We start from the raw sequence: 134,901 nt of genomic DNA, 5'->3' as shown, positions 1-134,901 counted from the left end.
GGACCTGGCTCTGATTGGCTCCGGGCTGCACTCCGGGGGGCCAGTCCCACTGCAACTGCCTCCCCATTGGCTCTCCTGCTTCCAGCCCCCCCTACCTCCCGGCCAGTCTCCCGCACCCAGAAATCACAGGCTGTCACTCCAGCGCTGAACAACCTCTCGTGCTCCCCATCCCTTCCTCCCGAGTTCCTCACCCCTCCCTGTAAGGCTGGACGGGTCTGGCCCCTGGAGCCTCCCTCAGCTGACTGCCACCTCTCTCTCCCTGTTTCACCCTCTGCTCCAGCCACACCGTCCTCTTTGCTCTCTGTGGACCCCAGGGCCTTTCAACGTGCTGTTCTCCCTCTCCGGAATGCCCTTCCCCTAGATTTCCACGAAGTTTCCCTTACTCCCATCATTTCTTTCAGATGTCCTCAGAGACACCTCTCCTGTCCGCCTTAGCTAAAAGATCCCTCCTGTCACCCTCTGGTCCTTACTCTGCCTTAATTTCCAACCTGTACTTACAGCAAAGTAGCATTAGGGTTCTTGTAGATTACCCACTGATTGCCCATCTCCCCCTCCGCAGGGGTAGAAATAATTCCCTGAGGGCAGGCTTTGCTGAAACGCTGAAATGCTCACCCCTCAGCACCAAGCTGCGCACAGAAATGTGGATGAGGAGTGAAGAGGGGACGAGGCTGGGGCTTCAGGAGAGGGGGACCCCCTGAAGGGAGAAGACTGAGTTGGGGTGGGAGACGAGGAGCTCGGGTGAGCGTCCAGGTGGCCGCCTGGACGGATCAGCTGCGAACGAGTCGTCAGCGTCAGCCCAATAATCGGCTCTCTGGAGAGCAAAATCCTCCCTCGTTCCTTCGGAGCCTCAGTTAGCACACCTGTGAAATGGGGCCACAGTGAGAGGAGTTAGGTACAGGGTCCAGCCTTGGGCCCTTGGGAGGTCCTGGGGTGGGGGGATGGGGGAAATGGGTGAATCCCTTTCGCTATTGTCTCAGAAGAGAAAGGATTGGATTGGAGGTGAGGTGGGAGGAGTGGAGCCTCCACAGGTCCCTCTTCATTAATCCTTAGCTGGAGGCCATCTCCATGACAACCCTGGCTCCTTTCCAGACCCTCTGTGCTCCACACCGAGCAGGTCTCCAAGTGGGCGGGTCTTGTCCCTGGGGCGGTGCCTGAATCTAAGGGGGCGGGTCTTGTTTCTCCAAGACAGATTCTCTTTTTTTTCTTTTTTCTTTTTTTTTTTTTTGCCCCAGGGGATGAGTCTGGTTCCTGGATCCCGGGTTGCCTCCTTTACATTTTTTTTTTTTTCTTGTGAGATACGAGACTCATAGACTAAAAGAGCACGATACAAATGCACAGTTAGCAAAGAATGATCAATGGATCACCAGATTAAGACATGGAATGGTAGCTCCCACCCCAGAGTCCACAGAAGATTGGGCGTGATGCATCCAACCCCACTGTTCTGAGTTTCTATGGGCAAATGTTTTCCTCGCTTTTCTAGATGGTTCACGACCCACGATACATCCTAAACAGTATTATAGTTTCGCTGGCTTTATGAATGTTATATAAATGGAATCATACTCCATGGGCTTCTTCTTGCCTTCTTGCATTGGGTTTCTTTGTAACTTTCATCCATGCAAATGTGGGTTTCTCCACCCCTTTCATTTCATTGCTGTATGGTATTCCACAGCATAATATAGCACTGTTTATTGATCTGCTATACTGTTGATAGATGTCTTATTCTGTTCTGGCTGCTGTAACAAAATACCGCAGACTGGGTGGCTTGTAAACAACAGAAATTTATTGCTCACAGTCCTGGAAGCCAGAGGTCCAAGATCAAGGCACCAGCATGCTTGCCTCCTGGGGAAGGCCCTCTTCTAGGCCCTCATGGCCACTGCCTTCTTGCTGCGTCCTCACATGGTGGAGAGGACTAGGGATCACTCTGGAGCCTTTGGAATGTGGTCACTAATCCCATGCATGAGGACTCCACCCTCGTGATTTAAGCACCTCCCAATAGCTCCATCTCCAAATACTGTCACACTGGGCCTTAGGATTTCAACATACCAATTTTGATGGGGACACAAACATTCAGACCCTCACAGTGATGTTCCAGTTGTTCAGAGTTTGAGGCTGACCATATGTGCTGCTGGGAGTGTTTTTCTATGTGTCTCCCAGTGCAGGTGAAGGGATTTCTCTGGGGCTTGTGGCTAGCAGTGGGATTGCTGCATCGCGAGATATGCACATCTTCAGCCTTATTAGAGCATGCCAATCTCCCAGGCATCTTATATTTAAGAAGCTCAAAATGGAATTCTTGATTCACCTAAACCCCTACCCAAATGTGTTCTTCCCCTTTTCTGTTCTTAATTCAAAATGCCACCACTCAACCAGACCCTCTTGATTCCTCCCTTTCAGTTACACACACACACACACACACACACACACACATTCTACTTACAGAATTCATCTCGAACCCACCCATTTCTCTCCACCACTAAGGTCTAGCCACCCCCCCCCCCATCTCTCCTGCTGGACTGCTATAGTCTTCTGCTTCCACTGTACCCCTCCAGTTCCTTCTCCACTCAGCAGCCAGAGGGAACTTTGTAAAGTGCAAGAGTGATCCCATCCCTCCACGTTAAAATCTTGCTTTCGATAACCTGGAAGGCCCACCAGCCTCCGCGTGACCTGACCCCTCGACCTCAGTTCCTCCCTCTTCTCCGTGCCCATCCAGGCATCCTCCTCGCTGGTCTCTCGCCACCCTTCAGGTTCCAGATCAAATGCCACCTCTGTAGAGAATTCCACGGGACACCCGAACTGGGATGGCAGAGTCACTTTCTTAACACCTCTCCTCATCTCCTTCACATGCTCAAAACCATCTGGAAATTACTCTCCTTTCTTTGATTACTCTTTTCTCCACCCTATCGCCCACACACTAAACATATAAACCCCATGAGGAGTTATTTTCTTTGCTGCTGGATCCCCAGAGAGGATTACAATGCCTGGCACAGAATAGGCACTCAGTATACAGGAATGTAATCTAGTGCACAGAAGACAATACGAATGGCTGACCCCTTCCCTGATGGGTGAATCCTATCCTAGGAATTGGATGTAAGCGTTCAAGGTACAAATTTGGACACCTGGAGGTGGAGTCTAAGAGATAGGGTCTCTGCTTAGGGGTAGAACTTTTCTTTAAGGAGATAGTTTGGTTTTTAGGGGGTAAGTCTTATGGGATTGATGGTTTCTAAAGGGCATGTTTAGCCCATTGGAGACGAATGTTGTATTTAAGGGACTGGGTTCCCTTTTGGTGAGACTTAAACCCTTTCTGATTTTAATGGTCGTGCACTCTCGACTCAAAATTTGTCAGGAGGGAGGGAGGAAAGATCTTTATTTAGGGGGCCTGTCCTAAACCAGGGAGGGAGAAACTCCCACCTCTCTGGAGCCAAGGATCAGAAAATGAGACATCAGTGACTGACAGGACAAGGTTTATTGGGGTCCTGGAAACATTAGGGAGTGGGATGAGGGGGCAAGGTCGAGGCTCACAGGGGGGAACCCCCTAGCCAAACCCCCTTCCCCCTTGGGGTTGAGGGGAACACAGAGACAGACAAACCAACAGAGATGGAAAGACTGACAGGTGCTACAGCAGAGTGGGGGGAAAACCCCAATGTCCACCACCTCCCATTCAGATGAGTTCACAGGATGGGGAATGACGTGGACTGGCCCACACTCGAGAGTGAGGGAGGAGTGTCTGCCGTATTCACCTAAGGAGGGGGGGGGGGGCAGGCCACAGTCTGGACCAGCCCATTCCAGTGGACAGGGGTGTGTATCTGAATCAGTTCATTCTACTGGGCAGGAGGGATTTCAAACCAGCCTATTCTAGTGGTTGGGGGTGGGGAAGATCATTAGGGTTGATCCATTCTGCAGTAGGGGAGGGAGACCTAATTGGGGAGTGGGGGCTGAGGGCAGGGGACATCTACCCTGGTCCTCTTTCAGCGTAAGGAATGAAATGGGGTGGGAGCGGGGGAAGGCAGATTCCGGCTATATCCATTTGGGGGGGGGGGGACACCAGTGACTGGTGGGTAGCATTTGGAGGGGATCTAGGGAAATTCGGGGTCATGATCTCCCCACATTCTCCAGATCAAGGTCGTTGGGAATGATGGCTCTCAGGAAGAGGGGCAGCCTTCCCTTGGGGGGGGGGGGAAGGTGCCCATCTGTCATTATTAGGGCCCTCAAGATGAGAAGTACTTGGGAGACCCATTTCTCACTGCTAGGTCCCCACAGCTTGGAGGCTGCCTATTGACTTGGGGGTGCCCAGCGTATATTCCAGGGGTCTCACACTCAGGGGTCTCTTCATGGACCCTGGACCCCGGAGCTGAGGAATCTCTCCGTTTATTTGCTGCCCTCCAGCTCAGGGCCCTGTGTGGGCGTCTGGTGGCCCTGTCTCTCCAGCCAGGGTCCCCTTGCTTCAGGGCCCGTGGATCTGGATCCAGACCGGGCCGGGCCCAAGTCCAGCCCCGCCCCGGGGAGGGGCGGTTGGGCGGAGGCGCGGCCTGGCCGTCAGTCCATGCCCCGGTGCAGCTTCAGGTGCCGAGAGAGGTTGCTGAGCGTGATGAAGCCCTTGCCGCAAATGTGGCAGGGAAAGGGCCGCTCGGTGCCGTGCAGCAGCCGGTGGCGCTTGAGGTAGCACTCGTGGCGGAAGAACTTGCCGCACTCGAGGCACGGGAACGGCTTCTCGCCCGTGTGCACCAGCACGTGCCGCTCCAGGTCACGCGGCGAGCGGAACAGCTTCTCGCACTCGGAGCAGCCGAAGATCTTCTTGCCCCGGCCCGAGCCGGACGCGGCCTCCCCGGCCGCCGGCTCCCCCTCCGGGGCCGCGGGCGTCGCCTCCGCCCCTCCACCCTCGCCGTGGCTGGCCCGCCGGTGCTCTTCTAGGGCCGCCAGGGCCGCGTACAGGGCCCCGCAGTGGCCGCAGCCGTAGGTGGCGGGCCCCGAGTGGGCCTCCAGGTGGCTGGCCAGCGCGGCAGCTGAAGCGAAGAAGGTCCCGCAGTCGCACTGGTACAGGGTGTCTTCCGGCGCCTCGGCCACGGCCGCGGGCGCTGGGGCCTCCCCGCCACCCTCGGGGAGCAGCCCCCGGAGCTCAGGCACGCCGCCCCCGGCGTGGCCCAGGAGCAGCCCGCCGTCCCAGGCCGGCTGGGCGCTGCCTGCCTCCGCAGGACCGCCGCCTCCGCCGCCGTCGGCCGCCCCCGCGGCCCAGGCCTGCGCAGGGGGCGCGCCCGGGCTCTGCAGGTCGTGCGTCAGCTTGTGCCGCTCTAGCAGCGCGGGGGCGTTGAAGTCGCGCTCGCAGCGCGGGCACTTGAAGGGCTTCACATCAGTGTGCGCCGCCCAGTGGGCCGCCAGCTCGCGGCCCTGGTCGAAGCGCCGCGCACAGGCTCCGCAGGCGAACGGGGGCAGTGAGGCGGCGGCCGCGGCTGCGGCCTCCGCCAGCCCCCAGCTGCCCGGGCCGGCGCCCGCCGCCTCTGGGCCCTCTCCGCCAGCAGCTCCCGCACCCCCGCACACGGAGCAGGGGCCCACGTTGCAGCAGACGGAGCAGGGCGCGCTCAGGGCGGGCAGGCCTGGGCCGGGCTGCAGTGGAGACGGGAGTACCCCACGGTGCTGGCGCTTGAGGTGGCGGCCCAAGCTGGAGCGTGAGGAGAAGCGCAGCTCACAGACCAGGCAGCAGTAGGGTTTCTCACCAGTGTGGACGACCTGGGAGGGAGAGAGGGAGAGCGTGGCATCAGAACAGAGGGTCCAGTCTGCAGGGCGGATTCCTGCCCTCCCGACTGGCCTTGCCTAGCTTCGACCTTCTCCTTCTTCTTCTCTGATTTGGGTCATGTTGGGATTCTTTCTGCCCCTTCCCTCGCAGGACCTTTGCACGTGCTGTTCCTTTAGGCTGGAGAACTCTTCCTCCCATTCGTCCAGACTAACTCTTACTCATTTTCACCAAGCCCACCTAGGAAACTGGGACTCCCTGGGAGAATGGCTAGGTACTAGGGCTCTGAGCACTAACAAACCTGGGTTCAAGTCCCCCCTCTGCCTTCTAGTTGCAGTGAAAACTAGACAAGTAACATCATCTCTGAGGCTCTGCTTTTCTCCTCTGTGACACGGGCACAAGATGTGCCATCTCACAGGGTCGTTGTGAGTATAGGATAAAATCATCACTAAACAGCTACTCAATTCCTAGAAATTGTAATTATTATTGATAAACGTTCCGATCTCCTATGGATGTCCTCTAAGGTGGTGGATATCGGGAAGAGGTGGAGAGGATCTTTAATAATCCCCTGGGATGGGAGGTGGTTTTTCAAGGTAAATGTCCAACCTTCTAGAGCAAGAACTGTCCAACAGAGCTTTCTGCACTGATGGAGGTGTTGTGTATCTTCACTGACCAATATGGCAGCCACCAGCGACACCTGGCTTTTGAGCACGTGAAATGTGGCCAGTGTGTTACACAAGACTGTGCCTTACTGATAGTGGCCCTTGTGGTTTATTTAAAAGTCTGGGCGTACTAGAGACAGATTTTGAGCGTCCAGTCCTTTTGATTGGTAGTGCCTGCCTGTTGAACGGTAAAGCTAAATGAGAAAGCACAGCGCTGTCTGCTGCCCAAAGTGGGGCCCTGTGGCTCCAAGGGTGTGTCCAGCCCAGGGAGGCCAGCCTGAGCCCAGCCTGCGGGACTCACCTGGTGGTGCAGCAGGCCGGTGGAGTCTCGGAACCCTTTAGGGCAGGCAGAGCAGCGGTAGGGCCGCTCGCCGGTGTGCGAACGCAGGTGGTTGGCCAGGTTGAAGCTGTGTTTGAAGCCCTTGCCACAGCGCGGACACGCGTGGGGTTTGAGTGCAGTGTGCCGGGCGAAGTGGCGCCGAAGGTCCGAGCGGTAGCGGAAGCTCTTGCCACACTCACTGCAGTGAAATGGGACCCGGGGAGCAGCAGCAGCGGGAGGTGCTGGGGCCGGGGCCGGGGCGGGGACCGGGGGCACTGGCAGCGGGGCATCATCCATGGTGGCGTGGTGGGAGGGCAGTGGCGAGTGGAGGCTCTCTCTGGAGCAAGGGGAGACACGGAGGGCAGGTGAAGCAGTCAGCTCCCCATCAGCCCTCTCCTATCAGTCTCCTTGGACTCAGGACCCGCTATCTGTCCCCTGGGAACCCTTCCCACTTCCCTCCAAGCTACACTCAACCTCCAAGCCACGACCACCCACCGTTAAGCCTCCCCTTCTCCTACAAACCCTCCTCTCACTCATCTGCCAATCTTCCTAATCAGTGCCAAGTGGCTAATACACTCCTGAGTGTTTTTAAGCCTCTTCTCTACTTGGACCCCCCCCCCCACTTCTCCCTAAGCCCCGCCCACTCTGTTAGACCCCAGCCACTCTGAATCAGGTCCCACCCACTCCTCCTCAAGTTCCCGTTGCCTCTTGAATTCTCTGACAAGTCCCTTCCTCTCTGAAAGTCCCTCCCAGTCTTCTTCGAGAGTGAAAGTCATCTTCGGGGAAAAGATTCACATTCCTAGCAAATGAGCGGGACAAAGATTTGGGGCCAAGTGCACTTGGTTCAACCTTCCAGGGCGACCAGGAATGGTCCTGGAACCTCTGAAGAAACCAACTGTCCATCTGCAGAAAGTCTGTCCATCTGCACAGTGGGAGTAACAGGGGTACCTACCTCATGCAGTGGAGGTGAGGCATAAGCAAAACTGTGGCAGTGCGTGCCGCGCCCTGACTCAGGCAGGGGCCCAGCAAAGGCTCAACAGGCAAGCTGTTCTGATTACTACTGCCCGCCAAGTTCCTCTGAGATTGCTCTCGAAATCCTACCATCTCTTCTCCGCCAAGGTGCGCCTCCAGAACGCCACACAGGTTGTCGTATCCACCTAGCCTGTAGGGGGGCCCGTCCTTTCCAAGACCCTCCACTCAGCCTTCCGGGGGGAGCCCCTTCCCAGCCCTCCAAATCATTGCACTTACGTTATGAAGACTTGTTATTTCCACTAAGACTAATTACACGCCTAAATCCCATCACCTCACTGCGCCCATTCCTGCACAAACCACTCCCCTTCTACTCTAAGCTCCGCCCACCTGTGCCCTGAGTCCCATTCCCGCTCCCCCCCACCCCCCACTCAGCCCAGGTAAGTCCCTTCCACCCTCCAACCTGGGACCCTCCTAGCACTATCTGGCCACGCCCCTTATCAAGCCCCACCCATTGCTAAGCCCCACCCATTTTCTACCCATAGTCCCGTTTCTTCCACTAAGCCCAGCCTATTTCCATTCTAAGCCACGCCCCTCTGGAAGCTCCTCCCCGCAGCTGCTCCGCCCCTGTCGCCACTAAGCCCCGCCTCCTTCCCACCCAGTCGCCTGCAGGACTGGCCCCCCCCCCCTTCCCCTGTCGGCTCTGGGACCGAGGCCCTGAGTACCGGCCTTTTGTGCCCCTCCCCCCTGTCCCTAAGAGGTGCGGCCCGGGGCGCCCGGGGTGGGAGCAGGTCAGGCGCGACCCGCAGCCGGGCGAGTCCACCTCGCTCGCACGGAGCGGGGGTTTTGGAGCCCTGGGGCGGCCCCAGGAGGCCGGGAAAGTCAGTCGGCTTTTCTCTTTAATTACTTACACCTCCCTCTGGGCGCCGACATTTTGGGCAGCGGGGGCAGCGTCACTTCCACCCGGGGGCCCCTCGACTTCCGCCTCGGCTCCCTGCTCCCCCACACTCCTTTTTCCCGCCCCCTTGGCTTCCCCCTCCCCACCGCCCGCCCTTATCCCTGTTTCCCGTCCCTTCCCCAGCACTGGAAGTTGGGGAAGCCAGGGTGGCGCCATCTTTGGTGAGGGCAGAGTGGGGCGGAGCTAAGGGGGGGGGAAACTCCCGGCGCCATACAGACTGAGGGCGACAGGCTCCCGCCGCGGCCTCCTGCCCTCGGTGTCTGTGCTGGCGGGAGTTCACGTTAATGAGGGCAGATGTGATTCCCTTTTCACAGCCTTAGACTCCTCCTGTGTAGGATGTAGCTTTGAGTCCGGAGAAAAGAAAAATCAAAGTTCGGCGACTGTGGTAGAGTTAGGAAAGAGCAGGTCCCATGTTGTTGCCAGCCCTCCAGGGGGCTTTGAAGCCTATCAGGCGCCATGTTAATTACGGGAACAAACAGCCATTTTCCCGCTCCTCATCCTTGTGGTACCTGCCTTTGATTGGGTCACCCTGCTGGGTACTTTGTGGGAGGAAAGACATTTCTATGTGGTCCAGAATGTGTTGGTGGGGTTATTTCCCGCTCGGGGCCAGCGAAAGCGACGGGCGCGCAGGCGCGTTTTGGCTGCAAGGACGTGACCGGTCCTTAGGACCCGGCGCGTCCTCTTTGTTCCCCGCGGGCGCGGGCCCGACTGAGAGGGAGTGGGGGAGGGAGAGGGCGGGGCTGTCCCCAAGCGCGCCGCCGAGGGGCAGGGCCCCCTGGCCCCCGCCCCTTCCCACGCGCCGGCCCCGTCGCCCCCGCGCGCGCACACTCGCGAGCCCAGGCGACATGCAAATGAGGTACCCGAGAGGCGGGGGTCCGGGCGGGGAGAGGGGAGCGGAGGGAGGGGAGGCCCGGGGCCGCGCGCTCCTGGAGCGCGCCCCCACACCTGCTTCTGCGCCCGCGCCTGCCGCAGCGCGCGCGCCGACCTCGCGCCCCGCGGAGTCGGCCCGGGCGCGCGCGCGCAGACCCCCTTCCTGGAGGCCCTCGCCGTCCGCGGCCCGCGAGCCGCTCATTGGCCGCCGCCCCCGCAGGGCCCGCCCCGCGCGCTCGGGCCGCCGGGCGCGTGCCTGCACGGGGGTGGCAGAGGGGCAAGGGGCGAGGCCCCTGTTCCGGAGACCCCGGTTCTAGTCCAGGCCTTCCTACCGGAGCGAACCATGTGATCGTGGAAAAGTGGTGGCCCCTCTCTGGCCTTCAATGTATGTGCCTGTTCCAGTGGCACCTGCAGCCCCAGCTGTTAACTGCACCTCTTCCTTCCTTACTCTCGGTTTAATCTCACCCTAGTCTCATGGTCCCATGCTCTGTCGATGGAGGTCATGGTGGTGATGGTAGTTTACTGAGTGCTTACTATTACCGACTGACAACTTGCTATAGCCATTTTACAGAGGTGGAAACTGGCCCAGAGAAGCAAAGTCATTTGTTAATTAATGGCAGAGCTGGATCTAACCCAGGTGTAAGGAACCCTATGGTATCCCCTTGTCTCCTTGGGTGCATTTCTTCTCACTCCCTGCGCCTTTGGGGTCCTGGAGATCTAGTTCGAGTCCTGATCCCGCTCTTGTTTGCAGAGAGGGCTTGGGCAACTGACCAGGCTTTCCTGTGCCTCTGTTTCCCCAGCTGCAAAATGGGGGTGATGTACCATTATTCAGAAAGTTGGCGTGGGGCTTAGCTGTCAGTGAGTGCCTAGCTGATATCTTCTAGGCACTTCTGTGCACTGAGCACTTTATGTGTATTATCCTCATGCCATGTCTGTGCGAGTAAGATGACCTATTCGTCCTATTTTGCAAAAGACTTAACGGAGGCTCAGAGAAATAATTGCCCCAGACCACACAGAGAGTGAGTGACAGACTCAGGAGTTGAACCCAGACCCTGTGAGTTGGGAGCCTTAACAGTTCCCATATATTTCTTCACCTACGACTTGGGGCCAAACATCACCTGGGACCACCAGTCCCTTGTCTTCTCCCAGTCCTGAACTCCCACACTCCTCCCACTTTGCCAAACAGAAGCGGGACAAAACATTCCTGGGCCTCCATGGCTCAGGTTTGATGGGCTCTTTGTTTTGAGGATCGCAATATGGCCCCATACCCTTAGTTGGACTCTATCCTATCCTCCTATGAAGATTTTCCTTTATTTTGATTCAAGATGACTCTGAACTTCTAGGAAGGGGGTGAGGGAGGCTTAGGAGACACCTGTGTGGCTAAAGGTAGTGTCTTTTTACCAAATGGTTGGAATTATCTTGCTATTTTACCCACCAGTGTAGCTATAACTGTCCAGGTGAATGTTGGCCATGCCCAGGTCGAGAGACTCAGACCAAGGGATGGGCGAGGTGTTGGGGGACAAGGGATGACTCAGACCCTCCCTGCACTGACGGCTGCCCCCTCTCTCCTCTTAGCCCGGCTCCAGTGCCCAGACCCAAGCCCCCCACTGCTCAATGGACACCCCCAGCCCAGACCCGTTGCCTTCGCCTTTGCCCGGGGAGGAAGAGAAACCTCTGGCCTTACCTCCTCCTGTTCCCCGGGGCCGCCGAGGCCGGCGCCCTGGGGGGGCCACCTCCTCGAATCGGACGCTCAAGGCCGCCCTCCCTCGCAAGCGGGGCCGCCCCCCCAAGTCAGGGCAGGAGCCCCCGCTGGCACAGGGGGTGACAGCCCCTGTGGGCAGCGGCGGTGGCAGCGACCTCCTGTTGATCGATGATCAGGGTGTGCCCTATACAGTCTCTGAGGGGTCAGCGGCTGGTTTGCCTGAGGGCTCCGGCCCCAAGAAGGCCCCGCACTTCTGCCCGGTGTGCCTGCGGGCCTTCCCCTACCTCTCCGACCTGGAACGCCACAGCATCTCGCACTCAGAGCTGAAGCCGCACGAGTGCAAGGATTGCGGCAAGACCTTCAAGCGGTCCAGCCACCTACGGCGGCACTGCAACATCCATGCCGGCCTGCGGCCCTTCCGCTGCCCACTCTGCCCTCGTCGCTTCCGCGAGGCGGGTGAGCTGGCCCACCACCACCGTGTCCACTCCGGGGAGCGCCCCTACCAGTGCCCTGTCTGCCGGCTGCGCTTCACGGAGGCCAACACGCTCCGGCGCCATGCCAAACGCAAGCACCCCGAGGCCATGGGGGCACCCCTGTGTTCCCCGGACCCAGGGCCCGAACCACCGTGGGACGACGAGGGCATTCCGGCTACGGCAGGGGCTGAAGAGGGGGTGGAGGAGCCGGAGGGCAAAGAGCTGGCTTGACCCACACCCTGGGCCACCTGTCCCCAGGCCAGGTTTAGAGCTGGGAGTTCAGCTGGTGCTGAGCCTGGGCAGGAAAGCTGGGACGCTCTCATACCTGGTGGTCTTCCCGTTGTGGGAGGGGGTTGAGGGTGAGGACCTAAACTCCTGGGTCCTGCTGCCTTCCGCCACCCTCCCCCGGACTGACAGGCCCCTGGAAGGCAGGGGCCTTGGAAATAAATATCTGCCTACTGGCTTCCTGTGTGTATTCAGTGATGGTACCAGGGCTGGCCCTCCCTTCAAATGTCCTCTGGTCGCTATGCCACCCTGATAGGAGTGCATCGAATTTGGGAGAACCCCATGTCATGTGCCTTGTTACCTTGCCACTATGGGCTGGCTTGGAGGAAGGCTTTGCCCCCTCTCCCAGCTCCAGCAGACCCCAAAGTGCTCCCTGTAAATAGCCACTCTAAGTAAAACATTGAACCTCTGTGCAAATGTGATCTAGGTCCCCATCCCCCATCCCAGCCATATTCTTGGAAATTCTGCCCCCACTACTTTGCTCCATCACTTTGTCCTGACACTAAGGAAAAACCGAGTTGAGGGTTGTGAGCAGAATTAACAACTTTGGTAAGGCTTACGTAGATAAGAGGTGTGGCCAGGAGGGGGCGGGGCTAGGGAAACAGGGGGCGGGGTTGGGGCTAAGGGGTGAGGCTGATGAGCATTGTGGGCGGGGTTTAGGGGGCAGGTGTTGAGAACAAGGGTGGGGCTTGACTTGGTTTAAGGGTTGGCAGGCAGAAGGTGGAAACGGTTTAGAGGCCATATGAATAGGGTTTATCTGAGAGGAGACGTTTCAAGGGGGAACTGCAGGAGAGCAAAGTGTTGGGACAGACGGGAGGTAACTGTGAAGAGCAGGTGCTGTGAGGGGGGCATGACTGTTATTCAGGCACAGGTGACAGAAGGGGGTACCTAAATAAGGACTAAGGAAGGGAAGTGCCTGAGACGAAGGGCGCTTAGTAGGAAGGGGCTGGGCTAACACAGGGGGCTTGGTGCAGCCTAAAAACCTCTGGGGGGCACTGCTAGAAGAGTGTTGGGCTGTGGGCGGGGCTGAGGGGAGATAGGTGGAGTTCTTGGGGACTTGGAAGTGGGTAAGAACAGGAGAAAAATCGTGGGTGCTGGGCGAGGAAGATGGATTTTAAGGCAGTGGGCGGGGCTTAAATAATTAAGTTATAAAATGGGCGTGGTTCAGAATGGGGGCGGGGCTTACACGCCAGATTTACGCGAGGGGCATGGCTTAACCGGATGTCCGGAGCGTGTGGGCTGTGCCCTAGGCGGCCGGGGCTCAGGACGCAGGCGCACGTTGCTTAGCTCGCCTACCGGAAGCGGCCTAGGCTCTCCCCGTCCGCGTCCCCGAGCCAGTGCGCAGGCGCACTTCTCTTTCCCGGTCGCCGCCACCGCCTCCTCTTTCCGCTTCTCCACGCCGGCGCCTCGGAGACGGGCGCGACTTCCGCTTCCGGGCGGGCGGGCAGGCGGGCGGCGCGGGGCTGCCGGGGAGGGGGAGGGGGCGGCACTTCCGGTCGGGCCCTCGGGTCTCCCCGGAGCGGCGGCGCCTCCTCCGCCTCCTCGGCCTCCTCCCGGCGGAGACCCCTGCGCCGGTGAGTGACGGGGCGCGTGGCCCGGGGACCCGGGGGCAACGGGGGCGGGGGGTCCCGCCCTGGCCCGCTCTGGTCCCCAGAACGTCCCCGTCAGTGCCTCTCCCGCCGGGCCCTCGCCAGGGGTCCCCCCAGTCACTGCTCCCCCATAAGACCCTTCCAGACATCTGCCCCATTAACGCCCCCATGCAGGACGGCTGCCAAAGCGTCCTTATTTGTGGCGATCCCTTAAACTGCTGCCAGGGCCCCCATGAATGCTTTCTCATAGGATCGCTTCTGCGTAACCCTTGTCATTGCTGCCTCCAGGACAGCCCCCCAAATGCCACCGGCGCTGCCTTCCTTCATGGAGGGCAGCTGCCCGTGAACCCTCCGTTAGTATTCCCTATAGGCTGCCTCCAAAGAGTGTTGCATTAGTGCTTCGCTGCAGAACTGCCCCTCTTATCTCTGTCCACACACAACAGCCCCCAATTCTCCCACATTTCCACTCCCCCCCCCCCCGCCTCCTCCCGATGTAAAAATACTTTCCATTTTGGTCTGCAGCAGAAAATACCTTTTTTTTTTTCTTCTGCCACCCCCCCCCACCCGGTACCGTAGTGGTTGAGAATACCCCTTTCAACCCTCCCCCCACCTTCCCCCCCCCCCCATAGAACAGCTAGCTCCCTCTAGAGTTCTGCTCTCACACCCACATCCTCTCCCCATTCAGGTGGAAACAGCTGCCTGTTTAGCTCCAGGCTCCAATGAAACACTTCTGCTGTACCTCCCTCCTCTCCCCAAGCCAGGTCAGCTCCTGTCCCCAGTCCTCCCACAGAGCAGTGCCCCACAGTGAGCCTCTCCCTCTCAGACCACCTCTTTCTGTGGCGTTAACCTCTCCCGCTTCGCACCCAGCTTCATTTCATCCTCCTGGACGCCCTAGAGAAGACCCCCATCTTTACTATGGCCTGACCTCTTTTTTTCCCCAGGCATGTGTTCATTCATTCATTCATTCATTCATTCATTCACTGTTCTAGGTACAGGGCATACAGTGGTGAAGGAGAGAGATACACATGGTCTTTCATTTTGTGGGTTTTACAGTCTGCTTGAGAGAGTTCAAACACAAGTGAACGAATAAGATAAATCCTGTTTTCTGGGTTCTCCCAGAGCCCGATGGTTTACCTCAGAGGTAAAAACTGGATTAGCAGAGGTGACTTAGCCATGTAGAGATCTGGGTGGACGGTTTCAGGCGGCGAGAATAGCAAGCGCAAAGGTCCTGAGGTGGCTGTGATCATGGTGAGTGGAGGAGCATCAGGGAAGCCAGTGAGGTTGGAGCAGAGGAAGAGAACAAGAGGGAGAGGGTTTGATGTCTTAGGGCATTGGGGATAAGGGCACTGTGATCAATTTTCTCGCCTTTGTCAGCTCTACCAAGCCCATACTGTTCTTCATTTGTTCATTCGTTCATTTGTTCAAGTGTTTGATGAGGACCTGTTACACATGGGGGATGCAGCAGAGAACCAAACAGACAAAAACCCTTGCCCTCATGGAGTGCATATGCTAGCTGATGGGACAATTAAAAAACAAAATGTGTGTGTGTGTGTGTGTGTGTGTGTGTGTGTGTGTGGATAAAATACAGCAGGATCAGGGTATGGTCACAGAAGAGGGTGGCAAAAAGGCCTTCTTCACAAGATTCCCATTGTCATCTTGTCGCTCCCCAAAGCCACACACACACCTCTGTAAATCCCAACCCTCCTGGACAACTGTGGCCAACCGGGGGCTGCTCTTACCAGCTGCCCCCAAGAGTGAAGTGGTTAAGAGGGTGAGTCCAGGATTCCACTGTGTTCATATCTCTGAGCAAACCACTCCCTCTTTTCCTAGCCTCATTCATTCACTTATTTCATAAATATTTTTGGAGACAGGCACTGTTCTACGTCCTGGGATAGAACAGTGAACAAAACAGGTAAAAATCGTTGCCTGTATGGAGCCCACCTTCTAGAGGGGGAGGCCAGCAACAACAAGACAAGCAGAATATGTGGTTTATCGGGTGATGCTGACAGGTAAGGACAGAAACAAAGCAGGCTGGGAAGAGCCGGAATGTTGGTGTGGATGACAGGTTACAGGGGCCATGGAGAGCCTCACTGAGGAGACAGCCTTTGGGCAGAGGTGTGAAAGAGGTGAGGGAGAGAGAGGTATAGAGATACCAATCAGAGGATTCCAGACAGAAGCAACAGCCAGTGCAAGGGCCCTGGGGTAGGAATGCTGGCATGTTGGAGGAGCAGCCAGGTGGCCATGGAGGGTATGTAGGTCATCATAGAGACTTTGACTTTAAGTGGGATGGGTGTCATTGCAGGGTTTGAACAGAGGAGGGACGTGGTTTGGCCTTAGTCCTCTCGTCTGTTAAATGAGAATAATAGTAATGCTTATCTGATGAGTGTGTTATGAAGTTGGAGACAAACCACATAAGATACGTAGTACAGTGCTTATTAGTGTTCAGAAAATCCTGGTGGCTGGTTCTGGGCTTGGGTATCAAGGAAGTGGGTGCGGCGAAGTGTATTTCTAGTATAAGGCAGAGTGGGGGACCTTCCTTTCTTTTGGAGAGAGAATGTTGAAAGACAGCATGCTGTAGTGGGTAACAGCACGCACTCTGGAGCCCTGCTGCCTGCCTCCTATTCCTGGCTCTGCCATGGCTTGTTACTGGTATGACATTAGGAGATGAATTTATGTCTCCGGCCCTCAGTCTCTTCCTCTGTGAAACAGAGTTGATAGTGGTCACCATCTTCTTGACTCAGTAGGAAGATTCGTTGAAGGATTTAGAAGAGCACTAGGCAGGTAGAAAGCACTTCACATTACGTGGTACGTGTGTCCACGTTACTGTTATTAACAGAGTACAGCTTCATCCCAAGTCGAACCTGTTGTAGCAGAATGGCCCACAGGTCCTGGTATCAAAGAGATTTGGAATCTAATACCTACTTTCCCCTTGAGTGGCTATGTGACCTTGGGGAAATGACCCCCCCTTTCTCAGTTTTCCCACTTACAAAATGGAGCTGATAACAGTACAGGACCATCATGAGGCCTCACGATGCTGCACCTCAAACTGGTTGAACAATAAACACAAACATGAGCTGTTACGATTACGAGTGCAGTTGCTGTCCCCTTGGGACATGCCCCCATCATGCTTCTCTCCATAGGATGCGTCTCCCCTTAGAAAGACACCGATTTAAGGCTGGGATCCCCTGAAAGAGGAAATGCCTCTTATTTCCCAGTGGAAATACTGGGAGCCTGATCACTTCCATCCCCCAGTGCTCCTCCCTGCTCTTCACAGCAGTAGCCCTTCACATCTTCCCACTCGCCTTTGGGTCCCTCCTTACAACATCACCACCCTTGAATTCCTTCTTCTGGGGACCTCCACCCCGTGTCAACTCCATCTCTGCTAAACGTCCCCCTCCCTCCCTCAGGGGGTTCTGGTCAGCTCAGTCTTGTTCCTTTGCTCATTTAACAAACACTTATCAGTATAGGCTATCAGTTTACCTCTGAGCCCTACTTTGGCTGCATCTTCTCTAAGTTTTGGTACATTGTGTTTTCATATTTATTCATCCGGGGTTCCTTGTTTCTTGTGGTTTCTTGGTGGGTCTGCTGGTGATTTAGGAGGGTGCTGTTTAAGTCCCATATATCAGCAAATAACTTATCAAACAACCACACCATACTGGGTGCTGTGCTCGGTGCTGGGGGCACAGCAGCAAACAAGACGGACCAAATCCTTATTCTGTTAGGTGGGGATGCCAGACAGTAAACACACAGTCAAAGAAATACACACAGCAAGTGGTGGCAGTGACAGTGATGAGAAAATGCAGCAAGATGAGGGGTTAGGGAGGATTGGGTAGGATGGAGAGGACATCTGAACAGGGACCTGAAGCAGGCACAGGACTTAACCTTGAGATCTGAGGAATAGACTCACCACATCACTGCTCCATCCGTTCAAGACAGACACCCCCTTCCCCTCCCACCCAGCCCCCTACATAAACTCCCATCACCTAGGTAACACCCCCCAGTAAGGCTCCAGGCCCCACAGTCCACCCCACCTTTGTCCACCTTAGGAAACAAACAACCTGGTGGGGGAAGTGGGGAGGCTGAGCCGCAGACTTGCTCTGTGACCTTGGGCAATTTACTTGACTTCTCTGTGCTTCTGTTTTGTCAAATGGGGATAATAGTCCCTATGTCATAGTCTCATAGATTTTGGGGAGATTGAGTTAATATATATAATGTGCTGGGAGCACACTGGGCTTGTAGGAAATGCCCAGTCAACATTAGCTGTTATTAATATGTACCCTGGTGGAGGCAAGCCAGGGCGGTGGTTTCTTCCCTAAGACACCTCCTTCCCCTGCCCCTTGCACTCCTCTACCATGTGCTTTCTGCCCACCCAGCCCACTCTCCCGGTCTCCTGGGTTTAGGTTTCCCCCACAGGCTCCCACCACCACTGCAGCCATGCCTTTGTTCCTTCTGGAGAGCAAATTAACCAGAGGGGGTGTGAAGGGCATGGGATGTTGAGTCTCGTCCAAGGACACCCAGAGCTAGAGGCTAAAAATACCGACCTCTTGGCGGAGGAGTGGAGGAGACACTCACCTTTCACCTGTGGAGGGGAGAGAGCCAGCTGGCTGGCTGGGGGCAGATGGGCCCTGGCCTTGGTAGGCATCGCTGACCCCTGTTGTGGGCACAGAGCCAGGCCCCCATGGGCCAGGGATTATGGACAAGAAGCATGCTACACCTTGAGGGCTCTTCTCCCACTGACTGTCCGCGGACTTGGTGGAGGTGTTTCCCCGGCCCCCTGGGTGGCTCAGGTTCAAAAGTCCATTGTAGGAGCTGAGGTTCTGGTGGGGGCCGGGGCGCAGACATGGACACCTGCCTTCTGGGATGACAAATACTGTAAAGGAGGTGCCCAGAGACTGACTGCCATTGCACAGGAGGCAGGGAAATCCCCACCTGGGGCGAGGACGGAGACCTGCACCCCCTGGGCATCTGCTGTCGGGGTCCCCCAGGTGTGTGATGTCACCAAAGTACACATAATGTTTCCTTCCGTGCAGAGTGAGCTCCCTAAATTCCCCCTGCAGCCTAGGGGTTACCGCCTCCTCGTAGAAATGGAGAAAGCGAGGTTCGGGAAGGAGAGGGAATGTGAACCCAGGTCTGCCCAGGTGCAGTGCCCACCTGTTTCCTGCTGCGTCAGGCTGCCTTCTCAGTGCCAGGCCTCCCGGTGTAACTTGCTTCTTCCAGGCAAACGCCTTGTAGTAAAAGAACGCGGCCCTCCCCAACACTGATTTCATTCCAGTTCTCTTGGTCTGTCTTGACTTTATCTACTACCAGTGCTGAGAGGGTATCGATATAATACCACTTACCGCATGCTTGCAAAGTGCCAGGAAGCCTCCACCCGAAGGCCTGCTATTTGCTTGCTGGAGCCTCACATCGACCCTGAGCAGGAGGGGTGTGCTTTGTCACGTCTGTTTGTAGATGTGGAAATCCGGGCACAGAGAGGTTCAGGAACTTGTCTGTGGTCACACAGCTGGAATGTGGTGGGGCTCAGATTCCTATCTGGCACTCGAGCTCTAGAGTCCACCCTCTTATCGTTTTAGAGGCAAAACCTGAGGGGATTGAGAACGGGGCTCGTGTGTGTGTGTGTGTGTGTGTGTGTGTGTGTGTGTGTTTTGGAGAGGGGGGTAGGACACGGTGCTGATACCCAAGAGTTTGTAAGGGGACTGCCACCAGAGGCAAGGGGTGCTGGGAGAATTAGATTGGGGGTGTGGAGCTGAGGGCCTGGGGGATGGGGAGAAAGGATGTGGGAAGACCCCAGAAACAATGGGAACGTGGAAGGGATGAGAGGGCAGGAGCAAAGGGGCCCCAGCAAGGAGGTGGACGGCTGAGCAGGCGTCTGTGGTGCGCTAGAGCCAGGAGGGGGGCTGCCCTGTGCGCTGGAGGGGCGGGGGACCGAGAGGAGCAAGGCTGGGAGGCAGACTGTGGCTCCGCAGATGGCCATGACTTCCGGCGCCCGGTCCCCTTTCCTCAGCCCTCTCCTCTTCTCCACAGGGTCTGCCGTCGCCCACCCCGCCCGAGATGGAGGCAAACGCAGCGGGCGGTGCCGCCGGGGGCGGTGGGGGCAGCGGCATAGGGGGCGAGGACGGGGTTCACTTCCAGAGCTACCCCTTCGACTTTCTGGAGTTCCTCAACCACCAGCGCTTCGAGCCCATGGAACTGTACGGGGAGCACGCCAAGGCGGTGGCCGCCCTGCCCTGCGCCCCTGGGCCACCGCCCCAGCCCCCGCCCCAGCCCCCTCCGCCCCAGTACGACTACCCGCCCCAGGCGACCTTCAAACCCAAGGCGGAGGCGCCGTCCTCGTCCTCGTCCTCCTCGTCGTCGTCCTCGTCGTCGTCCTCGTCGTCGTCGTCCTCCTCGCAGGCCAAGAAGCCCGACCCGCCCCTGCCGCCCGCCTTCGGGCCCCCTCCGCCCCCCCTATTTGATGCTGCCTTCCCCGCCCCGCAGTGGGGCATCGTCGACCTGTCTGGACACCAGCACCTTTTTGGGAACCTGAAACGCGGAGGGCCCGCGGCCGGGCCGGGGGTGACCCCGGGGCTGGCCTCTCCCACCGGGACCCCGGGGCCGCTTCCCGCCCCCTCACAGACCCCTCCGGGGCCCGCCGCAGGGGCGGCGGCCTGCGACCCGGCCAAGGACGACAAGGGCTACTTCCGGAGGCTCAAGTACCTGATGGAGCGGCGCTTCCCCTGCGGCGTGTGCCAGAAGTCCTTCAAGCAGTCCTCGCACCTGGTGCAGCACATGCTGGTGCACTCAGGCGAGCGGCCCTACGAGTGCGGCGTCTGCGGCCGCACCTACAACCACGTGTCCAGCCTCATCCGCCACCGCCGTTGCCACAAGGACGTGCCGCCCGCTCCGGGGGGCCCGCCGCAGCCCGGGGCGCCCCTCCCGCCGCTGGGCCTGCCGGCGCCCGCGGCCGGCGCACCCCCCGCCGCCCCCACCCCCGTGCCCTCCGGCCCTCCCGCCCCGGCCCCAGCTGCCGCCGCCGCCGCCGCCGGAGCCGGAGCCGCCGTGGCCTCCAGCGTGGCGGAGGCGGCCGGAGCCCCCGCTGGGGTGGGCGTGCCCCCTCCCGCGGCGGGGGGCGGCGAGGGCCCGTTTGCCTGCCCGCTGTGCTGGAAGGTCTTCAAGAAGCCCAGCCACCTCCACCAGCACCAGATTATCCACACCGGCGAGAAGCCCTTCTCCTGCTCCGTGTGCAGCAAGAGCTTCAACCGCAGGGAGAGCCTCAAGCGGCACGTGAAGACGCACTCTGCCGACCTCTTGCGCCTGCCGTGCGGCGTCTGCGGGAAGGCCTTCCGCGACGCCGCCTACCTGCTTAAGCACCAGGCGGCCCACGCGGGCGCGGGCGCGGCGGGACCCCGGCCCGTGTACCCCTGTGACCTGTGTGGCAAGTCGTACTCGGCGCCCCAGAGCCTGCTCCGCCACAAGGCGGCGCACGCCCCGCCCGCCACCGCCCCGGACGCGCCCAAGGACGCGGCGGCCGCGGTCGCGCAGCCCCCGCCAGCTTTCCCTGCAGGCCCCTACCTCCTGCCCCCGGACCCTCCGGCCACGGACAGCGAGAAGGCCGCGGCCGCCGCGGCGGCCGTGGTGTACGGCGCCGTGCCCGTCCCACTCTTGGGGGCGCACCCGCTGCTGCTCGGCGGGGCTGGCACCAGCGCGGCGGGCGGCGCGGGCGCCAGCGTCCCCGGAAAGACTTTCTGCTGCGGCATCTGCGGGCGGGGCTTTGGGCGACGCGAGACTCTGAAGCGCCACGAGCGCATCCACACCGGCGAGAAGCCCCACCAGTGTCCCGTGTGCGGGAAGCGCTTCCGGGAGTCCTTCCACCTGAGCAAGCACCACGTGGTGCACACCCGCGAGCGGCCCTACAAGTGCGAGCTGTGCGGCAAGGTCTTCGGCTACCCGCAGAGCCTCACCCGCCACCGCCAGGTGCACCGCCTCCAACTGCCCTGCGCCCTGGCTGGGGCTGCGGGCCTCCCGGCCACGCAGGGTGCGCCCGGGGCCTGTGGGCCGGGCGCCTCGGCCGCCTCGGCCGGGGCCGCCGATGCCCTGAGCTATGCCTGCTCGGACTGCGGCGAACATTTCCCGGATCTCTTCCACGTGATGAGCCACAAGGAGGCCCACATGGCGGAGAAGCCGTACGGCTGCGATGCCTGCGGCAAGACCTTCGGCTTCATCGAGAATCTCATGTGGCACAAGCTGGTCCACCAGGCTGCCCCCGAGCGCCTGCTCCCGCCCACACCCGGGGGTCCCCAACCCCCGGATGGCTCCAGCAGCGCCGACGCGGCCAGCGTGCTGGACAACGGGCTGGCGGGAGAGGTGGGGGCGGCCGTGGCTGCCCTGGCGGGGGTGTCCGGGGGTGACGACGCCAGCGGGACGGCGGTGGCGGGGGGCGGCGGGGGTGCCAGCTCGGGCCCTGAGCGCTTCAGCTGCGCCACGTGTGGCCAGAGCTTCAAACACTTCCTGGGCCTGGTGACTCACAAGTACGTGCACCTGGTGCGGCGGACCCTAGGCTGTGGCCTCTGCGGCCAGAGCTTCGCCGGTGCCTACGACCTGCTCCTGCACCGCCGCAGCCACCGGCAGAAGCGGGGCTTCCGCTGCCCGGTGTGCGGCAAGCGCTTCTGGGAGGCGGCCCTGCTGATGCGCCACCAGCGCTGCCACACGGAGCAGCGGCCCTACCGGTGCGGCGTGTGTGGCCGAGGCTTCCTGCGCTCCTGGTACCTGCGGCAGCACCGCGTGGTGCACACCGGCGAGCGCGCCTTCAAGTGCGGCGTGTGCGCCAAGCGCTTCGCGCAGTCGTCCAGCCTGGCGGAGCACCGGCGGCTGCACGCCGTGGCCCGGCCCCAGCGCTGTGGCGCCTGCGGCAAGACCTTCCGCTACCGCTCCAACCTGCTGGAGCACCAGCGGCTGCACCTGGGGGAGCGCGCCTACCGTTGCGAGCACTGCGGGAAGGGCTTCTTCTACCTGAGCTCGGTGCTGCGCCATCAGCGCGCCCACGAGCCGCCGCGGCCCGAGCTCCGCTGCCCTGCCTGCCTCAAGGCCTTCAAGGACCCCGGCTACTTCCGTAAGCACCTGGCGGCGCACCAGGGCGGACGGCCCTTCCGCTGCTCCTCCTGTGGGGAGGGCTTCGCCAACACCTATGGCCTCAAGAAACACCGCCTGGCGCACAAAGCCGAGGGCCTCGGCGGACCTGGGGCAGGGGCGGGCGCCTTGGCCGGAAAGGATGCCTGACCAGGAGGGGGTTCCCATCCGCCACTCCAATCAGATGTCCCCTCTCAACCCCTCTCCTCCTTCTCTCTAGTTGCTGATCAGACTCTTAACCCCTCCTCGCTGTTGCCCAGCCATCCTTCAGAACTTCGGACAGACTAGCCTCCTTGCTGGCTCATGCCGCACAGACTCCGGTCCCGGACGTCTCTGGCCCTCCCCTCAGCCCATCAGACACTGAACTTGACCCTCCGTCCAACTCCGTTTTGTAACCTTCATCAGCGCCCCCTCCCCCAGCAGCATTCTGTCGCCCGATAAGCTTTGGTGGAGGATGTGGGTCTGAACTGCCCTTCCCCATTCCTTTGGGATCTGGCTGGAACCGAGTATGCGTGGAGTTGGGAGGGCACAAGGGGGACTGGGTGCTCTTTTGGATTGTGGGGGTGGGGGCGGGGTGGTAGACGCGGCTTGTACAGAGCGGAGAATAATAAATCGTATCAACAGGGGCACCGGAGTCCTTTCTTGTATCCCAGGGAGAGGGGATTAAGCGCTGACAAAGTTGAGAACTTTTGTTTCCCAGGGATTTCGATTCCCCGACACCCTCTGCCTCACCCTCAGGCTTTCTGCTTTGCCTCATCCAAATGATAATCACTGAGGATTTACCGTATCCAAGCTTCAGTCTGCACGTTGGGCAAAGGGAGATGAACAAGACAGGTAAGTTTCTGTTCTCAGAAACTCACAGTGTGCCTGGACTCCTTCCCCCTTTGAGATGTTTTTGGCGTTTGTTCACCTGGCCCACATTTCCAGAAGCCCTCCCCCACCCCCCACCGTCTGCTGGGTCCTTCACTGGACACCGGGGAAACATGAATTGGACACGCTCCTTTGCCCTCAATGGAGGAGAACCCCTGTGTTCCCACGTCGCACAGACTCCTCGTCCATCGCACCCATCTGTCCAGGATAATTGGGAGGGGCTTCAAAAGCCCTTCCACGGCGCTCACTTCCGTTGGTGGAACAGTGAGCCAGCTCTGTGCTCTCTGTGTTGTTATCCCATCTGTCAGAAGAGGAGGCGGAGGTCCTGGAGAAGAAAGAGGCTCCAGGGACTCCCAGCAAATCCACAGAATGGGGACTGCAGGCCCAGGGTGCTCAGTGCTGGGACTGGAAGACAAAGCTGGTTCAGGGGGCATGGCCCGGGCAGGTTCGGCTTGACCCACTCCGGGGCAGCAACCTAGTGTGGCCAACCTATGGCAATGCTGAAGACCTGGACTGAGAGAGTCCTTGTGCCAGGGCCCCAGGGTTCAAAAGTCCCACGGACCCAGAGCCACACCACACAACGTCCACAGAATTATCCCTGAGGGCAGAGAGCATGGAGGAGTCGCTTTGTGAGACTAGGGGGTAGCCAAGCTCCCTGGAGGAGAAAGTAATGCCTGAACAATAACAAGCCACAGAAGCTTGCCAGGTAAAGTGGGCACAGAATTCTGGGTGGAGGGTTGAGTGTGTTTAACTGAACCCAGCTGTTAAAGAGAATTTCAGTGAGGAGTATGGCTGGGAGGTTGGGGGGTGGGGGGTGGGTGTGGGAGGCTGGATCCTGAAGGGCTTTGAATTCCAAACAGTAGAGCTTGGATGATCTTGTAGGCCAGAGGCCGGAAGCTGGCAGCTGTTGGACGCAAGCCACTGACATGCTTTGTTTAGCCCATGCATTAAAAAATTAATAATAGGGGCGCCTGGGTGGCGCAGTCGGTTAAGCGTCCGACTTCAGCCAGGTCACGATCTCGCGGTCCGGGAGTTCGAGCCCCGCGTCGGGCTCTGGGCTGATGGCTCGGAGCCTGGAGCCTGTTTCCGATGCTGTGTCTCCCTCTCTCTCTGCCCCTCCCCCGTTCATGCTCTGTCTCTCTCTGTCCCAAAAATAAATAAAAACGTTGAAAAAAAATTAAAAAAAAATTAATAATAAAGTTTGACTTAGTTGCCGACATTTGAAAATCAAAGGATTTTGCATAATATGAACTAATGCAACTTCTGAAAAATTGGGGAGATCTAGCAACCCGGTCTGCACTCTCCCAGAGCTGAGTAACCATTGCCCTCTCTCTAATCTGCCACCAAATTCTGCCATGTCCCCCTCCCTGGTGCTGGCACTTTCCCCTCTCACCCAGCCACCTCCCTCATACATTTACATTGCCACCCAGTGCCTACAGGCATTCAGGCTTGCGATCCCATCTTGAAGCTACAAGGAGTAGTGGATTGGTAACAAGGTGGGGATCTGTGTTTTTGGAGGAGCCCGTGCTGCCGCGTGGCTCTTCAAATGTGGGATCATTGTTGGCTTGGCCCACAAGAGTAGTGACAATGAAAGTGTTTAGATTCCAAAGATACTTAACCAGCTCAACAGCGGGGGAAAGGATGAAGGCAGGGATTAGATAAGTGGATGAGGGATCAAGACGACTTAAAGAGTCTGCCCAGGTCTCTAGCTTGGGTGGTGAGGCCAGTGACAGGAAACACAGGTGTTTCTTTGGAGAAAACAGAATGAGTTCTGTTGGTGCTCTGACCTCTCGAAGGGCTATCTTGGGGGAGATGCTGGGCAAAGAGGAAGGTGAGCAAATCCGGGGCTCTCCCTCGTTGATAAATATACTGATCACTGGAGTCCCTTCATTTTTTTAAACTTCCCCTGATACCCATTCCCACAGGTGAAGCACACAACATCTCTGAAGAGCCAGACACTGTCCACCCCCATTGTAAAGATGAGGAAACAGAGATTTGGAGAGAGATCTGCAATTCACTGCTCCTGGCAAGACCACAGTGTGGACCCTCTACTCCCACCCCGAAACACAAGACTGACAGAGACCCTTCAGAAAGTCCTTTAATAGGAGAACTGGAGGCTCCCCACCTCCAGCTCCCAGGTCCTCCTTTTGCCCCCGCCACGGTGACTCAGTTCATTCCACACCTGCCGTACACAGGCCAGCCCACCATGCTGCCTTCCCCAACACTTCCGTGGGATAGCATTGGGTCAGGCAGTAAGCTGTTTGCTTCAAACAGGGAGTGGAGGAGATCAGAGGAAACTGAGGCTACTCTGTAGCCCTGGGGGCCATGGGCTCTGAACCTAAAGGCCTATGATGGGGGTATTAGGTGGCTGTTTGCTGTCTGTTGTAATGTTGTTGCCTCAGAGTCAGTGGGTTAAGGAGGGCCCACCATGGGAGCAGGGAGCAACTCTTAGAGTCAAGATCCTTAGGGTCATGCTTACATCCTTGAGGCTCAAGTGCTCTCAGCTAGGACTTGGGGACCCTCTGGCTTCGAGGTGATGGGATCCCAGAGTCTCTTCATGGAGGACCTGGTGGGTGTCTTCTGCCTGAGGGTGGGTAGGCATCCCAGGTTCAGTGCAATCCAGTGAGGTAGGCAAAAGATTCCATCCTGGTCCACCCTAGGCCCCCAAGATAGTCCAGGGTTCTGTAGATGAAGGACTGACCCCAGTTCTGCCCCTTCCATTCCACCCTGGCTCACCCTCTATGGTGCCCAGGCTCTGTGGGGACAAACTGTGTCTTGCATGAGGACAACCGAATGAGCAGGCAGCCTGGGCAGTGAAAACCAGCCTGTGTTCCTTACACATACCTGGGCATCCACAAGTCTGTGTCTGTGCCTTTCTGAGTCTCATGGAGGTGCTGTATAGGTTTGTGGGTGTCCCGAAACCTGTTCTCCTGTACTAGCTGCTCATGGCCGTCACTGTTAGCTCTTTTCACCTCTACCCCCATCTCCTCTCTCCTGCCTCCTTTTCCCACCCACCCCCTCCCTTGCAATGTGCCTCCTACTTCCCACGTTGATGCCCCCATGTCCCTGCTCTCCCAGCCTACTGGGCGACCTCCACCTTCACCTTTGCCGTCTCCCCTTGGCCTTCTTCCAGACTGTCTCCTGCCCCACAGCCACTCCCTGGCTCCTCGGCCCCGGAGGCCAGCTGGCCGCCAGAGTCCCCCACCCCTGGCCCTGGCCCGTGGAAGTGGGTGCGCTGGTGTTTGCGGAAGTTAGAGGAGTTGTTGAAAGTGCGATCGCACAGGGCGCAGCGGAAGGGGCGCTCCCCGGTGTGGATGCGCGCGTGGCCGCTGAGCACCGAGGACTGGGTGAAGCCCTTGCCGCAGATGCCGCAGTGGTAGGGCCGCTCGCCCGTGTGCACCCGCTCGTGGTCGCGCATGTCTGACGAGCGGCGGAACGGCTTGGCGCAGAACCTGCAGGCGAAAGGCTTCCCCACCGCCGCGCCCGCTGCCGCCGCCGCCATCACCACCTCCGACCTCTCCTGGGGCACCCCGGGCCTCTGTTCCCGAGCCGCCGCCGCCTCCGGGGGCCTCTGAGAGGTCCCCGGCTCCACCCCGTGTCGGTGCTGGTGCCGCAGCAGAGGCGCCAGGGCCTTGAAGGCCCGGGGGCAGAGGGCGCAGCGGTAGGGCCGCTCCCCCGTGTGCAGGCTGTAGTGCGCGCGGAGGCTGGCGGGGCCCGGACAGCTGTGGCCACACACATGACACCGGCTGGGGTCCCCACCCTGCCCGCCGCCCTCAGCCCCCGCCAGGTGGCCATGTTCGTGGAACAGCAGCTCAGACACCAGCCGGAAGGCAGCTGGGCACAAGGCACAGTGGAGGGAACCTGGCTCCGGGGGCTCAGGTACCAGCGTGGTGTCCGTCACCTTCACCACCTGGATCTCGATGAGGTCACTCGGGGGTGTGGCGGGCCGGCCATCATCTGGCACCAGGACCTGGGGTGAGGGGGAGAAAAAACCAGGAGCCTGTGGACCCTGCCTCAGGGCCTCACCCACAAGCCCCCCACTTATTAAAACATCCATCTCGTATGTAGCGTGCTGGGCCCCTCAGTTTCCAGATCCTGCTCTCCATCTTCTAGGATTCTGCAGTATCCCTATCAAGACTTCCCCTCCGGTCCCCAAAACATCACGGATCCAGCCATTTCTCTCCCCTACCCCAGTTAAAAGCTAATTATTTCTTGGCTTGACAACGAAAAAGCCTCCTGAAGAGAACCTCTGTTCTTATGTCTGCTGACTCCCCAAAGCAGCCTGAATGACCTTTTGAAAATGGAAATCAGGTCGTCATTTTCCCACTCAAAACCCTTCCATGGCTTCAACTGCACGTAACATCCCAAACCGCCATCATAATACCCGTCGTGATCCGGCTCCTGCTTGTCTCTGACCCCAGTGTAAATATAAGCCGGCACGCAGCTGACTTCTCTCATTTACATGTAGCTCCCCTTACCCCCCACTCTAACAGCTCACTCTGTATTTCCTTCATAGCGTGTATCACAATAAATGTCCTCTGTTGTCTCTCTCCCCGCTGGGCTGGGAGCTCCAAGGGAATACAGTCCTTATCTGTCTTGTTCACCTCTCTACCCACTGAGCCCCAGGAAGAGCTCAGTAAATGTTTGTTGAATGAATGAGTGTCTGTTACTCTCCAGCCCCTAGTGGGGAACGTTCCAAAGTCACCTGGAGCAGTCATTTCTACCCCTGTCCCCCAAATCCCCCCTTAGGCATTGGAGACACATCGCTCGGACCCTTGCAGAATCATTACTCCACCCCAGCGCGGGTGCCCCGACCATAACCACCCACCCTTGTCTTTCAGGGTCACCTTCCCAATCATCCATCAAGTTCTCTAGCCCCAGAATATATGTGAGGCCTCGCCCCCTTAACAACACAAAGTCAATCTCTGAGATTTCTCTCCCCTTACCTATCTCCTGCCCAGATGTTCCACCCAACCCCCTCCGTAGGCCACACCCACACAGGCCACGCCCCGCATCCTCATAGGCTCCGCATTCGGTCACGCCCCTCGCCCACCCCGAGAGGCCCCACCCCCCAGACCCGGAGCCCTAAATACGTCCCCCGCCCAGCCCTCATAGGCCCCGCCCCGGCCCCGCCCCCTGCCCTGAGCCCTCTTCCCTCCTCGAGTCCCCCGCCGAGGCCCCTTCCCCGCCCGCACCAGGTCCGGCGTCTCCGGGGATCGCGGCTCCGGGGCCGCTGAGCTCGGACTCGGGGGCTCCGGGCGCGCGGCAGCCATCTTGTGCCCAGGCCCCGCCCCCAAGCCCGTGGTCGCGGCGGGAGGGGGCGGGGCTCGGGCCGGCGTCAGAGCTGCTGCGCAGGCGCACTAGCGGGCGGGGGGGGGCGGAGCTCTACGGAGGCCGAGCCCCGCCCACCCGGAGGGAGCGCTGGGTCCCTTCTAATCACCTGTCAGCCGGGGAGGACCGCGCGGGTGGGGCTCTGGGTGGCGACCGGCCCAGCGGAATTTCTCCTTCTAACCAGCATTGCCAGGCTCTGGCAGTCAGCCGACTCTGGCCTGAACGTCACCTTTGTTGTTTTCTATTGTTTTCCTACAGCATGTTTTTGTCGCCACCTCCGCGTGGCTCCTCGTCACAGAGCATGGCAACGTTTACGAATCTCAGGGTTTTTCCAAGTCGGTTTACAGAGGGTGTTCGGCAAACAGCGACACCGGTGGAGACGCCTGGGAAAGGCATATCAGGAGGAAAGGGCCCACCGACGGTGGGTTTGGGCAGCACCGAGGACAGGACTGGGGTCTTGATTCCTTCCCTGGCCTGGCTGTGTGACCGCGGAGAAGTCACTGCACTTCTCTGGGCCATGTGCACATTTTGTCATGTATAAAACTGTGCAGGTGTTGTGGAAAAGAGGAAAAGAGATGAGGAAAAAGGAAAAGAGAAAAAGAGATATGGAACAGCTTTGAACACCCCTCAGGCAGTTTCCTTGGGAGGGCAGGGTAGGTGATGCTTAAACATCATATTAATTCCTGGATTTGCTGTTTTTCCTCCTTCTGGGTACATGATAAGATTGCACTTTCCTTTGAAGGTAGACGTAGCCCTATGGTTCTCTTTGGCCAATGGCCTGTCCGGGACAGCGATGTGCTTCAACCTCAGTTGGTCGGGAGAGCCATCGAGCCCTTGGCCAATTAACATCCTGCCGTTTCAGGCGAGGGTTCGGCTGGTTGAAATGGTTTCCATTAGCCCGAGTTCCAGAGTGTCGACAATGAGCAGAACCTGGCGCTGAGCTTCCTTGGGGATGTAGCAGTTATTTTTATTTTTTTTTAATGTTTAATGTTTTATTTATTTTTGAGAGAGAGACGGAGCATGCGCGAGGGAGGGGCAGAGAGAGGGAGACACAGAATCCGAAGCAGGCTCCACGTTCCCAGCTGTCAGCTCAGAGCCCCACACGGGGCTCGAACTCATGAACTAGGAGATCATGACCTGAGCCAAAGTCGGACGCTTAACCGACTAAGCCACTCAGGCGCCCCTAGTTTATTTTTTTAAGCTTATTTTTATTTATTTTGAGAGAGAGAGATGGAGAACAAGCAGGGCAGGGACAGAGAGAGAGGGGGGCAGAGAAAGAGAACCCCATGCAGGCTCCACACTGTCAGGAAAGAGCCCAACGTAGGGCTCGAACCCACCAAACGTTAGCAGACCTGAGCATGACCTGAGCAGAAGAGCCACTTAATTGACTGAGCCACCCAGGCGCCCAGGAGATGTAGCATTTAAAATAAACGTTTTATTTTGTGAGGCCCCTGGGCCATTGCCCTTGTTGCTACAGCATAACCTAGTCTCCCTACACAGAGGGGGTCTTTTCTTTACATTTATTTTATTATAAACTATTTCTATATAAAAGGTGTTCAGAACAAGGGGTACCTGGGTGGCTCAGTTGGGTACGCATCTGACTCTTGATTTTGGCTCAGGTCATGACATTCGTGGGATTGAGCTCCGCCCAGGCTCTGTGCTGGCAGAGCAGAGACTGCTAAGGATTCTCTCTCTCCCCCCACCGCTGTCCCTCCCCCTGCTCCATTTCTCTGTCTCTCAAAATAAATAAACCTCAAAAAAAATTTTTTTAAGTAAAAAAATAAAAATAAAAATTTTCTAATTGATTCTGTAATTTCAGTCTAACCTCTTTTTTTCCTTCTCCCCTTTTTATATTTGTATACATTGATACATGCAGTCTAGTTATTGCTGGTATCAGTGCTGGTATGATATCCCACTGAGGACAATGTCATGTTACATTTATTCGTTCTCCTATTGGTGGACATTGGGCTGGTTCCAAATTTTTATTATTATAAACAGTACTGCCTTGTGCATTCTTGCTTACATGTCCTTGACCCCCAAAAGAGAGCTTTCTCTATATTATGCAACTGGGAGTTGAATTTCTGGATCAAAAACTGTTACCACGTTCGGCCACTCTCCTCACTTTGGTTGCTATCAATCACTTGCTTTTTTTTTTTTTTTAATTTTTTTTCAACGTTTATTTATTTTTGGGACAGAGAGAGACAGAGCATGAATGGGCAAGGGGCAGAGAGACAGGGAGACACAGAATCGGAAACAAGCTCCAGGCTCTGAGCCATCAGCCCAGAGCCCGACGCGGGGCTCGAACTCACGGACCGCGAGATCGTGACCTGGCTGAAGTCAGACGCTTAACTGACTGCGCCATCCAGGCGCCCCTCAATCACTTGCTTTTGTAACACCCCACCACTAACTACCTGGGAGCTCTTCAGATCATTTAACCAGTGCTTTCTCCAGTGTGGTTTCACGAACCCTGGCATTTCTGCCTCCGTGGGCCCCTTCATTTCAAAAACTATATTTAAAATGATATTTTGTGACTGGGTTGGTGTAAAGATGAACATAAGCCAGGCTGGATTACATTTCTGATTTCAAATTAACATGTTTTTCATGGGCAGCCAAAAGTGTCATGGGCCCTAGGCACTGTGTGTACCTGCTGTGTCTAATGAGAAAGGCAGTCCATTCTGTTTTCTCGCTTGTAAAGCAAACATAACATAGTAGTACTTATTTAACAGCTAAGTGCTGGGTGCTCTGCTGATCAAATGAGTCATTATATGTAAAGTGTCTTGCAACACAAAGTAGACACTATGTATTATCTATAATTACTACTGACCTCCACTTCCACCAGCTATGAATGGGAGCTCATGTTGCTTGAAATCTTTGCTACTGTTTGATAGTCAAACTTAAATTTTTGCCAATCTGATGGGTGTAACATGGTTTCTCATTGAAATTCCTTTTATTAAATGAGATAATTCATGATACAGCGTGTAGCACAGAGCTCATCCCTGTTGTCCTTTCTCATGGGTGGGGTCCATTTCATCTCTGCACCCTCAGAGAGAAGACATATACGTGCCTCAGTGAATGGTGAATGAATGAACACATGGATGAATGAATGAGTAGCTAAATTAATGGAGATAGAAGAATTTATGTATCAGAGCTTGAGAGAATTAAATGTTTGGAGAGGAGACAATAGTTCAGTGAGATGAACATAAACTTTCAAGTTGGACAAACCTGGGTTCATATCCATGCATCCATTTGCCATGCAACTTTGGGCAAATGATGTCCCTTCTCAGGGTCCAGTTGTCATCTACAAAGTGGGCAGCATATTGCTACTTGGCAGGACTGTATTGAGAACACCATAGGTGGAGAATACTATGGGTCTAGCGTAATTCCTGGAATGAACTGGTGCTCAATACACGTGGGTTCCTTGCCTTTTCCCCTATGTGCCTCTGAATCCATCAGAGCCTGGAACTACATCAACAGTCTATTGCATGGTCTGATGCTAGAAGGCTATAAAATGGAAGAAAGAGTCCTAAACTTGGAAATAGAAGATGTGGGGTCTAGCCTCGCTTCTTCCTATCCCTACTGTGAGCACATCACTTCTCCTTGCTTCTTATTAAAAATTAAAAATTTTTAGGGGCGCCTGGGTGGCGCAGTCGGTTAAGCGTCCGACTTCAGCCAGGTCACGATCTCGAGGTCCGGGAGTTCGAGCCCCGCGTAGGGCTCTGGGCTGATGGCTCAGAGCCTGGAGCCTGGTTCCGATTCTGTGTCTCCCTCTCTCTCTGCCCCTCCCCCGTTCATGCTCTGTCTCTCTCTGTCCCAAAAATAAATAAATGTTGAAAAAAATTTTTTTTTAAATTTAAAATTTTTAAACAATTTATTTATCTTTGAGAGAGACAGAGACAGAGTCTGAGCTGGGGAGGGGCAGAGAGAGAGACACACACAGAATCTGAAGCAGGCTCCAGGCTCTGAGCTGTCAGCACAGAGTTCAACATGGGGCTCGAACCCATGAACTGTGAGATCATGACTCGAGCCAAAGTCAGATGCTTAACCGACTGAGCCACTCATCCCTCCCCCCCCACTTTTTTTTTTAATTTTTAAGAAATCTCCTTGCTTTTTAAGTGAATTGGCTGTTAGGGTTACCCTATGACCCAGCAATTCCACTCCTAAGGATGTACCCAAGAGAAATGAAAATATTTGCCTACATAAAAACTTGTAAGTACATGCTTTACAGAACCATATTTCATAATAGCCAAAAGTGGAAACAACTCAAATGTCTATCAATTCATGAATGGATGGAGATATATATAGATATATATATCTATATATATCTACACATATATATATAACACAATAGAATATTAGTTTTTATCCCATAAAAAGGAATGAAGTACTGATACATGCTACAACATTAATGAATCTTGAAAAAATTATGCTTAGTGAGAGAAACCAGACACAAAACCCCGCATATTCTATTGTTCCATTCATACAAACTATCCGGAACAGGAAAATTTACAGAGACAGAAACTAGATGTGTGGTTCCTTAGGGCCAGGGGATTGCTGGAGTAGAGTTGAGGGAATATAAGATCAATAGCTAGGGGGCACAGAGTTTATTCTGAGGTGATGAAAATGCTCTAAAATTGTGCTGATGGCTGCACTTATCTGTAAATATACCCCAAACCATCGAATCATCAATTAAATGGGTAAATTGTATGGTATGTGAGTTATGGCCCAATGGAGCTGTTAAAAAAAAGAATTAGCTGACCATGATATTTTAGGATCAAACTGTAGATGATATTTAAAACTTATAAGCCTGTATGGTAGGTATATGGATGTGCAATTCTTCCAACTTTTCTCTATGGTTGTAAATTTCCACAAGAAAATGTGTGGTTGGGGGAACCTGTAGATGATTTTTATTTATTTGTTAATTAATCGCTACATCCAATGTGGGGCTTGAACTCATGACCCCGAGATCAAGAGTTGCATGCCTGGGGCACCTGGGTGGCTCAGTCAGTTAAGCGTCTGAATTTAGCGGAGGTCATGAGGTTCACAAATTCAAGCCCCACACCGGGCTCACTGTTGTCAGCACAGAGCCCGCTTGGAATCCTCTGTTCCCTTCTCTCTCTGCTCCTCTCCCCCTTTCTTTCTCTCTCTCTCTAAAATAAGTAAACATAAAAAAAGAAAACATTAAATAAAGAGTTGCATGATTTTCCCAGTGAGCCAGCAATGCACCCTGTAGATGATTTGTAAATTCTGACTTTTGAAAACTTCACATCAATGTATCAGACTGTAAGCTTTCTGAAGGTAGAGACCATGGCTGTATCATTTCCCACTGCATCTCCAGCACTCACACTAGTGTCTGGGATGTTACAGGTATTCAAAAAACATTTATTAATGAGTCATTACATAAGTATGTGAATGAATAAGTCGCTGGTGATTCTGGCTATATGAAGTCTAAATCTAATTGTAATCACCCAAGAATAGATCATCCTTGCACCTTCCTATTGGGTCTCCAGATTAAAATAATAATGACAATAATAACTAGTATTTATTGAGAGCTCACCGAGTGTGAGAGCAGGGGCAGATCCAGGTTTTGTGGGGTGTGAGACTTACAAACTGAGGATACAAAAATTTAAATATGAAATAAGGTATGCATGTGGATATTTCTTTAGCATCAGAAAATAAGTTCCAACCAATTACAAACTTAAAAGGTGACAATGACCACAGACAACCCCCCAATTTAAAAGTGGGTATGGGGCGCTTGTCTCTTCTGTCTCTTCTCTCTGCCCCTCACCTGCTTGTGATCTCTCTAAATAAATAAATAAGCAACAACAAAAAAGGAGAGATCGGATTATCTTTCTGTTCTGTTGATAGAAAATATTACAAAACTGTTGTTGTCATATAAAGAGCCAGTCAAAGAATATAGGGGGAAAGGATTATAGAGCTGAGTCAGACAGTAAATTCATAAAAATATTGTATCCATTTTTTAAAATGTTTATTTATGTTGAGAGGGGGGAGAGGCAGAGAGAAAGGGAGAGAGAATCCCAAGCAGGCTCCGTGTTGTCAGCACAGAGCCCAAGGTGGGGCTCGATCCCACCAATCAGGAGATCATGACCTGAGCCCAAGTCAAGAGTCAGGAGCTTAACTGACTGAGCCACCCAGGCACCCCTCTGATCTCTCCTTTGATGTGGTTGATCAAAATTTTATTATTGGTAACTTAAGAAACCTTCATTGCAGACTCATCACTATTTTAGCTGTGTTGACAAATGTGGGAAAATCATAAGCAAGTTTCTTTCAAGTCTCAGCTTCATTAGCTTTGCGGTAAATCCACTTGGCGGATTTTTACCCACTTTTAAAGGAAAGAGAAAAAGAAATCAGCTCTGCCATGTGTGAAGGAGAATCCTGGTAGATGAGGCTGGGAACCCGACAGGACCCTGACCGTGAGGGCCCTGCACTGCCTCTTTTAGGAGCCCTCCTGTCACTTTCTACCTCAGTTATTTCAAGGGAGAAAACCCACAGAGATTCCGGAAACTCAGGGGCAAGGGCTTGAGATCCACTTGAGTCCTGGCTGACCACGTCTGAGCGACTTCCTTCCCCATTCTTGACCGCATTTTCCCTGGTCTGTGTCACGAGGTGGGCATTTTCCCGATTTCCCTGCGTGTCTCCAGCGCCGTCAGAACAAAAATGAAACAAGAGGCGGGAAGCTCATCTGGAGACAGGGATCTTTCTTGGGATACCCAGTTCCTCAGGGCTGGGCAAGCGGAAAGCGGATCCTTCCTCTGTGCTTCGTGTTTCCAGCCGGAGCATTTTCGCAAAGGGCCTGAACGGCGCGCAGGCTTCCCAGGTTCTCTCCCTGGAAGTCACGGTCCCTCCTTCCCCGGGCCCTTCTTGCAGGCGCTCTCCCAGTGGCCGCCGCTTCCCGCCGGCCGGACCAGAGAGGCTGCCCCAGCTCGTCTTCAACGGGCGCTAGAAGCCGACGGCCGGGATTGAGTTATTTAGAGAAAGTGGGTACGGGGAGCGTTGCGGGGAGGGCGAACCATAGAGAGAGTGGCGACGGGTAGAGAGCAGCCAGGGTGGGAGGGAAACGTGTGTGCAGAAGGGCTGGAGGAACACCATAGAGAGGCGGGCGGAGGCTGGAAGGGCCACGGTGGTGGAGGGAAGGCGATCGGCCTCCGAAGGCCGGAACCAAAGCTATAACCACGGACACCCTTGGCTTAAGGGATTGGGGCGGGGGGGGGGGGGGGGAAGAGGAGGGGGGAAGGTCACTACCAGTGTGCGCTTGAGCAGTGAACTCCCTCTCTCAGCCTCAGTTTCCTGTCCTGTAAAGCGGGAATGGCAATGCGTTACCTCGCAGGGTAATCAAGTAGAACCAGGTATGAAAGCGCCAAGTAATGCCTTTGCACGGACATGGTGGGACACGCAGGGGCTAATGCCGTTATTGTTCTCGCGTGACAAGTTCCTCTCTGCAGCTCTGAAGTTCTTGAGGACATTGACATCAGCCTGGGTGGCTCAGTCTGACTCTTGGTTTTGGGTCAGGTCATGACCTCCTGGTTCATGAGATTGGCTCTGCCCTGACAGGCGGAGCCTGCCTGGGATTCATCCGTATTCTCTCTCTCAATTAATAAGTGAACTTAAGAAAAGAGTCTCTAAAATCAGCCAATGGAATCGGAAAAATGAGAATTTAGGGCTCCTCGTGTAATCGCTCTTGAAATCTCTCTATGTCCACCACCCCTTTCTCTAGCTCGGACCTCATGCTTTCTCATGTTTGGATTTCAGCATCGGCCCCTCTCTGGCCTCTCAGTTTCCACTAGCCCACCAACACAGTCTGGCAGAGCTTTCTGAAACTCAGATCTGATCTCATTCAGCTCAAGCCCCTTGCATGGCTCTCTTGAGTCAAGACAAAAATCCCAGCTCCTTGGCTTGACATTTAAAGCCCTTCTATGAAGTGTAGTGCCCACCAAGCCTTCTAGCCCCACCTGTTACTATTTTGTGCCCTGGTCAAACACAGCATTTCATACCCCCCCCCCCCCCCCCATTGAAATCTCACACTTTCATTCCTCAAGGTGTTAGGTCTCCATCTGTGACTGCCACTCGGGGTAACCCTTCTGGTGGAGCCTGGTGGGTTTTTTTCCCTCACAACTTACTTCCTCCGGAAAGCATCCTCTGACTCCTGCCTACCTCCGGCTCCCAGGCCAAGTGATAGCACCACCTTCATCCCAGCTTCTTTCTTGCTGACCTCAGGACACTAGTTTCAGAGAAATCCTAAAGCCCTCACAATGCTAGTGCCTCGCTCAAAACCCTCCTGTGATGGTTGCAGCACATCGTCTAAGTTCCTCAAGCTAGTAACTGTTCATGTCTCCAGCCAGCATTGTACCTGGCTTACTACATTATGCTTAGTCACTCTGGAAGATGGGTAGTTCTCTAGGCTTATTCAGCCCTGGCTGAATAATAAATATCCCTTGGAAAGGATATACTTACATAGGATTGAACTACTTCTCAGATGTTGATGGACATTTGTTTATATTGCCCACATTTTGGCTATTATGAAGAATGTTGCTCTGAACATTTATGCCTAAGTTTTTGTGTGAACGTGTTTTCAGGTTTTTTTGTTTGTTTTTAAGGATTTTTTTATACTCTCCCTCAAAATCAATAAATATTTAAAAAAAGATTTCATTTTTAAGTAATCTCTCCACACTCAGAGTCGGGCTCGAACGCAACAACCCCGAGATCAAGGGTTGTATGCTCTACCGACACAGCCAGCCAGGTGCCCCCCTGTGTTTTCAGTTTTGTTGAGGATTTATCTGCAAATGGAATTGCTGGGTCATATGGTAACTTTCATCTTTAACTTTTGGAGGAAACACACCACTTCTTATTCCCACGAGCAGCGTTTGAGGGTTCCAGTTTCCCTACATCCTCATCAAGCTCTAGTGTCTTTGTGTTTACCAAACACTTTTCCTTCAAGTCCTGCAGCACCTCCCACTTGGACTTGAACTACGCAAGTCCAAGTGCTCTGGAAGCACCCACTGTCATCTGTCCTGCTTCTTTTTCATTCTTGCCCTTTGGAGCACATCTGCTTCCCAGATTCTTGGTAAGTGCATTCAGTTGGGGAACACTTAGATGGGGCAGTATCTGGCCATATTCAGAGACCATCAGAGACTCAGGACCTAGCGTGTAAGTGCCTGCTTTACTGTTTCCATAGACTGAATGTTTGTGTCTCCCTGTCCGCATTTAACATATTGAAACCTAATCCCCAATGCGATGGTGTTAGGAGAGGGGGCCTTTGGAAATTGACTGGGTCATGAGGGTGGAGGCTTCATGAATGGGTTTAGTGATCTTATAAAAGAGACTCCAGAGAGCTTTCCCACCCCTTCCATGTGTGAAGGTGCTGTCTGTGAATCTGGAGGGAGCCCCTCCGCGGACACTGAATCTGGTGGCATCTTGGTCACAGTTCTTGACCTCCAGGACTGTGAGTACATTTCTCCCACCAGGTATCTGTGATGGCAGCCTGATGGACTAGGAATGTTGTGTCACACGAACAAATTGTTCAGCTTTTCCAGACCTTGGTTTCTTCAACCCTCTGGGCCTCCTTCCTGGCCATCGAGAGAGATCCCTCAACTTAAAATGGGCCAAATATTTCAAAAGACATTTCAGAGAAGAAGCTATGAAAGTGACCAGTAAACACAGGCAGAAGAAGTGCTCAGCATCATTTGGCATCAGGAAAGTATGAAATGTGACACTCTTCCCACCCCTTAGGCTGAGGTTAAAAGGACTTTTGGTATCAAGTGTTGGGGAGGGTGTGAGGCAGCTGGAACCCACGTACGCTGCTGACAGGAATGTAAGTTGCTGCAGCCACTTAGAAGACTATTAATACCTACTGATGCTAAGCGTACGTTTACTCCAGGTCCCAACACTTCTGGTCCCAGATACACACCAGAAGAAACAAGTCCTTATATCCACCAAACGACATGTACAGGAGTGGGTGTATTCTTAGGAGCTTTATTCATGATAGGCCAAAACAAATGTCCATTGACAGTTAAAGAGAAAAAAGAAGAGGGTCACCTGGGTGGCTCAGTCGGTTGGGCATCCTTCCGACTTCAGCTCAGATCATAATCTCATGGTTTGTGAGTTCGAGCCCCGCATCGGGCTCCATGCTGACAGCTCAGAGCCCGGAGCCTGCTTTGGATTCTGTGTCTCCCTGTCTCTCTGCCCCTCCCCCATTCACACTCTGTCTCCTCTCAAAAAAAAAAAAAAAAAATATATATATATATATATATATATATATTAAAAAAGAAAAAAAAAAAAGGAAATTGTGGGATAGCCATATAGCAGAACTTACACAACATTGGTGGTGGTGGTGGGGGGGACTATTGAAAACAACAACAGTGTGGCCGAGATATTGATGAGTGAAAGAATCAGTCACAAAAAGGTACAATACAATTATATTTATGTGAGGTTTAAATTCTAGAGAGAGGGGCACCTGGGTGGCTCAGTTGGTTAAGCAGCTGACTTCAGCTCAGGTCATGATCTCGCGGTCTGTGAGTTTGAGCCCTGCGTAGGGCTCTGTGCTGACGGCCTGGAGCCTGCTTTGGATTCTGTGTCTCCCTCTGTCTCTACTCCTCCCCTGCTTGTGCTCTATCTCTCTCTGTCTCTCAAAAATAAATAAGTGTTAAAAAAAATTAAGTTATAGAGAAAACATGTGCAAGCAGGGGAGAAGCAGGAGAGGGAGAGAGAATCTTAAGCAGGTCCCACGATCATTATGGAGCCTGACTCAGGGCTTGATCTCACGACCCTGGGATCATGACCTGAGCCAAAATGAAGAGTCAGATGCTCAACCAACCAAACTACCCACATACCCCTGTTTATATGAGGTTTAAAAACAGGCCAACGCAGTCTTTGGGAATTGAAATCAGAAAAAGTGGAGGCGTCTGGGTGGCTCATTTGGTTGGGTGACCAACTTTGACTCAGGTCATGACCTCATGGCTTGTGATTTTGAGCCTTGCATTGGGCTCTGTGGGGACAGCTCAGAGACAGAGTCTGCTTTGGATTCTGTGTGTCCCTGTCTTTCTGCCCTCCCCTTCTCTCTCTCTCTCAAAAATACACATTTACAAAAGAAAAGAAACAAAAAGTGGTTACCCTCCCTGGGGATTAACGGCTGATAGGAAGCATTTTGGGGAGCTCTCTCTGGGTTGCTGGTTATACTGCTACGAATACATGTAAAAATCCACTGATCTGTAACCTTAAGGCTTGTGTACTTTGTGTAATTTATGTCTTATATGTATTAAAACAACAACAACAAAGAATGGTGGCTTCTACATGACAAAGGGGGAAACGGAGTCACCATATGGCCAATGCTGTCACACAATGCTTCTCAGATTCACTCGGAGAGACTTGGAGTCTGATTGTTTGGAGACTCAATTGGGATCCTATCATTGCTAAACTGCTTGATTAAAATCTGAAGTTTGCCACAAAATCGTGATGGAATGCTTAATCCTTCAAAACACTTAGCATTGAGTCTAGGTCCCGCCTTCTGGTTTTTCCTTGCCAACACCCACAGCTGGCATGTATTTGGCCAGGATCCACCTCTCTGCGTCACACTCAGGGAACTCTTTCCCGGAGGAAGCTCCCATTTACAATCCGAACTTAGAGTTTCACCCCTTGTACCTCTCAGGGGCCATAAAACAATTTCCCTATAATGAACATAATGGGATGAGAAATTGTATGGACTCCCAACTTTGAGTTGCCATCCCAGCTCTGGCGTCCACTTGCTGTGTGACCAACATTTCACTTAGCCTCTCTGGGCTTCAGTATTCTCTGCAAAACGGTAGGGCTGAGTTTGAGACACTAAAGGACCTTTGAAATTCCAGTCTCCCCTACATAAGATCCATTAGTGATGCTTTCAGTGTCCTGATTGTCATCCGTAACTGCTTCCACGTGCTTAGGTCGCTTGGCGGGGGGGGGGGGGGGGCGGTGACAGTTTCAATGTTTTGGTCTTTGTCGCCCCCACGAAGCCCACGAGAGCGCCTTGCTGCAGCAGGTGCCCGATAAAAATAAGATTTGTCGCCTCTAAAGGGAACGAAGGGACGGGCTACTTCGATCTGGTTTTCTCACTTTTATCCCCAGAAGCTGGCATGAAAGAGACACTTGACAAGTATTTGGTGAGCGATTGATCGAACAAAAGGCGTTTGGAACCCTTCCTTGGAGGGCGTGTGTTTCCGCCCGGACGGTTTTCATGTGAACACCGCTCCCCTCCTTTCCGGTCTGAGTCGATGGCTCCTTGCTCCTGAAAGACTCAGTTGGGCCGCCTCCCGAGAACCTGGGAGCACCCCTCTCCCTTCCCCGGAGCAGGGGCCCCGAAGCATAAGGACACCGGTAGGAATCGGTTGATAGATGCAGGAGGCCCGTGTGAGTCCTGGCAGCGCGGAGAAGTGGTACAGTTAGCCTAGCGTTTGGCGCACAGAGGGCCACGGAAAACCCCCCAGCCCCTTGTCAAGATGGGGGGTTTAAGGACTAGAGGATGGAGGAAGACATGGGTAAGCCAAGATTGGGGGGCTGCAGAGAAGGTCTTTGGTCACCACAACCCTTAGCTTAATTCTCCGTGCCTTCACTTAATGCAGTTTTTCCTCCTTTAGCTTCTCTGGATTCAGTGATGCCCATGGCTTTGTTTTCATCGCAGAGGCTTATGTCCTCAACCAGTACCCGTCCCCTGAATTTGCCCCTCCTCCTCCTCCTCCTCCTCCTCCTCCTCCTCCTCCTCCTCCTCCTCCACACCCTTCTCCCCTCTCTCTAGGCTTTCAGGCTCGTTTCCTGCTCTGAGTCAAGGCCAGTACCTGTTCAGTGACCAGAAGGACATACCATACACCTACATATACACAGTGGGAGTGGAGAAGCCTGATGACAGCCTGGAAGTAAGGGAGCTGAATCCCACCTGGTTTTCAGCTATCCTAAGTGCCTGCAGGTTTTCAAGAATGCTCTCTGTCTCTAGGCTCATGGCCTCTCCCTCTTGGGTGTCTGGAACTTCATCTGTGAGGCTCGTGGTAAGGCCTTCAAGTAATCAGGCTTCCTATAAGTGTTCCTTCTGCCGCTGGTGGTTCAGGATTACTAGGGAGCAGGCTCAGCACATCCTGGTGCATTAGGGGAAGCTGAGTCTCTATTATCGACAGGGATAGAGAACTGATGCCTTTATCTTCAAATTTTTAATTAAATCCTAGTCAGTGAACATACAGTGCAATCTTGGTTTCAGGAGTAGAATTTAGTGATTCATCACTTACATACAACACCCAGTGCTCATCCCAACAAGTGCCCTCCTTAATGCCCATCACCCATCTAACCCATTCCCCGCCCCCCCATCAACCCTCAGTTTGTTCCCTATTGTTAAGAGTCTCTTGTGGTTTGTTTCCGTTTCTCTTCTCCCCACCCCTCTCATATGCTTATCTGTATTGTTTCTTAAATTTGTCTTTCTCTGAGTTATTTCACTTGGCATAATACACTCTAGCTCCAGTCATGTCATTGCAAATGGCAAGATTTCAATCTTTTTTTTTTTTTTTTTATGTTTATTTATTTTGAGAGAGAGAAAGAGAGAGCACGAGCCGGAAAGGGACAGAGAGAGGGAGAGAGAATCCCAAGCGAGCTCTGGGCTGATAGTACAGAGCCCAAGTGGGGCTTGATCTCATGAACCATGAGATCATGACTTGAGCTGAAATCAAGAGCTGGATGCTTAGCCAGTTGAGCCATCGAGGTGCCCCTCACTTTTTTTTTTTGATGGCTGAGTAATATTCTGTTGTGTGTATATATGTATGTATGTATATATATACATATATATACATATATACACATACATATATACACACCAAATTTTTTCTCGTCCTCCATCAGTGGGTGTACGGACTCTCCCCATAGCTTGGGTATTGTTGATAATGCTGCTATAAATATTGGGGTGCATGTGCCCCTTCACATCTGTATTTTTGTGTTCTTTGGGTAAATACCTAGTAGTGCAGTTGCCAGGTCATAGGGTAGCTCTATTTTTAATTTTTTGAGGGACATCCATACTGTTTTCCAGAGTAGCTGCACCGATTTGCATTCCCACCAATAGTGTTAGAGGGTTCCCTCTCTCCGCATCCTTGCCAACACCGGTTGTTTCCTGAGTTGTTAATTTTAGTCATTCTGACAGGTGTGAGGTGGTATCTCAGTGTGGTTTTGATTTGTATTTCCTTGATGATGCGTGATGTTGAGCATCTTTCATGTGTCTGTTAGCCATCTGGATGTCTTCTTTGGAAAAGTGCCTATTCATGTCTTCTGCCCATTTCTTCACTGGATTATCTGTTTTTGGGGTGTTGAGTTTGATACATTCTTTATAGATTTTGGATACTAACCTTTTACCAAATATGTCATTTGCAAATATCTTTCTCCCATTCCATAGGCTGCCTTTTAGTTTTGATGATTGTTTCTTAAAACTGATGTCTTCAGTGAGCAGTGTGCCGGGAATCTTTCCCCAGCTCTTCCACATCCAGCTTGAGAGATGTCAGTTGCAGAGCTTGGCTCTGGCATCTCTAATAGAAAAGGCAGCATCCTTTTCTGGGTTATTCTATCCCAAACTGAATGATCTCCAACCTTGAGGTGTGCTGGCCGTCTATAGGTAGTGAAAGTAGGAGAAATAATGAAAAAGATGCTTTCACCTCGTAAGGTGATGAATGATCTTCTTTTCCCCATAGGCCTCACCCAAGAGGGAGGGACCCTGGGTTTTCACTCTGTACCGGGTGCGATTTGTGACAGGGGAGTTCACTCTCTGGCTTCAATAATCCCTCTGTAAATCACCAATGAATTCTCTACTCCCTGTCCCCAACCAGATGGTAATGTTTTGCCAAGTCTGTTAGGACATCTATTTTATTGTCTTGGTCTTTGTTTCTTCCTCTCAGTTTTGAAACTGGGAAAGTCCTGGGACCCATCCCAAACCAGAGCAAGTGGGTCACCTATTCTGTCCTCACTTGTGCCCCCACACGCAAGGAGTCCTTTACTTATTGACTTCCATGAGGTACTCCCCACGTCTTGTGGCTGTAGGAAGCAGCTCAGGATGCAAAGGGAGATGGGCCAAGTCCCCCCAGGGTTCTGGTGTGCTTGCAAACCTGTAAGAACGCACTCCACGCCACCAGCACATGCCTCACACTCGGAATTCTGGCCCTAAGTGTGTGGCCCCTGTGTAAAGACCTTCAAGCGCTCCAGCAACCCCTGCCAGCACTGACTCACCCAGCTGGGGTGGGACTGCAGGCCCCCTCTGCCCACCCCGACCTTCCCAGGAGGTGGCCCAGCAGATCCGGGAGTATTCCTTAGGGAAGGGCTTCCCTGCTGGCTGTGCGGGTGGAGGCCCAGAGTTCAGGTGTGCTCTAGATCTGGGGGTCGTTTGCCTCCAGCGCTCCAGACCTATGGAGGAGCTGGCATTACCCTAACTGGCCCTGAGTAGCGTGTGACCCAGGGCCAGTGACGACCTCTCTCCGGCCTTGGTTTTACCAGCTGCACAGGGGGAATACTATTTTCTTGCCGTGTGAGGTGTTAAGTGTCAAGGCCTGGGTTTCCTCAGCCGCCGCGGGGCATGAATAATTCCGGCCCTCGGTCTTCGCTGTGCGGCAACAGAGACACTAACACCCCTTTTCTCAGGCCGTTTCCCACTGCGCCGTCGGAACCGTTGTTTGGGGAGATCATTTCCGGTCGGGGCGGATTTCCGGGGCGCCATCCGGCCACATGGCGGCGGGAGCGGGCCCGGCGCTGCCGGCGCGTCTGCCCCCCGCGCGGCGGGCAGTTTTGGGGCGGCCCCCGGAGCTCGTCCCGCCGTGCGGGGCGCCGGGCGGTGCCGAGGAACCTGTGGGGCACCGGGTGGCGCGCGGCCGGGCTCGGGGCGCCGGGCCCGGGGCCGCGGGCCGCACAGGCTCAGAGGCGGTGAGTTGCGAAGGGAGAACTCTCCGAACTCCGTCCGTCCTGCCCCAGGTTCGGCGCCCGGAGGTCGGCCTGCCCCGGCTCTCCTCGGGGTGGCCCCCGCCGCTCAGCGGGTTCTCTCCCTGCGCCCCCGGCGGCCTCGGACCCTCTCGGACCGCCGGGGTGCGCCCTACGCGAGCGCAGGGAGGAGCCCCCCAAGCCACAGCCGAGGCCCCGCCAGCGTGATTCGGCTCTTCCAGAGCTGCGCGCACCCGAGGAGCCACGGCGCGTCAAAGCCTTCGTCGCGCACCCCCTCGGGCGGCGTCGCGCTCGCTCGCCCGGCTCTGCCGGCTCTGTCCGCGAGTGTGAAGGATGCCCGGCAGCCGGCCCCGTACGTCCGGGACGACTAGGCCGGGAGGAACTTCCGGGACGGTGGAGAGGCCACGGAGGCTCCATAGCACCTCTTGTTTTTGGTACAGATGGTAGAGGCTTGCTGTGTGACCTGACCCTCAGTTTCCAAATTCCTGAAATACGGAATGGCTTGTGGCCCCCAGCCAGCTCTGGTCAGGGGTGACAGGCGGGAGCCTCTTGTTGGATCCCGGACTCCGCCACAACCCCCCTTTGTCGCCTGGGATCGGTCACTGTCCCCCTCAGGAACTCAGTTTCCCAATCTGTAAATGGGATGGAAGTCTCATAGGCGAGCTACAAGTGTGAGGTGCCGTTCAAAGGCAGCACGTACTGCTCCATTACTTATTTGTGGCAACTCATGGGGCCTGCTGAGACAGACTCAAATCGGTGTGAATTTTGAGTCTTCTTAAGTTGCTGGGGTCGGGCTGGAACCCAAATGGTGTAGGAACATTTCCTTTGTGGGCGTGAGTTCTTGGCCAGAGAGCTTTCTTACGCACACCTCCCTCTGCTTGGGAGGTTGGAAGCATCCTGGAACTCATCGTTGCAGCCCACACTGTTGACTACACCAGGGTAGGATGGCTGGGCCAAGGCTCGGAGCAGTGGGTCGGTGCAGGAGATGTGGCATTGTTAGGATCCTGCCCAATGGAGCGGTGAGGGTTTGGGCGACATAACGGTCTTGGGGCGTGGGACAGAGTGGCCCCAAGGGCAGTGGGCCTTGGAAATTGAGAAGCCTTGTGAGGGAGGGTGTGGGGACCTGGGATGGGGTGCAGAGAGGAGGGCAGGAAGCCTGGTGAGTGAATTGCTAAGACCCAAATTGGCCCAGAGGCACAGGCTCGGCAGTCACTTTATTCCTAAAGGGGAGAAGGGCTTGTCACGAGGGAATGCAAGATAATGTGGAATGGATGGTAGACGTTGAGAAGAGATTGGTCCAGGAACAGTTCCTGCAGGAGGCAGGGCTCAGACTGCAGGCTGGGGAGGGAAGTGGGGATACTGGACACCGGGTGTGAGTGCCGGCTCTGTCACTTGGGCTGGAGACCTGATGCAAGCCTCTTGCCCTTCCTGAGGCTCAGTGGAGGGCCTGCCTGACCAGATTACTAAGAGGATTTAGCAAGGCCCCATATGTGCTGTGTGAATGGAAGTTTGGGGACGCGAGGAATCGGTTGCAGATGAAGTGGGAGAGATTGCTGAGTGCCAGGGATTTACTTGCTAACAGAAGGGGGGTGAAAATGCCAGACAGTCAGCACGAGCAGAGACACAACGTTCCAAAATGTGAAGCGTGGACCAAGAATGGTTCGGTGCAGCCGACTGGACAGGGTGGCTGGGGCACATGGGGAGAGGCCTGGAATGCTGGGTGGAGCCAGGGAAGGTCCTGAGCAGACGAGGTATAAGAAGTCTCCTGGAGCTGACAAGCAGGGCGTATAGGAGGTCAGGACACACAGGATTCTGGAAGATGGAGGAGGAGGCTGCCAGCAGAGGGAAGGGGAAGAGTTCTAGGTCAAGAAAACACATGAGCCTTTGCACCTGGAGCCACAAAAGTTCGGGGTCTGGTCAGAGGGCTGCGAGGTGCTGTGTGCGGTTGGAGCTCTGGAGGGTGAGGTGAGGTGGCTGGGCCACTTCATGAAGGGCCTCAAATGCCAGCGTGAGGATGTGGTCACACAAGTTTGACCTCAAACACAGCAAAGCTTCCATGAAGAAATATCTGAGCAGAGACCAGAAAGGGTCCATCCTCGTGAGGGGCTAAAAATAACACTCCAGAGAGAAAGAACAGCAAACAAAGGTCCTGGACATGGGAGAGGCTGGGGGCTGCACTGTGCTTGATGGGTTTCTGGGTTTTCTGAGTGCAGTGAGGGGGGCTTTAAGTCAGGGAATGACATTCTGTAGGTTTAAAGAATATATATTGTTGCACTATTGCCATAAAAAGAGGGTGTGGAGGAGGCAGAGGGTGGGTGGGGGGCTTTCACTGTAAGCAGGGGGCAAACTGGTTTGCAGTGCTGTAGTAGTGGTGGTGGTGGGGAGGTGTGAACTCCTTGCAGACAATGGTCATGAGCTCTTGACTGGTGGAGTCAGGCAGAAGCAGGAACTGTCCTGAGGACAGTATGAACCCAGGCCAATCACATGATCTTGCCCAGCTTCAGTTACCCCATCTATGAAAGGCATCTTCACAACCCCTATCTCGTAGGTCTGCTCCGAGGATGCAGTACACTTAGCAAAGGCCAGCGCCGCAGTCCTGGCTCAGTAAATGTTGGTCATTGTCATTTCCAGGGATGGGCGTGGGGTGGGGTGGTGCAGTTCTCATGGACGCAGGTACTATATGGGTCTAAAACTCAGAAAGGCGATCTGGGCAGGAGACTCATTGGGTGGTTGTCTGTGTAGACCAGAATCAGTGTTGCCCTGGGGGACATTTGGCATGTCTGTCCTCACAAGAGGGGGGGTGGGAATGAGGGAGGGGGCCACTGGCTTCTGGAGGGCAGAGGCCAGGCATGTTGGCCTGCAATGCAGAAGACAGCCCCTGACACCAAAGGATGATCCAGCCCCAAATATCAGTAGTGTTGAGAAACCCTGGTGTAGATAGACAGTGTCGTTGCCCTTTGAACCAGGCATGCCCTCAGTTCAGGGTCTCCACTGTCCCTACTGCCTGGCTCCTTGTGAAATCACAAGGGGAAGAATCTCCAGGACAGCGCTGTCCCGTAGAAACAGAATGTGAGCCACGTTAAAAATCGTGAAAAGAAACAGGTGAGATCAATTTTAATAACACACCTTACTTAAACCAGTATGTCCAAAGTATTCTCATGTCCAAATGTAATCAATATAAAAGTCATTTGTGCAAGAGTTGATAATCTTTTCTTTTGGAACTAGGTCTTCAGAATTTGTTGGGTGCCTTGCATTTATTTACAGCACACCTCAATTCAGCCCGGACACTTGTCAAGCCTCCAAAAGCTATGTGTCTCAGGTGGCTGCTGTTTTGGACAGCACAGTTCTAGAGGGTCTTTAATTTTAGCCTAATATCACAAATGTTGGGGGCATTTGGGGGTTTCTGGAAGGTTTTCTGAAGAATACTTTCTCAGTTCCAGCTTATTGCCACACCTAGACATTTTTTTTTTTTTCCAAGTGTGCCTGGAATTATGAACTTGTGTGTACATTTTCTGGTTTCTTAAATGTTGCCCCCAGTAAAACACTGAAAAGTAGCATGTGGTCCAAACCGAATACTACTGTGAGTCCTTTCTGGCCCTCTGGTCTCCAGTTTCCAACTGGTTGAGGGTGGCTCAGGGGCTGCCCCATACTAGGCAGCCACTAGCCACGTGTGGTTATTTAGATTTAAATTGAGAGAAATACCATTTAAAATTCAGGTCTTCAGCCACAATGGCCACACCAAGGGCACAGTAGCTCCACTCGGCTAGTGTCTGTCCCATTGGGCAGCGCGAAGGTCAGGAATTTCTTTTTTGATAGCTCTGCCCGCTTCCCACCTCCCTCAGGTCCTGGGGCTGGGCACAGCAATAACACCCCTTTCTCCACTGTGCCCTACCCCACCCTGCTGCTGCTGTCCCATCTCCCGCACCGCTTCCCTGCTCTTTGACAATTCCCTGCATAACTGTAGGAGGAGCTGTGGGTGCCCCACACGCGGCTATCGTGCCACCACATGAAGCTCCAGATGCGGCCTGTGCTGCCCGGCCCCTCTCCGTGGCGACGCGCACATGCACCGGGGCCCTGCCGCCCGGCCTCGGTTTCCCCCTTGGCACCACGCTTTGTTCAGGCGCCATCAATCCTCAACTTCCCTTCAACTTGACGCGAAGAGCCACCTTTCTCCAACTCCACATTCAGCAACTTCTGGCCTTCTGGCTCTCGGTCTCCCCATCTGCCCAGTGGGGAATGCCCCAGCTCCTCATCTCTGTCACTGGTGACATCTGGTCTTCTGTGGGCCTCGGTTTCCCCCATTTGCTGGGTGGGAGAGTAGTGGCTTGTGGCACATTCTGATGGCTGGCCTCTGGACCTCGGTCTCCCTGTTTACCCGATGGACAGAAACCCCCTCCTTCCACTCCCTGCATTACCGGGCCGGAGGCGCAGGCGGGACGGCCCAGTGGCAACAGGACAGACCTGGGCGCGCCCCTTCCTTCAGGGACATCGGGCAAAGACAGACCGTCTAGACAGTTTATGAGTTGATCTCTGTCGCAGCAGCCGGACGGTTCCTGTCGGGTGCGGAGGGGAGCCAGGGCAGGGGCGGGGCTGTCTCCGTGGAGCCCGCGCCCTCCGCCCGCAGCCGCGAGGCTCACGGCAAGCGGGCCGTGGGAGCCGCCGGCTCACGGCCAGCGGAACCTTCGTTGCGGTGTGCGCGTTTCCGGAGGGTGCCCTTTTCCAGCGACGCCGCCGCCCCTCGCGCCCCCGCGCCCGCGCCCCCCGCGCCCGCGTCCCCGGCGCCGCCGGCCCGGAGCTCCCGGAAGTCTCGGTCCCGCCGCCGCCGGCACTCGCGAGGGGAAGCCCGGGCCGCCCGGGACCTCGGCCCGCTCCTCCGGTCCCGAGAGGCCGCCGCATCGGGTACGGGGGCCGGGACGGAGGGAGGAGCCTGGCTCCGGGACGGCGCGAGGCTGGGGGAGGGGCAGGCGCGCCGGGGGTGGGGTGGAGTGGGGGTGGGGCGCGGCCGGGAAGGAGCCCGGGGCGGGGGGACCGGAGGGAGAGAGGGGCCCCGAGGGTGCGGCGACGAGGGGGACGGAGGACCTGGGCGCTGGGGCTGCAGAGGAGCGGGCTGCAGGGATGGAGTAACAGAGGTGCCAGATGCTCACGGAGAGGAGGGGGAAGGGGGCTCGGGGGCCCAGGTCAGAGCAGCGGGGAGTAGGAGGAGGCCCTGAAGGGTAAAGACAGAACAAACAAGGATGGGGCGTGGGGGTGGGGGGTTAGATGGTAGCAGGGTTCAGGGTGTGGGGCGCACAGGAGGCAGGCGGTCGAGGCGTCCTAGGGATGTGTACACGAACTGCAGACAATGGGTTAGGCAGGGGTGAGGGCTTTGAGACTTGGGGGTGGAGGGGATTACGTGCAGGGTTAAGTGCAGGACCGTAGAGAAGCCCAGAGTGGAAAGCGGGGAACTGTGTTAGTGGCGTTCTGGACCCGCACCAAGAAAGGGAGGGAAGCGAGGCCACGGGCGTGTCCAGAGGTGGGCAGGCCTTCCAGGGACCCTGGTGCCCCCACCTGGGCCTGGGAAGAGGAGGGAGGACCCGTTAGAAATAAAAGAGGCCACGGAGGTGTGAAGACAGGAGGCCGACTTGGAGACCTGCAGGCTGTGGGGGAGTTGCGGGGAAGGCAAGGGGCGGGATGGAGGCCTCTGGTGCGGCTCGGGGGCTGAGAGGAAGCAGCAGGAGGAGAGAGGCAGGGATGTGCCCGGCCCAGTTGGAGGTGTCCTGGAAGCGGCTTGATGGAACACGCGGTCTGGCCTAGAGTCGGTTTCTGTTTTGCAGGAGAGGTAGGTCAGTGGTGCAGAGGGCATGACAAGCAGTAATAATGGGGACACTTCCTCCAGGAAGCGGCGATTTTAATTTCTCTCCCCTCCACTGCTCCCAGCTGACACCCCAGATGCTGCTGCTGCCGCCTCGGCCGCCCCACCCTCGGTCCTCCTCCCCAGAGGCCATGGACCCACCGCCCCCCAAGGCTCCCCCTTTCCCCAAGACGGAAGGCCCTTCCTCCACTCCATCCTCGGCGGCAGGGCCCCGACCCCCGCGGCTCGGCCGCCACCTGCTCATCGACGCCAACGGGGTCCCCTACACTTACACGGTGCAGCTGGAGGAGGAGCCCCGGGGCCCGCCCCAGCGCGAGGCGGCGCCGGGAGAACCCGGCCCGCGCAAGGGCTACAGCTGCCCGGAGTGCGCTCGTGTCTTTGCCAGCCCTCTGCGGCTGCAGAGCCACCGCGTGTCGCACTCGGACCTCAAGCCCTTCACGTGTGGCGCCTGCGGCAAGGCCTTCAAGCGCTCCAGCCACCTGTCGCGGCACCGCGCCACGCACCGCGCGCGCGCAGGCCCGCCGCACACCTGCCCGCTGTGCCCGCGCCGCTTCCAGGACGCCGCGGAGCTGGCGCAGCACGTGCGCCTGCACTGAGGCCCCGACCCGGGCCCCCGGGCCTCGCGAGCCACACAGCGTCGCTCCCACACACGCTCCCTGCCTCTCTGAGGTTACTGCCTTACCCTGGGCCTCAGTTTCTCCATCTGTCCAAGGGGAGAAACACCGTTCCTTCCTTACCTTCCTGTCTAGCTGTGTGATGTAGACCAAGTCGTTGCCCCTCCCTGGGCCTGGGAGCCAGCCTCTGAGCTGGGTTCCGGCCCAGCTGTGCTGTGTGAGCCTCTGCAAGTGACGCGACCTCTCTGAGGCTTGGGCTTCCGCTCCTCCGAGGCGGTGAACGGTTGTCTGCGCGGAAGATTTGACAAAAGAGCACGGCGCGGTCTGGCTCGTTTCTGTATATCCCCCTTCCCACCCACAACCCTCACCCCTTACTCAATAAACATTCCACACTCCACTTTAGGGCTTTTATTTGCGTGTGTGTGTGGAGGGGCGGCGGGTGGGCGGCAGGGTGGGAGGGGGCGGCCCGGACCGTTAGCACCCGGGAACCTTCCTCTCGGCGTGTGTTTCTGGCCGGATCCGTTTCCCGAAGGCCCAGGCGCCCCGCCCCCACCTTCCTCCCCTGGACCCTCTTCTCTGGGCCCCGGTCCTCTCTCCTGTTACCGGTGCTACCAGCTCCCGGGGGACACCCAGAGGCGCCCGCCCCGCCATCACTTGCGACCACCGGGATAGCCCGGGGCCGTTCCGGAGTCGCCCGGACCCGAGAGGCTGCTGCACCGGGTACGGGGGCCGGGAGGCGGGAGGGAGCAGGGAGCGGGCCGCGGAGAGGGGCGGGGCCAGGAGCGGGGACCTGTGCGCCGAACGGGGCGGGGCCGCCGCGGGGGCTCGGGAGGGCATGGCCGCGAGCTCGCCGAGAAAGGCTCGGAGGCCGGGCCGCGGGTCGGGGGTGGAGCCCTAGAGAGCGCTGGGATCTAGAGAGAACGGGGGGGGGGGGGGGGGGGGGAGGCAGTGGATGGGCGTGGACTGGAGAGAATCTGCCGGTAGCCGAGCTAGGAAGGGGGGCTCAGGGGTGTCCAGGGAGGTTGTTGGACGGTGGGTCAGGACCTGGGGGCCTTAGAGCTTAGGCGAATACAGAATGGGTAGAAAACACTCCTGGGCGGAGTGATAGGATGGGCTAACACCCAGACCTGGGTGAGGAGCGTAGAGAAGGAGAGACCTGCAGGTCTACGGGGTGGGGGGCGGGGGGGGGGGTAGTAGAGAAGCCCTGCTGGTGGCCAGAGTAGAGGGGCACCTAGTGACCGGAGGAGGGTACGACTAGTTAGAGCGAGGACCTGCTTGTGCCTGTGTTTACAGTGGGTGATGGAACAGGACAGAAGAGGCTTTCCTACGACGGAGACGGTAGAAGGTTCACAGAAGGTCGTAGAGTCCAGGGCAGAAGGACTGGAGAAGTGACGGAGGTTGGGGGGTGCAGAAGTTCTGGGCAGGGCACACAGAAGGTGAAGGAACGGAGCTGGTGCCCCTGAGCTTCCCTCGTCTGTGTTATCTCATCCTCTCTCCCGTCCCCCAGGCCTCAGCCACCCCTCCGGATGCTGGTGTTGCCGTCGCCCCCCTGCCCGCAGCCCCTGGCGCTTCCCTCCGCAGAGGCCATGGAGGCCCCTCCTTCTCGGACAGGCAGGTCCCCAGAGCCCGGACCTTCCTCCTCCACAGGACCTCCCCAGCCTTCCTCCCCTCCGAGGCCCAACCACTACCTGCTTATTGACACCCAGGGCATCCCGTACACCGTGCTGGTGGACCAGGAGTCTGAGAGAGAGCCCGGGGCAGATGGGGCTTCAGCTCAGAAAAAGTGCTACAGCTGCCCTGTGTGCTCCCGGGTCTTCGAGTACATGTCATACCTGCAGCGACACAGCATCACCCACTCGGAGGTGAAGCCCTTCGAGTGTGACACCTGTGGGAAGGCATTCAAGCGGGCCAGCCACCTGGCTCGGCACCACTCCATTCACCGGGCTGGTGGCGGGCGACCCCATGGCTGCCCGCTCTGCCCTCGACGCTTCCGTGAGGCCGGTGAGCTGGCCCAGCACAGCCGGGTCCACTCGGGGGAGCGCCCGTTTCAGTGCCCACACTGCCCGCGCCGATTTATGGAGCAGAACACCCTGCAGAAGCACACTCGGTGGAAGCATCCATGAGCTGGGCTGCCGGGTTCCCCAGGTGCCATGGGGTTCTGGGGGGAGCCCGGACTCTTGTGGCCCTCAGACACGTGGCCAGTGCAGAAGGCTGGGTTGCAGCCCTGGACACAGACACAGACACACTTCCTGCAAAGGCCAAGCCCTGCCTGAAGGAGGAGCCCCTGAGTAGCCTTTGGATACTTTGGAGATAAAGGTGGAAAGGAGACCTTACCTTCCTAGGGTGGAGCCTCAGGCTGAGCCTGACCAGGTGCCCAGGAGACAGTGCTATGTGTGAAAATCCTCCAGCCTGAAAATCGTGGTTGGGAGCCATCAAGCATCTGCACCAGCTTCCTGACGCCCCCTTGTTGATGCTGGGGGAAGGGGCCCCAGACCTGCCTTGCACCCCCCAGCCAGGACTTGAGACTGGACACCCAATAAACACCTTTCCCATTTTGAGCACTTGAGATTTGTTTTTGGGCACAGCGGTTTGGCCTGCCTGCTGCCCAGCAGGGAGACTCAGCAAGTGCCTGGCCCACCTCTTCTTGGGCAGAAGAACAAATCGGCCATGTCTACTCTCCGGAGAGGGAAAGAGCTTCCCACTGACCTCAAATAACACTAACAGTGCCCTGGATCTTGAGCGTCGCCTGTGGCCAGGTGCTGGGCTGAGCATTTCACCTGGGTCATCCCGAGTGCATCCGCACAGTGCTTGGCTTGGCTGGCTGGGGATGGGAAGGTTGGCCTTCTGCACTGGGATCAGTCCTAGCTTGACCCCTCACAAAGGGTGTCATCTAGGTAGAGTGTTGTTAAACCTTTTTTTCCTTAAAGCTAGGATCTCCTGTAAGAAACACATTTTATATGGCAACCCAGTAAACATACACAAAATATATGTTCAACAAAAGTTCAGCAGTACTTAAATTTCTGCCACATGCAATTAACTTTTTTCCTTTTTGCTAATTCCATTCTACTATATTGAATTCCCTGCCCATGAACCTGTAGTTTGCAAAATACCTATCTAGGGCAGGTAACTCCCCCTGGACGTTTTGACCCAGGCTACAGTTTATCTATGATGTGAAGCAGGTAGGAGAGGAGTGTGGCCACAGCTTTCTAAATGGTGCAGACCTTTAAATTCTCCTTCTGCAAGGTTACAGCCCTGCTCTCATAGAGCTGGCCAAAATTCCAGTAGCAAAAAAAAAAAAAAAAAAAAAAAAAAAAAAAAAAAGAGAGAAAAAGGAAATGAAAAGCCCAGTAGCAACTGGTGACTGGGAGGAGAGGCTGGGAGCCGAATAAACATCTGCCTTCTTAATGAATTTTCTTTGCGCGTCTGTTTTGTGCCAGGCACTGTGCTGGGCCTCATTTCTTCTTCCGACCTCTTTTTGGGTGGAAGAACAAATTAGCCATCTCCACTCCCCAGAGAGGGAAAGAGCCTCCCACTGTCTGACCTCAAATAACACTAACAGCGCCCCGCTGTTGGGCCTAGACTATGGCCAGGCGCTGGGCTGAGCGTTTTGCCAGCACCGTATCAGTACATCCTCACAACGAACCTAAAAGGGATCATAATCTCCCCACTTTGCAGGTGAGTAAACTGAGTGGGGCTTGGGGGAGGAGCGGCCAAGATTGGGTGGGAATGTTCCAAAACCAGCTCGTAATCACTACCACAGGGCTGGTGGTGGTGGTGTTCCAGATCCCCGCCCCCCTCCTCCCGGCCTGGGAACCGTGTGGTCGGGGTGTAATGGTGGTGCACACACGGTGGGTGAAGTGGCGGGTTGCGGGGATCCATATGGCCAGTTCCCAGGGTTTCCTTTAAAAGGATTCTCCCGGCAATTCAACTTTCCTGGTTGTCTCCTTCCCTTTCCCGGGCCCCACTCTGTGCGTCGCCATCCACTCCGGGGACCCCCGGAGCCTGCTGCTCTCCAGGAATTGGGAGTTTCTTGACGTTCCCTGCCTAGGCTTCGCGGAGGGCGGGGTAGCGCGACAAGGGGCCGTCGCGCAAGTGCAGCCCGGGCCTTTGCCGCAAACGGCGGGCCTCACCTGGGGCCGGAGACTCCCGCAGAAGCGCAACGACCCGCGGACCGAGCGAGCGCCGGCGTCCCTGCCCGCCCCTCCGACTCGCCACCCCGCCCCTACACTCGGGGCCTCTGCCGCCCCGCCCGCGGCGGGTGGGCGCTTCCCTCCACTCCCCGCGACACTTTGCAGACGCTCCCCGGCGCCGGGCATGGGCGCCGCCGCCGTCGGTCCCCTGGCCGGATTCCGCGCGCGGGTGGGTGAGCGCGGGGCCTGGCCCCTCCGACCCCGGGCACCTGCGGGCGGGGGGATGGTGGCCACATCAGCACCCGCGGCCTAGCGCATCTCCCGCTGGGACCCCCTGGCAACATCGCTCCCCCTCCCACCCGGGGGACAAAGGGCGGGGGCGGGGGCGCATCCCCACGCGTGACCTTCCCCCGCACTGCGCACGCGCCCCGCCCCCTCCACCACGGGGGAGGGGCCCTGTTCGCCCACACGAGTGCGGGGGAGGGGCGTGGGAAGGCGCTCGCGTGGGCCAGACCCCCACCCTATGCCTGGAAGTTGGGGCACGGTCTCCTCCCCCCCGCACCTCTCGCCTCTTTTGGTCCCGAGGTGACCCGTGATGAGGGTCCGACCCATTCGGGCCAGGATGTGTCCGCTCTGTCGACCCCGCGGGGAACCCACTCCTCCTTCCCTCAGTAGCCCGGGGTCTGGGTCCCCAGCCCCCTCATTCCCTGGGAGCCCTGGAGTTTGAAATCCCGGGTGTCCCCGCTCGGTCCTGAGGGTATGGGTCCCCTCCTCCCTCAGACCCAGGAGTCCCAGCCTTCAGCACCCCCATTTCCCCAGCCCTAAGGAGTTGGGCCCCACCTCCCGCGGGATGTCCCTCCATCTGTGGCTGCCGTTTCTGTCCAGTGCCCCTGAGGCGCTTAGCTGCCCGGGTCCGCCGGAGGTCGCGCCATGAATGACCGAAACAGCCGGAGGAGGACACGTGAGGAAGCTGGGACCCTGCCCCGACCCTGGTCCCACTGCTGCCCTACCCATCCCTGCCCTTTCCTCCCCAGGGCTGCTGTGGTTGGGGGCTGGTCCGAGGCGCCTGGGGCCTTCCCTGGGGTGACCCCTGGCCTCTCCCCTCCAGTGAAGAAAGACGATGAGGCCTTCGAGATCTCCATCCCCTTCGATGAGACGCCCCACCTAGACCCACAGATCTTTTACAGTCTGAGCCCCTCTCGGGGAAACTTCGAGGGTGAGCTGGGGGGCAGGCTCGGAGGGACCCCAGGCAGCTGGGGTGCAGGGCCCTTGAGGCCTGGGGTGTGACCAAGCCTCCCCGCTGTCCCTAGAGCCTCCGGAAGCCGCGTCCCCGACTGTGGCCCTGATGAATGGGGTCAGGGCCCAGCTGCATATGGCCCTGGAAAGGAACTCCTGGCTACAGAAACGCATCGAGGACCTGGAGGAAGAGAGGGATTTCTTGCGTTGTCAGCTGGACAAGTTTATCTCATCTGCCCGCATGGATGCAGGTGAGGCGCCTGATGATCTAGTCCCTTGGCCCATACCCAGGCCCTGACACCCAGCTCCGGCCCTTCCTGGGGATATGGGACCCTCCTCACCTACACCCTTCCTTTTGGTGGCCCAGTGGGGACCTGGCATCGTTATCTCCTTCTTACTTCATGGTGGTCTCCAGGACCCCAAGCCCAGCTTCCTTCATGCTTGATTCCTGCTTCTGCTGATGGGCAAGACCCTGTGGCCATCCCTTGCCCCAGATAGTCAGGGCTTTCCTTTCCCAAAATTTAGCTCCTCTTCTTGGAGAGTACAACTTCTGTTCTTTTCCTCATGATGTTCAGCTCCTGACTGGCTTCCTCGCAGGACCCCGTATTCCCCTGTGATTCACACCTGACACTTTGGGCAAGGGGTCTGGTCCCCCCCCCCCCCCCCCAACACCTGTGTTATTGAGGATCTCTCTGGTTTGGAACTCCCTGTGGCCTGGGTTGCTGATGGGAACCTATCCAGGATGTTTGGCCCAAGGGCCTCTGAATTTTCTTGGTGAGAGCCCCAATACCGGATGTCCCCCCAGCCCACCTTGTGGTGGTGGCCCCTGCATCAGAGCCTCAGATGCTCACACTGTCCAGGTGAAGGTGGGTGCCTGACTTTCCCAGCGCACTAGACCCAGAGCCTGGGATTTCTCTCAGGGTCTGAAACCTCTTCCCCAACCAGGGTCTTGCTTCTTGGATTTCTAGTCTACTCTTCTGGAGGTCCCACAGAGACTCTCCTGAGGTCCTGTCTTGGTCCTCTCAGCTCCTCCTCCAGACTTCTTGCTGTCAAGTTGGAGTCAGAGGAGCATGAACCCATGCCCCACTCAAGATCTCTGCCCCCAAATCCAACCGCCTGCATTGTACTCAGCCATCTTGGTGGAGACTGCAACATCTATATGCACTGTCTCTTTGGGGATTCCAGCCCTGGTTGAGGTCCCCCCTCTCCTGTGGACCTGTGTGTGGTGTGACATCTGTCTCCACCTTGCAGATGGACTTCCTGCCTCCTCTCCCCTGTTCTGGAAGTTCATGTGTATGTGTCCCTCTCTCTCTACCTCTCTCCAGAGGACCACTGCCGGGTGAAGCCTGGGCCCAGGCGGGCTGAAGGGGATGGCCGGGGTGGGGCTGGGGGTGAGGCCTCAGACCCTGAGTCTGCGGCCTCCTCGCTCAGCGGAGCATCTGAAGAAGGCAGTGCCGTGGAGAGGAAGAGGCAGAAGCAGAAGGGAAGTGCTGGCCGGAGGCGCTTCGGGAAGCCCAAGGCCCGGGAGAGGCAGCGGGGTGAGCAAGGAGCAGGGATGGGGGGAGGGGCCTGCTGTGATGCCCCAGGAGGCCCTCCCTTCTCCCCTAGCCTGGTTGTCCCAGCCTGCCCGTGGGGTCCTGCTCTGCGGTCCCTCCTCACCGGCTTTGCCTCCTGGGGTCACCCTGCCCTGAGCCTCAGGCTCCTCATCAGTAACATGGGGAGGGGAGAAGGCTCCTCCTTTTCCCTGGTGCCACTGTCTCACCATGGCTCCCAGCTGCTCCTTGTCCTGATTCCCATTTTGTTCTGCAGTTCTTCCTGTATTGGGCTCCCCATCTGCCCTTGCCCCATCTGCCTCCTGTGTCCGCCTCTGTCCCTCTCATGTCTGTCTCTGTGCCCCGGCCCGGCCCTGCAGTAAAGGATGCAGACGGTGTCCTTTGCCGATACAAGAAGATCCTGGGCACCTTCCAGAAGCTGAAGAGCATGTCTCGGGCCTTCGAGCACCACCGAGTAGATCGCAACACGGTGGCGCTGACCACACCCATCGCAGAGCTTCTCATCGTAGCGCCGGAGAAGCTGGCTGAGGTGGGCGAGTTCGACCCCTCCAAGGAGCGCCTGCTCGAGTACTCGCGCCGCTGCTTCCTGGCCCTGGACGACGAAACCCTTAAGAAGGTGCAGGCCCTCAAGAAGAGCAAGCTGCTGCTTCCCATCACCTACCGCTTCAAGCGGTGATTCTGCCCCACCTGGCCCGGGACACGCCCTTCGGCCCCCACGTCCCTCCCTCCTCTGCCCCTCCTGGCAGTGGCAAGCGTGTGCATGAGTGGTGTGCTCCTCCAGAGGGCCTGGGGGGTGGGCGGCGTGTTTCTGCGTTCGCCTCCCCTCGTCCTGCAGATCCCCACTCCTGCCCCGGGTCCCTTGTATATAGATCTGACTCCCTCCTTGCCTCTCACGTTCCTAGCATCCTCCCCTTCCTCTGCATCCCCTGGGGAGGAGTTCCAGTTAGCCAGTCTCCCAAGAGCTACTGTCCAGGGGGTCGGTGTCTGCGCTTTCCTGAACGTGGGCACTCCTCCCCCGTGAGCTGCACCGTCCTGCCCTCACCGGGCCCTTCCTCGTGGAGGAGGGGGTGGGAGGACTGCGAGACTCTCTGCGGGGCCGGGCCCTGTACATACCCCGTGTCAACCCTCAGCCCCGAGGAGAGGCTGGCCCACTCTGCCAGGAGCTCCCCATCCACATCCCGGACTGCCCCGAGTCTACGTGAGAAAGAATTATTCAGAGAATTTAAATTAAAGAGAGAAGATAAAATTTGGAATAAAGGAGGCCCGGTCTCTTCTTGGAGGGGGTGGCCGTTGCCTCGGAGACCGTGACGGGGGCTCCGGGGAGCTCAGAGGAGCGGGCGGTCAGGCAGGAACCCGGAGGTTGGGGAGACAGGGTGTAATTAGCACCCCCGGAGGGAGGGCCGGGAGGAGCAAAAGCAGCTGTGCCCCAGGGAACTTGGAGGGGCAGAGCTCGGGAAGGGAGGCGTCAACACCACCCGCGGGCCTATCTCGACTAGAGGCGCTGGGGCAGGAGACGTGGACTCAATGACCGCTGGCAGGAGCGACCGCAGAAGGGGGAAACTGCACATCCGGGCGGAGGCTCCTGCGTCCGCCCGCCAGGAGGCGGTGGTGCTAGATTACTGCTTTCCGGAAGTGCCCCCTACGTTGCCTGCTGCGCCTGCGCTGCGGGAGGGGGCAAGTGCGCTGACGCGGTTGCCACAGCAACCAGGAGCGAGCGGCTTTGCTTAACGGTCTGGAGTTCGGTACCCTTCTCGGAGGAAGGGAAAGCCTCGCGCACGCGTGCTAGGGGCTCTGGAACCCACTTGCCTCCCGGAACAGTGAGAAACCTCGCCTCAGACTGATGTCTACGCAGGCGCAGAAGGCCATCTCGCTCCCCTCCTCTTCCACCTGCGCAGGCGCACAAAGCCGCGCTGGCAACCTCCGCAGCGGCCGCGCGCACCCTTCACCTCGCTGGCAGCTTTTGTCTCGCGCAACCTTCTGAGGCCCTCCGCGAGATCGGTCCTTCTTTTCCTCCACTCTCCCCACCCGGAGAGCCAGGTGCAGAGAGCCGGGACTCCGCCCTTTTTCTGTATCCCTTCTCCTGACCAACCTCGCTTCTGTCCTCCCTCCCTTTTCTCTTCCCGAAGCCGGAAGGAGCCGAAGCGCCGCCGGAAAAAACCGAGGCTGTCTCCCGGGAGTGAGGCCTTCCCGAAGTGGTGGCGGAAGGAGCCGAAGTTCTCCGGCCGGGGAGGAGCGAGTGAGTGCAGTGTCCGGAAAGAGCCGAACCTTGGCATCGGATTTAATCCTCTGGCTGGGTCCGAGAGCGAGTGCTGGAAATCTACAGAGAGTGCAGAAGTTCCGCACGGTTAGGATTGATTGTTGGAAGTAGCTCGATAGGGTCAGCGGAGAAGAGCGGGGGAAATCTGCTGGAGCAGCCAAAGACTGGGACGGTTTGAATTGTCGGAAGAAGCCGAACCCTTGGGGTGGGGGGGCTGGGCGCAGAGGAACGCGCGGACCTACGGAAACACCCGAACGTTGAGGAGCTAGTTTCCGAAAAGTTACGATAGCCTGGGAAGCCGGTGAAATCCTCGCTTCGGGTGTTTCCGGAATCAGCCGAAGCAGCCGCTCCCGATTTCTTCTACGGTCCGGAAATAGCCGACGCTATTTGGAGCCAGGCTCGGGCAGGGGGGAGGGACACCTCGTGGGCGGGCGGGCGGGCGGGGTGAGGGGCGGAGCCGGGGCGGGGCGGGGCGGGCGGCCCGGGCTTGATTAGGTAGGAGGCGGCGGAGCGCCGGCGGCGGCCGGAAGTAGCCGAAGCGAGCGGCGGAAGTAGCCGAAGCGGCCAGAGCGGGCGGGCGGCAAGGCGAGGCCAGAGCTGCACAGGGCCCTTACGCGGCCGCCTCAGCATGTCGGACTTCGACGAGTTCGAGCGGCAGCTCAACGAAAATAAGCAAGGTGAGGGCGCTGGGGGCACGGGGCGGCGGGCGGGGCGGCTCCGGGCCTCTCTCCGTGTCCCCCGCCATTTTCCCCCCCTCTCTTCCCCCTCCTTTCAGGGCCGCGCTGCGCACCCCCCACCGCTCCGTGGCGCGCGCCTGGTTCACGTGACCACCCGGCGTGCCGCCGCGCGCGGGAGGGGAGGGGAGGAGAGAGGAGGGGGCGGCGGGCGCGGGTCCTGGACGCATGCGCGGCGCGCGCCGTTCTACACCCCACGTGGTCCGCGGCGGAGGCGGCGCGGACCCGCCGGGTGTTCCCTCGCGGACTCCCCATTCTCTTTTCTTTTCCGTTCCTTTTTTTTTTTTTTTTAAACTGAAAGATTACAGGTATCAGATCCCGCAAAGCCTCCTTTCTTTCCCGCTGCCCCGGCACTTCCGCTTCCGGTCGGGCCAGCGGCCCGGGTCTCCACGCCCCCTTTGTTCCAAAATGGCGGTTGCTAACCCCCTTCACGTGGGCCCCGGCTGGGTCCCCGCCTGGGTATCGGCAAGCGTGACGCGGTGTGGCTCGTGAGAGAGGACACGCGTGTGTCCTTCCGACATGGGACTTCTGGGAGTCCCGATGGTCGCGGGGTGCTTGCGTCTTGTTCCCTCCCAGCTAGAGAGCGGCCCCCGTGTCCGGTCCAGTCTCAGGGCACAGATTAAGCCTCCTAAATCTGGTCGCCGTGGAGATGAGGACGGGGGACGTTACCCCGGGTGGTACCGAGTTAGCAAGGCGTGGGGTCGTGCTGGTGCGAAGCAGCACAGGGGCTGCAAGAACGTCTGGACGACGACAGTCGTTAGGCGCTGCAAAAATTCGTCCTGTCTTTAGGTCGTTTTGAGAGCGAAGGTGGGGGGCTTGAGGCAGAAGCTGCCCGCGTTGGGAGGCCTGAACGGGGGGCGCAGCGAACCCTGTCCAGAAGTCGGTCGGGGGTGGCTGGCCTAGGAGACAGCGTCTGGGGAGAGCGCACATGGGGTGTCTGTTTCTACGTGATGTGGGCTTTGGAGTTGGGCGTTCCTGGGTTCGGACACCTCCTTTGTTGCCCAGCAGCTGTGCTGCCTCCGTATTTCTGTGTTAGTCTCGTCGGGGTTTGTACGTTGACTCTTTGTTTTGTCACTGCGATTTTGGAATTAACGAGGATGGTAGTAACAATCCTTGATAGTTAAACTCTGGGTGCTTGTCAAGTGCCAGGCACTTTGTTAAGCCCTTTGTAGTTTTTCTAAGTGGATCCTTGTAATCGCCATGTGATGCTGATGATTCCCTTCCTTTTGCAGACGAGAAAAGTGGCTCAAAGAGTTTAAACACTTCTCCCAGGTTTCAGCTGGTGAGAGGCAGAGCTGAGGTTAAATGGGGGTAACGTGTACGAACGTGTGGCGTGTGGCTTGGCACGCGTGAAGTGCCTAGTAAGTGACGCCTCTTCTATTGTGAAAACGTCTTTAGTGTAATACTGAGGACAGAGGCGTGTCTTCACTCTCCTAACTGGCACCGTCAGAGAAAGGTGTTTTTCAGATGTTTTCTTCCAGGTGCTCACTTGGGGTAGGTACAACCTTTGTCTAAGGAAAGGTTGGGTTGTTTTTCCGGGGTTTTATACACGTTGGTAAGGCAAAAAGCTGAAACCCTCCTGAGTCTGACTGACTGCGAGGCCAAGTTGCAGTAGGCCGGGCTGCCAGGTGGAGCTGATTGAGTTCTTCCACGAGGTGCTGGCGCGTGTGCTGCCTGGGTTCTCCCTGGGTGTCCCCACTGGCACTGGGAGGCCACGCTCGCAGCCCTGGCGTGTCCCCTGGGTTAGTGGAGCTGTTCCCACAATGTGCCCACAGCATTTTGAGCGGCGAAGCTCCTTTTCTCGTGTTGGAGGCAGGAAACTGTCCACGTGTTGCCTTGCCTGTGGATCTTTGTCTTTGTGGGCCGGCCTCTGAGCTTCAGCCCCTGCCTATGTGTGCCGCACCTGTGTCTCCAGGGCATTAAGTTCCTTGTCTGATCTCAGCCGCCACCCCTGCAGGCATCACCATTTCCTGTTGGTCCCTCTGCCTGCTTGTCTGCTTCAGAGCCTCAGCCGCAGGAAAAGTGCTTGGGGCTCACACCCTGCTCCTCTTACAAGCGTGAAGCCAGCGGTCCAAGGCCACAGCTCCTCCCTGTGCCCAGTGCCAGGCCTCCGTGTTTGTCTTCTACTTCGTGTTGCTTCCAGTCTTTTTTTTTTTTTTACTTCTTTAGTTTTCAAGGAGATAATGATGTTGTCGTTAGTGGTTCTAGGCAGACCCTAGTGAGTTCTGCCTGCTTTGTGTTAAGATGTGTGCCCAGGTGTTGATAACTGTACTTGCTGATGTTACGTTGTTCACATTCAGGCTTCACTCTTCTGTTGCTTTTTGGCCACAGGCAAGTTACACGAGCTCCTTGTGCCTCATTTTTCCTATTGAGCGGCCACAGTGTTTTCTCAAAGCAGTGGTGAGGATCGAGAGCAAGTGGGACTAAGTACGGAGCCTGCTCTCAGGAGCATTCTGGTGTTTGCTGCTGTGTTTTCTTCTGAGGTGCTTGGAAGGAGCACCTTTCCTGAGTGGTTCAGGAATTGAGACTCAATCTACAGGAAGTTCACATTTAATTGTCTGAAGAAGCGTATAGTATAAAGTAGTACGGGTGAGGCCAAAGTCCACTTTAACGCCCTGTCCTTATTGCCTCTTCCTTTTTCTGTCCCTGGACATGGGTAGTTGGGGAGTCCGGGGTGTCTTTGAACTAAGGGTGAGGAAATACACTGTGACAGGGCCTGCACCTCCTTCCCAGGTGAGAGGTCTGTTGAGCAGAGGTGTCTGGTTTTACAGGCAAGGCTGTGCTCTGTTCTAGGCGCCACCCGAAAAGTATGAGCCAACTGGGGGCTGGACCCTGGTTTCTCTTGTACTGGCTTTGAGGGACGATGGGCAGGTAGGGGTGGTTTGGGATGCCAGCCTGCGAGGGGCAGTGGGCCGGAGTGGGCTGGGCACACTCCTCCTGGCACCTCCTCTTTAGCCCAAATTCAGGAAGGGGCACCTCCCTAGAAGAGGGACTCTTGTATTCTTCACCTGGTTGGGAAGGGACTGTTGGGTGTCTTGGCTTTCTGGGGCTATCAGATCTCTGTCTGGTGCCTGGGGCCTGATGGTGGGGCTGTGGGTGCCAGCTGGTTGAGGAGGTCTTTCCTGAGGGGTCGCCAGTTTCCTTCATTCAGGAAAACATCATTGGGTCTCTTGATTCCCCAGCCTCTAGCCCTGCCCCTCTCAGGGACGACCCTGGGGTCAGGCCCCTCAGCCCTCGAGGGGGACCAGGAGCCAGCCTCCTCTGTCTTCTCTGGCTCCCCAGCTCCTCCTGAGCGTCCTCAGGTATCTTACACCCCGGGGGCATTTCCAGGCCCTCTCCCCTCAGGTAACCAGCTCCCGTCCCCTTGGTCCCCTAAGGTCCCTGGATTCGCTTGTGGACCCAGGAAGCCTGCTATCTCCCCTCCTCCATCGAATCCCTTCCCCTTGGGGGTGGCCTCCCTGGGGCTTGGGGCATAGCCACCAGTGAGCGGGTGGGCTGGGCCGTGTCCTCCCTCAGCTCAGTCTCCTCCCCCTCCCCCTGGCCCAGAGAGAGACAAGGAGAACCGACACCGGAAGCGTAGTCACAGCCGCTCTCGAAGCCGGGACCGCAAGCGCCGGAGCCGGAGCCGCGACCGGCGCAACCGGGACCAGCGCAGCGCCTCCCGGGACAGGCGGCGGCGAAGGTACCAGGGCTGGGGGACCCCTGGCTGGGCACAGGCGGGGGTGAGCCAGCGTGGGTGTAGGGTGTCCCTGCACGTGGACCTGGTGTGCCTGGGCCTCTGTGGCTCTTCTCTGTGTCTGGGGGAGGGCTCTGGGGCTTGTCTGTCTTGAGTTCAGTTGTTTCTAGAGTTTAGTTTCTGATGGGTCGGTGGGGGCAGTAGGTTCTTGGAGGTGAGTCTAGCGTCAGGGCATCGACTATTTCCTTCTTCGTGAGGGCTGCCCCAGCCCGTCTCCTAGGGTTCCTTCCTTTTTTGCCCTCTGCTGTCTTTCTGTGGTTCTCTCGGGATGGTCTTCTGAGGCCTGTGCTCTGCCTTCTGAGAACAGGGAGTTCTTGGGGGGGGGGGGGCAGCGTCTCCCCCCCGCCCCCCACCTTTAGCTGCCTTCTGCTCTTCTAATGCCTTTTCCCTTCCCAGGGTCCCCTGTTTGTTCTCTGTCCCCTTAGGTGAGGAAGGGTGGGCAGGTGAAGTTGTGCTTCGTTCCATCTCAGTTTCTCCAAGTAGAAAGTGGTCTGTGTGGCCCTTCTCGCATAGTTCCTCTTTCCTGGGATGGGGGGGTTGGGGGGAATGGTAGGGCCGAGGGGGCCTGCTTGTTGCTTGTTCACCTCGGCCCTGCCCCCAGCCCTGGGGCTCGGAGCCCTTGGGGAGGTGTGGCGTGTGGGGAAGACAAGGGTCCCCAGTCACCCCTCCCCATACCTTTCCCTCCCACCCCCCAGCAAACCTTTGACCAGAGGCGCTAAAGAGGAGCACGGTGGATTGATGTGAGCTTCTCTTCCTGCCCCTTCCACTCTGACGTCCCCTCCCTTTGCCCTCTCCCCCCTGCACCCTGCCCTGTCCTTGTCCAGCCCTGGCCCAAGCACTGCCTTGAGACCGGCACCTCCCCCAGGCCTGGGCGTGGCCCTGACCCAGATCCTCTCCCTTCTGGAGAGTGCTGCACTGCTGGTGGGGGGCTGGGGGGCCTGGGGGGGCTCACAGGCCCACCTTTGGTCAGACTGAGGTTGTCCTGCCCCACTCTCCCCTCCCGCCCTCCCAGTCGCTCCCCCCGCCACGAAAAGAAGAAGAAGGTCCGTAAATACTGGGATGTACCGCCACCTGGCTTTGAGCACATCACCCCCATGCAGTACAAGGCCATGCAAGGTGGGCTGGGGCCGCCGCCTCCTTACTTTAACTTGCTGGGTGGTTGAGGGAACAGACCCTGTTCTTGGTGGGTGGGGTGGTGAGGGACGATGAGGTTCGTGCCCTGGGCTCTCTGGCTTCTGCCTTTCTGAAGCCTCCCGTGGAGTAGGTGCTGGGGGCCTGGATGAGGCCTCGGTGGGACTGGTCCATGTGGAGCCGCCCTCCCAGGTGTGCGGTGGTCCCTGAACGGGGTGGGGGATGTAGGGGATTGCCCTGTTGCCATCTAATCCTGTTGTTCTCCTCTTGAAGCCGCGGGTCAGATTCCAGCCACCGCCCTTCTTCCCACCATGACCCCTGACGGCCTGGCTGTGACCCCGACGCCGGTGCCCGTGGTCGGGAGCCAGATGACCAGACAGGCCCGGCGTCTCTACGTGGGCAACATCCCCTTTGGCATCACTGAGGTACTGCCCGCCCCCTGCCTTTTCCCTGCCCCTACCCTCTCCCCGATTCCCCTACCCATTCCTCCCCTCCCCCCCTTCCCTCCCCCTACCTGCACGGGTCAGATTCTGCTCCTGCAAGGCCCCCCGGCCCCCTCCCAGATGGACCGATGGAGTTGAGCCAGCCAGGGGCCGGGCTGGGGGTGGCCCTCTCCCTCCCTCCTCTTCCCCTCTCCCGTCTCCCCTCTCCCAACCTCCTCCAGCAACCCAGGGATCAAGCACACACATAACGAACCTACGAAAATCCACGAGTCCGTTTCGAGAGAGACAGAGAGGGAGACTCGCACGCGCGCATACACACACACACACACACACACACACACACACACAGACGCACGTTCCCCTCGGTTTTCTCTGACACGTCTCTGGTTCTCTGCCGCCTGTTCCCATCCTCTCCCCACGTCCCTCCCATGGTCGCTGCTCTTTTGTTTTTGATGGCCCTGACCTCCCCTACCTTCCCCACCGCTCCTCTCCCCTCCCCCTCTCCCCAACCCCTTCCCATGGCACCCCGAGAATCCCGAGATCAAAGAGTTGTTTCCATTTCTCTTTAAAGTGAAATATTGTGGGGCTGAGATCCCTCGTAGCAACAAAAAGTTTGCTACCGTCGTCGAAGGCAAGTAAGGTCCATTCTGACTTTCTCAACCTGCACTTTGCTACGTTTGATAAAGCAGCCCCCGGACTCCAGGGCCAGATCCCGCCACATCACTCTTTTCTCCTCCCCTCCCGCCCGCCCTCCCACCCTTGCCCTCCTCTCCTCCACCTTCCCTGTCCCTTCACTCCTCTTTTTCTCTGACTTGGTGCTCTGTGTCCCTGCTGGGTTTTTCTTTCTTGCTTTCCTACTGCTTTCTTCTTGTCGCTATTGGACGGTTTTTTTTTGTTTGTTTTTTTTTTTACGTTTCGTTTTCTGTTCTATCTCGTGCTTTTTACTCTCTTTTTGTTGTCATTGTCTCCCTGCACTTTTCTTGAATGACGTCTCTTCTCTGGTTGGGGCCCCTGTGGCCTGCCCCACGCTCCTGGCCTCTGGCTGTCTCTTGCTTCTGCCTCCTTCCTCCCTGTTCTCCCATTTTTCTACTGCTTCTGTTCCTACTATTGGTCTCTCTGCCCCCATCTCTATTTCACTGTTCCCTCCCTTCTTCCACCCTTCCCCACCCCCTCCCTTCCCCTCACCCCCAAACCCGTCTGTGTCTCCCTCTCTCACCCTCCCCTCCTCTCTCCACCTCCCTTCCCCCGCCCCCCCCTGTCTCCTATTCCCTCTGCAGGAGGCCATGATGGATTTCTTCAACGCCCAGATGCGCCTTGGGGGGCTGACCCAGGCCCCTGGCAACCCCGTCTTGGCTGTGCAGATTAACCAGGACAAGAACTTTGCTTTCTTGGAGGTGAGCTGGGTGCACGGTGGGCTCAGGGAAGTGTGTGTTCCTCCTGGTCCCTGTGGCTCTGTAGCAGCTCTTGTTTGCCCTAGGCCCTTTTGCAGGCTGTTGTCTGCTGGGTTCCCTGACCCTCACCACCCGCTTCTCTTGCAGTTTCGTTCCGTGGATGAGACCACCCAGGCCATGGCTTTTGATGGCATCATCTTCCAAGGCCAGTCGCTGAAGATCCGCAGGCCTCACGACTACCAGCCCCTGCCTGGCATGTCGGAGAACCCCTCTGTCTACGTGCCTGGTGAGTGGGGGACTCGTCCGCCCTTCTCTCCCCAACCCAGCCAGAGCTGCTTGGGAAGTGGTGTGAGTGCTTCTCATCCATTTCCCCAAACCTTTAGAGCTTGGTGTCCTCCCTGCTTGAGGATGCACAGCTCATAAGTGGCAGAGCCAGGGTCGTGGGAGGTGTCGAGGGAGGTGAGGGGCTTGCAGCCTGCCTGTCATTCCTTTTCTGGGACCTGGGAAGTCAGTGTGAGCACAAGCAGGTCAGCGGTTTGCAATTGAGTTCCCAGTGTGAGGTCGGCATCTGGGTGTTCCCTCCTATTTTGGTCCTAGTTTCTCTTCAGTCTCGTGCTCCGGGCCGTGCCCCATAGCTGTGTCCGGTCCTGGTCAGTAGAGAGCACGACAGACCTGGGGCCAGCAAGCTTATTCTGCAGAGGGTCGGAGAGTGGATGTTTTTGGTTTCGTGAGCCGTACGTTTTGGTCACGACTGTTCTGTGGCGATGGTGTAGTCTGCACGCAGCCTCCTGTGATACCTAATCGAACGGGCCTGGCTGTGCGCCACATCCTTTATCAGTTACGCTCGGCAACCTTTTGGTTTCATAAAATACCCACGGGTCCTGCAGTAGCGGGAAGTACAGAAACAGACAGCAGGCCTGACTCGACCTCCAGGCTGTTTGCGGGCCCCTGTGGGCAGATGGGTGTAAGAGAGGGTTGGGGCCTCTGTGGGAGTGTTGTGGGCTTGGGGGAGCCAGTTCTGTCGTCTCAGGCCCTGGAGTTCTCCCAGGAAAGGTGGGTGAGCACTGGTGCTCTGGGTGGGGAGCAAGTAAGCAGCTGGCCGAGGCTTTGCACCGAAGGACACCTTTTAGAAATTGAGTCCACCCTTGGCAGAGTCAGGGACGTGGAGTCCCAGGGAGGCTGGCAGGCGCCTCAGGACTGGAGGCTGGTTCCCCAGCTTGTCTCCAGTGTCTTCCGCTGTAATAATTTGGTAAATTCAGTGGATTTCTTTAATTCTTTCAAGAAACGACACGTGACACATGCTGACACACTCTAAATGCACAGCCTGATGACCTTCTTTTTGTGCACGCATCTGTGGGACCGTTTCCCAGGTGGAGCTATGGAATATTGTTTTTTGTTAAGTAGATTCAGGATGTTATATTTTTCTAACCGGTTGCTGCTGCCTGCTGCGTCAGGCTCTGCCCCAAGTGGGCTGTGGATCATGTTAATATTTGTGACAGCCCTATAGTAAGTACATGGTCAGCAGGTGACAGGTAGGAGGCCACACGTAGCTTTGTTTGTTTCTTTAAAGTGGGCTCCTGGGGCACCTGGGTGGCTCAGTCGGTTGAGCATCTAACTTTGGCTCAGGTCATGATCTCACGGTCCGTGAGTTCGAGCCCCACGTTGGGCTCTGTGCAGAGCCTGGAGCCTGCTTTGGATTCTGTGTCTCTTTCTCTGCCCCTCCCCAACTCACGCTCTGTCTTTATCAAAAAAAATGAATAAATACTAACAAGGAAAAAAAAAATTTTTAAGTGGGCTTCAAACCCAACGTGGAGCACAAACTCATGCACCTGAAATCAAGAGGCACATGCTCTACCAACTGAGCTAGCCAGGTGCCCCCTGCCTGTTTTTTGACGATTTATTGGCACATAGCCCAGCCCACTCATTGCTTATTATCTGTGTTTTTGTGTTGGAGTGGCCAAGTTGGGTGACAGAAATCCTGTGTCAGGACTGTGTGACAGACTGAAAATATTTGCCGCCTGGTTTTTCATTGAAAGGTTTGCCTGCTGCCATTGTGGAGACTGTGAGCCCGTCTCAGAAGGCCAGCAAGGCAAGGGCATGATTAGTGGTCTCCCAGGGGACCTGGCTTGTGTCCAGAGTCGTCACTCTGCCATCTTCTTGTGCTGCCTTCTGCACGTGTCCTTCACCCTGTGGGAGTGGACATCTCCCATATAGGGACAGCGGCTCGGGGTGGTCTTCCCCTTGATGGAGGGGCTGTTGCTGTGATTAAACAGCTGAAGGGTCACTCGTGGATCTTCTCACATGAGGTTTGCCTGTCCAGAGGGGCCTGGGCGGGTAGTGGGATGTCGCAGGAAGTGTGAATCTGTCTTCAGGTTAAGCATCCTCCGCTCGGGCTTTTTCCATGGTGAAGTTCACGTTTTGATCTTTGCTTTTCAGAAAAAGTAAGTCAATCTTAGTATAAAGAGGCTAAAGGGGAAAGTGTTTGATAAAGTTCAGGTGTTTGTGGTTGGAAGAGAAACAATTCAGGAACCTGGAAAGTGACTTCCTTGTCTTGATGGAATTGTGTTGACTTGAAAGTAAATATGCATCACCTGGAGTCATGAAACCTTAAATTCGTTCCCACCAAAGTCAGGCCCAGCTGTTCAGTGCTGATGTGGGGGTCCTGACTGTCCTTTAAGATAAGGGGGGAGGCAGGGAGAGCCAGAGCTGTCTTTGGAGGCAGGAAAGCACAGAACCCTTTGAGTTTGTGAATTTAGTTTGGCCCTCCACACCTTCCCGCTGCCAGGCTTTGTGCTTGGTGCTCTCCCCCACTGGACTCCTGCCAGTGGGGCTTCACCTCTGCGCCTGCTCCCTCAGCAGGGCCCTGCTCTGCCAGGCTCTGTGGTTAGCACATGTAGCAGGGTCCCTCTGCTGAGGAGGAAGTGCACGAGAAAGGATTGCTTGGTCGTTGGGGGTACAGCATGGCCTTTGGGAGGAGGTGAGGCTTCAAGATTGAGGATGAGAGGGGAGTGCCCCGTGGCCCCTCTGAGGGAAGAGGTTGTGTGATCAGGGAGGAGCCTGCCCATTGTGTTGGGAGGGGATTTTGCCGAGGGCTTGATTTTGGGCACCAGGACTGGCCTGGGCTCCCAGTTTGCATCACCCTCGCGTGAGTCCTTTTGCCCAGCTTCAGAACTATTGTCCACACGGGGTCTGCAGCCACTGGGGCCTTGGCATCTCGCTGGTCCTGGCCAGCCTTGCCTCAGGCCCCGTTTTAGGTGTGGGCCTTGTGAGTCATTCTCTGTTGTAGGTGTGAGGTTTCTCCCTGGTTCACAGATGAGAACACTGAGGCTCAGGGAGGCTCACTTGGGGCTGCATCCTGGGTTTGAGCCTCCGTCCCTGATGCCCTCGGCACTGTGTGCTTCCCCGGGGTGCCTGGCACAGCCTGGGCCTGATGGCTGAGGCGCCCCTGGCTCTGGCACTGCCCTGTTGGGGTGATGAGACTCCTTCCCGTGTGCTTGTCTGCCGTCGGTCAGAGCGGTGGTGCCTGTGTAGGCAAAGCCCGTAGCTTGCTGAGAGCTACCTGTGGGGTCGTGATTGATGGGGGCGGGGGGCGGGTGCTTGGAGGCCCCTCTTTCTGTCTGGGCGACTGCAGGGGACTAATTCCTTCCTGTGCCTTAGTCTGTTGCGTCTTGCTGCGATACGGCTTTGGAGAGCATCAAGGCATCGGGTTTCACGAGTTTGATGTGCAGGGCCTGGCCTGTGGCCTCTGCTTATCCTTCGGACACCCTGGTGGTGCTCGGCTGTGGTGGTCAGAGTGGCTGGGGTGGTGGGAGAGGGCACACCCTGCTTTGGGTCTGAGGCCCCCCTGTCCCTCCCCAGGTCAGGAGGAAGTGGGGCGCAGCCACTTGGTGCGGACTGCAGAGGAGGGCCAGGTCATGCAGCCATTGAGGGAGGGTCTGGACTTGGAAAGTCAGGAACCGGTCAGGCTGGGTGGGTGGTGTTTCCCTTCCTTCGAGCCCTGGGTAGCTCACACCTGATGGGAGCCTCTGGGAGGTGTTAGGACCCTGGGCTGAGCCACCTGGCAGGCCCCTGAATCCAAAGACGAGTGGAGACGGTAGGGTTGGGGTAGACGCAGAGTGGTCGTTAAAGGCACTCTGCTGGTGTGACTGCACTGTGACAGCCCTCCTGGGCTCCAGGGTCTGGGTACTGAGTGAACTGGGCACGTCCCTGCCCTCGTGGACCCTGGACCCTGAGCAGCAGGCCTCTCCGAGGCACTCCCTGGTCTGCTGTGTGTGACAGTGCCGGGCTGTTGTAGTCGTGAAATGTGCAGGACCACAGAGGAAGGGACCGAGGGTCAGCCCGAGACCTGAGCTAGACATCGGGTGGTAGGGAAGGGGGTGGAGCTGTGGCCTGAGAGATGTGGAAGGGGGGTGGGTGTGCCCGTGGGATGAGCGCAGACATGACCTGCCGTGGTTGGCGGGTTTGGGACATGAGCTTGCGTCTTTGGGGCTCCCACCGGGGCTGTCTGCCGTCGTGCCGCCATGCGCCCCAAGGAGAGCTGCTGTTGGGGCGCTCGGAGGCTGGGCAGGTTTGGGAGACCCGTTTCTGTCAGCTGTGGCTGGGCTGCTATGCCTGGGGTAAGCTTGTGGATGGCGGGATGTGGGCCTGTTGTCACCACAGCAGGCGTAATGGGCCTGTCCCTGTGTGCTGGGTAAAGCTCCTGCCTTGGGGACCAAAGCCTACTTACTCCCGTTTTCCCCCAGGAGTTGTGTCCACCGTGGTCCCGGACTCTGCCCACAAGCTGTTCATCGGGGGCTTACCCAATTACCTGAATGATGACCAGGTAGACCCCTCGCCTCCTCCTGACTGCTCCCCTCCCAGCCTTTACCCAAACCAGCCCTGACAGAGTTGCGGCCCTGTCTCAGGTAAAAGAGCTGCTGACATCGTTCGGGCCTCTCAAGGCCTTCAACCTGGTCAAGGACAGTGCCACGGGGCTCTCCAAGGGCTATGCCTTCTGTGAGTACGTGGACATCAACGTTACAGATCAGGTGAGCCCCGGGCCCCTGGTGCTGCTGCGTCCGTCCTTGCCCTGCACCTTGCTCTGTGTCCACACTGGTCTCCCCTCCTCTGGATGGGCGGGAGGAGGCCGGCCTGCAGTGGGGCCCTGCGTGGGGGACTTGAGCCCTTTCCCTCGGTTCTGGCTCTTTCCAAGCTCTGACCCCTTTGCCTTCCCCTCTCCCCCACCAATGCCCGGCTCTGGGGTATTGGGGCTTGTGGGGAGGTGTCAAGCTCCTGGCCCCTAACCCGCACCTCTTCGCCGCACCCCCCCCCCCCCCCACCCCTCGCCCTTCAAACACAGGCCATCGCAGGGCTGAACGGGATGCAGCTGGGGGATAAGAAACTGCTCGTGCAGAGGGCAAGTGTGGGAGCCAAGAATGCCACGCTGGTGAGCCCCCCGGCACGTCATTTTCCATTGGCTAGAGGGACACCTGGGGGTGGGGTGGGGTGGGGTGGGTGGGGCTGGGAGGAGGTCCTTCTAAGTCTTTGGCTCTGGCTTTTTGGTGGTGCTGAGTGGGCACCTGAGCCTTACAGGGGCAGGGCCTGGTTTTCCCTGGGTAGGCCTCTGGGCAGCTGGTGTGGCCTTGGCTGTGACTGCTCTGCCCTTTGCCCCACAGAGCACCATCAACCAGACCCCCGTGACCCTGCAAGTGCCAGGCCTGATGAGCTCCCAGGTGCAGATGGGCGGCCACCCGACTGAGGTCCTGTGCCTCATGAACATGGTGCTGCCTGAGGAGCTGCTGGACGACGAGGAGTACGAGGAGATTGTGGAGGACGTGCGGGATGAGTGCAGCAAGTATGGGCTCGTCAAGTCCATTGAGATCCCCCGGCCTGTGGATGGCGTCGAGGTGCCCGGCTGTGGAAAGGTGCGTGCGTGTGTGTGCGTGTGCATGCGTGCGTGCGTGCCCACCCTTCCCCTCACCTTTCCCCGCATGGTGTGGTGTCCCCAGGGAGTGTGGCCCCGCAACTGTCATAGCTTCGGTCTGTCTCATGACCTCTCGCAAGTGGTTTGGTCTTGTCTGTGCAGTGGGGAGAAAAGTGCTGACCATTGGTCTCAATGGCAGCAAGCACGCTTGTGTCTCCTGGGTGCCAGGTACTCACTAAGCTTCCCTGTGCGACTCTGGACTCCCACAGCAGCCTTCTGGGCCCTACCTCAGAGGACACAGGCCATACAGTCACATTTCCCAGCCCACTGAGGCATGTCACTTCTGGCCCCCTGCCAGGAGTCTGCACCTTCCGCTCTCCTTGGGAGGCATGAAAGGGGGGGTGACTTAGGTTCATCCAGCCACTCACCTAGTGATTCAGGCTTTAGCTGGCCAAGTCCTGGGGCCAGCCTTGTCAGACAACATATCTGCCACCTTAGGTGGTACCTGGGAAGGGAGGAGGAGTGCTCTGGATGCAGTGTTGAGATTGGAGGCCAAGAGGCAGTATTAAGCAGGTCCAAGTGACACCAGGTTATCCCGGCAGGCAGGTAGGGTCCTGGCCAGGGAGCCCAGTGAGCATAGATCTCCTGGTATCTTTGGGGACAGTGACCAGGCAGCCTGAGCAGAATAAAGCAGATGGGATTGGGGGCTGAGACCCAGGGTGGCAAATCAGCCCCAGAGGAATGTTGGGTGTTTTCTGCAGTGAGCAGGAAGCCTTTGAAAGGTCCCAACTGTGGTCTGTGGCCTGGCACATGGAGACGGTTCGTTAGAATAAGGTAGGGGTGGCCAGGGATTACAGAGCCGGTACCTCCTCTACCCTGCAGGGCTGGACTCCGCAGCCTGGGAATTTGGAGGGGGCAGAGGGGATAGTGGTAAGATCTCTGGAGCTTTGGCAACTAACAGCTTGTGATCAGCTTGGTGAAAGATGGTGATCAGGCGGACGGAGAGAAATAAGTTCATGGATTTGAGAAACACATTACCTGTAAATGCCCACTGATTTGAGTTATGCTGCAGGGGGAAGAGGAGTCCAGTAAAATGCTCAGACTTGTGGCTTTGGTGATTGGGTGGAACTGGCAGGTGAGAAGGAAGCGAGAGAGTTGAGCAGGTTTGTGGGGGAGGGGGTCAGTGTCGATGGGCAGGTTGACACCTCAGCAGAGATGTGTAGGAAGCCGTGAGCAGGACAGAGCTGCGTCCCAGGCATGAGGTCTGATAGAAGTGTAGGTGTCGTCAACATACTGACCCCTGTTTTGGTGTCAGCTGGATGAACTTGCCAGGAAGCAGTGGAAAGAGCATCGGGGGCCAAGGGACGACAGGGCTTGGGTGAGGGGAGGGGGCGGATGGGCATTATGTCCTCTCCCGTTTTCCTGCCCAGTCCTCACTGTGTGGCAGAAACACCCACTCCCCGCATGTCCTTTGCAGTCAGTGCTATGACAGATGCTGGAATGGAGGCTGGCTCTTGAGGGGCGGAGTAAATACTTGTGGGAAGGATGAATGGGAAGACCTGGCTGGTCTCTGGGATCATCCTGCCTCTTTTGTTTTGAAACTTTTCATTCTTTTCAAACATTTATAAGAGTAGAGTCATCGTAGTGGTGTATTACAGTACATCATTTAAGTTGTATTGAGCATACATAGCAGCGTTGTGATGCCCCATCACCCAGCTTCAGGTTATCCATATCTAGTCATTCTTAGTTTCTATATTTAGCTTCCCAGTTTCCCTTTTTTTTCCTAAAATAATTTAAAGCAGATTTCCAAATTTTACCTGTAACAAACAAGGGCGTTTCTGTAATATCTGAACTTATTAATATTTGGGGCCTGGTAAAACTTGCTTTGGCTTTTGTGCTGTGTGTGTGCTTTTTGGATGTTAAGCTCCATTCCCAGCCTCCACCCAGTAAATGGAAGCACCTCCTAGATGGTAGCATCGGATCCCCCTTTGTGACCACCAAAAACGTCTCCAGACATTGCAGAATGTCGCCTGGGGACACACAAGCTGGTTTTGAGAAGTGCTGCTCTAAACGTTTTAACAGATCATTTCTAAAAAAAAAATCTTAATGAAGCTACAATACTGTTATTACAGTAACAAAATTATCCTGAGGATGTATTTAAGTTTGTGTTCAGATTTCCTTTATGTTTCAAAAGACTTTTTATATTGTTTAAGGATCCAAACAAGGATTCATGCCATTTTGTTTAATAAAACTTTATCGAAATTTATCAGTTCTACATAATTGTCTCTGCCCCCCCTCCCCCAGCCATTTTGTTGAAGCAGTAGGTCAGATTTGTATTAACAGAATCCCGTATTGAGCATTAGGCTGGTATTATCCTCTCCCTCCCTCCACTTCCTGTAAACTGGTGGTTTAAACAAGATGACAAACTTCATTGGGTCAAATATCTGGGATTTTTTTTTTTTTTTTTAATCACCTTGGGTTTGAATCTTAATTTCTGAGCTTCCCTTCATCTGTCCTCTGGGGAGAACATGGCCCTTGGGGGGAGCTTGGGGAGCACCCGGCACAATGCCCGGTACAGGGAAGACATTCCACACAAGTGACCTCTTTCCTTGCTGAGCGTGCAGGTGTCCCATGTGACTCTTGACTCTAGCTCCCCTCTGTTCTTCCTCACTCTGCATGCCTCTTTGATCCTGGGGTTCTGCAGGACGTTGGCCAAATGCTCCCAAACCTGTAGCGAGGCCCTCTCCCTCTTGTGGAGTTCTGGGTTTTGGGTAGATGCTGGCTGGTTGCTCTGACTGAGCCAGTTTGTCCTTGGAGGCTGAAAGGCCACCTTGCCTTCACAACCCGTCTCTTATCCCCGCAGATCTTCGTGGAGTTCACCTCTGTGTTTGACTGCCAGAAAGCCATGCAGGGCCTGACGGGTCGCAAGTTCGCCAACAGAGTGGTTGTCACAAAATACTGTGACCCCGACTCTTACCACCGCCGGGACTTCTGGTAGAGGTGGAGGGGGAGGGTGGGGGAAGGGCTGGCTGGGGGCTGCTCCCCCTCCCACCCCCCCTCTTTTCTCCCTCTGAAGAAGATGGGCAGAGGAGTGACAGCCGAATGACAGCCGGCAGCAACTGGAATGGCAGCAATTAGGGTGGGGTGGGGGTTGGGGTGGGGAGGGGAATTGGGGAAGTGCGCGCACAGGCCCACACAGACACATGCACCCAGACACAGAGGGAAGGGGTCGGGATGGGGAGGGGGTGCACAGCAGGGCGGGGTAGGACCCCCAGAGCCCCTCCCCAAAACAGCCTCTCCTCCCTTTTACCCTCTTTCTCCCCTTCCCCACCGTAGAAACATAGTGTGTTTATATTTTATGGCCAAACTATTTTGAATTTTGTTGTCCGACCCCCAGAGCCCCGCCTTCTCCCTTTCCAGGACCACAGCTCCCGTCCTCTTGGCCTCTGGTCCTCTCCCTGGTGCCCGCCCTCCCCGGTTTCTTACGTAGTTGATTCTCTTCTCCTTAGTCTTCCCCGACCTGTGCCCCAGCCCCGTGGCCCCGTCCCTCTCCTCTCTGTGGCAGTTTCATATTTGCTAAGACGAATTTGCTCATTAAACATTTTGTTGTATTTTACTTTACGGAGCTGCTCTGTGTCCGGTGTGTGTACCCCGTGCCCCCACCCCGGTCATTGGCCCTAGGCTGCGGGCGCCTGGCTGTCCCTGCCCTCCGGCCGCGGCGCCCTTGGCGCGCCCTGCCGGGCACACCCCCGCCTGCGTGGCCGGTTGCCCGGGGCAGGCGCTTGGGGGCGGGGCTCCGCGTGTGCGCCCCTTGGGCAAGGAGAGGGGGTGCCTAGAGCACCACCGCGGGGTGCCGGGGGTGTGGCCTCGCGAGCCCGGCACGGCGCGGCCCCTTCCTCGCCTCCCCGACCTCCCTCGGCCGAGTTTGCCGGCCGGGCCTCTCTGAGGCCTCCACTCTTTCAAGGGCGTCCCCAAGGCCTCGCAGCCGCGTCTGGCCACGGCGCTCGCGCGCCGGAAGTGACGTAGAAGGGCGGGCGGGGCCGCGGAAGCGGCGACTGCGCAGGCTCCCTGCGGGCCGAGTCGCCGGGGCCAAATGCGGCGCGGAGGGCGGGGCGCGCCGCCACTTCCGCTTCCGGTCCGTCGCCTCCTTCGGTTGCTTCCCGTCCGCTCGGCGGCTCCCCTCCCCCGCCCGGCTCTCTGCGCCCCTCCCGGGCGCCGGGGCGGCGGGGCCGTCGGCGTGCGGCCCTCCGTGCGTTCGCGCGTGCGCCCGAGTGCGCCTCCGTGTCCGCCGCCTGCGGCCAGGCGCGCGCCCCGCGACACCGAGGCCAAGCGGGGCAGGGGGCTGCCCGCCATGACCCCCCGGAGCCCGGCGTGAGAGGCCGAGGTGAGCGCGGGCCGGGGTACGGCGGTACGGGGGCGCTCGGGCGTCCGTCGCGTGCGGCCCCTGGCTCATCACCGCGGCCTTTGTGTGTCGGCGCCCGCGCCTTTCCACCCCGCGGTGTCTGTGTTGGTCCGTATCCCGCCGGCCTCCGCCCGGGCCTCGGCGCTGCCCGCGTCCGCTGTGGCGCTTCCACTGGGCGCCGGTCCCCGTGTGTCGACCCCTGTCAGTGTCGGTGTGTGGTGTTCAGGATTGGTGGTCGTGCCGCTGTCTCTTTCTCTCTCTCCCTCTCTCTCTCTCCCTCTCCCTTCTGCCTCCTCTCTTCCTCCGGGCCTCCGTGTCTGCAGTTCCCGGTGACCCTAGTCCCCGTCTCTGTGCATCTTCCTCCCCTCCGTTTTCCCATTCATCGTCCTCGCGCACATCCCCAATCCCGAGGTCCCTCTGCACGTCTGCTGCTTGGTCTGGAATCTGCCCCCTCCCCCAGGTCCTGGAGTCTCCAGAGGGGTGGGAGGTCGAGAGCCGGGCTGTAGAATCGAGGCCCACTCCTTGGCCAGCCTGTACTGGTTATCAGGTGACTTCTTTCATTTCCAAACCTTCGCTTCCTAGTGTTTAAAGTTAGGGTCGTTCACAGTTCCTGCATCCTGGCGTCGCTGTGCGTGTTCCTGGAGGCGGTAGCGGTGAAGCAGCTCGCCCCGCAGTTAACTGCTGGGACCCCTGCATTCCGCTCTTACAGGTTTTCAGCTCCGCGCAGCACATGTTTGACATTAGTCATTTGAGTACCCCTTGAGGGTTTTGCCATATCGTTCGTTCTCTACTCGATCTAATACTTCTCTTTGTGAGTCCGTTTGTGTTGAAAAACTTGCTCTCATTCTGAGCAGCATGCGTGCACTTTCGTGGACTGTTTTTCTAACACAGCTTAGTGTAATTACCCGGCGTTAAAGTAGTGCGTTTTCCTTTACCGGCCCTTTGGAAATGTTCTTTTTCTCTGATAACAGCAGGCAGCGTTACTGAGCCCCTACTATCTGTGGGCAGGGCGCCAAGCACTTTATGTACCCATCTTATTTAATCAGCAAGCCTGCCGGGTAAGAATTCTTTCCTTCTTTTCATAGTTGAGCAAACTGAGTCTCAAGGAGGTTGTTCTGCTGGTAGCTCATGGCCAGGATTTGGGCCCAAGTTACTTGTTCTTTGTTTCACACGTTGGTTTTTCTTTCTCTGATGAGTTTGTAGTGCTGGGTCGCTGTCTCTTTCTTTTCCTTCTAGGGCCTTGATCCTTTCTCTTCGTTGTCATTCGGTCTCTGAGTACTGTCTCTGCCTGGGTTTCTCTGTGCCTCTTTCTCTTCTTGTTGGTCTTGTTCCCTTCCCTCTGTCTCTTCTGTGCTGGTCACATCAGCTCTTTGTCCTGGTGCATCCAGCTGGCCTGCTGGGCCCCCTGACCGCCTCACATCTGCCTCCCTGTGCCTGGGCTCTCCAGCTGGAATTCAAAGCTGGGGCCAGCCGGCCGTCCCAGGACGTAGGTAGGTTGTGGGAGGGCTTATTGGAGTGGATGTGGACCGAGGTGCTCAGTCTGCTCTGCAGCCAGGGTGAGGCCTGTGTCCCAGGGCAAGGGAGTCTCTCTTCCTGTGCCTCAGTTTCCTCCCCCCGTGAGGTGCTGTGAATCACGGAGTTGGGAGGATTAATTGAGTCATTGTGTGTAAAGCATGGAGAAGAATGCCTAGCACGGGGTAAGGCTCGTGCCACCGCTTGCTGTGATAGTCACCTTCCACCTGGTTCCCGCCCTTCTGTTCCTTCCCGTCATCTTGCTCTCAACACGGGTTAGTTTAAAAGTGTAGGTTTTGGTGTCCAAGCAGCCAGAGGTTGAGTCTGTGCTGCTGCGCTTAGTGTGTGACCTGGGCTGAATTGTTTGGCCTCCGAAAGCCCCGCTGGTGGTGTTGAGATAATGGGCATCTCTTGGTCAGCGAGCCCCTGGCATGCGGCTCAGACCCAGTGGGCAGCCGGGCTCATCCTTATCTCTCCTCCCCGAGCCTCCCGCCCCCCCCCCCCCCCCCCCCCCTTGGTACGCCTGTCTCCCTGGCGTTCCCTGCCTCTTGCTCCATTCCCTTTAGTGGTCTCCCTGTGTGTCCTTGTTTCTTCCACAGATTCTGCCCCTTCCACTCCAGCCCTCCCTCCTTCCCTTCTTCCTAGCTGTTTATTGAATGGCTCTTCCGGGACGGCTGTCCCCAGAGACGTGGTCTCTGTCCCCATGGGGCTATTGGGTTGGCCTCAGCCACAGAATCAGACCCACGGGTATAAAATACTGATGGGGCCCCTAGGGAACCATGACTGTGGCATTTGGGTGTGTAACATCTGGGAAGCTTAAGCAGAGCCCTGGGGGTGACGAGGAGTGACCTGGGTGCTGAGGAAGAGCAGGATGACCATCTCGTGACACCACCCACGTTTATAGTGCACTGCCTACGTGCCGGGTTCTTAGCCCCCTGGGTTGTGGAACAAAACCCCACTCTACAGGGGAGAAAACAGGTGTGGAAGTTCCTGGCCCACCCAGGGCAGCGGGCTCGGAAGGACCGAGCTGCGGTGTCCCGTCTGTGATCTATCACTGCACACCCTGCCTCACTGAGCAGGGCCCCCAAGCAGGAAGGAGCTGGGCATGTTTGAGGAACTGAAAGACGGACCGGGTGACTAAGATGGGGGTTAACGAGGGCCAGAGCCTTCTAGGCTATGCTTAGGACCTCATCCTTGACTCCGGGGTGGGGGTGGGGGGCCACGAGGGCAGAGCTGCAGGCTGGACAGCCCCAGGTCCCAATTGTGTTTCTAAAGGTCCTTTCTTCCTCAGATGCGGTGACCCCCAGCCCCTGCTGCTGTCTTTTCCTCCAGTCGCCCCTGTCTCGCCACATCCCGGGGGGCCCACCACCCTCACCATCACCCGCCGCCATGTCGACCTCGTCGCTGCGGCGCCAGATGAAGAACATAGTCCACAACTACTCGGAGGCCGAGATCAAGGTCCGAGAAGCCACGAGCAACGACCCCTGGGGCCCATCCAGCTCCCTCATGTCTGAGATCGCTGACCTCACCTACAACGTTGTCGCCTTCTCCGAGATCATGAGCATGATCTGGAAGCGGCTCAATGACCATGGCAAGAACTGGCGGCATGTCTACAAGGTCAGTGCCCGGGGCCTGCAGCCCAGCTCTCACATGCATGCGTGCTCGAGGGCGGGCGGGGGTGCGCGCAGGGCTCCGGTGGTGGTGTGCCCGAGGACTTGGAGTTCTGGGTGTTTATGTGAACCTCTCTCCCTCCCGCCCTCCTTTTCACCTAACGAAGGCAGCAAACGGGTAAGGGTCTTAGGAGTTTTGAGTCATAGGGTTTAAACTTCTTGAAAACGTGGCACAGTTGCAAGATTCGTCCGCACAGAAGGCCTAAGCAGGTGCACGGCACGCGTCCCTCTGTGTGCCCAGAGCCCAGGTCCCTCTCAGAGGCAGCTGGTGTCCCCCGCTTCTGTTTTTTCCTCCGGAACAATCTGTGTGCACATGTCCCCTGGCACCAGGGAGTTTGGGGGGCCGTGGAGCCGCAGTACCACTGCAGCGCTGGATACGTGGCCGTGTGCAATTATCAGGGCTCAGGACTGCAGTGGAGGACGGTGGGCTGTAGCAAGTGTAAATCGTACCCCAGTTTTAAGAAGGAAGGTGAAGTCACATCTCAGAGGTCATTCCTCTTTAGGATATAAAAGATTCGTACTTTATTTTCTTCCTTTTTTTACTTTTTCAACACGTGCTACCTGGGGACGGACGGATCGTTAAGTGATCTGTGACGTTTTGCTTTTGTGAACAAGACTGCCGCGAATCCCCTTGTATGTTCACCATTTTCTAGAACTGGAACTTTTGGGCGGAAGGACACTCGCAAGTGTCACGTTGAGAAACGTGGACACAGTGCCCACCACAGAAGTGGTCTGTTGACTGGTTCCTGGTGGCGGATGTGTGCGTCCTCACCCAGCAAACAGACAGATTGGAGGCTTTGGTCAAAGGGAACGTGTCTTTGGGGAGTGCCCGTGAGCGGTTTTTTCAGCTTACTGGTCTGGGGCCTGGCATCTTCCCCTTGGACCAAGAAGCGGCGGTGGGCACAGGCTGGCGCGGGTGGCCGGCCCCCACTCCCAGCAGTGGGGCTCGGGGCGGCCTGTGGACGTTCTTGCGTGTGAGGGTCCGGCTGCTGGGGTGGGAGCCGGAGAGCGAGGTTCAGGCAAGTCCTCTTGTCGACGTTTGTTTGGGGACCGTTGGCCAAGGGCCTGTTTGTGTCTGGTGGTGGATGAGGCGGCCGAGGTCCCCGGTCTCATGGACTCCGGCTGGGACCTGCGCTGTGCCCCAGGGCACGGTGCTCCCTCGTTTCTCAGACCTGGAAATGCTGTGTTCTTTCTCACACCCACCCTGACAAACCCGGACTGGGGCCTCAATCCCCCGGACCCGATGTTGGGTCCGATATTTGGTGGTTTGTTGTGAAGGACTGGGTGGCATTTGTCTAGCTGAGAATCGGGGAAGGGGTGGGGGGTCTGGGTAAGCCCTTGTGTGGAGGTGAAGGGAGGGGATGGGATTTGGAGGGCCTCTTGAAACTGCAAGGGAAGCTCACTGGGGCTCATGGACCAAGTGCAGCCGGAGAAACACTGCTGTAGGCAGAGAACCACGAAGTACTTTTCCTGTCCCCACTTTTTAGGTGAGGAAACTGAGGCACAAAGAGGCTCGGGGCCACCCGGGGGCAAGGGGTGGGAGGGGAGCCTTGGAACCCGTTCTCTTGACTGGGTTGTGTCACCTCCCTGCTCCGAGGAATGCAGGGTCTCCATTTTTATCTTTTAAATGTTTACTTATCTTTTAACGTTTATGAGAGAGAGCGCGAGCACGGGAGGGGCAGAGAGAGAGGGAGACACAGAATCTGAAGCAGGCTTCAGGCTCTGAGCTGTCAGCACAGAGCCCAACATGGGGCTCGAACCCACAAACTGCAAGATTGTGACCTAAGCTGAAGTTGGACGTTTAACCGACTGAGCTACCCAGGTGCCTCTCAGTTTTTATCTTTTAAAACAAGAGGTCAACAAACTATGGGCCAGAGGTTGAATCTGGGCAGCCACCTGTGTTGGTGGGTGAAGCTCTATCCGTCATGGCCAGGCCCGCTCATCTGCGGCTGCTTCCCCTATAGCATGGGGGCCATGTGGCCTGAAAAGCTGGGTTACCTAGCACCTGGCCCTTTGAGAAGTTGTTTGTGGATTCCTGTTTTTTTGTTTTTTTACTTTTGTAAACATTGATTTTTTATTTAAGTTTATTTATTTTGAGAGAGAGCGAGAGAGAGAGAGGGGGAGAGAGAGAGAGAGAGCCCAAGAATGCATGCACATGTGGACAGGCAGGGGAGGAGGAGGAGCAGGGAAAGGGGGGGAAAGAGAATCCTAAGCAGGCTCCATGCTGTCAGTGCAGAGCCCGACACGGGGCTCGAACCCACAAACCGCGAGGTGATGATCTGAGGCGAAGCCAAGAGTCAGACGCTCAACCAACTGAGTGCCCAGGTGCCCCGTGTGGCTCCTTGATGCGTGTTCTGGTGTCCTGGGGGATCCAGGAGCAAGCTGTTTCAAAAATTAGCAGGGACTATTGGGCTGTCCAGTTGCTTACTTTTAAGAATAGGTTCACGTTTTCTGTTGTGACACGTGTCACGAGCGTACAGCCTGGTTAGTGCTCACGTGTACGCTCACCTGTGTAGCCACCATCCCGATGGAGAGAGAGAGAGGATGTCCCCGCCTCCCCCAGCAGCATCCTGTCCTGCCTTCTGTCTGCCACGTTTGTTCTAGAACTTTCCACGGACCCATGCTCCTGGTTCTTTGCACCTGCGTATGTTGCTCACGGCCGCATCTGGGAGGTTGGCGTGTGCGGCATCCGCTTGCGTGTTTACGTTACGTTGCTGTGCGTGTGCTGCTCCCGCACCACGGGCCCGCTGTGCTTCACACGTATGCGTGTTACCCGTGGGGTGTTTGGATTCTTTCTGGGTTCACAGGCCATTCAACTGCAGCTCCAGAGCTTTGAAAACGAGTTTTTGTGAGTTGTTGGGTGCAAGTCCCATCCCAGGCTGAGGGGAGGTGGTCTGTCTGCCATCTGTGGGTCTCGGGTAGCTTGACTGTTGGTGGGACCTTCTGCTGGGAGATCCTGTTTTATGTGTCGTGTGGCCTTTCTGGTCTGAACCCGGGAAAGCTGAATTCCAGAGCACGGCTGGCCCAGGACCTTGGGAGCCTGCTTTCCACCCTGTCCCTCCTACCGTGATGCGTAAACACCTCGAGGGCTGGTTAAAGACTAACCTCTGATTACTGGCGTAAATACCGTTCACACACCTTCAGGAAGCCTGTGAGATTCAGGTTTGGCTCCCCAGGAAGGTTGGGGAGACGTCAAGCCCCCACAGCGGGGGTTCCCCGGCAAATCGCGTAGCTCTTCAGACAGCTCAGCCGAAGCAGAAGGTCCTCTCTCTGTTGCTTTGCAGTGGTCTGGGTGACCTTCAGGGGCTCCGGGAAGCTCCCGGAGTCCCCTGCAAACCATAAGGTGCCCTGTCGTCCGACGACCGGAGTCTCTTTCCCCGTTTTTGTTTTAACTTGTTGGAAAGAGAATTTGTTCTTACCTCTTAAATGCAGGAGCTGTCACGGTGTTTCCTCCTCCCTGTCCCTTTGTTCCTGCTGTCCCAGTGCACGAGTGCCCTGCAGAGAGCCCTGCCTCAACAGGCCCCGAGGGCCCGGTGCCTCCCTCCCTCCCTCCCACCTCGAGGAGCAAGTCGCTTCCTTGTCTGCAGAGGCACAAAGCTCTACACGGGCGGTAATGACACACGTTCCAGATGGACAGGACGGGAGAGAAACCAGTCTGGCCGTCCGAGCACTGGGTGCTGTCGAACGTGACTTAACAGGCATATTTTTGTGGTTTCAGAGAAATAGAGTGGGGTCTGCTCGGCTCGGGGAAGCCTGGGAGGGGCTGCAGCGACCATACCTGCCTTTTCCCCGTTTCTGGATTTTTACTGACCTGCACACAGATCCTGTGCCGTATGGTTCACCCTTGTAAAGTGTGCGGTTCAGTGGCACAGAGCACCGGCCCGGGGTTAGGCGACCACCACCACTGCCTGGGTGCAGAGTATCTTCGTCACCTGCACACAGATCCCGTGTCCACCGAGAGTCTCCCAGCCCTGGCAGCCCCGAATCTCCTGTGAACCACATCCTCTGTGGATGTGCCTGTCGGGGACGCCCGCCTCGCATGCTCTTTGGTGTCTGTGGGGTCCCTCCAAGTGGCTGCACGTGGCCGCGCTGCGTCCTCTCTCGCGGCCACGTAGTCACCTGCTGGGCTGCGCGTGTCTGTCCGTGTGCGGCTGACGTGAGGGTTGGCGCCGGGACTGGGATCCTGGCCGCCGTGTGCGTGACCGGTGTGCCCCCCGCCCTGAAGGCCATGACGCTGATGGAGTACCTCATCAAGACCGGCTCGGAGCGCGTGTCCCAGCAGTGCAAGGAGAACATGTACGCGGTGCAGACGCTCAAGGACTTCCAGTACGTGGACCGTGATGGCAAGGACCAGGGCGTGAACGTGCGTGAGAAGGCCAAGCAGCTGGTGGCCCTGCTCCGTGACGAGGACCGGCTGCGGGAGGAGCGTGCCCACGCGCTCAAGACCAAGGAGAAGCTGGCGCAGACCGCCACGGGTGAGGCCTGCCTCGGGAGCCCCCCGCGCCTCTGCGCCCTCACTGCTCCCTCCAGGCCCACCCTCCTCCGTCTTGAAGCTTCCTGTCGTTGCCAGGCACCCCTTGCCCAGCCGCTGGGCTCTCCCCGCCCTGTGCCATCCTTTCTGTGTCCTCATCTGAGGGGTGACGAGCCGTGAGCCTCCTCTGCACTCCTGTGTCCCTTCCCTCTCGCTGTGGGACCCTAGAGCTGAGAGGTACCCTGTTCACCTGCAAATACTAACCGAGGGCCGCCTGAGGGCCCAGGTGTGCCCCTTCCTGAGAGCGGGCAGTGCCGAAGACGGAGAGGAGTGACCTGGAGGGGGTTGCCGGAGGTCTGAGGTCAGGGACGGCAGGCACTCTGGGGGGCCTGCCGACAGTGAGGGGCCAGCTGCGAGCAGCAGGCAGGTGGGCGCTTCCCCTGGCTCAGCATTAGGCCCTGCACCCTGTCCGTGCCTCCTTCCGGGTAGTCACCCCCTTCCGGGTCAGGTCTTGTCTCCGCCACACCCACGGTGGGGGTGGGGGCTGAGGGTGCAGGTTCTCTTCTTCCCCCGACACCCAGCTGGTCCCAGCCACGCAGCCCTGGACCCGTGGGAGCGTGTGGGCCTGGAGACCGGTGTGCCCTGGGGCTCTGAGCAGACCCCGGGCATGCAGCTCGGGAACCAAGGTCGTGGGCTTTGAGGCTCCTGCACATCCTCCCTTTGCTGCTGGCTTTTGTTCTTGGGCCCACAGGGCTGTCCTTCCTTGACACCCCCCCCCCCCCCGCTCCTTATTCCATGTTCTCCCCGGGGCGGGGGGAGGGGAGGCTGGACAAACCCGACTCACAGTCTGCCCCCCCCGAAAGGAAGCCGTCCCCCCCCCTCTCCCCCCCCCGCCCCGCCTGGGCTGTGTGGTCCCTTCTCTTTGTCCAGCCGGGTCTCACTGCCCCTCCCCACCGCAGCGTCCTCAGCAGCCGTGGGCTCGGGGCCCCCACCTGAGGCAGAGCAGGCGTGGCCACAGAGCAGCGGGGAGGAGGAGCTCCAGCTCCAGCTGGCCTTGGCCATGAGCAAGGAGGAGGCCGACCAGGTACTGGGCCCGGCCGGGCGCACCAGTTTGACTCTGGGGGTTTGACTTCCGTTCTCATCCCATCTCATGCCTCAGCCCCCGCCCCTCCACCTCCTGAGGGCCTGTGCCCTCTCTCTCCCACCCCCAGCCCTCTCTCTGCTGGCCCTCCCACCTGGTCTTCCTGTGTCCTCGTCCTGACCGCTTTCGTCCCCTTTACTCGGGTGTTTGTCCTGAGTGGCTCCTTCCCTGCTAGTCTCTCTGCTCTGTCTCTGCCCGTCCCTCGCCGGTTTGGGTGACCGTGTCTGTGCCTTTGGTTCTGTCCGTCCTGGCTCTGTTTCTGTTTCCTTTCCTTTTCTCCTTCTCTCTCTCTCCCCTTCCCTCCTCCTCTCTCTCCTTCCCTCCTTCTTTCTCCCGCCCCCCACCTCGTGTCCTGCCCTGGACCCCTCACACTCTTTCCGTACCTTTCTTCCTCTCTCTCTCTCTCTCCGCCCCCCCCCCCCCGCCTCCTTTTCTCTCTTCTTCCCTCCTTCTTTATCTTTCCCACCCCCACCTTGTGTCCTGTCGTGGACCCCTCACACTCCCCGTCTCTCTCCTCCTCTCTCTCTCTCTCTCTCTCTTCTCTACTTTTCTCTCTCCTTCTCTCCCTCCCTCCCTCCCTCCCTCCCACCCCCCACCTCATGTCCTGCCCTGGACCCCTCACACTGTCTCTGTCTCTCTCTTCCTCTCTCTCTCTCTCTCTCTCTCTCTCTCTCTTCTCTCTCTTCTCTCTCTCTTTTCCTCCTTTTCTCTCTCCTTCCCTGCTTCTCTCTCTCTCCTTCCCTCGTTCTCTCTCCCCCCCCCCCCCCCATGTCCTGCCCTGGAACCCTCACACTCTCTCCGTCTCTCTCCTTCTCTCTCTCTCTCTCTCCTTCCCTCCTCCTCTCTCTCCTTCCCTCCTTCTTTATCTCGCCCGCCCCCAACCTTGTGTCCTGCCCTGGACCCCTCACACTCCCCGTCTCTCTCTTCCTCTCTCTCCTTCCCTCCTTCTCTTTCTCTCCCGCCCCCCACCTCGTGTCCTGCCCTGGACCCCTCATGCTCTCTCTCCCCCAGCCCCCATCCTGCGGCCCTGAGGACGACGTCCAGCTCCAGCTGGCCCTTAGTTTGAGCCGTGAGGAACACGACAAGGTCAGAAGAGCCCCCTCCCCTCCCTAGGGCTCCCCTCAGACCCTCCTCAGGTCCCCGGCTCCTTGCACCCCCTTGCCCGCCCCACAGCAGCCCTGCCCCTGCCGTACACACGTGTCACGTGGGTCCTCCAACGGTGCAGTCACAGCATGGGAAGCAGATGCCTCGTGGCCACTCCGTCCCCTCTGCCACAGCCCAGGCCTTGGTCACCTCCACCCAGCGCAGCAGACACTGCAGAGTCAGACGCCTGGCCCCCGCTTCCCGAGCCTGTCAGAGCAGTGCCTGGCCAGGCCCGTGTCCCCAGCCCAGACCGCACGTGCCTCCCCATCCTCCCCTCCCACATCGTCCACATCCCATTTTAATTTTCAGTCACCTTTGTCGGGTCGGGGGTGGGGGGCAGCCGTGCTGCTCGTATTCTGACCCTCCCTTGTCGCCTGCCTCCATGACCCAAACAGGAAGAGCGGATCCGCCGTGGGGACGACCTGAGGCTTCAGATGGCCATAGAGGAGAGCAGGAGGGAGACTGGTGGCCAGGAGGAGGTGAGCATGGGAGGCCGTCCTGCCCTCAGGCGCCCGGGGCCTTGGGCGGGGCCCTAGGCGGCTGTGGCTGTGGCTGCAGGGAACCGTTTTCTCGTGGAGACGTGTGGGGGCTGGAGGGCGCTCGAATGTGACCCCGCCACGGAGATGTTTCGAGTGGCGGTCGGTGCCTGTAGCTGAGCGAGACCAGAGCGAGATACAGTGAGAGCACCGGTCTGATCGGGCAGGAAGGGGGTGGCTCACGTGTGCCCAGGCACCTCCTGAGCATCCGCCTTCGCCCGGGACACCGAGGGTCAGCGGGCGAGCGACACAGGGCTGGTCCCTGGCCTCCGGGGGCCGCAGTCCCCCAGTGCAGACGTGATGTTTGCTGGCAGTTCAGCTTGTGCTTTTCATCCCGCCTCTCTTGGCCTCACGGGTGAATGAGGCAAGGCCGTGCACATTGAGGCCAGGGTCCCTCGCGTGGCCGGGCATCCAAGCTGGCCTCGTTCCGTGGCCTCACTCGGGTTGCTGTCTCGAGCATCTTCACTGTGGGACCGGCCTCAAGGATGCTGGCCTGGGAGGGTAGCCGCCTTCCTGATGGGCAGGCGGAGGGCGGGTAGCCGGGTGGCCAGGGCTGGCCCCGCAGCCACAACAGGGCACTGGATAGAGGAGCCTACTTGGGCTAGCCTCAGCCGGAGGGTCTCCCTGATGCCCCACCTCTCGAGAGCCTGGAGGAAGGGGGTGCCAGGCCTGCGCCCGCTGTCCTGTGGGAGGTGGGGCACCTCCTTGTCCAGAGAGGCGTGTGCTCTTGGGACACAGGGTCATTGTGTGAGAGTGAGTGCGCGCGCGCGCATGCGTGTGTGTGTGTGTGTGTGTGTGTGCGCACATGTGCATGCTCACAGGTGCTCCAGGCTTCCAGGGCTATGGGTGAGCGCCTGTGAGCGCGTGCGCACACTCACACACACACACACACAGCCCTGGAAGCCTGGAGCATGCTCCAGGTGACGTGGGACATGTACTGGGCTTGAGGCCAGGACTGTTCAGGGTGACCCATAATCACCTGACACTCAGTGGGCGACCCCAGTGGGCCTCCCATGGGCAGGGCTGGGGTGGGCTCCTCTGGGCTCTGGTCGCTTTCCTTGTTCTGGTGGGAACTGGGGAGGGCTGAGTGGTGGGGGGTGGCGGACAGCAGGGGTGTAGTGGGTGGGAGATGGGGAGACTGCCTTCTTCGGTCTCATGACCACAGCACCTGGCTCTTGCTTCTCTCTTGCTCCGCAGCCGTTCCCCCCCCTCCCCCCCGCCCCAGGGCCCTCCTCCCAGACCCCTGGGGTCCCCTGGCCCAGCCTGCTCGGGCCTCATGTACCTTCTTTCCTCTGTACCCTGCAGTCCTCCCTCATGGATCTTGCTGACGTCTTCACGGCCCCGGCTCCACCACCAGCCACGGACCCCTGGGGAGGCCCCCAGGCGGCACCCATGACTGCCCCCACCTCGGACCCTTGGGGAGGGGCCCCTGTCCCTCCAGCTGCTGATCCCTGGGGTGGTCCGGCCCCTACACCAGCCTCCGGGGACCCTTGGAGGCCTGCTGCCCCTGCAGGGCCCCCGGTTGACCCTTGGGGTGGGACCCAGGCCCCTGCAGCTGGAGAGGGGCCCACGCCTGACCCGTGGGGGAGCTCTGATGGTGAGTGCTGGCTGCCTGCCTGCTCTGGCCCCACATCCAGTGTGTGATCCCGGGCATGCCTTAGGGATTGGGACAGATGCAGTACAGTGGGTGGCTGTGGGGGTCAGATAGAACAGCCCAGAGGAGCGGGCATGAGGGAGCCTGTAGGACCATGGCGGGGTGCCAAGGGGCGCGGGGTAGAGAGGTTGCTGCAGTGGAACCAGGGCGGGTGGCTGGTGAGGCTGGGTGCAGGAGGGCTGGGACGGGGCTGGATGCCCTGGGGGGTCTCAAGGGAGCCATGGGGTTTGGGCAGGTCTGGGTGAGCCATACCGCCTTACCCAGCTGGGGAGGTCTTTGGGGGCTTCCCAGAGGCCTCACGGCCGAGGAGGGACGTGTGGGCAGAGGCCCCGCAGTGTGTGTAGCCATGGCTCATTCGTGGGGACGAGGCGGGAAAGGCTGCGGGTGGGCCCACGCTGGGGTGCCCAGCTGCGTCCCAGGACACGGCAGGGCAGGGCGAGGCTTTGGGGAGGTACGGGCCTAGGAGTGAGGCTGGAGGGAGTGGGCAGAGGTTTCTCAGAGGTAAACCCTCCACCCAGCAGCCGCGTACATGCCTCCTTCCTCACTCAGGTGGGGCTCCGGTAGGTGGACCCCCAGCCTCTGATCCCTGGGCTCCAGCCCCGGCCTTCTCGGACCCCTGGGGAGGGTCACCTGCCAAGCCCAGCACCAATGGCACCACAGGTACTGGGTGGGTGCTGGGGTCAGGCTGATGGGGCCCAAGGGTGTGGCGGGTGTGTGTGGGAGCTTGGGGGTGTCTGGTCTCTGGAGTGCCGGGGGCTGGGGAGTGGGAGGTGGGTCCCCATGGGGAGCTGAGTGGGCATCCTGGACCCCCACAGCCGTCGGGTTTGACGCGGAGCCAGATGAGTTCTCGGACTTCGACCGCCTGCGTTCGGCCCTGCCGACCTCCGGGAGCAGCACGGGTGAGCCACCCTCTGGGCTGTGTGGGCCGGCACCCAGACCCTCTCATTGCAGTTATAACTGATCCTGAACATCTTCAAAAGAAAGTTTGATCTTGGTTTTGAATAATTTCATACTCAGAAGAGCTGCAGAAGTAGCATAAGGAACTGTGTTTTTGCAGCTTCCCTAGATTCCGAACTCTGACTTCTGTGTCCCTGGAATGTTCCTCTGGTGTTTCTGGGGGCCCGGCCGGCTGTGTCCTGCATTACCAGCAGTGTGGTGACTGCGGGGGCCCGCCCCCCTGGCCTGCCCGCTGGTGCCTCAGCGCCCAGTGCCTTCCCCACCTGGCATCCCGTCTTCGGGGCACCTTGCGTTTGGGCGTCCTGGCTCTTGTGTCCCTCCCTTCCCGGCACGGACTGGACTGGCTTGTGTCTGGAGAACATGCCGTCTGTGCGAGGTGTTGGGAGGGCACTGAGCCTGTCCCCAGGAGGCGCCGATGTGTCTCCCTGCGCCAGTGGCCTGAAGCGGACCCGGGAAGCAGAAGCAGGAATTCTTGGGACTGACTGGGCAGGCCGGGCGCCAGGGATCCCTCCCTTCCCTTGCGCCCCCTGAGGTTATTGTCCAGTCCCCCGTCCGTCCGTGGTTTGCTACCTTCCCGGGTCTGTTTTCCTCTCTCCCTGCCGATTTCGTGCATTTCCCAGCAGCAGGGGGGATTCTCAGATCTCAGAAACAAGCAGACAGTCTCACAGATGCTCTCCTGTCTGCGGGGCCATTGTGATTCTCCACCGTGATGTTTCTGTTGGGGACGGACGCTGGAGCCAGTGGGGTTTTGTGGGATTGCGTGAACGTCCCTTGGTAGTTTTCTGCCCTGGAGACTATCTGCTGGAGTTCCCTGAGTGGGTCCCCCTGGCTTGGCGCTAGGCTGGGCCTCCCAGTTTGAGGCCCCTGCTGCCCGCCCTCCCCTGACCCCTCTCTGGCTCCTTGTAGGGGAGCTGGAGCTGCTCGCTGGAGAGGTACCCGCACGCAGTCCCGGGGCGTTCGACATGAGTGGGGTCGGAGGCTCTCTGGCCGAGGCTGTGGGGAGCCCCCCGCCGGCGGTTGCCCCCACCCCGCCGCCGCCCACACGGAAGACGCCAGAGTCATTCCTGGGGCCTAATGCAGCCCTCGTGGACCTCGACTCACTGGTGAGCCGGCCGGGCCCCACGCCGCCAGGAGCCAAGGCCTCCAACCCCTTCCTGCCAAGCGGTGAGTGCCAGCCTCCCGGACGGATCCCACCTGTTGACCTCCTACCCGGGCAGGCCCCTGACTCTGCTCTGCTGTCTCCTCTTCTCTTCTCTCCCTGTAGGAGCCCCGACCACCGGCCCCTCCATCACCAACCCCTTCCAGCCCGCGCCCCCTGCGACGCTCACCCTGAACCAGCTCCGGCTCAGCCCTGTGCCCCCGGTCCCCGGAGCACCACCGACATACATCTCTCCCCTTGGTGGGGGCCCTGGCCTGCCCCCCATGATGCCCCCAGGCCCCCCAGCCCCCAACACTAACCCCTTCCTCCTATAATCCAGGAGGGAGGGGGATTTGGCCTGGCCGGGCTCCCCCCATTTCTGCTCCCTGGGAGACCAGTGTTGTGAGTGCATGTGAAGCGGGGGACCCCTGCCCCCACCCCAGCACCCTCCCCTCCTGGGGCCCACTCACACTACACCCTCTTCCATGTCCCCCACCCCACCTCCCCGGAGAGAAACTGGACGTGACATGGGGGATGGGGAGGGGTGCTGGCCGGAGGAGGACCCCTTTCCTGTGGCATTAGAAAGGGGAGGGACAGCTGGGGGTCCCCCACCCATTCCTCTCCCTCCCAACTCCTGACTGGCCCCTCAATCAGTGTTTGAGCCTCCTCGTCCCTATGCGCACCCCTTGGTGAATCCTTGGTGATAATTTTGGCAACTTCGGGAATAAATGGCAATTCTCATGGGTATCACTCCCCCAAGTTCCCATCCGTGGTTCACACAACCTCCTCCCCCGAGGGACCCAGGGCTTTGGGCCTCTTTGTTGCCCCTTGGGGCAGCTGAGAGCCCGTGCGTCTCAGAAGTGTCGGTTCCGGAGGCTTCAGTTCCGGTGGGCAGCCGTGTTGGGGCGTGGGGGGTGCCTGGGTCCCCGTGGGCGGCAGCCCACTCGGGGCTGGAGAGCTTAATGAGGTTCTTGGGTGTGGGTGCTTCACACATGCTTGTGGCCAGTGGACCCCACGTGGGGGTCGGGGGTCGTGCAGGGCTGGGTGAGCTGTGGATGAGCAGGTGAGGGTTCCTGAGACGATGGCGGGGTGCACTTGACACGCGGCGGTGCTGCCGTGCTGTGAACCAGTGCGCATGCCCATCCGGGTACAGCCGGCAGTGGTCTATGCTGCTACCGGAGCAGAGGGACACCGGGTCTGAGCTCTTGCTCTTCCGCCCCCCCCCCCCCCCCCGCCCTGCCGTGGGTCCCTCTCCCATGGTGGTGAGGGCTGTGTCTCACACTCCAAGGAGGCGGCCGACATGAGGGGATGGCATGTGAGCCCCAGGGACAGCCACGGGGACGGCAGGTCAGAGACAGATGGCGGAGTGGGAGTGAGCTTGCCGGCAGGGCGGCTGGACTTCTGTCCTTGCTGTCGAGGGGCGCGGTGGCTGAATGCATGGGACAGCGGCAGCTTCCGCACCCAGAGAAGGGAGGGCCTGGGGTGCTGGGAGCACGGGGGCAGGTGGGCGAGCCCCGGTCTTGGTCTTCCCGGGGCTCCAGGGACCCAGCGGGCTGGACCTTCCTTCCATGGGGCGGGGAGGGGCGGGGGGAGACAGAAACACGACCTGGGTTTGTTGTCCAGAAGCCCTGAGGGTCTGTCCCCAGACGGCGGCCGCAGCACTTAGCGCGTCCCCTCTCGTTCCCTCGGTATGAACGCACGTCAGCTCCAAAGCCCCGGTGCCCCCGCCTCGTCCCTCTAAGAGCCCCGACCCCTGATTAGGCCTGCGCGCCGGGTTTGTAGTGACCGGCCCCCACCTGAGCGCTGAGGAGCCCAGCCGGCCGTTCCTGCCTCACTGGCTCGCTCCTCCTCCTCCTCCTCCTCCTGTGAGTCGCTTGGACTCCGTCCCCAATGTTGTGGGGGCTGGTGGGGGTCCCGGTGGGTGTGTCTGCAGGGGCTTTGGGCCACCTGTGCCAGGGCCGGAGGGGACAGGCCGGCCGGGGCTTGTCTGGGGGTGAGTGTGTGGGTCTGTGACCCACCCGGGCACCGGAGGCCAAGATGGAGGCAGAGGCCCCGCCCACTCGCAGGCCTGCCCCCGCGTTTCAGGACGTGTGCTCGCACGGCCCACTGCGCTAGCTGCTAGCGCTCAGGCTCCCTTGCGTTCGGTGTCCCCGCCTCTCACCTGTGTCCTAGAAGCACGACACAGAGCCTGCCTCGGCCAGCCTCTGCCTCTGCCTCACCTTCCCTTCAGAACTCGTCTGCCCTCGATGCAGAATCCTGACCTACTTGGCCCCCCTGCCGCCCGGCCCGGCACACGGGACCCCACACCCCTTCCACGCTCTCAGTGTGCACACGCCCTGCTCTGTGCTGCACGGGACCCATGTGCAGTCAGCGCATGACGCCCCAACTCAGGTGGGCAAACTACGGCCCCGGCCGCTGCTTATTTTTGTAAATAAAGTTTTATTGGAACACAGCCGCTGTTGTTTTCCTATTGTCTGTGGCAGCTGCCACTTACACAGGCAGCCTTCCGTACGTGTGGGCGACCCCACGTGGCCTGAGAGCCTAGTGTACTTACTGCCGACTGAGGAAAGTTAGCTCCCTGCACGGCCTTGTGCTTTGAGTGACTTCCAGCCCTGCAGGCCTGTCGGGCCCCAGCCCCTGGGACAAGGACACGCCTGCCGTGGGCCCGGTCTCTGCCCTCTGTTGCTTCCTACTGAGTATTTCTGTCTTTTCATTCTGTGTGTAAGGCTAATTCTTTTTCATCACTCATGTATTTTAGTTTGCACATTTGTAATTTCAGAGTTCTATTTAATGATTCCTTCTTAAACGCGTCTCCTGGACACTTTCGAGCAAACACGACTCTAGACAACGGTGCTCTAACCTGCTTGCCAACCCCTTGATGCCCGCCTGGCTGTACCATCCGTGCTGAGGGCCGGCCCCCCTCATCCTCGGCACCCTGGAGGCCCCTCCTGAGAACTGCACACGGGTGGCCCCCTCTACTGCCGGGGGATGTGCTAGCCTGCGTTGATGTGGGGCCCTGTAACAGTTAACCCCAGTCCCCTGCTCTCCAAGGGGAGTGGACTGCAGGGGGAGAGGCCCTGGGTGGGGTGTTCTCACCGGTTCACTTACCGTCACTCCAAGCTTAGCCCTAACTAGGCAGCGATAACTGAACATTAGAAAATCAAGTGGGATGACTTCGGCACACAAAAAGGAAATGTTAAAAATGGCGCTGTATTGGAAAGGGGTGGATCCTGCCGGGGTGACACAGCCCCGCCCCCTGCCCGCAAAGAACCTCCCTGGGCTGACAGTGGTATGTGTGTGGAAATCCGGGGGGGGATGTGCAGCCCAATGCAGAGTGACCAGGGGCGAACCTCTTGCTTTAAGCTGGCACTCCGGTGGTACCAAGTGCATCCGAGCCCCCGTGATGCCAGGCTGCCACCTCCTGGACGGCCCTATCTGCCTCCTTCCCGCGTTCCCGGACTGGTGTGCACTTGAAAGGAATGTGTGCCTTTCAGCGGTTGAGTAAAACCGAAAATACACACACACACACACACACACACACACACACATTTTTACTGTTTACATAGGTCTTGGCCCACATATCACCTAGAAAGTCAATTAACCCGTTGGGTCACATCCAAGTTTTTACTTCGTTTATAACCTCCATTACACACTAAGTTAATACTGCAGAAAATAAAAAACACTCAGAAACTGATGTGAAAACCCAGAACCCAGTCATCGGAACAGAAATAGGAACAAGTCCCCAGAGAAACAACTGTGCTGACGCTTAAATGCTTTCATGTAATTAGCGTTCGCGATCCACCAGCCGTTGCGTGTTTTCCTGCCACGTCTGCACCACGCACCTAACCGGCAGGAGAGTTCCCGGCTCTGGCTGTGAGCACACGGGAATTCTCTACAAATGTTCTGTATCGGAGGTTCGTTTGCCCTGCCCAGAACCCGCGGGGTGGCTGGCAACGCCTGGGCTCCTCACAGGGCAGATTCTCAGGACTTCTTGCCCGTCCGTGGTCGGATTCCCAGGAGCAAAAAACGGACGCAGCGTCTCCGCGGCAGGAATTTCAGCGAACGTGAAAATGTGGGATCCGTCGCTAACGTGGTAAAAGGAAACGGTGCCAAAATTCCTATCCAGGAAGACCCCTACGCGGTGTAACCGGGGGCTCACCGAGAGAACAGTCACAGGCATGGTGCCGGCTTGGAAGAGATCTGTCCTCAGACCCACCGTCCAGAAGCCAAACTCTGAGGACAGCAGAACCGGCCCTTGCCGACGAGCAGAGTCTCTGCAAACACCCACGTCCCATTCCTTGCTGGTCCCCACGTCCACCTCCCAGTAGTGGCGGCCAGAGGAGAACCCAGGGGAGCCCAGCACACAGAGGGCGTAGTCGAATCTCTCGGCCCGGGGCGTCCGGTTCTGTCTGGAATACCCGCAGTGGACACTCTTCAGGTCCTCAGAAATGACGAGGTAGCCGTTGGCCGTGTCAACGTCCAAGGTCACGTCCACTGTGGGAGAGAGAGAAGCCAGTCAGCAAGCACACGCGCCCGGCAGCCCTCTGCACGTCTGCTGCAAAGGCCCAGACGTCTCGGCCGCGGTCACCCCTTCACCCTCCGCTCCGTGCTGCTCGGAATTTCCCTGGGGAAACTTCCCTGGTCCCTGAGGAGGTCGAGTTTATAGACCGAGTGGGTGACGGTGCTCAGAACCAGTCCCTCTGACTCCTAGCGTGTGTTCTCTTCACACCAAGTGATCTGACCGAAGACGCCGGGCGGCATGGTCTCAAATTATCATGCAAAGTAGTGCGGGCCCTGCTGACCTGCAGGCATCAGGTGAATGTGTGAAGGACGGAAACTAGTGCACTTAGTGCAGAATAACAGTAAATATGCAAGTTTTTCACGTATTGCGTTGTCTTGGCCAGTACCTTCCTCGTCTACCGATGTTGAGCAGACAAGTGCATCCCGGGCCCTTGCTCCCTGGAGTTGTAATCACACAGAGGAGTAAGGCTGGGGGTCCCGAAGGAGACGGGTGAACTCTGGACAGTCCAGGCAGAGGAAGGGACCCCTGTGGACACCAGTGGGGACGTGCTGGGCTCTGGCAGTGACATAGACACAGGGCAGTGCCGGAGGGGCAGGGGGTGGAAGGAAAAGGACTGTGGGTGCTGCCCACGTCTCTGGCTTGCCCTGTAGGGAGGCCAGGTGACCGCATGGGTGGAGCCAGTAGCCTTGGAAATAAACCCTCTGGACCCAACACCAACGGCTGCACTTGGCGTCCCAGCACACAGGTGTTTGGAAGATGCCCAGACCCTCCGACCGTCACAGGGGACATGTCGAGACCGGTCACGTTTCTGGGACACGGCTCACCATCTCAGATTCAGGTTGCAAGGAGCTGGAAGTCAACTCCGGGAACACAGAGACCCGTGTCCTTGGCACGACACTGTGGGCTGGCGTGCCCACCCCAGCACCCTCCTCACAGCCCATTCACACCCACGGGACCCGCCACCCCTCAGGACCCAGCACAGGGGAGTTGGGACAGAGTCGGGACAGAGCCAGGAGGAGCAAGGGCTCTGCGAGCTCCAAGGAGCCTGGGAGGTCCCTCCTGGCATCCTTGAGCACGTTAGACGCGCAGCTGAGCCGTGAGAATCCACGGTAACCCTGACTTGGGAGAGAGTCAGGCGTGACTCCTCTCGGGTGCAGGCCACGGCCGGAAGCTGAAATTGTTTTCTCATAGGTGGCGCTAATCTGTACTTCCAGGAAAGCATGACTGGGCCTTGGAAAGCTATGTTTCAGCTCATCCCCTTAAGAAATGGGTAGGCAGGGGGCGCCTGGGTGGCTCAGTCGGGTTAAACGTCCGACTTCGGCTCGGGTCATGATCTCACGGTTTGTGAGTTCGAGCCCTCCATCAGGCTCTGTGCTGGCAGCTCAGAGCCTGGAACCTTCGTTTCAGATTCTGTGTCTCCCTCTTTCTCTGCCCCTCCCCCATTCGTGCTCTCTCTCCCTCTGTCTCAAAAATAAATAAACCTTAAAAAAAAAAAAGAAACATTAGAAGAAACGGGTAGGCAGGCTGCGTCTTCCAGAGCATTTACATGTGGGGACAGGCTGTACCTTGGAACTTGCGTATCTTTGGGTTCATCCGTAGAACAGCTCGCAGCTGGGGCTCTAACTCCTTGATCTTTGCAACCAGCCTCCCAAGCTGGCTTCCGGGCCTGAGGTCCTCCTTCTGAGAGACCACGGAGCAGGAGGGGCACAGTAGGCCCGCCCCGTCGGGCTCCCTCTGCAGCGAATCCAGGCACTGCAGGCAGCAGACGTAGCCACATTTCAGGTACATGGGCGTTTCGAGGTAGGCCAGGCACACGAGACACCTGCTTACTTCTTTAAAGTGTTCGGCCATGGCCCCTGTCTGGGGAGAGACATGCACGTTGGAATTTTCCATGAGGCCTTGGGCCACTCTCCCCTTTACACCCGCGGTGATTTGCAGTCACTACTAACCGGCAGCAAAGGTCCCGCACACGTACAAACATACGGGACTCGCGGCCCTTGGGTTCTGAGGTTTAAGATGCTAGACGGGATGAAGGACACGATTCGCCCTCAGGCCCTAAGTGGGTGGTGAGAGGGGCCCTACCGCACCCGAGCCGTCCCAGCTGGTGGCCGGCCAGCCAGCCCTGGCTAGGAGCACCCGGGGTGGGGCTTGTCCACACAGAACAGTGCCGCGAGCGAGAGACACGCACGCGTGTAGCGGGGAGGACCCGACGAGACACACAGAGCGAGTATACCATCTCATGCAGAACTTCCAGAAACCAGTTCATGCTGGGAGGCTTGCATCTTGCTGAGGTCGATTAGATTTGCCTCATTGTCTGTCTGTGAGGCTGCCAGAGAAGGAGCTTGCCGTTCCACAAGTGGGTCAGCTCCTGGGCAGCCAGGACCGCACCCCCCGCTCCCCCCCACTCCCACCCCCCCTCAACCCCCCCCTCCAACCCCCCATTAACCCCCCCACTGCCACCCCCACCCCGCTCACTCCCCCAGTCCCATCCCCACCCCTCCCCACCCCCCTCAACCCCCCCCATTCCCACCCCCTTCAACCCCCCCACTGCCACCCCCACCCCGCTCACCCCCCCAGTCCCATCCCCACCCCCTCCCCACCCCCCTCAACCCCCCATCCCCCACCCCCCACACCCCTCAACCCCCTCCACTCCCACCCCTCTCTACCCTCCCCACCCCCCACCCCCACCCCCCTCAACCCCCCCCGCTCCCACCCCCCTCAACCCCCCCACTGCCACCCCCACCCCCCTCAACCCCCCAGTCCCATCCCCACCCCCCTCCCCACCCCCCTCAACCCCCCCACCCCCCTCAACCCCCCTCCCCCCACCCCCAACCGCTCAACCCCCCTCCCCCCCACCCCACCGCCTCAACCCCCCCACTCCCACCCGCACCCCGTCAACCCCCCCCACTCCCACCCCCCTCTACCCTCCCCACCCCCCACCCCCACCCCCTCAACCCCCCCACCCCACCCCCACCCCAACCCCATCAACCCCCCCCACTCCCACCCCCACCCCCACCCCCCTCTACCCTCCCCACCCCCCCCAACCCCCCACCCCCCCCAGCAGCTACCCCACCTGCACAGGACAGAAGCCGCAGCCCAGCGTGAGAGGCAGGATGGCGGTGGCTGGGGCTTTGCTCACCACGTCTGCGTTGGCCAAGCTCTGTTCTGGCCCAGCACGGGGCGACCGTCCCGAATCTGCAAGCCGGTGTGGGGAACCTACGCCGCTCCCTTCAGAGGGGCCCAGGACCCCAGGAGCACACGCTGTGCCTGCCCTGAGTTGGCATCAGATGGCACTGGCTGCATTTATCGATCGCTCCCTTCTGAGACTTTGCTTTCTCCTATGAGCTCTTGTAGATATTTAACATTTTTCAAGTTTTTTTTTTTTTTTAATTTATTTTGAGACAGCGTGAGCAGGGGAGGGGCAGAGACAGAGGCAGAGAGAGAAGCCCCAGCGGGCTCCGCACTGTCAGCACAGAGCCCGATGCGGGGCTCGAACACCCAGACCGTGAGGTCGTGACCTGAGCTGAAACCCGGGTGCCCCCAAAGTTTGAAAAAATTAAAAAATTTGGCTACAGTTGGCACTCAAAGTTATGTTAGTTTCAGGCGTACAACATAGTGATTGGACGGGTCTGTAGTTACGCTGGGCTCAGCACCAGGGTCCCCCGACCACACTGTCAGAAGCTCACTGACCATGTTCCCTGCACCTGCCTTTCCTCCCCGTGACTCACTCCCTAACTGGAAGCCGGGACCCCTCTCTGCCCTTCACCCGTGCCTCCCACCTCCACCCCAACCCCCCTGGCAACCGCCCGTTTGTCCTCCGTAGTTATAGGTCTGTGTAGACACTTGGGAAATAAGAAGCTTGTACGCACCTCTTCTGCTCTGGCCCCAGGTCTTGTCCCAGCAGCAGTTCTGAAGTGAGATCTCCCAGGAGGGGCTTTTATTAGCACTGCTCCCCGCCCATCCCACCCATTTCCTCCCCTCTAATCCAGTCAGAATTGGATGAGTTCTAGCATCCCTGGGACTTTTCTCTGTTAGAGAGGCCACCGAAAACAAAGGAGGTTAACTTCAAAGTGTTACTTTTAATGTGATAAGACCACAAGGTTGCCTCAGGATCATTCTAGACAAATGTTGCATCTGTGGGTGATAAGAATTGGGGTTACGGTTAACATTTTTTAAAGATACATCGTCCTTATTGATCCCTATACATGAATGAGGCTAGCTTCAAATAGGTTTTTTTTTTAAACATTTTCTTTTTTTTTTGTAATGTTTATTTATTTTTGAGAGAGAGAGACAGAGCTGGAGTGGGGGAGGGGCAGAGAGAGAGGGAGACAGAACAGAATGGAAGCAGGCTCCAGGCTCTGAGCTGTCAGCACAGAGCCTGACGTGCGGATCAAACTCACAAACTGTGAGACCATGACCTGAGCCAAAGTCGGATGCTCAACCGACTGAGTCACCCGGGCACCCCATCAAATAGTTTTGGTCATGAAGGTGAATTCCCCCATTTTGGTCCACACAAATGGTTAAGCCCAATCAGAAGTCTCTCCCCAAATCACACGGACTAGGTCACGGCCACTTCTCCACAAGTGTTTTCTCCACAAACGTGAGGACCCTTGCTTAGAAGTTCGGTAAACATGGGGCGCCTGGGTGGCTCAGTCGGTTGAGCGTCCGACTTCGACTCAGGTCATGATTTCATGGTTCGTGGGTTCAAGCCCCTTGGGCTCTGTGCTGACAGCTCAGAACCTGGAGCCTGCTTCTGATTCTGTGTCTCCCTCTCTCTGACCCTCCCCTGTTCATGCTCTGTCTCTCTCTGTCCCAAAAATAAATAAACGTTGAAAAAAAAATTAAAAAAAAAAAAAAAAGAAATAAATAAATGTTAAAAAAATTAAAAAAAAAAAGTTCGGTAAACAGGGGCACCTGAGTGGCTCAGTCGGTTGAGCATCCGACTTGGGCTCAGGTCATGATCTCACTGTTCGTGGGTTCAAGCCCCTCGTCGGGCTCTGTGCTGACAGCTCAGAACCTGGAGCCTGCTTTGGATTCTGTGTCTCCCTCTCTCTCTGACCCTCCCCTGTTCATGCTCTGTCTCTCTCTGTCTCAAAAATAAATAAACATTAAAAAAAAAAAGTTCTGTAAACAAACCCCAAAGCTCATCCCTGACGACAAGTGAGCCCGAGAAGGTCTGGCTTCACGTTCTTTACAGAATCAAAGACTGAAGATGTTTTACAATATTACCATGGGATATGCTCCATCACAACAGAGATGAGATACATAGGAGGCATTTCTTTTCAATCACGTGCAAAAGCTGTCCCTTGCAGTTTAGAGGACTCCGTGTTGATCACAGATTAAGGGGCAGGATGAGAAAGTGGGAGACAGCGGGGGTGAGAGGGGGTTAGACTGTGTCTATGTGGTTACGTTAAGTATCATTCAGTTGCTCACTTCCACAGAATCCCTTGCTGGCACCTACTGGGCGTCCGTATCGCTTCTCATGGGAACTGAGGCACGTCCCCCAGCCACGTTTGCCATCCCTGCTCTCCCGCCTCCCGGGTTCTTAACCACACCTCCTCCTCAGGGTCCCTCCCGGGACCCAGCCTGAAGGGAGACCCGTGCAGATGACGGGGGGGGGGGGGGGGGGCAGCAAGGCCCCCATGTCTGCTCTTTGTTTCCTCACAAGATACTTGACGTCATTAACATTATCTTGTCTCTTTTTCTTAGACTCGCGGGGAAAAGAAATCTCTGTAATTCTAACTTGTGGTTAAGCGGCTGATTTGGGAAACAATTCAGTCCAGTTAATACGAGCCGTTAACTCAGTCCTGGCTCCGGAGCCAGGAAAGATTGCTGCGGCAAAGCTTTGGCAACCAGAGCCAGACAGACGGTAGACCGGATGAAGTGCATCGGGGGCATTTGGCCCATGGGGTCTGCCCACTCGTGGAAGTGCTTCCTTCTGTCCACAGTGGATACGACCCTGCCTGGGGCACAGAAACCCCCACCCGGTCATCTCTGATGGCCCAGGAGTGTGCCACGCGGGCATCTCCTCCTGATTCCAATAAAGCACGCAAGACTTCAGTATTGTACTCTGTGCCCTGGACTTTGCTGGGTTCATCTCAGACACCACCGGGGAGGTGGGGACCAGCCATGAGTGGGATCGTGGCCTTTGCAAATAACATGTTTCCCCATGTGTGAAAGTCAATGGGTCTTTGGGAGTTGGGACTCTGGGCGGTGACGGGGACTGTCCTGGATGGGGACCCCAACCTGCGCCTGGTGAGGCTTCTCCTTTGGAAATCATTATTTTATTTCAACATTTGCAATGGATCTCATACCTTCACCTTGACCACACTTTCTGCTCCTGAGGAGATATAGGTCCAAGATGACAGAGGAACAACATAGTCGCTAAGTAGTCACGTTGTACTGTGGTCCAGAGCAAGGTGAAATGGAATTTCGCTGCACATTATCCCCTCGTAGGAGATCCCCTCCTCCCCCCCGACCCCCCGTATTACAGCCAATCACTGACTAGAGAAAAGAAATCCCTTCTTGTCATCTGTCTTTAATGCACATTAAAAACATTTTTTAAATGTTTATTTAGTTTTGAGAGAGAGAGAGAAAGAGAGAGACAGAGAGAGAGAGACAGAGCATGAACAGGGGAGGGGCAGACACAGAGGGAGACAAAATCTGGACAAAACAGGCTCAGAGCAGTCAGCACAGAGCCCAAAGCTGGGCTCCAACCCACGAGCAGTGAGATCATGACCTGAGCTGAAGTCGGACGCTTCACTGACTGAGCCACCCAGGCTCCCAACTGCACATTTAAAGTAAAAAAAAAAAAAAAAAGTAAATTGTGTGAAAAATCATTTAAAATATTTTTGAAATTAAAGATGAGTCATGGGGCACCTGGGTGGCTCGGTCGGTTAAGCGACCGACTTCGGCTCAGGTCGGGATCTTGCCGTCTGTCAGTTCGAGCCCCATGTCAGGCTCTGTGCTGACAGCTCAGAGCCTGGAGCCTGCTTCGGATTCTGTGTCTCCCTCTCTCTCTGCCCCTCCCCTAGTCACGCTCTGTTGCTCTGTCTCTCTCTCAAAGATGAATAAACAAGGGCGCCTGGGTGGCGCAGTCGGTTAAGTCGTGACTTCAGCCAGGTCACGATCTCGTGCTCCGTGAGTTCGAGCCCCGCATCAGGCTCTGGGCTGATGGCTCAGAGCCTGGAGCCTGTTTCCGATTCTGTGTCTCCCTCTCTCTCTGCCCCTCCCCCGTTCATGCTCTGTCTCTCTCTGTCCCAAAAAATAAATAAACGTTGAAAAAAAAATTTAAAAAAGATGAATAAACATTAAAAAAAATAAAAAAAAAGATGAGTCATAAATAGCTCATAAATATAAACATAAATATAAAACACATATATTTTCGCAATGAAATTTGGGGTTTGGTTTTTGTTAAATATTCTCCTACTTATTTCGTCCTTGATTCTCCATATATAAAAAACCTGGGCAAGATTTGCTTTGTGAGTGTCTTAGGCTTCTAACAACCTCTGATAAATGAAGTAATTCTAAAATCTGACTCGGGTCAGCTCGCCGCCACTCTCCAGGAGGCCCCCTTGTGCCTCTCGGTTCTGGTGCAGGCTTCCTGCCTCCACCCTACTTTCCCAGACAACCTGGAGAGGCCCGGGACTCCCCTGCTGCCAGGCGGCTCCGTTTAGCAAACGTCTATTGCCTCCTGATGCCTTGGGACACCTTGACTACCTGCTCTTCACAAGACTATTTAAAATCACCGCAGTGTAAACTCACAGGTACATGATGTCCCATCCTTCCTTCAGCGTGGAAATACTTCAGCATGTTTGATCTGGCAAAACTCCAAGAAAGTCACAGCCCCTTGGTTGTTCCTTCCTATCGGGACCTTTCCTCTGGTCCCAAGACAAATCTTTCCTCTACCTTGTGTTCCCAGGACAGTTTGTAAACCCTTCTCCTGTAAGGGTTAAATTGTAGTGTAGGGCTAACGCTTAGCTTGAAAAATAACAGCTTTGTTCTGACACTGAAGGTTAAAAGATAACAGCCTTGTTTTTACTCTGGTAAATCCCACTTCATACTCTTGTAAATCAGGCTTCACCAAGGAAGGAAACAAAAGCTCAAAGAAAAGAGCATCAGAGGCAAGGTCAAGGAGATCCACAGGTTGCAACTTAGAGGCAGAAAGTCTAAAATAAACACCTCACTCGGCAACTGTTTCTAACACATCTGGCAACTGTTTCTAACTCATCTGGGAACTGTTTCTCTGTTCTGTTCCCAGGTAATGATAAAATGATGTGATTGGCTTTAAAAACTCTGTACCCCAGCTGTTCCGGGCCACACTCTTATCAAGAGTGTTGGTCCCGATCGGTCGGCCTTGCCTCTCATTGTAATAAACTTTGTTGTGACTGTCGCTGGTGCCTGTAGCAGTCTGTTTCAGGAGTCGTGTGGATGCAACACTCCTAGAATCGTTCTCCGCAGACTTGTGTGTTGATCTTCAGGTTTCCTTGTTGAGACAGCCGCTCGTGAAAGCTGGTACCGTGGCCTTGATCTTTGACATTAAATAGCAGAGTATTGGTACATCATTGCATAGGAATGACGCACAATGTCATTTAATGCTTGAACTGTGATCATTTACACTTGATTTAGTCACTTAAACTTTAAATGATTAAGTCTAAATTTTAAAGTCAATCTTGTCTTTTTCATTTTTTTTCCCCTGGATTAAAAAAAATTTTTTTTTAATGTTTATTTCTGACAGAGACAAAGAGTGAGTGGGGGAGGGGCAGAGAGAGAGGGAGACATAGAATCTGAAGCAGGCTCTAGGCTCTGAGCCGTCAGCCCAGAGCCCAACGTGGGGCTCGAACCCACGAACCACAAGATCATGACCTGAGCTGAAGACAGATGGACACTCAACTGACTGAGCCACCCAGGTGCCCCGAAAAATGGCTTTTTAATCACATGTAAAAGCATGGGAAATTCCTCTGAGTTTTGGTAAGGCATGGTAAAAAGGAAGCATTAAGAGTACATGCAAGGTATTTGTGATACATGTCTCGGGTGTAAAGATTACATTTCACATGAGGAAAAGGAAGGAGAGCTTTGAAAAACAGATTTGGGGATGTCACAAACTGCACATAGTACAATGTCATTGAAGGATACTTACCAGACTTCTGACAGCCTGAAGCCCAGGAGAATCAAGGTCTTACTTTATCCTGTGTTGAATCTCACTGTTCTGTAAGGTGCTTACTGCCACTGAGCTTTGTTCTTTATTTTAATGCCTCCGTTTTCCTCCTTATATAAATAATAATTGTTCATTTGTGAAAGTTTCCAAACCCAAGATAAGCAAATAGAAAATGCGAAACAGACAAATAAAATATCAAACAGGAAAAAAAAATGGTCACAGTGGAATATCATTTCATTCTATTATAGATACATGAGTTTTAGAATTTTGTAAAGTTAAGGGGTGCCTGGGTGGTTCCGTTGGTTGAGCGTCCGACTTCGGCTCAGGTCATGATCTCACGGTTTGTAGGTTTGAACTCCAAATTAGGCTCTGTGCTGACAGCTCGGATTCTGTGTCTCCCTCTCTGCCCCTCCCCTGCTCACACTCTGTCTCTCTCTCTCTCTGTCTCTCAAAAATAAATGTTAAAAAAATTTAAATATCTTTTGGGGTGCCTGGTGGCTCAGTTGGCTAAGCATCTGACTCTTGATTTCCACTCAGGTCATGATCTCACGGTTCATGAGATCGAGCCCCGCCTCGGGGCTCAGTGTGAGCCTTCTTGGGATTCTCTCTCTTTGTCTCTCTCTACCCCTCCTCCCCTCAAAATAAGTAAGAACAAAAAACTTTAAATATCTTTTATTTGGAGCAATATTTATGGCAAAAAAGAATCAAAGGAATGTTCTCATTGACCTAACAAGGCATCCCAGATAGTTTCTAGTTTGTTTAATGAACCTCTAAAAATAAATTTCTGCAAACATAGAGAAAAACATGTCTGAGGAAATGATTCTGTTCACTGACGAGGCTTTACAGAATGTTCTGAGTAGGCTTTATTCATTTTATTTATCTGAATATAAGACATTTTATCACTTTAGGTATCAAAAGGGCTTACAACTAAATAAGTTTGTTACATGGGGGGGTAGGACATAGTTTCTCAGTTCTCACCCACACCCTTAATAGGTGAGGTCTGAGTAATATAACCTCTGCCTCGGTGGGAAATTCCAACTTCTGCTCGGATGAAATAAAAATAAACCAGATCAGAGAGGCATGGTGGGTGTGCCCAAGGGGTGAGGGTAGGAGAGAGTGTCCAGTGGAGGGCCAGGGGTTTGTGCATTTTCCACCAGAAGGGGGCGTCCTTTGTAACCTTTGGAGGCCCAAAGAAGCAGCCAACAGGAGAGGTGAATCTGGAACCCAACAATGGCTTTGCCTTCGAACTTCTGCAGAGTTCTAGAAAGGATGGCTTGAGGTAGCTAGAGGGAGAGACTTTACTCACTCATTGAGCTGTTATTGGCAGAGCTTTGACTATCTGTTTTGACTATCTACACACTTTTTTAAAAATGCTTTTTTTTTTGAGAGACACTGCAAATGGGGGAGGGGCAGAGAGAGAGGGAGACACAGAATCCGAAGCAGGCTCCAGGCTCTGGGCTGTCAGCACAGAGCCCAAGGCGGGGCTTGAACTCACAGACTGTGAGATCATGACCTGAGCCAAAGTTGGACACTTAACCTACTGAGCCACCCAGGCGCCCCGTGACACTTTTGTTACAAGTCAACTCTCCCCTGTAGGAAGGCTGGTAGACTTGATTTTCAGTACCCAGACTGGAGTCATGTGTTTATGTAAAATAAAGCATAGTCTGATACTCCAAGCATGGTTGGCCAACACCCTCTATGAAAGTCCAGATAGAAGATGTCTTTGGGGGCGCCTGGGTGGCTCAGTCGGTTGACCGACTGAGGACAAACACTGCATGATTCCACTTGAATGGGGTATCTAAAAGAGACCCAAGGAAGCAGAGTAGATTGGTGGTTTCTGCGGGTTGGGGGAAGGGCAAGGATGGCGTTACTGTTCCGGGGATATAAACTTCTGGTTATGCAGGATGAGTGAGTTCTAGGGCTGTGCTGTGCAACGTTGTGTCTACAGTTAACAACACTGTATTGTGCACTGAAGACTTTGTTAAGGGTACAGGTGTCATCTTAAGTGTTCTTATCACAGTAATAAAAAGAAAGACATTCCTAAGATCTAACTTCTGCCTTTTCCATCCCTGGCGAGTTATTCGAGAATACTCATCGGTTTCCTCATCTATAGATGCTCCCCATTGTAGGTGCTGTTGTGGAAGTTTAAGAAATTGCACAAGATGATGGGACAGCAGAAGTCAGATATTCAGATCAGGAGAGAGTGGCTCCTGTGGGAGAAGATTGCCCACAAAAGCCCGGTGGTTATATCACACAGGGGGATGTAATTAGTAGTGTCATCAGAAAATCCATCAGTCAGCAGCCGTCAGCAATGCCTGAAGGAAGATTGCTCACACCTGAGGTGGAGAGAACACGCCTCAATGGTTTCCCATCACCTCCAGAGTGTAGGCGATCAAGAGTCATGCCAGCCAATGGGGAAGGAGAGATTTTATGGCCAATCAAAGTTCAGGCACAGACTTTTAGTGTGGCTGCCACAGCTGTTCTTTGATGGAGACCAGCCAGGAGGACCGGGGGCCGGATTGGGTGAGGACGTCTTCTCCTTGATCTTTCTTTTTTCCTTCGTTTCTCCCTTTCAGCACTTAGTGCAGATCTGGCGTGCATAAAGAGCCAGGTAGAGGGGTACCAGAAATGCTCAAGCCCTGCCCCCTAGTTTTGGCAAGGATGTACCAATGTGACAAGCATTTTAGGTCACAGAGAAGTTGTCTATCCCCCCCCCCCAACTCTAGGTGACAGGACGGGACTCTTCAGGCTGACCCGGGGCCCCCTGTATTTCTAAAATGTAACCGGGGACATGGAGAATTGGAGGACCTCACGTATCAGATAACTAAGGAGAGAGGGTGAAAACACCAGAGAGCTATTTCTCAGACTCGGTTGGTCTGTCAGTTCTGACTTGTGAGATGCACATGACCTGGGGAGAGATATGAAAAACAGAATTTTAGCAAGGGGGATTTATGAAAGAGGGAGGAAACTCTGAGTGCCCCAGAGTTTATTCTATTTTATGTTTTTAATTTATTTTGAGAAAGAGAAAGCGAGCAGGGGTGGGGCAGAGAGCGGGAGAGAGAATCCCAAGCAGACTCTTGGGAGTCAGTGCAGAGCCTGACTCATCGCTTGATCTCAGGAACTGTGAGATCATGACCTGAGCCGAAATCAAGAGTCTGACATAGTCGTATGCTTAACCCACTGAGCCACCCAGGTGCCCCAGCAGGATTAGCAATAATTTTAAGCCACTCTCAACTGCAGATTTATCTCTGTAATCACATCATTCTCCCTCAGGTACTACTTAATCCTTGTTTTTGAGGAATTTTTTTCTCTCTGGAGATTTCCAAGTTCACAACCCCAGGGCAAGATGGCTGAATCCTTTTTTTTCGGACTTTGGCTTATTGTGGTACCTGGAGGAGCTCAGAAAGGAAGAGTTCTGGAAATTTAAGGAACTCCTCAAGCAAGAACCTCTGCAACTTGAGCTCAAGCCAATCCCGTGGACCGAGTTAAAGAAGGCTTCAAGAGAAGATGTAGCAAAGCTGTTGGGCAAACACTACCCAGGAAAGCAGGCATGGGAGCTGACACTGAACCTGTTTCTACAGATTGAGCGGCGTGACCTCTGGACAAAGGCTCAGGAAGAGATCAGAAGTAAGTGTAAGAGGATGAAGGGGGCAGGGACCCGTGGAAGAAGCTTGGTTCACTGGAACCTTGTGAGAATGAAGGGGATAGTATTAAATTAGTGGCTACTCTCCATCAGTTGAGAATGCATTGTGGATCAAGGGAGCCTTGGAGGTCATGGAATTGTAAGGCAACTCTGGCCATGCATGGGCCAGTGATGGCCTGTGGGCGGGTAGTGTCCTGTTCATCTAAGGGGCGTCTCCCCATTTTCCTGTCAGGAGCTGAGCCCCGTGCTCTTACGAGGGATGCTCCGGGTGTTCATCACCAGGTGTGCTGAGATAGAGTTGCATTATGGTAGTTGACTGTCCTTTTGAGTAGACCTGCTCCAGGGATGAGGCAGAATCCTAACATTAGGAAATAATCAGAGACAGCTTATGTCCCCGGCACTACTGTAAGTGCTACTGATGCCTAATATCTTTTTATTCCCACCACTACCCTGAGGTTTACAAATGGAAAAACCATGGTCCCAACAGCATTTCCTCATGTTAGATGACTTTTTCAGCAGGGACAGATCTGACTTGACATTAGTTATTTTTTTAAATTCTTTTTTATTTTTATTTGTTAACATTTTTGAGAGACAGGGAGAGACTTGAGAGACAGGGCGTGCGCAGGGGAGGAGCAGACAGAGAGGGAGACACAGAATCCGAAGCAGGCTCCAGGCTCCGAGCTGTCAGCACAGAGCCCAACGTGGGGCTTGAACTCATGAGCCTCGAGATCATGACCTGAGCCAAAGTTGAACACTTAGCCAACTGAGCCACCCATGTGCCCCCAAATCAGTTATTTTTTAAAAAAATATAATTTGTCAAATTGGTTTCCATACAACACTCAGTGCTCATCCCAACAGGTGCCCTCCTCAATGCCCTTCACCCACTTTCCCTCTTCCCCACCAGCTCCCCCCATCCACTCTCAGTTTGTTCTCTGTCTTTAAGAGTCTCTTATGGTTTGTCTCCCTCCCTCTCTGTAACTTTTTTCCCCCTTTTCCTCCCCCATGGTCTTCTGTTAAGTTTCTCAAGATCCACATATGAATGAAAACATGTGATATCTGTCTTTCTCTGACTTATTTCACTTAGCATAATACCCTTCAGTTCCATCCATGTTGCTGCAAATGGCCATATTTCATTCTTCTCAATGCCAAGTAGTATTCCATTGTATATATAAATCACATCTTTATCCATTCATCAGTTGATGGACATTTAGGCTCTTTACATAATTTATCTATAAAGAACTCACCAAACTCCACGCCTGAAAAGCAAATAATCCAGTGAAGAAATGGGCAGAAGACATGAACAGACACTTTTCCAAATCCGTTATTTTTTGACTCATTGATGGCTCATTTACACCCTCTGCTGGAAGGATACTCTTTAAAAAAAAAGAGAGAGAGACAAAATGTCAGACATTTTTTAAAAAAAGTATTTCTTTTAAAAAAAAATTTTTTTTTCAACGTTTATTTATTTTTTGGGACAGAGAGAGACAGAGCATGAACGGGGGAGGGGCAGAGAGAGAGGGAGACACAGAATCGGAAGCAGGCTCCAGGCTCTGAGCCATCAGCCCAGAGCCTGACGCGGGGCTCGAACTCACGGACCACGAGATCATGACCTGGCTGAAGTCGGACGCTTAACCGACTGCGCCACCCAAGCGCCCCAGTATTTCTTTTTTTAAAAAAGTTTATTTATTTATTTTGAGAGACTGAGACAGCACGTGCGAAGAAGGGGCAGAGGGAGAGAGAGAATCCCAAGCAGGTTTCGCACCATCAGTGCAGGGCCCCTCGTGGGACTTGAACTCACAAACCATGAAATCATGACCTGAACCAAAACCAAGAATCAGTCGCTTAACTGAGCCACCCAGGTGCCTCCAGACAAGTAATTTTTTTTTCATTTTTAAAAAATTTATTTTTTAAAAATTTACATCCAAGTTAGTTAATATATAGTGCAATAATGACTTCAGGAGTAGAATCCATTGATTCGCTACCTACATATAATACCCAGTGCTCATCACATCAAGTGCCCTCGTTTTTTTTATTTTTAAATTTTTAAAAAATGTTTTTATTTGTTTTTTGAAGGAGAGAGACAGAGCATGAGTGGGGGAGGAGCAGAGAGAGAGGGAGACACAGAATTCGAAGCAGGCTCCAGGCTCTGAGCCGTCAGCACAGAGCCCGATGCAGGGCTCGAACCCACAAACTGTGAGATCATGACCTGAGCTGAAGCCAGATGCTCATCCGACTGAGCCACCCAGGCGCCCCTCAAGTGCTCTCCTTAATGCCCATCACTCAATTAGCCCATCTCCCCACTCACCCCTCCTCCAGCAACCCTCAGTTTGTTTTCTGTATTTAAGAGTCTCTTATGGTTTGTCCTCCTCCCTGTTTTTATATTATTTTTTCTTCCCTTCCCTTATGTTCATCTGTTGTATTTCTTTTAAAAAAAAATTTTTTTTAACGTTTATTTATTTTTGAGACAGAGAGAGACAGAGCATGAATGGGGGAGGGTCACAGAGAGAGGGAGACACAGAATCTGAAACAGGCTCCAGGCTCTGAGTGGTCAGCACAGAGCCCGACGCAGGGCTCGAACCCACGGACCGTGAGATCATGACCTGAGCTGAAGTCAGACGCTTAACCGACCGAGCCACCCAGGCGCCCCATCTGTTGTATTTCTTAAATCCCACATATGAGTGAAATCATATGATATGTATCTTTCTCTGAGTGACTAATTTTGCTTAGCATAATCCACTTTACTTCCATCCATGTTTTTGCAAATGGCAAGATTTCATTCTTTTTGATTGCTGAATAATACTCCATATACACCACATTTTCTTTATCCATTCATCCATTGATGGACATTTGGGCTCTTTCCATACTTTGGCTATTGCCGGAAAAGTCATTGTTTTAAAATTTACCTTTGATACAGTAACTCAAAGTTGCAGGATGCTTTGCCCAATTTTACATGTTATTCTCTCATTGATTTTTATCTACTTGTGGGAGTAGACTTCCTATTCTGGTAAGTAAGACAAGATTCAGATGGATTATAATAGTCCTAAAGTCTCACGATGCAAAGTAGTTGAACCAAGGCATGTCTGCTGGGCTGCGGACCCATCACGCAGTGGCTGGACTGTCAATTGCCACGGCTATTCCTAGGCAGCAAGCTGCTGTTGGACCAGCGTGCCACATGTCCATAAATGTGGTCCGTGAGGACAGAATGAGCCAGATGGATTTAGAAGATTCATTGCTCCCTGAATAACAGGAAATGAGATTTATGTTCACATTAGTTCTTCTTGTCCTTTGAGTCTCCCTGGGGCTGCAGAGGGAGGGTTTGGAGGTGGGCTCAGATAGATCTGAGACATAGTTGAGGAGCCTGGAGAGTCAGACATCCCGACCTTACCTAACACCCGTTGACAGCCCTGCCCTCTGCCCTCCAGGGACTGACACTAGCTTTATTACCCTGGCAAGTCTCCAGGGAGCGAGAGACATGTCTAAATTTCTCCAGAGGGGAAAGAAACATCCGTTTTTATTGTGAAAACGTTTTTAATTATTACTTTTTAAAGTTTGTTTATTTTGACAGAGAGAGAGAGAGAGCACGCAAGCAGAGGGGGAGCAGAGAGGGGAGTGGGTGGAGAGAGAGAATCCCAAGCAGATTCCTCAATGTCAGTGCAGAGCCTGATATGGGGCTTGAACTCACTAACTGTGAGATCATGACCTGAGCTGAAATCAAGAGTCAGATCCCTTCTTTTTTCTTTTCGTGCAAAAAGGTGATTTTATTAAAGCACGGGGACAGGACCCACGGGCAGGAAGAGATGCACTATAAGTGTGTGTGTGTGGGGGGCACTATTGATGGAGTCCAGGGAGATAAATTCTAGGGGGAATTTCCAAAGAGACTTTCACATGCTACAGACTTACTGGAGGCCTAGCTGTTGTCAAGCTAAGGTTGTTTTTCTCTCTAGCAAGGCATTAACATTGACACAGTAGGGAGTTCCTGGACTTTAGGCTATGATGGGATTGCCTTTTTCTGGTAAACTGGTGGAGACTGTTATCAGTTTCACCATTTGTTTTTTGTCCTTTCTCGTTTTTGGGTAGCTGGGAGTGTCCAAGGAATATCACATATGTCCCACCTGGGGGAGGGCAGTGCTATCTTGTGTTTTTCCTCAGCCTGCTTTACACTCTCTTGACCTTTAAATCTTTAAGGTTGTTGAAGGTAGAAGCTCTCATCTTTCATAGCTTCTTCCTGCTGAGTAGGGGCATAGAAAGAGTCAGATCCTTAACCGACTGAGCTACCCACATGCCCTGAAACACCTGATTTTAGAAACAAATCTTCCTTTGTCCCAGAGAGAGGAAGGGCCGTCGCTACATTCCAAGAATGTTATCTAGTCCTACATCCTTGGACAAAACCATCAGTGCCCTTTGCTTGGAAAACATGCAGAAGAACCTCCCCTACTGTGGTGTAGATTTCTCTGATGCAGGCTATGGTCCTTGACCACATTTGTCATTTTATTTAACCTCCTGTAATGTGTTGCCTTGAACATGGAAGGAACATCGTAAGGGTGGGTTGGAAGAATGATGATTCAGGGGTGCGTTTCTGAAATTAACCTGCAGTCAGCATGGCAGAACAGAAATAGCTTAGACCTTATGGTTTCAAATCAGACAGATGTGCAACAGGCACCTGACCCTAATAGTTATTCACTAGCGCAAATTAATCAAGAGACAACATTCTCCCTCTCTGATTTTTTTTGGGTAAAGTGGGTGTAGAACAAATCTCGATGGGTTGTTGACATGAAAGACATAGTAACCATAGTAACATTCTCAGCCCTGGTTCCTGGCAGACACTCAGTAAACGATAGTGGTTATGGGATTCTTCACTGGGGAGATTTTGAATGTGACTCTGAAGCATTCACACAATATATTGCCTTGTAGCTCTGAGATAGACTTCTGGTTTGGGCTAGGTGCTTACATGGACGTGATTTGAGATGGCTTATGGTCCTAATAAAAACTAAGTTAATTAGCCTGGCCATCCATGGACAGACCGTAGTCTTCATACAGGTGGTCAAGTAAATCTCTAGGGATCATTCTGGGTGTCAAAGAATGAGTGACCCTTTTAAAAAAAATTTTTAACTATCTGGTATTCTACCCCTGTCTACTCAGATAAACCAAACCCATACAGAAACCACATGAGAGAAAAATTCCGTCTCATATGGGAGAAAGAAACCTGCCTTCCAGTTCCCAGTGATTTCTATAAAGAAACCACAAAGAATGAGTATGAAACCCTGAAGGCTGCATATCCTGCCAGCCAGGCTGGAGAGCCCACACCCACGGTGGTCTTGCAAGGTCCAGAAGGGATTGGCAAAACCACCCTTTTGAGGAAAGCCGTACTGGAATGGGCAGAGGGCAACCTTTGGAAGGACAGATTCGCATTTATCTTCTTCCTCAATGGCTGTGAAATGAACGCCATTGCAGAGACCAGCTTAGTGGAGCTCATCTCCAGGGACTGGCCTCAGTCTTCAGAGCCGGTCGAGGACATTTTTTCCCAGCCAGAGAGGATCCTGTTCATCATGGACGGCTTTGAGGAACTCAAGTTTGATTTGGAGATTACGACTCAGCTGTGCGATGACCAGAAGCAGCGGAAGCCAATGCAGATTATCGTGAGGAGTTTGCTGCAGAGAAAAATGCTTCCAAAGTCTTCTCTGCTTGTCGCATTGGGAACAGTGGGCATGAGAAGATATTATTTCCTGTTGCAGCATCCAAAATACATAGTCCTCCCAGGATTCTCTCATCATGAAAGGAAGCTGTATTTCTACCATTTCTTCCGCGAGAGGAGCAAAGCCATGAAAGCCTTCAGTTTTGTGAGGGACAACGTCCCGCTCTGTATGTTCTGCCATAATCCTCTTGTATGCTGGCTGGTCTGTACTTGTATGAAATGGCAGCTGGAGAAAGGAAAAGACATTGAGGTTGCGTCCGAAAGCACCACTTCTTTGTATGCATCCTTTTTAATTAACGTATTCAAGTCAAGAAATGAAAACTGTCCCCCCAAGCAGAGCAGAGCCCGACTGAAAGGCCTGTGTACCTTGGCTGCAGAGGGAATATGGACGCGCACATTTGTGTTTCGCCATGGGGACCTCAGGAGGAGTGGGGTATCTGAGTCCGATACCTTGATGTGGGTGGGCATGAGACTCCTTCTCAGGAACGGCCACTGTTTTACCTTCAAGCATTTGTGCATCCAAGAGTTTTGTGCCGCCATGTTCTATCTGCTCAGACAACCCGAGGACAATCCTGACCCGGCCATTGGAAGTGTGACCCAGCTTGTAACAGCAGGTGTGAGTCGGGTCCAGAGCCACTTGTCCCAGATGATAACATTCTTGTTTGGAGTTTCAACTGGAAAAATAACCAACATGCTGGAGACGTCCTTTGGTTTTCTCCTGTCCAAAGAGATAAGGCAGGAAATAACCCAGTGCCTTAAAAGTTTAAGTCAATGTGACACCAATCAGGTTGTGGTGAATTTCCAGGAATTGTTCAGTGGTTTGTTTGAGACCCATGAGAAAGAGTTTGTAAGACAAGTGATGGATTTCTTCGAGGAAGTTGATATTTACATTGGTAACATTGAAGAATTGGTAATATCAGCATTCTGTATGAAACATTGCCAAAATTTGCAGAAACTTCACCTGTCTATAGAAAATGTCTTTTCAGATGACTCTGGATCTATCACAAAGTGAGTCCTTCTATTAATCACCCCTGTCCCCACCCTACACACACCATACTTGTATCTTGTTTTAGTTCCCAATGGGTCCTCCATGGATGTTTACACTGAAAAAACATGGCTTTTGCAATCAGAGATTTTTCACGGTCCCAGTTTTGGTTTTTAGTTTTTAAATTGAGGTATAATTGACATATAACATTATGTTAGTGTCAAGTGAACAACTTCATGATTCAGTATTTTTTTATTTTTTTTAAGTTTATTTATTTACTGAGAGAGAGAGAGAGAGAGAGAGAGAGAGAGAGAGAGTTGGGGGCGGGAGGGCAGAGAGAGAGAGAGAGGGGGAGAGAGAATCCCAAGCAGGCTCGCACTGTCAGCACAGAGACAAACACGGGGCTCAGACGCATGAACTGCAACATCATGACCAGAGCCTGAATCAAGAGTCAGATACTTAACCAACTGAGCCACCCAGGCACCCCATAATTCAGTATTTTTTTAAAAAAAATTTAAATGTTTATTTATTTTTGAGAGACAGAGAGCACAAGCAGGGGAGGGGCAGAGAAAGAGGGTGACAGATATCCAAAACAGGCTCTGCACTGACAGCAGATAGTCTGACACAGGGCTCGAACTACAAACCACAAGATCATGACCTGAGCTGAAGTCAGACGCTTAACCCACTGAGCCATCAGGCGCCCCTCAGTAATTTTTCATGTTGCAAAATGATCACCTCAATATGTCTAGTTAACAGCTGTCACCACACATAGTTACAAAAATTTCTCTTGTGATGAGAACTTTTTAATTTTTAAATTTCTTATTTTTTAAACAATAAATAAAAAAAATATTTATCTATTTTTGAGAGAGAGAGAGCAAGAGTGAGAGCAGGGGAGGGACAGAGAGAGAGGGAGACACAGAATCTGAAGAAGGCTCCAGGCTCCAAGCTGTCAGCACAGAGCCTGATGTGGGGCTTGAACCTGTGAACTCTGAGATCATAACCTGAGCTGAAGTTGGATGCTTAACTGACTGAGCCACCTAGGCACAACTTATTCTTATTTTTATTTTTTAAAGTTTATTTATTTTTGAGAGAGAGAGAGAGGAGAGAGAGAGAATCGCAAGCAGGTTCTGCACTGTCAGCACAAAGCCTGATGTGGGGCTTGGACTCCCCAACCTCAAGATCATGATCTGAGCTGAAACTAAGAGACGCTTAACCTACTGTGCCACCCAGGTGCCCTGAGAACTACTTTTAAAAAGTGAACTCTACACCTCACATGGGGCTCAAACTCAGTCCCAAGGTCAAGAGTTGCATGCTCTATGGAATGAGCCAGCCAGGCACCCCATGATGAGAACTTTTAAGATCTGCTGTCAGCAACTTCCAAAAATGTAATACAGTATTATTAGGTGTAGTCACACCCATGCTGTACATTACATCTCCATGACTTTATTTTGTACCTATATGTTCATATTTTTGGACGTAGTTTCCTGTTTTACTGATGGATCACCAAATCTCAACCTTCATTCATACAACAGTCAGGTATTGTTGCCTAAAACTGGAAGAAAAGGAGGCTGAATAAGACTGAATAGCTTGTCTAGGGTCACTTAGCTAAGTGGTTCAACTGGGGTTTGATTCCCATTGCTCTGGCCTCAGGGTCCTTTCCTTAGCCACTTGACCTGTTAGCTCAGCCAACCTGGCCTTCCCTCTCCTTGTTCAGGCCCAGGTGTCTTTTGGGGAGCTTTGGAGGCTCTGGGGATGGTGTTCTGCCTGTTTTGAGAATGTGTTGAGTTGCACTGAGCCACTGGAGAGTCATGGTCTTTGTTCTCCCACAGTGACGAGGAGAAGCTCTCCTTCTGGAAGGACCTTTGTTCTGTGTTCACGGCCAACAAGAACTTTCAGATGTTAGATCTGGACAATTGTATGTTTGACGAGCCCTCCCTGGAAATTCTCTGGAAAGCCCTGGCTCATCCTGTTTGTAAACTCCAAAAGTTCGGGTAGGTTGGATGTTGACCTGTAAACAACTGAGTTTCGTCCTTTCTACTCTGGATTTTGTGGGAAATACCAATGCACAGAGCTGCAATCCAATGGCTCAAGAAAAATTTGGGGAGCGCTTTCTTTGATACCAATATTTTATTGACAAGAAGCAACTGTGAGCAAACTGGGGGACTTTAGGATTGAACATGGTCAACAGGCTAGGTCCCCAGCCACTATAGGTCAGTTTCCAAGCACAAATGGGGAAGTGCTTTGTTTTCTGGGATGGGTGGCCACCATTGGTCCCCTCTTCTTTTTTTAATGTTTATTTACTTGAGAGAGAGAGAGAGAGAGAGAGAGAGAGAGAGAGAGAGAGAGAGAGACACACCATGAGTGGAGGGCACAGAGAGAGAGAGGGAGACACAGAATTAATTACAAGCAGGCTCCAGGCTCTGAGCTGTCAGCACAGAGCCCGATCCGATGTGGGGCTTGAACTCATGGACAGCGAGATCATGACCTGAGCTGAAGTCAGACACTTAACCGACTGAGCCACCCAGGCGCCCCAAAACCTTAGTTTTTAAACAAATGGATCCTTTCCTTGGGAAACATGGTTCTTCTTGGAGAGTTAACTCAAATACGTGCATCCCTGTTGTATGTCAAGCTCCGGCCTGGACCTGTGGGTGCAAAGATGCACAAGCATCATGTCCCCATCCTGACGGTGCTTAGAATTTAATATGGGATGAGTTTGGTTCACTTCCTTCCAGTATGGACGGTGGTGTGTGGGCATGCAGGGACTAGCAAGAAAGGAGAGAACCGAGCAGCTGAGCCTCTGTGTTTGTCTGCTGTCTGAAAACCCCAGGTAGAGAGAATTTACAGGTGGCAGTAACGGGATATCTACAAACAGTGTTGTGAGCCTAAGCATGGTAGACAGGTGGGAGGAATTGTGTAAGACGTATCTTCCTTTGTGCTTGGACTCTGCTGCATGAGTTTCCACATTTTTTCTAGGTATAATTTTGCATCTTATGTTGGAAATGGCCCAGATTTCTTTGAGGCCGTTCTTCACAACGCTTATCTGAAATGCCTGAACCTGCACGGCACTAGACTTTCCCTTGTGAACGTCAGGCAGCTGTGTGAGACGCTGAAGCACCCCGTGTGCATCGTGGAACAGCTGATGTGAGTCTTGGCTTGTCCGCACTCAGTGATGTTTCTTGTCCAGCATGGAATTTTCCGTGGAATGTGCCCATTTCTTTCCTGCATCAGTCTTTTGTCTCTTACATGGTAAATTTTCCATCTCAGCCTCTCCAGACCTCAGAAGAGCGATCTTCAGACCTCTCAGAAGGCTTGTTACAGCTTTCCCTCCTTTGGTAGTCACTTGGATTACTTCTCGTGGACACCTTACCTTCCTCTTCTTGGTTCTGTCCTCAACCACCTGTGCCAAAACCAAAACTCCATTTTTTCCCCCTGAAGATATTCATAGACACTTAAAATGAGAAATCATATCAATGACCACAAGCGTACTTATGTGAATCTGGTAGGTGACAACATGGAAGCCAGAGGGAAAGCGATTTGCCTCATATCATTTCTTCCTCTTGAAAATTATCTGGGATGCCCCTACCTACCATAGTTGGGTGGTTTCTAGACAGGATCTATCCATTTTTTTAGCAGAAAGAAAAAGGGGGGTGTAATTGAGAACCAACTCATTAAACCCACCTGGAGAATATGCTCTTCTCTCCCCTGCTTCAGAGTCTCTTCTTTGCTGGAAAAGTTGCAAATGTAATTGACAGATTCACATACACTTGGTTAACTGTAACTTGGTTGAGATCCATCAGGAGAGAGAGGTGCATTCTGTGCATGAGTTGTTTGAACACACAGGCTTTCTGTAGATCCTTTTCCTCATTTGAACTCTTTCCATATCATGACTTTTTTTTTTTTTTTCTACTCTAGCTCTCTCTAGTGATGGAGAACTTAGAAAATTCCTGAGTATTTTGCTCCATTTCATGTTAGGCCATTTGCACAGGGTTTTAATATTCCACATTAGCATAAGAATTGGGGAACAGATCTAGGAAACCAGGGGTCATTTGTAGACATTTACTGAGGGAAACTTTGCCTCTTTGGGGCAGACCAATTGTAATCTTGACTTCAGTTTGGTATTAGGGGTGGGAGGTCCCCCAAATCAGGTTCCCCCCAGACCATTAGTTCTCAACAGAGGGCAGTTTTTTCTCTTAGGAAATGTCAGCATCTGGACATTTTTAATGGTCATCATTGCCTTGGAAGGATGCTATAGGCATGTAGTGGGTGGAGGTCGGGGTGCTACTCTTAACATCCAATAACATCCAGGACAGGTCCCACAACAAAGAATTTTCCAGTTCAAAATGTCAATAGTGCTGAGATTGAGAAAGCTGCTCTAGCCTATGATATGTCCTATTTTTTAAAAAATATTTTTTATTTTTAAGTCATCTCTACACCCACCAGGGGGCTTGAATTCACAACCTGAGATCAACAATTGCATTCTCCACCAATTGAGCCAACCATGTGCCCCCACAAGATGCTCTTTTCAGCTGCATTAAGGCGCAGACCAGGGCTTCTCAACCTTAGAACTATTGACGGATAATCAGATTTATTGAGCTCCAGATCATTCTTTGCTGTGGGGGGAGGGGCTGTCCACAACAATGTAGGATGTTGAACAGCATCCCTGGCCTCCATCTACTAGATGCTAGTAGCACCCCTCTCCCTAGTTGTGACAACCAACAATTTCTCCAGACACTGACAAATGTCCCCCTGGGGTAAAAAATCATGCCCCTGTTGAGAACCACTGGCTCTGATTTTTTTTTTTTTAATTTACATCCAAATTAGTTAGCATATAGTACAACAACGATTTCAGGAGTAGATTCCTTAATGCCCCTTATCCATTTAGCCCATCCTCCCTCCCACAACCCCTCAGTAACCCTCTGTTTGTTCTCCATATTTGAGAGTCTCTTCTGTTTTGTCCCCCTCCCTCTTTCAGTATTATTTTTGCTTCCCTTCCCTTATGTTCATCTGTTCTGTGTCTTAAAGTCCTCATATGAGTGAATTCATATGATGTTTGTCTTTCTCTGACTAATTTCGCTTAGCATAATACCCTCCAGTTCTGTCCATGTAGTTGCAAATGGCAAGATTTCACTCTTATTGATTGCTGAGTAATACTCCATTGTATATATATACCACATCTTCTTTATCCATTCATCCATTGATGGACATTTGGACTCTTTCCATACTTTGGCTATTGTTGATGGTGTTGATAAAAACATTGGGGTGCATGTGTCCCTCTGAAACAACATTTCTGTATCCCTTGGGTAAATACCTAGTAGTGCAATTGTTGGGCCATAGGGTAGTTCTATTTTTAATTTTTTTTAAAAAAAAATTTTTTTTTTTTTAACGTTTATTTATTTTAGGGACAGAGAGAGACAGAGCATGAACGGGGGAGGGGCAGAGAGAGAGGGAGACAGAGAATTGGAAACAGCCTCCAGGCTCCGAGCCATCAGCCCAGAGCCCGACGCGGGGCTCGAACTCACGGACCGCAAGATCGTGACCTGGCTGAAGCCGGACGCTTAACCGACTGCGCCACCCAGGCGCCCCAGTTTTTTGAGGAACCTCCATTCTGTTTTTCAGAGTGGCTGCACCAGTTTGCATTCCCTTGCATTCGCTTGGAAAAGAGATCCTCTTTCTCTGCATCCTCACCAACATCTGTTGTTGTCTGAGTTGTTAATGTTAGGCATTCTGACAGGTGTGAGGTGGTATCTCAATGCGATTTTGATTTGTATTTCCCTGATGATGAGTGATGTTGAGCAGTTTTTCATGTGTCGGTTGCCCATCTGGATGTCTTCTTTGGAGAAGTGTCTGTTCATGTCTTTTGTCCATTTCTTCACTGGATTATTTGTTTTTTGGGTGTTGAGTTTGATAAGTTCTTTTTAGATTTTGGATGCTAACCTTTTATCTGATCTGTCATTTGCAAATATCTTCTCCCATTTCATTGGTTGCCTTTTAGTTTTGCTGATTGTTTCCAGATTTTTTCCTAACTTCAGTGGAAAGCAATAGGGATAAATAAATAGAGTCATGTAATTACATTACGTGCTTTTATTTTTATTTTATTAAAAAAAATCTTTAAATACTTCTTTATTTTTGAGAGAGAGACACACAGAATTTGATTGGGGAGGGGAAGAGAGAGAGGGAGAGACAGAATCTGAAGCAGGCTGCAGACTCTGAGCTGTCAGCTCAGGGCCCCATGTGGGGCTCAAACTCATGAACAGTGAGATCATGACCTGAGTCAAAGTCGGATCCTTAACCGACTGAGCCAAGCAGGGGTCCTGCCACATTTGTACTTTTCAAGTCTGGAATGTAGATGGTGGATTTGCTGGTGTAAGACTGGAAGCTGGGATATGGTCCGTGGCCGCTCAAAGCCTGTGGTCACATCCTGCAACATGTGTCTCACATGCAGGTTGGGGAGGTGTGACATCACAGCAAAAGCTTGCGACGATATTGCCTCGGTCCTGGTCTGCAACAAGAAGCTGAAGCTTCTCTCCCTGGTGGAAAACCCTCTGAGGAATGAAGGCATGCTGATGCTGTGTGATGCCCTGAAGCACCCAGACTGTGCCCTGGAGACACTGCTGTGAGTCCATCTGGGGAAAGTGGGCTCTGGGGAGACTGTGGACATGTACATGTGGACCCATCAATAGTGGAGGCAATCAACTGCTCACTGAGGGAGACTGCAGAACTCAGAGTCTATAGTCAGACCTGCCTCTCCATGCCTCAGTTGCCCTGTCAGTAAAATGGAGCTAGTACAACACCTCCTCCATAGCGGCACCATGAGGTTGAATTCGAGAGTTGGAGACCCACCCTTAGGTACCTCGTGTCTACTTGAGAGCCCAGTAAATCCTGGTTATTGTGAACAAGGACCATGCCTTAGATACATTTGGTGTTGGGGAGAGGGAGCGTGTAAGCATCTAAGACAAGGCATTCATTTGGTCCGTTTTAGGAGCAAGGTTTGCACGTTCTAGGTTATTACTGGGGCCCTTCAGAGCTGCCATTTCTCTCATGCTGCAAATATGCACAGTGGAGTGCTTCCTCTGTGGTGGGCGGTTGGCCAGGGCAGCGGTAGAGTGGGACCCCTGTTTGCCCAGTGAGGCCACATGGGAAACTTAGTGTTAGATCAGGTGGAATGTCGTGGTGCTTCCACGTGGGGGCAGGTGCAAGAACGCCAAATCCGTGGGTGTGCATGAGCAACCCAGAAACAGCTGTGTTGTGTGTGCACACACATGCATGTATGTGTGCACATAGGCCTGTGCATCACACACACGCGCACACACACACACACACACACACACACAGGCATCTAAGACAGGAAAGGGAAAGAATACTACCACTGAGATGACATTCTAGACTGTATAGGAAAATCAACAGTGAAATATGTTCCAGGAACATTAAACACTAAAACCAAACCATGAAAGAAAGAAAGAACCACCCCCCCCAACTTTGATCTATAAAGATTAGAATGAAAAACCATCGGGGGTACGAAAGAAATGACATATTGGAAGGTGGAAAGATTTGGCTATGAAATAAGTGGCTGATGTTATACAATGAATAGAATTAACATGTACTTGATGACCAGCAATTAAAATGGGCTGTATTTTTCTTTCTTAAAAAAAATTTTTTTTAATGTTTATTTATTCTCGAGAGAGAGACAGACAGAGACAGAGTGTGAGTGGGGGAGGGGCAGAGAGAGAGGGAGACACAGAATCTGAAGTAGGCTCCAGGCCCTAAGCTATTGGCGCAGAGCCCAATGCAGGGCTCGAACTCACAAACTGTGAGGTCATGACCTGAGCCAAAGTCCGATGCTTAACAGACTGAGCCACCTAGGTGCCTCTCAAATGGGCTGTATTTTTCTAAAGGGTACTTCAAGATCCATCACTTAACACGGTTTTTTTTGTTTGTTTATTTGTTTGTTTTTACACCATAATCAGTATTCCTTAAAAATAGGTGGAATTTGGGCCATCTGGGTGGCTCATTTGATTGAGCATCTGACTTTTGATCTCAGCTCTGGTCTTGATCTCAGGGTTGTGAGTTCAGGTCCTGTGCTGGGCTCCATGCTGAGCGTGAAGCCTATTTAAGAAAGAGAAAGTGGAAGTTAAGAAACAAAGCAAACAAACAAATGAATGAAAAAAGAGAGAAAATGCCAGACTCTTAAAAAAAATTTGTTTATTTTTGAGAAAGAGTGAGAGCATGCACACAGGTGAGTAGAGAAGGGGCAGAGAGAGAGGGAGACACACAATCCAAAGCAGGCTCCAGGCTCCGAGCTGTTAGCACAGAGCCTGATGAAGCGCTTGAACTCACAAACCATGAATTTATGACCTGAGCCAAGGTTGGACACTTAACTGAGCCACCCAGGTGCCCCCAGATTCTTAAATACTGAGAACAAATTGGTGGTTGCCAGAAGGGAGGTAGGTGGCGGGATGGGTGAAATAATGAATTATGTGATGGGGATGAAGAATACATTTACCGTGATGCTCATTGAGTAATTAATATACAGAATTGTTGAATCATTTTATTGTACATCTGAGGTTATTATAACCCTGTATGTTAATTATACTTCAATAAAAAAAAAACTTTTTTAATGAAAGACTGCTGAACATGTACAAATGTCACTAGTAATTTTAAAAGTAAAAATGTTCAACAAAATAATGCTCTTTATAACGAATGCTCAAAAATTTAAAATACATTCCACTTGGCCAGGATTCTGCCAAATGGACAAATTTATACAATGATTGGGAGTATTAATTTGTTGAGGTTTTTTGCAAAGTATGTTAGCAAATAAAGTGAAATGAAAAGTCTTAATAGTAAGCCTTAAAAAAGCATTAAAAAAAATTTGAGGCAAGGTAGTAATTCAATATAACTTAAAATGGCAGAAAGTATAAAGAATACAAGTGGAGATATTTAGGAAATATATACAGTAGTGAAGCCACTGGAGATTATCTTATGCAACCATTAACGTATTAATGAATTTTCAAAATACGTATCAGTGAAGTTTCAAAATTCAGAATACTTATTTCATTGAAAAAAGTATGAAGTACGTGCCATTGGCTGATCTTAAACACGAGAAGATGGGAAGAAAAATCCATCATAGATGAGCAGTGTTTGTTTATCAGAGACTTGTGCTTGCTTCCTGCCAGAGGTCGTGCTCAGGGGTCCCCTGAAGCCCAGGCAAACAACCAGAGTGAGTGAGGGGCTGGGTGGAGGTGCTGGTGAGTTGGACAGTGCCTGCCCCTGCCACCTGGGAGTTTCTGTTCCCCGCCGTTTCTGTTCCCCGCCGTGTGTCTTTTGCTGCGTGACCACCTGCCACGGAGTTTCAGGTAGCTGGCTTGTCTGTGGGAGGTAGAGGTAGGAAATTCCCTGTGAAATCTCTTGGTTCTTACATGTTGACCGCTAATTAAAAACAAAACAAAACATGTCAAACATAATAGCAACTAAATTCACTACATCCAGGGGTAACATTCACTCGTGAGCTGCTGGTGTCTTACGCTTCCCGCGGCTTTCCAAATTTCCAACAGTGGGTATAACCAGAGAAATCATGTTAAATACTACGTCATCCAGCACATTCCACCACATACATGACAAGCACAACAAGCCCCTAGAAGGGATGACTTTGGCTAAGGTCACCTAGCCGGTGGTGACCTGACTTGAAGCTGGAATCTGAGATTCTGTTGCCCAGTTTGGGATGCCCTATTCCAGATCCCACATTCTTGCTTCTGTGTTTGTGCAGCTGTCGGGTGTTCTAATTCTCTTACTTTTCTCAAGTGACTCTGGAGTATGAGGAATAACTTGCATGTGGCTTCATGAAAAGGTTACCAGTTGGAGCCTGAGCGGGTTGACAAGTTGAATGTGTGTGTGTGTGTGTGTGTGTGTGTGTGTGTGTCTTTGCAGGCTGATGTGCTGTGGCCTCACCTCTGTGGCCTGCGACTACCTCTCCCAAGCCCTTGTGTGCAACACATCCCTGTCCGTGCTCGATCTGGAGTCAAATCTCCTGGAAGATAGTGGAGTGGCATCTCTTTGTGAGGCACTGAAGCATCCAAATTGCAACATCGAGCAGCTGTGGTAGGTCTGGCTGTGATTTGCATGAATGTCAGAGTATCCTTTTTGGATATCAGCACCCTGAAAAGGAAACAGGAAGGGGGAACATCACGGGGTCTGCTGAAAAAAGCAAGGCCCAGCCTGATACTTGCAGGGGTGTCCAGTGGTACTCGCGTGTGTCTTGACCGAAGAGCTTGACAGGTCTTGGGTAGGACACACTGCTCTGGAGTTGGGTCTCTGGCCTCAGGAAGGCCAGAAATGGAATCCCCCTGTGCCTTAGGCTAGCCAATGAACATGTGAGGATGCCTCACCTCTCCTCCAGTGTGACATGAGGATAATTATGTTTCCCATGTCAAAGAATTGAGGTGACCAGCGGGAATAGTGCACATAAAGAACTATTACCAATGACTTACCCAAAATAAACAATCGATAAATGATGGCAGGAGGCATAGCATTATTGCTTCTACTGGGCACTGGAAACTCTTCTGGGTAGATAAGATGATGAATTAGTTAACGAAACACTCTAATATCTCTGTTTCCATGGAAGTCAATTTTATGGGGTCTCTCTCTCTCTCTCTCTCACACACACACACACACACACACGCACACACATGAGTGTGGGCTGCAAGTATGTGTGTATATATCATGGTTTATCAATCTTAGCACTATGACATTTGACCTGCATCATTCTTTTTTTTTTTTTTTAAACTTTTTTTTTTCAACGTTTATTTATTTTTGGGACAGAGAGAGACAGAGCATGAACGGGCGAGGGGCAGAGAGAGAGGGAGACACAGATTCGGAAACAGGCTCCAGGCTCTGAGCCATCTGCCCAGAGCCCGACACGGGGCTCGAACTCACGGACCGCGAGATCGTGACCTGGCTGAAGTCGGACGCTTAACCGACTGCGCCACCCAGGCGCCCCATGACCTGCATCATTCTTTATTGTGGGGACCAGCTGTCCTGTAGGATCTTTTATAGGATGTTTAGCACCATCTCTGGCTTCTACCCACTAGATGCTGTTATACCCTCTTTCCCAGTATGGCAGACCAACATTGTTTGTGGACAGTGCCCAAAGTCCCCTGGGGCAGGAGGGAGGGACAAAAATCATTCCTACTTGAGAACCACAGAAACACATACACACATATATCAGACAGATACATACATACACACACACACATATATAACATATGTATGTCTAGGTATGTCCATACATGTGTATGTGTCCATACAGACTTATGAATATATGCATACATTATATAAGACTTATGAACATATGTATACATATGTTGTGGGTGATAAATACTGTGGAGAGCTTGGAGGTAGGACAGAGACTGGGGACATGATGCTATATAAAATAGTGAGAAAGGTCCTCACCAAAGGTGATGTTAGTGCAGGGAGTTGAAGGCAGTGAGGGAGTAACCCCACTGATACTTGGGCTGGAACATTCAACCAGCAAGAACAGGTACAGAGGCCCTGGGAGAGCAGAGACAGGCAGCAGAATCACAGCCCAGCATGTTGGGCAGGAAGGCGGAGGAAACATCACCATCGTCATCTCAGAAATACTCGGGGACATCTTCCTTCATATGCATAATTGAAAATAAGCTAAGATGTGCAAGATGGGACCCATGATTGTATCTCTTCGTGTGTATTTTCTCCCCAGGTTGTCGGATTGTTACCTTACTCCTCTTTGTTGCAAGCACCTCTCTGCTGTTCTTGTTTGCAATGAAAAACTAAAGACCCTGAAACTAGGGAGCAATGACATACAAGACGCCGGAGTCAAGGAATTATGTGAAGCTCTGAAGCATCCGAACTGTAAAGTAGAGACTCTTGGGTGAGCGTCACTGATTATCTTTATGAGAAGTCTTGCCCATTTCAAGAATAAGAAAGGCTGGAGGATTAGTGGTACTTAGGGGAAGCAGGTTTAAAACCATGTGTGTCTGGAATGATCTGATTAGCAAAATGCCATACTGTGAAGCCAGGGCTTACTCAACTTTGGCTCCATTGACATTTGGGACTGAGTAGTTCTTTGCTGTGGTGGGGAAGGGGCTGTCCTGTTCACTGTATGATGTTCAGCTGTATCTCTGGCTTCTTTCTACCTGAGAGATGCCAGCAGCACTGTCCAGGTGTGTCAGATGTCTTCACATGTTGCCACATGTCCCCCAGAGGACACAATGGCCCTGGTTGAGAACCAGTGGTCTAGACTCTAAAGTTTCCTGCTCAGGGGCGCCTGGGTGGCGCAGTCGGTTGAGCGTCCGACTTCAGCCAGGTCACGATCTCGCGGTCCGTGAGTTCGAGCCCTGAGTCAGGCTCTGGGCTGATGGCTCGGAGCCTGGAGCCTGTTTCCGATTCTGTGTTTCCCTCTCTCTCGATGCCCCTCCCCCGTTCATGCTCTGTCTCTCTCTGTCCCAAAAAAAAAAAAAAAAAAAAAAAAAAAGTTTCCTGCTCAGAGGCATGGAATTGGCATCTCACAATGGTGTGCCTTCTGGCCTGCCAAAGCTGCTGTGTTTCCCTGTTGCAGGCTGGAAATATGTCACCTCACCACTGCCTGTTGTGAGGCCCTGGCCTCGGCCCTCACTGGCTGCAAATCACTGAGAAACCTGAACCTGGACTGGATTAGCTTGGACCATGATGGGGCAGTGGTGCTTTGTGAAGCCATGTGCCACCTGGACTGCACCCTGCAGCGGCTTGGGTGAGTGGACGCCATTTCCCTTGTTGTTGAGACACCTCAGAGTGAGTGAGGTTAGTCTACGGTAGGTTTTTCTCACTCTTGGCGTGACTGACATTTGGGTTGGAGGGTTCTTTGCTATGGGGGTATCCTGTGCATTGCAGGATGTTAAGCAGTGTCTCTGGCCTCTGCCTGCCCATTACGTGCCCGTAGCACCTTTCTCTGGTCATGATGATAAAAAGTGGAAACGTTGAGGTTGCTGAGAGCCAAGATTTTAATTGTTCTCACCACAAAAAAGGAAATTATAATAATGTGACATGATGGATGTTGCTAACGCTAAGTTGGCAATATATAGATGTATCAAACCAACGCTGTACATTTTAAGCTTATCCAATGTTATGTATCCATCGTATCTCAATAAAATAATAATAATTTGAAATTTAATAATTAATGAAAAAAGAATAGCTATGACATCCGTTCCCTGAAGTAAAACACAAATGTCTCCTGACCTTGTCACATGTCCTCTGAGAGGCAAAATTGCCCAGGTAAGAACTGCCACCTTCCTATAAACACCATCTCCTGCCTTGTATTGCCCGTAAAGATGTAACCTCATCGTGGACATGACAGATGGGTCTATAAAGGGCTGAGCAGTTTTGACCCAGAAGCACTTTCCTAGAAGAGTAGCAGTCAGTGTTATTCTGAACATGATATTTGCATGTACAGTGTATGTATTTGGCATCTGTAGAATGAATATTTGGGTGCCCCCCATATGCCAGGCCCCTGGATGATATGCTGATGAGGAACAGAATGATTCGCAACCCCATTCTGCACATTCCTATCCTTTCTCCACTCATTCACAATGATTTTCCCAGTCACTTCTAGGAAAGAATGGATTGGGAAGCAGCACTGGGATGTAGAGAGGCAAACGATGATGCATGAAGTCAAGAAAATGTGGTTTCCATTTTCCCAGGCTGGACAAATCTGCATTTGATGAGGAGACTCAGATGCTACTGACCGCTGTGGAAGAGAAAAATCCCCACCTGACCATTTCCCACCAACTTTGGGTCAACGAAGAGTACAGGGTCAGGGGTGTGCTCTCTTGATGGGGAACACCTCAAGTAAATGTCTCACAAAGGCTTCTCCTTAGTCACAGTGGGTGTTCTCATCCTGACATACCCTGTCCTATAAACTGTAATTCATGGCTGTGGGGGGCTGTGATTTCAGACCTGTCCCTTTACAGCGTCCTAGCGATGTGACAGTGGAATGTGACTCAGTTTATAAGTGTCAACTGTGCCTAAGTCCCCACCCCCATCCTTAAAATTCCCACCCTCCCTTGCAGTATTTAGAGGAATACATTAAATGGATAAACACTTTGGAAAGCATGACTTTATTTTCTTAGTGGGTGTCTTGGGATGGAGGTAGGCGCTTGGATTTGAAGGAACCATAATCTGACAATTTTGACTTAGAAGTGATGGTAGAATGTGTCTATAGATTTTAGGTTTTATTTGCTGTCCCTACATCCAGCATCCACCCAAACTTTCCATTTTTAGTTTGTACAAATTGAGATTTGATCAGTTTTGTGGTCAAATAATAAAAATACATTTCCAAATCTCGACTTATCTTTTATTTTTATTTTTTCAAATATTTCTTTATTTTTTGGGAGAGTGCAAGCAGGGGAAGGGCAGAGAGAGGGGAACAGAGGATCTGAAGCGGGCTCTGTGCTGACAGGTTGACAACAGCAAGCCTGATGTGGGGCTTGAACTCATGAACTGTGAGATCATGACCTGAGTTGAGGTTGGATGCTCAACTGACTGAGCCACTCAGGTGCCCCTCTACATATCCTTTAGAATATGCTACTCCAACAGCTTTTTAAAAAAATTCAGTATTCTTCAGGTGCCTGGGTGACTCAGTTTGTTAATCTGACTCTTGATTTTAGCTCAGGTCATGATCTCACGGTTCATGAGATCTAGCCCTGTGTCAGGCTCTGCACTGACAGTGTGGAACCTGATTGGGATTCTCTCTCTCCCTCTCTCTCTCTGACCCTCTCCCTCCCTCTCAAAGTAAATAATAAACACAAGAGAAAATTCAGTATTCTTTTTTTCACTTGCACCTACAGACTTTAATTCAATGTTTTTTTTTTCAAATATATGTAAATACATTGCTTAATTAAATATGGCCTGGTTTTCTGTTGCCTCTACCATAAATTATTCATGCCTTATTGACCCTATATAGAACTCAATTTTGGTTGAATATTAAAAATTTATTTATTTTTAATTTTTTTCAAATTTATTAAAAAATTTTTTTTCATTTATTTATTTTTGAGAGAGTGAGACAGAGCACAAGCAAGGGAGGGGCAGAGAGAGAAGGAGACACAGAATCTGAAGCAGGCTTCAGGCTCTGAGCAAGTGTTCAGCACAGAGCCTGACACGGGGCCTGAACCCACAAACTGCAAGATCATGACCTGAGCCGAAGTTGGTCACTTAACTGAGCCACACAGGTGCCCCTAAAATTTATTTATTATTTAATTTACATCCAAGTTAGTTTGTATATGGTACAACAATGATTTCAGGAGTAGATGCCACTTACCCATTTAGCCCATCCCCCCTCCCACAAACTTTTAGCAAACTTTATTTTTCAGAGCAGTTTTAGGTGCACAGCAAAACCAAGAGGAAGGTACAGAGATTTCCCATACATCCCTTGACCCTATTTATGCCCCCGTACATTGACAAATCTCAGTCCTGACTCCCTCCCACTTGTGTTGTATTTGTTGTTGCCATTGTTGAAAATGGCAAGCTTATTCTAAAATTGTTAAAATGCAAAAAAAAAAAATATATATATAGAATATCCAAACCGATCTTGAAAAGCAACTAATTGACTTGCCATAATTAACGTTCATAGGATTGAGGGCCATCTTCTCATCTATCTTGTGAATTTTCTCTTTAATGTTTTGCCCAATTTTCTATTTGCTTTATGGCCTTTTCCTTGATTTTAAAGAATCTCATGCTACCCTACCATCTGTCCTACATATTACTTCTCCCTGAATCTTGTGTGTACATCTGCGAATACTTCTTCCCAGGGCAAAGTCTGAAAATAAAGGACAGCCTGGTTGACTGATGAGAGACGAGGGAGCAGTGCCCTCTGGATGATTTGGGAAGCAGGTCACAACCTCCTGTGGAGGTACATGGACATTGGGGCTGCCCATGGATTCTGAGGCAGGATAGACTAGCTTCAAGGGGGGTATTCTCCAGGAGTAAAAGACATGGGGCCATAAATGGTAAGAATTGTGGTATTTAAGTTAGAGGAGAGACTAAGTACCAGATCAAAGAGAGATGCTCAGTATGAGCCAATTGTGGTGTTGGCCCAATTCTGGAAACACGAGAGCACTGAGGAAAATACCCATTTGGAGATATTATGAAAGAGACCCTTGACCCAGCCTTGAGTTTCAATTCTACTATGGATGGCAATGCTGACTCTGAACTTAGATTTTTCCACAGGGAACATAGAAACAGCTACTCTTCAGGAACTTCCCATCAGTTACCAAAAATTACCATTAATTACCAGACGTGGCTTGTAAAGACTTGCAGTGGGGATAAAATCCTCTCATTAGAGATGCCCCAGACTCTCCATGCAGACAGTGTCACCTAGACTACACATGACATGGTAATGGCATCTCTGTGGGGAGATCAGGTCTAGGGGCCCTATAACTATGGCTCATCCTGGTTGACACTTCTCTGCACAAAGCTCTGGAGCAAAGACAAGCCAGGTGAGTGCTTCTTTATGTTCAGTCTCAGGGCAATAACCAGGAGACAAGGAGTCTGCAATAGGACAAGAATTCAAAACTGGGTTTGTGTAGTAAGGTTGTAGAGGTGCTCTGGCTGGGCTGGTGACTAGTGCATATGTGCTGGGGAGTGTCCCTGGGTGGGACTACAGTGGGGAGATTCACTGCAGATCTCTGTGTGCTAGGGTCCCTGCCAAGGAGAGAGAAAGAAGATGGGGATCTCGTTGGGCTCTGAGCCAAGCTTTGGATGAGCAGAGCCACTGACCTTAGCCATGTTCAAAAGTCTGCTAATTTTCTCAGACCTAACAGATTTTTAGGCTTGTGTGTATATACAAGTAGAAACTTCATGTGTAGAGCTTAGGTTATAACTTCAAAATCCTGACATTAATAAGATCCGCTGACACACACATTCATGTACAAACAGATATTCCGAGAGAAAAACAGTCTGTGGTGTAATGATATTATGATTTAATGACCCTATTTTTTTTTCTTTCTGAAATCCTACTGCTAGAGGATGCAATTGCCTCTTTTATTCCTCCTGAGATTTTTGGGACGTCAGTTTTTTGGTTTTGTTCTGTATTGTGTGTGTGTGTGTGTGTGTGTGTGGCATCAAGAGAGAAAAAATGTTAGATGAATTGTATTTAATTTTCAAGTCTCAGAAGTAGTTTGGAGGAACATACCTGATCTGTTCTTCCCATTTAACATAGTAATACATTTTCTTCATATCCCTGGTAGTGGTAGATACTCAAAACAAGGGAAAAAATACTACCTACCATAATCAAAATTTCTACTCTTACCACTTTTAAAAAAATTATTTAATGTTTATTTATTTTGGAGAGAGAGAGAGAGACAGAGACAGAGTATGGGCAGGGGAGGGACAGAGAGAGAGGGAGACACAGAATCTGAAACAGGCTCCAGGCTCTGAGCTGTCAGCACAGAGCCCAATGTGGGGCTCAAACTCACAAACCACGAGATCATGACATGAGCCAAGGTCAGACACTTAACCAAATGAGCTACCCAGGCACCCTGTCTACTTTTTTTTTTAATTTTTTTAAACGTTTATTTATTTTTGAGACAGGGAGAGACAGCATGAATGGGGGAGGGTCAGAGAGACACAGAATGTGAAGCAGGCTCCAGGCTCTGAGCTGTCAGCACAGAGCCTGATGCGGGGCTCGAACTCACGGACCGCGAGATCATGACCTGAGCCGAAGTCGGATGCTTAACCGACTGAGCCACCCAGGCGCCCCACCCTGTCTACTTTTAACACTATATGGGAACTAACTTTCCTCTGGTCACTGTGATCAACACTTGACATGGAAATCACATTGTGTGTTCACTCTGAGGACATTTTAGGGTCATATTGTATATTCAGAAGGCTACTGATTTTTTTCCTTCTGTCTAATCACTCTGATGAATAACATTAAGAGTTCTCGAAAGCTGACAGTTGATTTTCTTGCAATTTTAATGAGTTATATTATCTTATACATTTGAACATGGGTTTGCATTTTCCTACTTCATTATCTTAGGTTAATGAATTGTGGTGACAGGATAATTGTGAACTCTAAAAGGGGTACAGTGTGCCTGTCTCCTCTCACTCATTTATTCACTAAATGTATATATTTTTTTAAATTTTTTTTTTAATTAAAAAAATTTTTTTTTCAACGTTTATTTATTTTTGGGACAGAGACAGAGCATGAACGGGGGAGGGGCAGAGAGAGAGGGAGACACAGAATCGGAAACAGGCTCCAGGCTCTGAGCCATCAGCCCAGAGCCCGACGCGGGGCTCGAACTCACGGACCGCGAGATTGTGACCTGGCTGAAGTCGGACGCTTAACCGACTGCGCCACCCAGGCGCCTCTCACTAAATGTATATTTATTTAACACTTTTTGTGGGTCAATCACATTTTTTTTTAAACAAGGCAGGCATGGTGCTTAGATTCATGGCAACTTACATTTTGGCGAAGAGTCAGATTATAAAAGTAAATAGAAATACAAAGTAAT

The 134,901-nt window shown here is 54.4% G+C and overlaps 11 protein-coding genes across 26 annotated transcripts; 8 read left to right on the top strand and 3 right to left on the bottom strand.

Moving 5' to 3' along the window:
• Positions 1–3,441: 3,441 nt before the first annotated feature.
• Positions 3,442–8,680, bottom strand: FIZ1 (FLT3 interacting zinc finger 1). Of its 2 annotated transcripts, none has more exons than XM_043598253.1 (3): positions 8,584–8,680; positions 6,686–7,040; positions 3,442–5,718 (listed from the first exon to the last, which is right to left on the bottom strand). In XM_043598253.1, exons 2-3 carry the CDS (start codon positions 6,998–7,000, stop codon positions 4,531–4,533), a joined length of 1,503 nt encoding a protein of 500 aa, XP_043454188.1. In that variant the 5' UTR covers positions 7,001–7,040; positions 8,584–8,680; the 3' UTR covers positions 3,442–4,530. The 2 variants fall into 2 exon arrangements, with proteins under 2 accessions (XP_043454188.1, XP_043454187.1); XM_043598252.1 differs by lacking the exon at positions 8,584–8,680 and adding an exon at positions 7,656–8,083.
• Positions 8,681–9,308: 628 nt separating this feature from the next.
• Positions 9,309–12,138, top strand: ZNF524 (zinc finger protein 524). Its single transcript, XM_043598251.1, has 2 exons — positions 9,309–9,486; positions 11,076–12,138. Exon 2 carries the CDS (start codon positions 11,115–11,117, stop codon positions 11,904–11,906), a length of 792 nt encoding a protein of 263 aa, XP_043454186.1. The 5' UTR covers positions 9,309–9,486; positions 11,076–11,114; the 3' UTR covers positions 11,907–12,138.
• A 1,092-nt stretch (positions 12,139–13,230) lies between these two features.
• On the top strand, positions 13,231–24,488 carry ZNF865 (zinc finger protein 865). Of its 2 annotated transcripts, none has more exons than XM_043598248.1 (2): positions 13,231–13,534; positions 19,574–24,488. In XM_043598248.1, exon 2 carries the CDS (start codon positions 19,601–19,603, stop codon positions 22,802–22,804), a length of 3,204 nt encoding a protein of 1,067 aa, XP_043454183.1. In that variant the 5' UTR covers positions 13,231–13,534; positions 19,574–19,600; the 3' UTR covers positions 22,805–24,488. The 2 variants fall into 2 exon arrangements, with proteins under 2 accessions (XP_043454183.1, XP_043454185.1); XM_043598250.1 differs by having other exon boundaries at positions 14,235–24,488.
• A 1,116-nt stretch (positions 24,489–25,604) lies between these two features.
• On the bottom strand, positions 25,605–28,835 carry ZNF784 (zinc finger protein 784). Its single transcript, XM_043598247.1, has 2 exons — positions 28,720–28,835; positions 25,605–27,494 (listed from the first exon to the last, which is right to left on the bottom strand). The coding sequence occupies exons 1-2, from the start codon at positions 28,795–28,797 to the stop codon at positions 26,604–26,606; spliced, it is 969 nt and encodes a 322-aa protein (XP_043454182.1). The 5' UTR covers positions 28,798–28,835; the 3' UTR covers positions 25,605–26,603.
• A 6,862-nt stretch (positions 28,836–35,697) lies between these two features.
• ZNF580 (zinc finger protein 580) lies at positions 35,698–51,650 on the top strand. 4 transcript variants are annotated; one of them, XM_043598246.1, is made up of 2 exons: positions 35,698–35,850; positions 50,705–51,650. In XM_043598246.1, exon 2 carries the CDS (start codon positions 50,717–50,719, stop codon positions 51,233–51,235), a length of 519 nt encoding a protein of 172 aa, XP_043454181.1. In that variant the 5' UTR covers positions 35,698–35,850; positions 50,705–50,716; the 3' UTR covers positions 51,236–51,650. The 4 variants fall into 4 exon arrangements, with proteins under 4 accessions (XP_043454181.1, XP_043454179.1, XP_043454180.1 ...); XM_043598244.1 differs by lacking the exon at positions 35,698–35,850 and adding an exon at positions 49,370–49,687; XM_043598245.1 differs by lacking the exon at positions 35,698–35,850 and adding an exon at positions 49,801–49,917.
• A 133-nt stretch (positions 51,651–51,783) lies between these two features.
• Positions 51,784–54,270, top strand: ZNF581 (zinc finger protein 581). Its single transcript, XM_043598242.1, has 2 exons — positions 51,784–51,973; positions 52,761–54,270. The coding sequence occupies exon 2, from the start codon at positions 52,780–52,782 to the stop codon at positions 53,374–53,376; it is 597 nt and encodes a 198-aa protein (XP_043454177.1). The 5' UTR covers positions 51,784–51,973; positions 52,761–52,779; the 3' UTR covers positions 53,377–54,270.
• Positions 54,271–54,662: 392 nt separating this feature from the next.
• CCDC106 (coiled-coil domain containing 106) lies at positions 54,663–59,425 on the top strand. Of its 9 annotated transcripts, none has more exons than XM_043598237.1 (6): positions 54,663–54,928; positions 56,269–56,344; positions 56,492–56,599; positions 56,694–56,870; positions 57,945–58,157; positions 58,532–59,425. In XM_043598237.1, exons 2-6 carry the CDS (start codon positions 56,314–56,316, stop codon positions 58,846–58,848), a joined length of 846 nt encoding a protein of 281 aa, XP_043454172.1. In that variant the 5' UTR covers positions 54,663–54,928; positions 56,269–56,313; the 3' UTR covers positions 58,849–59,425. The 9 variants fall into 9 exon arrangements, with proteins under 9 accessions (XP_043454172.1, XP_043454168.1, XP_043454167.1 ...); XM_043598233.1 differs by lacking the exon at positions 54,663–54,928 and adding an exon at positions 55,307–55,612; XM_043598239.1 differs by lacking the exon at positions 54,663–54,928 and adding an exon at positions 55,357–55,612 and having other exon boundaries at positions 56,696–56,870; positions 58,051–58,157.
• Positions 59,426–60,784: 1,359 nt separating this feature from the next.
• U2AF2 (U2 small nuclear RNA auxiliary factor 2) lies at positions 60,785–77,387 on the top strand. 2 transcript variants are annotated; one of them, XM_043598231.1, is made up of 12 exons: positions 60,785–61,106; positions 64,710–64,845; positions 65,595–65,639; positions 65,912–66,015; positions 66,304–66,455; positions 67,751–67,867; positions 68,012–68,150; positions 72,607–72,686; positions 72,769–72,891; positions 73,203–73,289; positions 73,519–73,767; positions 76,630–77,387. In XM_043598231.1, the coding sequence occupies exons 1-12, from the start codon at positions 61,058–61,060 to the stop codon at positions 76,762–76,764; spliced, it is 1,416 nt and encodes a 471-aa protein (XP_043454166.1). In that variant the 5' UTR covers positions 60,785–61,057; the 3' UTR covers positions 76,765–77,387. The 2 variants fall into 2 exon arrangements, with proteins under 2 accessions (XP_043454166.1, XP_043454165.1); XM_043598230.1 differs by having other exon boundaries at positions 73,203–73,301.
• Positions 77,388–77,561: 174 nt separating this feature from the next.
• On the top strand, positions 77,562–93,135 carry EPN1 (epsin 1). 2 transcript variants are annotated; one of them, XM_043598228.1, is made up of 11 exons: positions 77,562–78,150; positions 80,972–81,297; positions 85,576–85,825; positions 86,781–86,905; positions 87,974–88,048; positions 88,501–88,584; positions 89,947–90,238; positions 90,845–90,955; positions 91,111–91,194; positions 92,159–92,416; positions 92,517–93,135. In XM_043598228.1, exons 2-11 carry the CDS (start codon positions 81,070–81,072, stop codon positions 92,723–92,725), a joined length of 1,716 nt encoding a protein of 571 aa, XP_043454163.1. In that variant the 5' UTR covers positions 77,562–78,150; positions 80,972–81,069; the 3' UTR covers positions 92,726–93,135. The 2 variants fall into 2 exon arrangements, with proteins under 2 accessions (XP_043454163.1, XP_043454164.1); XM_043598229.1 differs by lacking the exon at positions 87,974–88,048 and having other exon boundaries at positions 77,857–78,150.
• Positions 93,136–96,282: 3,147 nt separating this feature from the next.
• RFPL4A (ret finger protein like 4A) lies at positions 96,283–99,334 on the bottom strand. The gene is made up of 2 exons (XM_043600968.1): positions 98,478–99,334; positions 96,283–96,884 (listed from the first exon to the last, which is right to left on the bottom strand). The coding sequence occupies exons 1-2, from the start codon at positions 98,803–98,805 to the stop codon at positions 96,283–96,285; spliced, it is 930 nt and encodes a 309-aa protein (XP_043456903.1). The 5' UTR covers positions 98,806–99,334.
• An 8,596-nt stretch (positions 99,335–107,930) lies between these two features.
• On the top strand, positions 107,931–130,731 carry NLRP9 (NLR family pyrin domain containing 9). The gene is made up of 10 exons (XM_043600967.1): positions 107,931–107,977; positions 109,368–109,696; positions 114,852–116,412; positions 118,219–118,374; positions 119,363–119,530; positions 122,832–123,002; positions 126,311–126,481; positions 128,118–128,288; positions 128,976–129,146; positions 130,093–130,731. The coding sequence occupies exons 1-10, from the start codon at positions 107,931–107,933 to the stop codon at positions 130,223–130,225; spliced, it is 3,078 nt and encodes a 1,025-aa protein (XP_043456902.1). The 3' UTR covers positions 130,226–130,731.
• Positions 130,732–134,901: the final 4,170 nt, after the last annotated feature.

This window comes from Prionailurus bengalensis, chromosome E2, assembly GCF_016509475.1.
Source record: "Prionailurus bengalensis isolate Pbe53 chromosome E2, Fcat_Pben_1.1_paternal_pri, whole genome shotgun sequence".
Taxonomy (NCBI): Eukaryota; Metazoa; Chordata; class Mammalia; order Carnivora; family Felidae; genus Prionailurus; species Prionailurus bengalensis.
This window is presented reverse-complemented; position numbering and strand designations above follow the sequence as displayed.

Bases quoted from the DNA above. Each gene is read 5' to 3' on its own strand.
- RFPL4A (XM_043600968.1), bottom strand. From the start codon at position 98,805: ATGGAAAATTCCAACGTGCATGTCTCTCCCCAGACAGGGGCCATGGCC. The intron at 96,885-98,477 runs GTACAGCCTGTC...TCTCTCCCACAG, and splicing joins AAAGATACGCAAGTTCCAAG to TGGACGTGACCTTGGACGTT.
- FIZ1 (XM_043598252.1), bottom strand. From the start codon at position 7,807: ATGGTAGGATTTCGAGAGCAATCTCAGAGGAACTTGGCGGGCAGTAGT. The intron at 7,041-7,655 runs GTAGGTACCCCT...CCCTTGCTCCAG, and splicing joins CCTCACCTCCACTGCATGAG to AGAGAGCCTCCACTCGCCAC. The intron at 5,719-6,685 runs GTGAGTCCCGCA...TCTCCCTCCCAG, and splicing joins CCGGCCTGCTGCACCACCAG to GTCGTCCACACTGGTGAGAA.
- ZNF865 (XM_043598248.1), top strand. From the start codon at position 19,601: ATGGAGGCAAACGCAGCGGGCGGTGCCGCCGGGGGCGGTGGGGGCAGC.
- ZNF581 (XM_043598242.1), top strand. From the start codon at position 52,780: ATGCTGGTGTTGCCGTCGCCCCCCTGCCCGCAGCCCCTGGCGCTTCCC.
- ZNF784 (XM_043598247.1), bottom strand. From the start codon at position 28,797: ATGGCTGCCGCGCGCCCGGAGCCCCCGAGTCCGAGCTCAGCGGCCCCG. The intron at 27,495-28,719 runs GTGCGGGCGGGG...CCCTCACCCCAG, and splicing joins CCCCGGAGACGCCGGACCTG to GTCCTGGTGCCAGATGATGG.
- U2AF2 (XM_043598230.1), top strand. From the start codon at position 61,058: ATGTCGGACTTCGACGAGTTCGAGCGGCAGCTCAACGAAAATAAGCAA. The intron at 72,892-73,202 runs GTGAGCCCCGGG...CTTCAAACACAG, and splicing joins ACATCAACGTTACAGATCAG to GCCATCGCAGGGCTGAACGG. The intron at 73,768-76,629 runs GTGCGTGCGTGT...TTATCCCCGCAG, and splicing joins AGGTGCCCGGCTGTGGAAAG to ATCTTCGTGGAGTTCACCTC.
- ZNF580 (XM_043598243.1), top strand. From the start codon at position 50,559: ATGGAACACGCGGTCTGGCCTAGAGTCGGTTTCTGTTTTGCAGGAGAG. The intron at 50,607-50,704 runs GTAGGTCAGTGG...CACTGCTCCCAG, and splicing joins GTTTCTGTTTTGCAGGAGAG to CTGACACCCCAGATGCTGCT.
- EPN1 (XM_043598228.1), top strand. From the start codon at position 81,070: ATGTCGACCTCGTCGCTGCGGCGCCAGATGAAGAACATAGTCCACAAC. The intron at 85,826-86,780 runs GTGAGGCCTGCC...TCCCCACCGCAG, and splicing joins GCTGGCGCAGACCGCCACGG to CGTCCTCAGCAGCCGTGGGC. The intron at 92,417-92,516 runs GTGAGTGCCAGC...CTCTCCCTGTAG, and splicing joins CAACCCCTTCCTGCCAAGCG to GAGCCCCGACCACCGGCCCC.
- CCDC106 (XM_043598232.1), top strand. From the start codon at position 56,314: ATGAATGACCGAAACAGCCGGAGGAGGACACGTGAGGAAGCTGGGACC. The intron at 56,871-57,944 runs GTGAGGCGCCTG...ACCTCTCTCCAG, and splicing joins ATCTGCCCGCATGGATGCAG to AGGACCACTGCCGGGTGAAG. The intron at 58,158-58,531 runs GTGAGCAAGGAG...CCGGCCCTGCAG, and splicing joins GGCCCGGGAGAGGCAGCGGG to TAAAGGATGCAGACGGTGTC.
- NLRP9 (XM_043600967.1), top strand. From the start codon at position 107,931: ATGGCGTTACTGTTCCGGGGATATAAACTTCTGGTTATGCAGGATGA. The intron at 116,413-118,218 runs GTGAGTCCTTCT...GTTCTCCCACAG, and splicing joins GACTCTGGATCTATCACAAA to TGACGAGGAGAAGCTCTCCT. The intron at 119,531-122,831 runs GTGAGTCTTGGC...TCTCACATGCAG, and splicing joins TGCATCGTGGAACAGCTGAT to GTTGGGGAGGTGTGACATCA.
- ZNF524 (XM_043598251.1), top strand. From the start codon at position 11,115: ATGGACACCCCCAGCCCAGACCCGTTGCCTTCGCCTTTGCCCGGGGAG.